This window comes from Mytilus californianus, unplaced genomic scaffold (genome assembly GCF_021869535.1).
Source record: "Mytilus californianus isolate M0D057914Y unplaced genomic scaffold, xbMytCali1.0.p SCAF_1, whole genome shotgun sequence".
Taxonomy (NCBI): Eukaryota; Metazoa; Mollusca; class Bivalvia; order Mytilida; family Mytilidae; genus Mytilus; species Mytilus californianus.
The window spans coordinates 121,020,653-121,164,831 of record NW_026262581.1 but is presented as its reverse complement, the minus strand read 5'-3'; the positions used below and the strand labels follow the sequence as shown (position 1 = coordinate 121,164,831).

General features: G+C 31.6%; 6 protein-coding genes across 12 annotated transcripts in view; 2 read left to right on the top strand and 4 right to left on the bottom strand.

The window, feature by feature from the left end:
- Positions 1 to 17,275: 17,275 nt before the first annotated feature.
- Positions 17,276 to 19,313, bottom strand: LOC127714445 (doublesex- and mab-3-related transcription factor dmd-4-like). Its single transcript, XM_052220506.1, has 2 exons — positions 18,962 to 19,313; positions 17,276 to 18,349 (listed from the first exon to the last, which is right to left on the bottom strand). The coding sequence occupies exons 1-2, from the start codon at positions 19,311 to 19,313 to the stop codon at positions 17,610 to 17,612; spliced, it is 1,092 nt and encodes a 363-aa protein (XP_052076466.1). The 3' UTR covers positions 17,276 to 17,609.
- A 26,226-nt stretch (positions 19,314 to 45,539) lies between these two features.
- On the bottom strand, positions 45,540 to 66,493 carry LOC127732736 (glucosidase 2 subunit beta-like). Of its 4 annotated transcripts, XM_052241934.1 has the most exons (17): positions 66,340 to 66,493; positions 65,187 to 65,309; positions 64,686 to 64,781; positions 63,909 to 63,966; positions 62,271 to 62,388; positions 60,919 to 60,982; positions 60,475 to 60,540; positions 59,746 to 59,830; positions 58,736 to 58,814; positions 58,094 to 58,252; positions 55,347 to 55,469; positions 54,703 to 54,795; positions 53,044 to 53,098; positions 49,449 to 49,518; positions 48,515 to 48,679; positions 47,126 to 47,225; positions 45,540 to 46,390 (listed from the first exon to the last, which is right to left on the bottom strand). In XM_052241934.1, exons 1-17 carry the CDS (start codon positions 66,443 to 66,445, stop codon positions 46,250 to 46,252), a joined length of 1,701 nt encoding a protein of 566 aa, XP_052097894.1. In that variant the 5' UTR covers positions 66,446 to 66,493; the 3' UTR covers positions 45,540 to 46,249. The 4 variants fall into 4 exon arrangements, with proteins under 4 accessions (XP_052097894.1, XP_052097898.1, XP_052097905.1 ...); XM_052241938.1 differs by lacking the exon at positions 54,703 to 54,795; XM_052241945.1 differs by lacking the exon at positions 55,347 to 55,469.
- A 7,033-nt stretch (positions 66,494 to 73,526) lies between these two features.
- Positions 73,527 to 77,633, bottom strand: LOC127732728 (intraflagellar transport protein 25 homolog). The gene is made up of 4 exons (XM_052241924.1): positions 77,471 to 77,633; positions 75,336 to 75,442; positions 74,973 to 75,041; positions 73,527 to 73,757 (listed from the first exon to the last, which is right to left on the bottom strand). Exons 1-4 carry the CDS (start codon positions 77,560 to 77,562, stop codon positions 73,609 to 73,611), a joined length of 417 nt encoding a protein of 138 aa, XP_052097884.1. The 5' UTR covers positions 77,563 to 77,633; the 3' UTR covers positions 73,527 to 73,608.
- Positions 77,634 to 77,715: 82 nt separating this feature from the next.
- On the top strand, positions 77,716 to 85,124 carry LOC127732720 (leucine-rich repeat-containing protein 42-like). The gene is made up of 6 exons (XM_052241912.1): positions 77,716 to 77,947; positions 78,731 to 79,163; positions 81,494 to 81,612; positions 82,175 to 82,263; positions 82,950 to 83,127; positions 84,651 to 85,124. Exons 2-6 carry the CDS (start codon positions 78,748 to 78,750, stop codon positions 84,977 to 84,979), a joined length of 1,131 nt encoding a protein of 376 aa, XP_052097872.1. The 5' UTR covers positions 77,716 to 77,947; positions 78,731 to 78,747; the 3' UTR covers positions 84,980 to 85,124.
- A 5,780-nt stretch (positions 85,125 to 90,904) lies between these two features.
- Positions 90,905 to 116,669, bottom strand: LOC127732703 (zinc finger Ran-binding domain-containing protein 2-like). 4 transcript variants are annotated; one of them, XR_007996406.1, is made up of 9 exons: positions 116,569 to 116,669; positions 108,559 to 108,611; positions 105,235 to 105,340; positions 101,784 to 101,866; positions 101,114 to 101,199; positions 100,428 to 100,586; positions 97,235 to 97,495; positions 96,250 to 96,339; positions 90,905 to 95,605 (listed from the first exon to the last, which is right to left on the bottom strand). XR_007996406.1 is itself a non-coding variant. In XM_052241884.1 (9 exons), exons 1-8 carry the CDS (start codon positions 116,619 to 116,621, stop codon positions 96,252 to 96,254), a joined length of 855 nt encoding a protein of 284 aa, XP_052097844.1. In that variant the 5' UTR covers positions 116,622 to 116,669; the 3' UTR covers positions 90,905 to 95,605; positions 96,250 to 96,251. The 4 variants fall into 4 exon arrangements, 2 of the variants coding, with proteins under 2 accessions (XP_052097844.1, XP_052097855.1); XR_007996405.1 differs by having other exon boundaries at positions 95,908 to 96,339; positions 97,269 to 97,495; XM_052241884.1 differs by having other exon boundaries at positions 97,269 to 97,495.
- A 14,132-nt stretch (positions 116,670 to 130,801) lies between these two features.
- The window catches only part of LOC127738902 (endoplasmic reticulum metallopeptidase 1-like), a 19,807-nt gene continuing 6,429 nt past the window's right edge, over positions 130,802 to 144,179 (top strand). Inside the window, exons 1-11 of the mRNA XM_052250396.1 lie at positions 130,802 to 130,814; positions 132,513 to 132,640; positions 133,283 to 133,388; positions 134,802 to 134,948; positions 135,858 to 135,950; positions 137,687 to 137,908; positions 138,762 to 138,988; positions 140,119 to 140,302; positions 141,637 to 141,827; positions 142,371 to 142,526; positions 144,007 to 144,179. The exon at positions 144,007 to 144,179 is cut by the window's right edge and continues 27 nt beyond it. Of these exons, the coding sequence (XP_052106356.1) occupies positions 130,802 to 130,814; positions 132,513 to 132,640; positions 133,283 to 133,388; positions 134,802 to 134,948; positions 135,858 to 135,950; positions 137,687 to 137,908; positions 138,762 to 138,988; positions 140,119 to 140,302; positions 141,637 to 141,827; positions 142,371 to 142,526; positions 144,007 to 144,179 (1,640 nt within the window). The remainder of the gene's footprint in view (positions 130,815 to 132,512; positions 132,641 to 133,282; positions 133,389 to 134,801; positions 134,949 to 135,857; positions 135,951 to 137,686; positions 137,909 to 138,761; positions 138,989 to 140,118; positions 140,303 to 141,636; positions 141,828 to 142,370; positions 142,527 to 144,006) is intronic.

The window sequence follows — 144,179 nt, the reverse complement described above, 5'->3', positions numbered from 1 at the left end:
CCGCCGCATTTTTGCGCCTGTCCCAAGCCAGGAGCCTCTGGTCTTTGTTAGTCTTGTATCATTTTTAATTTTAGTTTCTTGTGAATAATTTGGAGTTTAGTATGACGTCCATTATCACTGAACTAGTATACATATTTGTTTAGGGGCCAGCTGAAGGACGCCTCCGGGTGCGGGAGTTTCTCGCTGCATTGAAGACCCATTGGTGGCCTTCGGCTGTTGTCTGCTCTATGGTCGGGTTGTTGTCTCTTTGACACATTCCCCATTTCCATTCTCAATTTTACTTTGTATGATTTGTTTAGATTTCGAAGTATCGTAATAAACTAGGTAAAATTGGGAAATTTGCTTTAAGATTTGTAAAAATGGGTGTAAAATAAGTTTAAGAAGAAATAATTGATGAACTGAAAATGGAAAAACACTTTGGTGAGACCGATTTGCTTTTCTGGATTTATCTTCATCATGAACGCTAAAACAAAAACAAAAACGAAAGGCATGAATGTATAAATCCTGAATACTGGAGGAGCTATATGATCAAAAGGTACACTAAAGAATTAGTTTAATTTTCCCAGCTGATGGAGATCGAACCTTAGTTTCTTCATTATTTCTAAATTTATATGAATGCATAGTTTAAGAAAGGTATGTTAAGTTAAGTGTCTGATTACTGAGCTCAGATACCCTCTGGAACTTACAGTTCAACAGCAGCGGTATCAATAACATAAACGGTACCAATTTTGCTGCTGGACCAGATGCGCATTTCGATAATCAGTGTCTCTTCAGTGATGCTCGAGGCCAAAATATTTGAAAATCCAACGCTTATTGAAAAGATGAAGAGCTTTAAACCAAAAAGGACAAAAAAGGATAGCCAAAGCCGGGCAAGGAATCAGAGCTTTTCATGAGGGAGATATATTCCTTAATCTAAAATAATTTCCAAAATTTTGTAACAGCAAATTTTAATAACACAAAATCCGTATTTTTATGCCAGTACCGACCGAGTGCTACAAAATAGGAATAACAATTTATAAATCCAGTGCGTCCGAAACGCTTTTCTGGTAGGTGATATTTAAATGTATCATTTAAATCAACCCAGAACCAGAGAAATAGCTACTAGTACGTTGAAATGCGTCAATCCCCAATAATAATGCATAACAAGGGTTTCGAACGAAATGACATGTATTGTTATACATAATTTGTACTAAGTTGTTTACATCTATGTTGTATTTGCCTCATTGGCAATCATTCAACATCTCCATATTTTTTTATATTTTCGCTAGAAGCAAGTATTGGACTTAAGATAACAAACATTTTTTATTATGCACTTTGAGATGGCACGAGTTTCTAATTTGGGTTATCTCCCGTCTATCAGAAAGAAATCGCAACTTTAAAAATGACTCAAATTTACATCTACAATTTGAAATGCCTCATATGTATGCTTTTTAAGTCCAATAGTAAAGTAACCATAAGTTTTGTCATTCCTGTAAAATAACTTTCGTACTTAACTATAACAAACGAGCCGAATTGGACAGGGTATTACCAAACAATTATTTTTTTTAAAAGCGTGGCTCAAATTGAAAGATGTTAAATTTTTTAAAAGCATACATTGAATTCTTCTTCAAGTTTCTATTATAATAATTCCTTAACGTTAGGAATATATAACTACATTGGCTAGAGGTATAGGGGGAGGGTTGAGATCTCACAAAACATGTTTTTGCGCCTGTCCCAAGTCAGAAGCCTCTGGCCTTTGTTAGTCTAGTATGTTTTTTTAATTTTAGTTCATTTATATGTTTTGGACGTATTCAACATTTTAAAGATCATTTTACTCCTAACAACAACCATAGTAGCCCAGTTTCCCGTATCAAACATAAGCTAAAAGAACTCGCCAAGGAATATATTTTTGTCCCGGTTGATAAGGCTGCTAACAATATCATTAATGTTTGACGTAAATTTTACATTGATGTTCTACAAAAGGAAATCACGAATTCGCCAACATTCCAACTGACTCCATTTTCGGAAAATGACATCTGTAACTTTTAGCTACCTCTTTACAAGCAGAACCAAATACAATGACAGCTCCAACTATGTACTGGCTTCCGAAGCTGCAAAAAAACTCCATACAAATATAGATTAATTCCGTCTTCAAGCCATTGTTCCACTACTAAACTATCTATTCTACTTACTAGTACACTTGATACAATCAAAAACCTGGTAACAAATTGTTCAAATAAGGTTTTTGAAAATAGCGGAATTAATTACTTTTGGAGTGTCAAAAATTCGTTGGAAGTACTTGATAAATTGCATGCTTATATTGGTGATTTCGAATCTGTTCAAAGTTTTGATTTTTTTACCCTATATACCACGTTGCCTCATAATCTTATTAAGAAAAAATCCACACACCTGATTAAATGAGCATTTAAAAAGTCGGAATGCGATTATATATGTTCAAACTCTTTTAGGTCATTTTTTAGTAACAACGAACAAAAGAACTATATCAATTGGACCTGCTTTGATACTATAACTGCCATTGAATTTTTACTAGGTAACATTTTTGTTCGCTATGGAGATTCCGTATATCGTCATGTTATCGGAATTCCCATCTAACAATGAACACTGGATATTGATATCTTTATCTTTAACGGGAAGCTTAATACCAAAATGTATGATAAAAGAGATGATTTTTCATTTCCTATTGTTAATTATCCATTTTTATATGGTGACGTTCCCTTGTCGCCATCTTATGGTGTTTATATATCTCAACTTTTTCGATTCGCTCGTGTATGTAACAACGTATTTGATTTCAACGAAAGAAATCTCTGTATTACTGAAAAATGATTACACCAGGGTTTTCGATATCACAAACTAGTCAAAACATTTTCTAAATTTTATCATCGGTACAAGGACATCATTCGTAAATATAAATCAACATGCAGACATCTTATACGTTCAGGTATTTCATATCCAATATTTTATGGTAATATTCTTTACAAAGCACAAAAATGTCGGCATTCACCTCAAAAGCTAACCAAACCTTTAAACAGACTTATTCGGAAAGGATATAGTTACGATACTGTTGTCAAGTCATTAAGGATTGCATATTTTGGTATTAATATTGATTCACTCATAGGGTCTTTGCATCGGAAATAAACACATTTATTCTAAAACCAGTTGTTGGCATGATACGGCTTATGTTCTTCTCATATATTTTATCATGATATGATAATAAACCCCTAACGGGAGGGATTGAAGACATAATCTTTCAATCAGTTTAATTGAGGTCTGCAGCTGGCATGTCAGTAACTGCTAGTAGTCTTTTGTTCATTTGTGTATCATTGTCATTTTGCTTAGTTTCTTTTGTTATCTATTCTGACATCGGACTTGGACTTCTTTTTAACTGAGTTTTACTGTGCGTATTGCTATGTGTCTCTTTATTCTGCATTGACTAGAGGTATAGGGGGAGGGTTGAGATCTCACAAAACATGTTTAACCTCGCCGCATGTTTGCGCCTGTCCCAAGTCAGGAGCCTCTGGTCTTTGTTAGTCTAGTATGTTTTTTAATTTTATTTCATTTATATGTTTTGGAGTTTAGTGTGACATCCATTTTCACTGAACTAGCACACAATTTTATTTAGGGGCCAGCTGAGGACCACCTCCAGGTGCGGGATTTTTTCGCTGCATTGAAGACCCATTGGTGGCCTTTGGCTGTTGTCTGCTCTTTGGTCGGGTTGTTGTCTCTTTGACATATTCCCCATTTCCATTCTCAATTTTAAGTTTCTTGTTGACACAAGGAAACACATTTGATAGAAATATCTTAGTTACTTTAGTTTTTTTATGAATTAAGCTGATAACAAGATATATTATTGAATTTAGCTTAAATTTTTATTTGTTAAAAAACAAAATCACCAGACTTCTTTGAAAATACTAGCAGAAAATATATCAACAGAAACGTTAAAAAATTATTAAACCTTGCCATTATAGTCTGAACTAAGATTTTGAACCAGGAAGAGACATGTGAAATGAATACCTATCACTAATATATAATACTATATACATTATATAATAATGCATGATCAAATGTTTAATCGTTCAAATACACTCGGGAGCCGAAAAGAAGTCAAAACAACTTTAGGTCTATGGCTATAATACTAATGAATTATTTTGTCTTTAACTTTCTTGGCAATCGTATAACAGTGAAATTCGCGAAAATAATATTGAAGTTCGAATCATTTCTGCCAAAAGGATTACGATTCACTCCCGTTACATGCAATATTAAATGGATTAGTGTAGTCTAATAGGTTATAATACTTCACGGTAATATGCCAGATTTTGATTGGTTATTTCTATGGATACCTTCTACTTTATAATACTTTATATCAAAATGCCAGATGTTGATTGGTTAATACGAGGGAGATAATTTATTTTATTATACTTCATGTCAAAATGCCAGATTTTGATTGGTTAATACGAGGGAGACAATTTACTCTATCCCATGGCAAATACTCTATACCCTTCACGGAGACGCTTGCTCAAGTGTGCGCTTTAATAAATACGGATGATTGTCATGTACAAGACGACATAGTTTATTACTTTGAATTTGAAATTTAATAGACAGTAATAACAGAACATTCAGTATAATAAATTAAATAACACATAACTGAGAGGGTGATAGAGCAGATTGTTTCCCCTCGAAAAGACATTGTCAACCTTGGCTTCGCCTCAGTTGACAATGTTTTCTCGGGGTTACAATCTGCTCTATCACCCTTCTCAGCTATGTGTTAATTATATACTATCCCATGGCAAATACTATATTACTCTTCACAGAGACCCTTGATCAATTGTGTGCTTTATTAGATACGGATTATTGTTATAAACAAGATTGCTTTGAAAAGTTTTAAAATTGACAGTAATGACAGAACATTTGGTATAATAAATTAAATAACACATAGTTGAGAGGGTGATAGAGCAGATTGTTACCCCTCGAAAAGACTATGTGTTATTTATATAATATCCCATTGCTTGAATTATATTACCCTTGACATAGTCGCTTGATAATTTGTGCGCTTTATTAAATACGGAATGTTTTTTTATGTACCACGCCTGGTAAACCAACAAATCTCAACCAAATTGTTAAGCGAGAAAAAAGTTTACTGGCACTTCCTGTTGAGCTTTTCTGGTACAAAATATCAAAAATATAGATAGGGTAGGTTGACTTTTCATCAATTAATTGTCAATCTGTAAATATTTTGTTAAATAAGAGAATGTCATGCCATAGACAACTAAATGATAGTTTGTCTCGTTCATTACAATTTAATTTAAAATTACATCGGAATGACTTTTCTCCCGCAGGTAAGTGCGGCCAACACAGTGAGTCTTTGATAAAATGACAATGAGTTCATCAATACTTAACGTATATATCAGTATATAAGTGTTCTTCTTCGTCACAATAAACGTATATAATAACAGGTTTTTTTTCTATTTCTTTACGAACATAATTTTATTAAGATGAATATGTTATAAAGTATGTCAGGTTGAGATTGTCTGGTATCGGTTATGATATTCTGGAACAATGTTGAGATTTTCTGTTAAATAAAACTTCCAACTAGCTAATTGTCAATCTGATACGACCGTCAAAATTCGTGAACCCTCTGTATAGTGGTTTTCATTATGTTTCTTGTTTTGACATTAGTTTTGTATGATCGAGTCCTGCTGGTCTATTAATACAGATACTAAAGAGTAGACTGTTTTAAAAGCCTAAAATGCGAGATGTAAAGTCTAGCGCTGAAGAGCTGAAGCTGTTAACTAAGCTTTGGAGAAATAAAGTCTAGCGCCCAAGATGTAAGGTCTAGCGCTGTAGATGTAAAGTCGAGCGCTGTGGGTATTAGGTAGCAATACACAGTTAGGAGATTTGTTTGGTGAATTTGTCAAATAAGAAAGTTGGTGTGCAATAAAGTTTATTCTTAGATAGCTGAAGAATAATAACAACACTTTAGTATCTGTATTAGACCAACAAGACTTCGTATATAACTAATGTCAAAACCAGAAATAAGTTAAAATGACAACCACTATACAGAAAGTTCATGAATTTTGACGGTTGTATCCGATTGATACGTAGCTAGCTGAAAATTTTATTCGACAGCAGATCTCAACATTGTTCCAGAATATCACAACCGATACCAGACAATCTCAACCTGACTTTCTTTATAACATATTCAGCCTAATAAAATTAAATTCGTAAAGAAATAGAAAAAAACTGTTATTATACGGTTAAAATGATTGAGAAGAGCACTTATATACTGATATATAAGTTACGTATTGAAGTAATTTTGTCAAAAACTCACTGAGCTGACCGCACTTACCTGCGGGAGAAAAGTCATTCCGATGTCATTTTAAATTACATTGGTGCGAGTAATGAACGAGACAAGCTCTCATTCAGTTATCTATGGCATGACATTCTCCTATTTAACAAAATATTTAGAGATTGACAATAAATTGATGAAAAGTCGACCTACCCTATCTATATGTTTGATATTTTGTACCAGAAAACAACAGGAAGTGCCAGTAAACTTTTTTCTCGCTAGATTTGATGGTTTACCAGGCATGTGTACGTCATAGTTTATTACTTTCAATTTGAGATTTAAAAAACATTAATAACAGAACATTCACTTATAGTGCCAAACAAGATTTTGTGAGGTAGACGAAATTGACCTTAAAATGATCGTATTGAATTTTGATGCCCAAAAATAGGCAGATTGGACATATTTTGACTTTATTTACCAACTGCTTACATTATAATGAGACTGGAAAATGTTTTTTTTGTTGTTAAGATAATCAATAATTTTACCTGGCGTAGCAGTGCGTAAAATGTTACGTATTTCGGCATTTCTCTTCGAAAAAAGACTTTTTTAATGGAAAAGAACGTCTGGTTTGTAAATTTTCTATTTTTTCTCGGGAATAGGCTATTAAAAAATAATTTATCATCTGTATATGTGGAATTTTTTGTGAAAATATAAGAAGTGGCAATTGTTACCTTTCATAGCTTTAGTTTCATTGATAAAAAAAATGATATGGACTCGTCCAATGTCCAGTTTGAAGGCCGTTTAAATTGCTGTACACATTCATGCGCGTTCTGATTTAATCAATATTTATGTATGTAAAAATTAAACAGTTTGAAGGTAAACTAATAATAACTTAATCCAATCAAATTGCGTAAGATTCAATAACAATGACCAGTCCACATCATAATAAGTAATAGGGGTAAACTGGGTAGGGAGAAAATGGCAGATATTTTAAGTTCATTTTTTGTAATAACGAATGAAAAATTGTCAACCAAAAGTTTTGCTAAAATTTCAAAATCATGTGGTTCTGTATTGGTAAAGTTTTTGGATCTTTCATTTGCGTATTTAAGGCAATAGAAAGTTTGGGCTTCAAACGTCTACATAATTATTGACTTTATACAGAAAATTCACTATGTCAAATAACAACTAATAGTCTCAGTATTCATGTATTATTTGTGAATCATTAAATGTTTAAAAAGGGTGAATTTTCTGTATAAAGTCAATGGGTAAGAATTGCCACTTCTTACACATGTGTTATAGTAGTCTCAGATGGATACAAAGTAAAATAGTTTCTTAAAACACTGCAAAAAAATCATTCTGATTGGTATAGTGGTATTGTCAAAAAGTGCGTTGAAATTACGAATCTTTAATGTATTATCGACAAATAATATTTCATTCAGTGATTGTTGATCGCAAGCTAATGAACTTTCGAGTTCGTTCCGAATTTGACAGGATCTTGACATTGATAAATAATCAACACAGAGCAAGTGGAACACGTGAAAAATAAGTGAATTATCAGATGCATGATGTTTTTTTTTTTGTATTTTCTTTTTGTTCCCATTTGTTAGTTTAACTTTTCCTTAACAGTTGTTATACGATTTGGTGTATTTAATTTGTTCTTAAGAATCAGTTATTACTTTTTACCTTCAAATCCACGTTTGTTTACATTCTTTCAACATGGTTATTCCCTCGCACTCGCGCTATGCGGTGGCCGAAGTTCTAACGAGAGGTCTCATAGTGAGGTCACTGCATAAGGGAAAATATCCGAATTAGTGTATTAGCCATTCAAGTATATAAAACATGTTCAATTTTTTTTTTAATTTGAAGTTTCATATGACTTTAATATTTTCAATCCAGAACACTCCAACGCCTTAAATCTACCATGTGCTAATCGCTCCTGGTCTCAGTGGGAAATCTTGTGAACGAAAACAAAAGAAAATTCACTCTTCTTATGATAGAGTCGAGAAAATCAATAATAAAACAATGCCGGTGACGATACTGGTCAAAAGTTAATTCTAAATAATAATTGTACATTTTAAAGAAATTATTTGTTAAAATGTGTTATAAGAAATATACATGCAAATACACGATGTTTTATGTTCAGTATTTATCGAGATAACTGCATTAGAAGCTTGTGAAACTGAAATTTAAAAAATGCCAATCTTTGATGCATATTGATAAAAAAAAATTGGAAAAATCATGTACATACAAAATCTAAAGATCTTTCGGGTCACCAATTGTTGGAGTGTTCCACAAAGTCCTTAGCATGTTACAATTTCCCAAAGTATACTTATTTTTTCACACCTAAATTATCGAGCACACCGGTCTGCTCTTGTCACACGTACATTCAATAGAGAAATATTGCCGTTTCGTGGATATAAAAATTTAAAAGTCTGTTTGTGCAGGTTAAAAAATTAAAGATAACTATTCTTATCAATTAGGTATCATTCTACTATTTTTTTTTTATATAATTTTAAGAAAAGGTCGTCTCAATGTTTGTACATTTATTTGCGGTCTTCTCGATCTATTCACATGCAATGTTAACATCGAGATAAGGTCCATTTGAATTTGCTTAGTAACTTAATTTCAAAGCTGTATATATATACTAGTATATATTTTGTTGGGGGGGGGGGGGGCTAAAAGGGAGTTCCGGCACTGATTTCTTTGTTCAAACATAATAATAACATGCCGAACTATGGTGCAATATGTTTTGTTTGATTTTTAATTTCAGAAATATCTTAATAAACGGAGTAAAATGGCAAAGTGAGTTTTATGAATTTTTAATGATGGACGATGAGATTAGTTGTTATGAGGTAATTTATGAACTGATAATGTAAAATAAAAAAAGGAGGTGTGGTTAAATTGTGAATAAATACCATTTTCCATTATATATACCACAGGTCAAAGATGTGAACAATAACAGGCCACCGTTCGGCTTTTAGCAATGATCAATACACAAACTGAAATTGAATTGTCAAAGATTAGATTAGACTGTCAGATTTCTCGTTTGAATTGTTTCACATTTTTCATGCCAGGGACTTTCATAGCTGACTATACTGTATGGGTTTTTCTCATTGTTGAATACCTATATAACTGCTTATATCCATGTCATTTGAACTTTTGTGGATAGTTGTCTCATTTGCAATCATATTACATCTCCTTATATTAATATTCATTGGTAATTTTACAGAATTTTGATAAACCAACAAAAATGAATTTATCTTGACTATTCATTAATTCAGGGAAAGTAACAACATTTTCAACTTTACGTATCTCTCCAAGTATAAATGTTTTTCTCTCATCATTGAAGAAAGTACATTTAAATATCAAATAAAATTCATCACTCAATTCTTCTTTTTTATATAAATTACAGACTCTTCCTGGTCTTTCGATACTAAAAAAAAACTACCACTTTCATCATATCTAACCTATTGTACTTGAATTCCACAGACAGTACCTGCTTCGTACCTACACTAATACATAGAAATTAACCGTGTGGATCAGTTGAGAATTCAACTTTGCAACAAAAGATCTGCATATAGAGATTGTATCTTAACACAGAAAGAATTATCGAATATTTGTTATTTTCATTGTAAATCATCTATTACAGCTGGTACCAATGGTTAAACATATTCATGTTACGTCCGTATATTAAAAATTCTGGTGGTGGGGGGAGGGGGATAAATATTTAAGATTGTAATTTTATATTCATTTTACAATCGTCTTTTAGAATTTATAGCGATTACCATTGTAAACTAATAAATGCAAGAGTAAATATAATCATTAGTAACATTCTACGATTTTTAATTTTGGTCTGTTCAGAAACAAAGATAAATATGCCCTGTTGTCTTTGACAATAAGCTTCTACTGAAAAGACACGCACCTTTCTTGATTTTCGTTACAATCATGAATGAACACTTTTATAATATAGTTGTTCCGCATATACAGTGTATATTTCAGTTCCTAACACGTTGTTCATCAACTTGTGTGATCAAGTCATGACAGTAAAAAGGCAAACAAAACGATACATCCCGTATAGAAAGTTGGAGCAAATAGTTTACTTTATCATATGAATAATTTAACTAAGACCAATTCTCTAGTCATCTTTCCATTGATAGTTCAGTTTGTTTTTGGTGAGAATAAGTAGTCTTGAGAAATGTTCGAGTGTTTGAATAAATAAAAAGGTATAATAGTGTCATGTAACGAAATAGACGGCGATGACAGTCTGTGTACATAGATGACTGACATAGTCAGCCATCAGTCTCCAGACCACTAGTATTGGTAAATATAGGTAGGATGTTTAAAGTGGCCAAAATGTATCAGGTTATCACACCCTGACGCCGTAATGCATCCGGACACTATTCTGTCATATAACACAAACAAACAAGAAATACATAGAATGTGTTTCTATATTCTGAGACCTATATACCTATATACTACTTTTTATTCTATAAGAAATACGAATATGAATACTAGTATATTTGCGCAATTTGTGTCCAAAGGAACAGAGGACACATTCCTATCAAACTACGATAAAACAATGTCATTGTAAAACTAAAATAATCGTTTTTCCTAATACTCTTTTATATATTTTTTAAATATTTTTGTTGATTGAAAAGATCATAATCATAATTACAATGTATTTAAAGAAACGATGGAATTCAATTTGAAATTATATATTATTTCTAATTGGTACAATACCTGAATAACTATAACTATTATACCAAAACTTTCTTTTACTTTTCTGTCGTTTTTGTCTGTCCAGGCATCTCTTTCTCTGTCCTTTCTTCACACTTTCTTGTAACGCAAACTCTTGTCATTTGTAAATGGGAATACAAATATTATACTTTTGCTTAAGTTAAGGATCCAATAATTGAAAAAAAAACTTAATTCATGTAAAAGTATCATCTCGATGAGTTTGATTTCATGAACGCATTATTTAATGATATCCCATCGAAATCGTTAGTTTACTGTACAATTCGAAACATTTTAGTAATAAAAAAATTAAAGAAACAGTATGTATTGTTCATAACAAGTCATAGATTTTAAGATTTAGAGAGCATATCACATGTCATTCCGTGACCTTTTACTATCACTTTTAGCCTACATTTTAGTTCACAAAATTATACCTAGATTACTTTTTATATGGAAATCATTAGAGAATATGCTATTTGATTAGACATTTTCAAACGTGAAAAAGTAATTTGTTTTATTTTAGAAATGTTTTTAATATTTCAAAAATCTTTTGACCTTCTCTTTTTAATCTTTTTTAATCAAATATCGTTCTAGTTTTGTCATAGCATACTAAAGTTGACTCTGAAAAAAAATATCCATGTACTTTAATATAAATTATATAGGTATTTTTTTCAGAGACAAGTGTCTGTAAGCTGAATAACGAAAACAGTCGCCTTCCTTATGTAGAGGGTAAAATACGGCGGCAATGATGGATAGTTTTTAATTCGTTGATATTTTATCTTATTCTTATCATAAAAAGGTTAACAACAGACAGCAGATTCGTGCAAACCATGAACAGGCAACACTATTATGTCAACATCAGAAACTCTATTTTAATTAAAAAGACATCATAATTGTTTTAAACCATTCATTCATTCTATTAGATCAGTACACATTTGCCTCTCTTTATTGACATATTATATTGGGTTATTTGTTTGAATTAGAAATGTAGTTCCTTTTTTCGATACGATGTAACGGGAAACCGTTCATCATGTTTCTGATGACTGTCATTACTTCATTATTACTTAAAAGATTATAACTAAGTCAATATTACAGATAAAGAAAACTAACACATTTCTTGAAAATTTTGTAACAGACTTGAAAGCACCTAGATTTGTTAATATCTTGTTGTCGACTTAATTTTACAGCTTCAAGAACGAAGTAATGGATTGCAGAATAAAATTTCTTAGAGGTAGTGAGATGTTCAAAAATCATTGTTTCTACGATGACTAAAGCGGACTAGACACCCATGTATCTTAATTTAACATTTTTTATTAATACTTGCGTTAGGTTTTTTTTTAAAGGAAGTGTAACCTTGGGATTTTGGTGACCAGTTTAGATCTTTCTTGTCCGTCCTTAAAGTTATCCTAAACAAAGTTGAATGATACTGAGATATTATCCCTGGGGTCTACATCCGTGTTTTTGTTTGTGTAAGCTGCCAGTTCTTAGTATTTAAAAGTAATTAAATCATATAACTAATTTTACGGAAGATATATACGTCCAAGTTCTTCAGTTATCAAATACTAAGTATACTGCAATCATATAATTTGTCGTAAAGATTTTCCACAGAGGAGTATAGCAGCATCAAATAAAACATACGTCACTTTGACCTACATTTTACGATTCAGTTGCTTATACATTTATTTAGTTCAACGTTCCATTTAAAAATAAGTTGTAGTATGATAACCAATGAGACAGTTCTCCACCAGAGACCAAATGACGTAGAAGGTTAGAAACAATAAACAAACACCATACCGCATAGCAAGCTATAACAGGCCCCGAATTGACAAATGCAAAAGAATTCAAACTAATGGCCTGATTTATGTAAAACAATAAACGAAAACACAAAAATGATAAACAGCAACAAACGGCTGCCGCTGAATTACAGGCTCTTTACTTGGGACAGGCACATACAAAAAGAGACTGGGTTAAACATTTTTGCGGGCGTGCCAACCCTCCCATAACCTGGGACAGTGGTGTAGCAGCACATCATAAGAACAAACTATAAAAATCAGTTGAAGAGTTCTTAACTCATCAAATCAATTCAAAAAGCACAAAAACAACTAACAAAAGACATATAGTACAGATCTGAGATTACTCGCAGTCACTGAAAGCTAGTTCAAAGCCAATCACAACTAATAAAAAATTCATGTATCTAAGACTAAAATATCAATCGGTTCACATCCAACTTCCAATGGATTTATGATAAAGACGTCAATAACAGTCAAAGAAAATCATGATATTGTGCAATGCCCAAATATAAGTACTGACAGATTGTAGGATTTCATTTTACTAAGTGACCTAAAATAATATAACTTTGAACAAGAATGCACCTTCATCAGTGTAGCTGCACGCCGTAAAAAGTATGTCCGTTTGACCTAAATTTTACACTTTCAAATGACAGAAACTAAGTGGCTTACAATCATACAACTGGGTGTGAGGATGAACTTAAGAAAGAATAGCATAGCAAGAAAATAAAAAGGTAACTTTTATCTCCGAAATATTTCTGATACAGAGTGACCTACAACAAAACTTGATGTGAGGATTCATTTAGGGGAGCATAGTAGTTTACCACAGGTCAGTCACTGTGGTCTATACTGACTTACATAACATAACATGGTCTGTGTGATGATGTGATCATGTCGTCACTATTACATGCATTATGCTTACAATCATATATTTAAGTTGAATTAAGGGAGTATGAATCTATATTTTTCACTTCATCAATGTATATTGATATAACATCCACGTTCATTTCCCAGATACAAGGTAACCTACTACACTTCAGTCCTTTTTCAGAAGTAATATTTTGCTTTTAAATTATTTTTATTATGATATATAGGGATTATCAAACTAAGTCTTTCTTCATCGTGTTTAGAACACAATTGAATGAATCTTTATTGCATTAGCAACAACATTGCTTTAGCAAAATAACAAGGTATATACATATATGACAAATATGACAGAATACAGAGAACAATTAAATAATGCAGAGATCACTTATTATAACACATACATGTGTACAACATATTAACTGATAATTTGCGATCTTAATTTCCATGCAGCCTTTAGATAACTACATAGTTTCTTAGTTAAGCTTTTTGATCCAGCTTCTAACAAAAAAATTAACTTTCGTGTATTTGGCCATGAACAATAATATTTAATAAATTGTCTAGTTTTGGTCCGTTTCCTGTAATAACTGTTCAAGTCCTGCTTTGGTCTTCCATATGCTGATTGACGTCCATCCAAGGAAAGTTGCATAAATAATGTATTTAATAGTCATATTTTAATTTTTCTTGCAACTTTATAGTCTCTAAAATAAAATGTCAAATTGTTATTATATTTCTAATCTGCACATTCTGCATTAAAAACAAGTTTATATATATTTTTCATTACCATTCTATTGTTTTCATAACAACATTGCGGAATGCTCTAAAGTAACCAATTTTAAAGCTTTTTGTTTAACGATTTTCGTTTTTTTTTTAATATTTACAAGCCCAAGACAGGGCACTTCGAGCTAACCAGAGTTAAAAACGATATTGGCTACTTGTAGACTGCTATAGTATCTGCTGGTAACATGATCTCAGTAGTCAGTGCTTCCCGGTACTGACGTTATTCATTACATACCTTTCTTAAATTCTCAGTTGATAAACTTATGAATTATTAGGAAACTCAGGCAAAATTTACCTCAGGTAGATTTCACTATTCTTTTTATGCTCCTCGGGTATTTATACATACTTGGGTTTCAAAGTTTTAGATTTGAGTGTTTCTGGTGAAAGTAAATCAAGAAAAGTGCTTGACGAACCTATGTACAAAGTGTTATTTTCATTAACACGGTGATACATGGATCATGATACAAATATTAACCTTACACGGTGATACATGGATCATGATACAAATATTAACCTTACACGGTGATACATGGATCATGATACAAATATTAACCTTACACGGTGATACATGGATCATGATACAAATATTAACCTTACACGGTGATACATGGATCATGATACAAATATTAACCTTACACGGTGATACATGGATCATGATACAAATATTAACCTTACACGATGATACATGGATCATGATACAAATAATAACCTTACACGGTGATACATGGATCATGATACAAATAATAACCTTACACGGTGATACATGGATCATGATACAAATAATAACCTTACACGGTGATACATGGATCATGATACAAATAATAACCTTACACGGTGATACATGGATCATGATACAAATAATAACCTTACAAGATGTTATATTATTGTATGTAACTTTGTACTGTCCAATCAGAGATCTGGGTATGAGATTGATACAGTTCATGATATCATCATTTAGGAAAAGCATAAAATTGGCTGGAATTACTTGAAAGGAATAGAAGAAGAAATGTGTTAAGGAAAAATAAGCATGTGTAAGACATTCTTCATCTTTATGTAAAAAGACTGTGTTATTGCATGTCTTATATATACTTTGTTATCATTAGATGTTTTTAATGAATTACTGTTGCATATTTTAAATCTATTTGAAGTTTACTTGATATCTTTTTTTCATTTTTAGTAGGAACTATGATTGAACTTCGTGATCTGGTTTACATTGTAAACATGCAAAGAATATGATACAAAATGTGCATGCAAGTATACATCCATACAACTGGTATGGCAGTTAACAGCAATAAGCAACTTATCTAACAACGCAGAAAATAGACCAAGAAAATAATTCTCAATTTGTATTGAATAGGATATTAGTGTGTGACTTAATATATTTACATTGTGTCATGTCGGGACCTTTTATAGCATACTATGCGGTATCGGTTTTGCTCATTGTTGAAGGCCGTATAATGACCTCTAGTTGCTTAAATCTACGTCAGTTGGTCTATAGTGATAGTTGTCTCATTGGCAATCATACCCTGTCTTCATGTTCTTGTATTATAAGTCGTCCAACTGTCACTAACTACTGACAAGCGCCTTAACAATATGGCATACTCAAAATCACCTGGAGTTATGGATGAATACAAATGATAAAACCAATAATCTTACATGACCACCCTTCTTCATCAAATTTAAATTAACGCTCTACTCCGTAAAATTTTGAATAAAAATACAACCACATGAACACGTATGTGCAAGGTTCCTAACTTAAGATAGACACAAACACATGCATGTGGTGGACTTGTATCGGTTTTGTGAATATTCGACCGAACGAAATACTAGCAAAATCATAACTAACAGGAATTCTGCAAGCAAGATTTAGTCTGAAAATAAAATAATTTTGAAAGAGTAAACCAATTACAGCATTAAATTATAATCATGTAGACATTGTGTATTTTAAACTGTCACAAGTTATTAATTAGTTTGTCATACTTCTTATATAGATACATTGTATACAATTTTGAATATTGTAAATGTTGTATGGTTTGTGGACAATTTAATCCCGTGTTTAAAAACAAATATTTATCCTCTTAGAAAATTCCAAGTATCTTTCTGTATTGGATAAACGTTACAATTGGTACATAACAGGATAATATAAAGTGTTAGTGTGTAAGCAAATATTTAAAATGAAAATATTACAGGGTTTACACGGAATTTTGAGAGAGCACAATTTGTCCGGTTTTCTCAAAATGAACAATTTATTATTTCACTAAAGGGTTTATAATAATCATATTTAATATTATAATTTTTTTCTCAGTAAATTGTCGAAGATAAGTATGTTCAATTTCAATATAGTATAAATTATTTATTTCGACTAGAGTCAACCTCGAGGAGTCAATCAACGGCGGCAATGACGTCATTTTCAAGTCTTTTCAAGTATCGATAATAAATTTGCAAGCTCGCCCAGAAACTCGAATGGATTGCAAAGTGCTTCATTTTCAAGGAACATTTGAACAGTGCTATATTTATTTTCAGGAAAAAAATGTTTTACCATCTTTAACAGTTAATGATTTGGCCTTGCATGTTGCCACGTTAGGGTATATAATCGTGTCCAGTAGTTGTTTTTCACATATGCATGAAAATGCAACATGCGTTGTAATCTATCAAATGTGAATAGAGGAACTTAACACCCTCTACTTAAATGCCATTTTCTAACACAACTGTTGTAAAAGTTCACTTTTATACACCCAAATGATATTCGATATAAGATCATACAAAAAATAATGAAATTTGTTGACATTCAAATAGATTTTTGGAATATGTTTATTTATGGCTAATTGATTTAATATTGAATAAATTATTAATTGAATAATATCATCATGCGTTAACTCTGCCTAATATTAAAATTGTAAACATAGAATCGTAATTACAGCTATGTGTTCTAACAGTGTCTTCCATGACTTTAGCACTTTTGACTGTAAAGGGCTTATTAAACACAACATTTTGTATTTTCTACAAATAGTTATTTTAATACAACACATTATTCACATTTTTCACACATTGCTATTTGAAAATTCAAGATGTTGAGCAAAAACACCCATTTCCTGTAATAATTTACTAATGTTTTAACTGTTTTAATTATACTGTATCAACATACAATTTGAATATTAACTTCAATCTTTATCTTTTCCATGATCGTCCCATGAATCCGATCCATTTCCGGTTTCTGACGTTGGCGATTTGTTATTTTTATCACGGTTTTCTGTATTTAAAGAAATTCCACCATACCCGGTTTTGTATGGCTGGACACAAAACGGCGATGCAAAAAATCCAGGCAGCTGACTAGAGTTCAGTGAAGCGTAACGAGAATACGGATATTGTGCAGGTGACGAAAATAAGTCCATCGACCTCAAATGTGGAGAATAAAACGACGTCCCATAAGAATTTGACGGAGACATGTTTTGACTGAATGCTGAATGTAGTCCATTAAATGATAGAGCAGAAGGAGAAGAGAACGGACTGAATGCTGATCGCATCGATCCTAATGGCGAAAGTTTATTCATGTCATAGTTTCTCAATGTACTCTGAAAATTATGAGATCCTAAATATGGATGGTGCCTGAAGTCTTTTTTGATTGTAGAACATGTCTGCTGTGCTGTCATGTTTTCTTGCGTCGAAAGAAATTGTTCAATGGCTTTCACAAGATCACCGTTGCAACCTTGTAAAACAAGTTCTAAAACTGACTTCCTTTGAAATGGAAATACTCTCTCCAGTATTTCTAGATTGTTTAATCTCCCTGGTAGAAATGTAGTTGGTGCATACTGAGTTGTCTCCTCTTGGTGATACTTGTCGCCACTGTCTACGGACTCTGGAGTTGATGAGTCTATCCGACGTTCATTACCAGATTCTGTACCTAAAATCAAAAGGAATATTTCTGTTATTTGATAGAAATATTTCATATAATATCAGTCTTAAAACAGTAAATTAGTCAAATAAATTTATAAATAAAATACATTTTATGGATTAAATTTATGTTTAAATACATGTTTAAAAATAAATTAAATAAAATAAAAGTACTGTGTTTTCAATTAAGATACAATTACTATAAATGATATTTAATATTAAACTTGATATTTTTTTTTAAATAAATAGATATTGCAAAATTACTGCACTACTTATTTATACTTATTATTCCTTAAGTCCAGAATTTATATTACTTTCAAATAAATAAACCGTGATGTACAATATTTGATATGGGTTATTTTTTCAATTTTAACTGAAAGTTGTAGGTCATCTTTTTTTCAGTAAGTGACTGGTAGACAAGACTGAGACAAGTACAGTTTCAACAATGGAATCAACAATGGATTCTTGTAAAAAAAAACACTAGTCACGATATTTACCACTTCAATACTGCAGTAAAATTTTGAACAAATTATTTTCATAACTATAGATCCGTTTCTTTTTGATGATAGGTTTTTGTCGTTAAAGAATATGAATAAAATAAACTTTTTTGATTAAAATTTACCTTTTTCCTTTTTTTCCTCGTCTGTTTTGGATTTCTCAGGAGGAGTAATGGCTGAAGATCCCCATAAAGGTCCTTGTGTCATTACCGGTATACCATGCTCACTTGTACATGCCCTTAAACCTAAGGCAATGGCATCTTCAGCGGCCTGTTGTCTCTTCAGTGCTACCTGTGCTGCCATAACTCGTTGTCGCTCGGCAATAAGATTGCATTTGGCACAAGCACATTCCTTGTATTTACAATGTCTTTTGTGTCCTTTAAGCCATGATACCATACCATGATTCCTACATCGGGCACACTTGGGCTTTCTCGTCCCTTTCTCTGTTACGGGGTACAATGCTGTTATCGGATTCATTATCGTTTCCTATCAACAGTTTCACACGTTTTTAATTTTATCATTCAGCACTGAGATGTTATAACCAAAATCATAACTCCGCCCAAGTTAGAATTATATCATTAGATTTGTGTTAAATATTTACTTTAGAACTAAGACGGGCTGTAATGTAAATACTTGAGATTCACTGGAAGTGTTTTGGTATTGGTTAGAATATTTTGACGAACCTCCCTGATAGTAATTATAGAACCATATTGAACACACTTGTCATAATAGTCTAATCATTTTTACCCTCTATCCACTTCATTTGTTTACATTTCTTCTCCTTTGACAGAGTTACAGTGCGTTATTTCACATAATTTGCATTAACTCCAATCTTTTAATCAAACCGAGGAATAAAGGTATTCATAACAAATATTAATTAGGTAAATAAACCTTAATTTTCCCAAAAGACGTATCGATAAACACACCTGATATTTCATGATAATTTGTCTTCAAATTTTGAAGAAGAAAAATTTTAACAACAAATATATAAAATTCATGTTCATGAACTAAAATGTTACTATTCTTTAATGCTTCAGGTTCTTCGTTTATTTATTTTTTTGTTATTAATCCATTTCATTTCTTTCCTTTATTTTTCTCTTCTGGAAGTACTTTTAGAAAAAGAAGAGACATAAAAGGCTTACTTCAGTTAACTTATTATTTGCAAGTAATATCGACAATATGGTGATATAGATACAAAGAATGGAGAAGGCATTCTAACTTTGTTTCTCTACTGTGTCGATTTAATTTATCAGAATAAACCATTTAAGGCGTCATATTTCTAACCTTTCTATACAAACACTAACATGTTGGTTGTAAGTTCCGAATATTTTTTCATTTTAAATGCGTAAAATATATAGCGTATTTGGAATATAATTAATAAGCTTTTTTATGTGATTCTTTTTTTTTTTATAGTTTTAGGAATAAAACCATACGGCCCGCTATATATTAATTATATACCGATTTTTTTTCAAAATTTCAAAGCATAATGAACAAAGAACATGATGGTTGTCTCTTTAGGTTATCTTATTGATCTCTTATTAAAGCATCCTGTATTATTTTTCATCAAACTTAAAATTTGATTTAGGTTTTAGTTATTTGACTCATTAATAAGTTCACATATGCTCTTCAACTTCGTACTTTATTTGGACTTTTTAACTTTCTTTTGATTCGAGCGTTCCTGATGAGTCTTTTGTAGACGAAACGCGCGTCTGGCGAATAAATTTGTAATCCTGGTATCTAAGATCAGCTGATATACAGCTGATAAAAGTCTCGAATTTGAATATACCGGATGTGCGAAAAGTGCGTATTTTGGAAGTAGTTTAACAGTATATTGTCAAATAGTTTTGGATTAGCAGTCTTTAAACTTGATTTCATACTGAAATGCAACCCCCACCCCTCCCCCACCCTTTCTGATAGTATCATTGCGAGATTGTGATTCCATCAATTATATCTAGTTTCGTTCGGTTTCGTCGATATAAAGAAATGACTGTAATAGCTCAAGCTCAAACAACTATTGAAACTGCTAAAAAAACTATGCCCTTTATTCAAATATCTATAAAAAAAATCAGCTCTACAAATTCTACAGTGACAGAGAGCTAGTATATCAACAGTCGAACAAGTCTTAGTATGGACAACATTTTGTTACTATTGTAACTGTTGTTTATCACGGATTTTCATTCGTTTAAAGTACTGTATCATGCAAAAAAGTCAAAACCGATCTTTAAATGCATGCTTCAAAAACATAAACCAATTTCTACCAACGTATTATCAATTAAGATCCTATTGAAAGAGGAATAACAATTGCGATTTGAATTTTTATAAATACACTTTTAGGGAATGAATACAATGTTGAAAAAACCCAGATTGCAGAAATCAGAAAGGAAGTGAACAAAATAGTGTCAGTTTCCTGAAAATTGAAATGTTTAGAAAAGGCATACCACATCTTCTTATATCTATATATAGTTTAAAACTACAACTTGTATCATATTACAACATACAAAAAGGAAACTCTTTTAGAATTAATTATTGGTTTTGTTTTTGTATTTACAGTATCTCTTATTTTTTCTTTGAAGAAAATGTCACATCATTGAATAGAAACCAATGTTGTAATATTGCCGCCATGTATGCTAACACGAGGATCTCCCAATCATAATACCTACAAAGGTTCAACCATTATTGCCTTGTACATTCTGAGGCTACAGAATATGAAAATGACCACTAAAAAAATAGACTCTATCCGACTTTTTGTCTTATAGAAACACAACGAGAAGCTTTTTAATAAAATAAATTTCATATGTTAATTAAGCTATGGCTTATTTCGAATGGCCACGTTATTGTAGAGAGGAAGTTAAAATGCAATATAATGCATCATAACCTCTAAAACTCGCATCATCTGGAAGCGAGGAAACTTTGTAAAGGGTCTCTCAATTGTCATGTGATAGTTGGCCTTGCAGTTTCATATCTATAATCAATCAAGGCAAAATAAAAAAAAATATATATAAAATTCCCTTTGACGGCAAAAATTTTAATTTGTCCAAAATGAAAAATAATGATGAATTTATATAAACGATCTTCAAAGGCCCAATCCTGCTAAATGTATTGAATGGTCAAGTAGTTAAAATGGAGACGGTTAAAATGATGCCTCCTCAACATGTTTAATGTAATAATGATGATTGGTTGGGGCTTAAAGTGTAGTGGCAAATATTAGATACATATCAGAACCAAAAAATGTTAGAGATACGAATATGAACCTGCATTGTTCTAGACATTTGTAAGTCGGATTTTCAACATGCTAGTTCATAAGGTAACAGTCCCCATGCAAGAAGACATGTCACCCATACCCGCGCGAGACCAACGAGAAGATGGGTTCAATGTAAACCTGTGTAACACCTTTGACGACTTGTTTGCGACACCAGAATTCTTTAAGAAACACTCCCACATCCATCCTAAAATTTCGTTGAATTTAATCAGATACTCATGGTCATGTTTTTACTCGATTGAAAGCCAATAAGGAAATTCAAAAAACAGTACTCCTGAGTTTTTTCCATGCAGTTTGGTCGAGTATTTTCCAGAGAAAATTTTGAACATGTGGAAAGAAAGCCATTTTTCATATATAAGATACATGTATTGAAAGACAAGAATAATACATCCCTTTGATACAAACTTTTACAATTTAGTAGCTCTTTGTTTCGTGAAATGTTTTAAAGTGTAAATTTATAAAAAGTAAGCATGTGTGTTTTCAGTAAGGTCTGATAATCATTTGGAAACGTTTAAAACAAGAGTTGATTTGCTCAGTGTTTACAGAATTCTTCAACGTGTAGATTTGAAAATTCAGTACATTTTTCACGCTTTTCTTCTTAGAAAGCGCAATACAACTGACACCAAAAAATGTTAAGCAAATTATAGAGTGTCAATTGAGTATTTAAATAAGTAATACTTTGCGACAGGATACTTTTTATTACTATATTCATTTTTCACACATCTTAAATACACTGGGCTTGGCTGGGCGGATCGAGTACAATAACCTGTTAAAATGGCGATTCAATACCGTACAATCAGTATTCCAATAAAACAGGGTAGACTTACAAGTGGTTTCGATGTGCAGTTTGTCGTGTATCAATAAATTTCTAAAACGGTTAACAAATTCTCAATGGAGTTTTTAAGAGTAAAATTAATTCTTTTCTTACCCATTTTCTTAATAAAGGGAAGCTTAATTAGATTCTGTGATATCAAATGAGGATGATTATAGTTTTTAGCATTGTGTCATTTTATGTCAAAAATATAATTTTATTTTAATTTAAACACCTGAGCAGGGTTTTAATTCGAATGCAAGATAAACGACAAAGACACAAAAAGTGAAAAAGAACAAAATGCTGAACTTGTAGAAGGCGGAGTTTTTCTTAAATTGAGATGTCATTTTGTGTAATTTTGAATATCATATTTTATGTAAAATTTCATATTTGATTTGTTAAATCTAATTAATTTTATCAAATTACAGGCTAATGGAACGGTCGCCGGGTGTAACATTAGTAAAAATTATACATTTGATAAATTGAATTAAATAAAAGTGAATTGAATTATAATTATTCAGAATATATATAGTCAGATAAGTCGTTAATTTGATTAAAATAGTACATTTCACATTGTTCAATTTAATTATGAATTATTAAAGGCATTCCTTTGCTTTTATATTATAACCTGTTTGCATGTAATACGCCATGACCAATCAGTAGGGATAAAAGTATGATGCACCTTTTACGTAAGTCCATATAATTCATCAAAGGATCTTTCGAGCCTTCTCTTGATTGATGTAGATTATATAGATATCATTACACTAAAACTTTTACACCTTGTATCATAATCAATTTGTACAAATTGTGTACGGTAGTTTGTAATATGAGTGCATATTTGATTTTTTCATAACAACACCGAGGAAAAAACACAAAAATTTTACCACCAATTTCCATGTGCAGGGTCATTTAAAAAAAACCTCTGTGATGTTTTACTGACATTAATACTGTTAAAGTTTCATATGCAAACTTTCATTTTCTGTTGACGTTATAGCGCCTTTCTGAATAAAATTATAACTGTTTATTGACAGCTAAAAAAGCGGTTTGAAGTATTACATCTGAAACAAAAATGAAACAGGAAGGCTATTCTAAAACAAAACATAGGGGTAGGCCAGATTCCCCTGAATTCATTCCACAACTGAGACATTTGTAAAATGCCTTTCAATATTTTACTAAAATTCCCAGTATTACAGTATACTCTAATATTTTAACAACATTATGATGTATTCCTTAATATTTTACTGTAGATGACTCGAAAATCTATTACAGTTTTGAGTATTTATATAAACAAGATTGACATTTTTAACCCAAAATAAGATAGCTAAAGTATAAGAAGAGGAGAAAGAACACACGAGGGGATCAGAACCCGTGTGTCTAATAAGTGTGGTCTTTCAGATAAAAATAATTCATTTTGGTGTCGTGTTCGCTCCGTTTCAAGTTTTCACAAAAAGACTAAAATTTGCAATGTTGCATGAAAATTGACTGAACGTCGCTGTGTTGTGTTGAATTATATTTTAGATTTATGGATATATGTATATAATTGTTAAGAATCCTTTGAATCATTTGCAAAAACTTTCTTCAAAATTAGGAAAAGTTACCTTTAGCATAATTATTGATACTTGTTGAAAGCCATTATTTAACACTTCAATACTAACATCAACTTCCCGCAACCATGAGTTAAAGATATACATTGGGACGGGGGATGGCAATTTTCTCTTAAAAAAAAAACTAACATATTTGATACATGTACAAGTACGTATAAGGTTTTAAAAAAACATTGTAAATTGATTAAGTTAGGTGGATTGAGGATAAAAAGAATATCTGTGTAAACTTGATTTCGTGGTTTTAGCAAATTCTGCATGCATTGCAACCTAAAGTGAATTATATGTTTGCTGAAAACCTGACTGTATGGTTTTCCTTTTCATACGAAGTCAACAAAATTAATAATGTTGAATTCCTAGTCTTTTATTACTAGTAATTTAAAGTCATGCTACTTTGTACTTTAAACGCAGAATTCATTTATTTATTTTCTTATTTTTAACAAATATATATATGGCAATTTTCATATATATATATATATATATATATATATATATATATATATGCTGTGAACAAAATGTCTCTTTTAAAAAAAAAACCTGGAAGTATTTTGTCATGATATTATCCGTTCCGTTGATATTTAACCTGATACAATATAATGAAATAATACACCTTAATATTTACTGTTATTATATCTTATGTGAATAAAGTAATAGTATCAGTATCCTTTATGCAGAATTTCATTTCTTCAGTTTACTTTCAGATCAATTTAATTGATTTAGTGCTAATTTTCTATGTATATAATCTATGTATCTTTTGTTAAATATTGGTGATTTGATGAATAAATGAGCAGTTTCGGCGCCAGAGAGTTGTCAAACATTTGAAACGCCATTTTAAACAGAATCGGCAAATATTTGCTCATCTTGAACACCATATAGACCAGTTATAATATAATGGTTGCACAGCTAATTAAAAAACTTGTATCCTACTTAATTATTGGTTCCATTGTCGAGATCTATAAATTGATACAAAAATTAAACATTTAGTATGTTGGTGGCATACTCAAGTTCCATGTTGGAATTTGTTACTAAAATTTTGTGATTTTAATGACCATGAAGATTATATTTATAAAATAAATAATAATTATTATCGAAAATGTCTTATGTTTTGAGATTTTTCATGTGGTTGAAAAAATACCTAGGAAGCACAAAATAAGAAGCCGACAAAAATATGTCAGAAAAAATCCTTTAATTCAAACCTGAAAGGTAAATAGTGGCAGATATTACAGAATTATTATAAGATCGAAATCAAATTCATTCGAGGACCTGCATATTGATTGACATTTTCTTTCAAATTTTAGTTACGCTTAAACATTGTATGGTAGATGTTATCAAAAAATGTTATTATTGAAAAAAAAATTAAATTGTTTTCCTTGCATTTTCATATTTATTTCCATTAATTGTATAATTTCCCTAACAAACTTAAGTTTGTATATTGTTTGTATAAGGGGGAATAGCAAGCTTTTACAACTGTAATCTGTGAAAACATGGACAAACTTTGCGCCGAAAATTTAAGAAAACAAATGAAATTACAAGAAAAAGATATTGTAAGCTTCCTATGTGTTCCCTGTCGGTAATACAGAAACAAAAACAACAAATTTCGTGAGAATCGTATGTGCAATATGTGTGGCCATTTTATGGAAACTTGTTTGGTACTAATTGAAGTCAATATTTATAGATTGCTGACATGTTTCAATTCTTGAAGACCTATAGGTGAGATTGATTTGAGCCACATGTCCATGTATAAGTATATTGATATATACAGATACAAGAGTTGGATTAAACACATATGAAAACTGACATTTCATGAGATAAGATCTTTTATACCGTCTTTATTTACATTTTCTTACACCTTTCCAACATTTAATTTTGACAAATAAAAGGGAAAGAGAGTAGTATAGATCAAACTAGATTATTAAGCACACTTGTGTATATAACATTTTTTGAAAGTTTTGATAATTTGAAGATTCTACTTTTTAAAGTCAAACCGTTTTAGTTAAGATGTATTAATTGATAATTTAAGTCTGATGATTCAAACATAAAGTGATATATTTCAATTTTTGAGTCACGTCCTTTGGTGATAATACAAATATATTGACCTTAATTTAATGACTTTTTACAGTAGCAAAAGCTTTTCAACACGAATGAAAGACGCCGTGTGTTTGCGTCAATGATACAGCAACCCAAAAATACAATAAAACCAGAAAATAAAACAGGTTAGCAAAAGGTCTTTAACAGTAAACTAGTGTCTTATAATATGTCAAGCTCAAAATCGGGACAGTCCAGACAAGTTGTAAATTATAACAAAAAATACAACCTTAAGATCGGCCGTGAACACAGAAGACAAAAGCACAGTCGTACACAACGACAATCGTTTTACATGTTGAGGGGTTAAACGGACCAATTTGTACAACCCCAATGTCATATGTTAAGTTTTATTTCATTGGTTAGCGTCATGACAACCAAAAGGTTTATACATGTATATACCTGGTTAATGACGGCTCGATCATTTCTAGATGGAAGTCAACTTAGGAAGCAGATATAACTGTTTTTGCAATATCCTTTAGTTTTAGTTCATTGGGATAGATGCTCGACACGAGTAGGTAGTTTCATAGTAACTCTGAAGCTAAACTTTATTTCTGATATTGCTTGGGGCTTTGTCTGCAGGAACAACAACAATCTTGAAATGACGTTAATACAGATGTTTAGCACAATTCAGGTCTTTGAAAATAGATGTAGCATTAGTGATAATATAAACATTTTGACCTCACAGCCATATCGGAAAGAGGATTCGTTTTCTTTTTCACGTTTTGCTCACTATCTTCGACTAAATCCTTTAGTATGTTAAAAGTTTTGTTTTCAGTTTATGAATTAAGGCTCACGGTTGATCTGTATTTTGGTCGACACATTTCGTAGAGACAATGGGATTGGCACAAGTGATAACGTAGGAAGTCGGATTATATCTGAATAGGAAACTTCCTCAGGTGCAATCAGGAGGTTTAAATTCGAGACGGTCAATATTAAGGTCCTTTACAATACGTGTTGGTAATTGATCTTTTCCTTTGTTTCTACAACCAATTAATAACGATTATATAACAATTATGTACGCTTTTGTATTAGTTATGAATATGTTAACATGGTCTAAAATCGAGCATTTCGATACCTTCGGTTTACAAGTCCATTTCAGAAACAATGGAACTTGTTCTTGCAGGAAAAGGATTTGTTTAACACTGTTAACCTAAGCTATGATCATCGTTTCATAACAGGTATCAAATTGTAAAAAAAAATATTTCTTTGCTATATAATATATATATGTGATTTTTATCATGCAACTTTAAGCATATGACTCTTCGAATATTACTTTTTTTTATAACTTTTCCAGTTAAAGGTTTAACGTTTTTATCAAACTTAAAATAGTGCATTTGCTAACAAATTCAGTTGAAATGTCAAATCTGCAAATGAAATTTTTTAAAATAGATAAAACGATATTTTTCTTATCGACTCATACAATTATCGGACTTCGTCATATGTAAACAAAAACGGAAATGCAAGGAAATAGTTAATTGATACGGGGAATGGTGCTATAATACTTGTAGCTTTCTTGATCCTTACAGCTGCTCGAAAATCGAGTCGGACTCTTGTCAGCCATAGCATTCTGTTTAAGATATAACACATTTATAGTAGACTCAGGTTCTCTTTACAGATAAAGAAAAAAAGAAGCTCAATAAATCAAGAATTTTTACAAATTTTACCAAAATAGGATGAACTTAAATAAGTGTTTTATTAACGATTAATATGTATTACGTGTAAGTTTGCTTTGTTCTTAAGGAAATGTTAGTAAGTCCTGTAATATATATTTAAAAAAAAAGAAGTGCGATACTGTTTATGTTTACTTCAAAATGAAGATACACACAATGATAAAAATATGCATTTGCTTTGACTTTAAATCAAGTAAGACGGTAGATATACAACTATTATTTCAGATGTATCGACGGTGTGTAAATCGACTGCTTTGCGTGCATCACCTGTTACACGATTAAAAAATCATATTCAGAAGTAGATGTCAATCCAAGAACATAACAAAATCGGTAATAATGTCAGAATGGACATGTAGAATCTGTGACATCGGAAGATTAAAATTCGCTAGAGTGAGTTGAAAAACCTAGGCACTGTTCCTATCAATCTTTAGTTTTAAGGTAATCGAAGGACTAATGAAAGATAATTTCACTCGTCCTTCCTCATAACCCTGCTGCTAAAAGTGCCATATAGTCTATGGCAGTTGGCATTCTACTATACTCATGGAAGTATGCTATACTCAAGAATGAGAAGTTGACAATTGGAATGGTGAAATAATTGCGTTGTCCATCAACGCCAAATAGATAAAGGTATTAAGGAGTCAGTTTTGTTTCTATGTGAATGAACTTTATTCTCACAAAACTACATGTCATAGTTACAGAGAAAATATATATCTACAATTACATATATGTATATATAAGCATGCACATGTGTGAACAAACGTAACTTAACTTGTAGTATCCTTCATTTCAATTTCACTTGATATATGAAATGTTAGTAATCACTCATGCACTGCAAACAGTGATTACGGAATGTCCGTGGGGAATTTTTTTTTTTTTTTGTCTACTAGAAATATAATATTTTGTTTAAAAATATTTTCCTTGTATCAATTGCAATATTGTAGATATCTAGATGTAATAATTTTGTTAAAATTTTCATAAAATCCCATCTTTTAGTTTTAGTATTTATTGCCAAAAGAATCCTGTGTAATAATGATCAAACGGTTTGTGCAAAAATAAATTATAACAACAAACAAATTAGTTTTATTGTATTCATATTAATGAAAGCATTTCGTAGACTGTTGCTGTAAGGCTTTGAAACTTGCTTGCCAGTATCTCGCCATCTTCAAATAAAATGTAGACTTTCAGCAGTCCTTAATCTACTTGGTTATTTTTTTAGGAACATAGGACTTAAACATGTAAATGTGTTCCTTGTTTTCCGGTACAGAATCTGACTACGACATTTGAAACCTTTTCTCTTGGTCAGTCCTCTACATTAAAATGTTGTTTTCGGCCTTTCTGTGTTATGGTTAAAAAAATGTGTTTACCCCTGATAGTGAATCTGTTCCTAGATGAGGTTTCATTATGACATTTATGATTGATGTTTTACAATATAAATATCACCTACCACCGTCATTATAACAAGCAAGGTGTAGAAATATGTCTATTCTGGTGCTATTTTATTAGACTAAGTGATTTTTTATGTTTCAAAACATTCCCCCAGTTTGTAAACTTTCAGTCGCTATCATATACCTGAAAAATGACACAGAGTGATCAGAAGTACTAACCGGTGGTGTTCTGTTCACAGTATGAACCTTTTACATTTAAAATATATACAGAAATCAATTGTTTTATATTGAACAGCCATGAGGTTTACTAGTGATAATTAGTATTATTTAAAATATTTACAATTGTATGGTTTACCAGCTTATCATTTAAGTGTGCAACAATAAACAACTTATCAAAGTTCGTAATGGATTAATGTTGTCATAGAATGATAAAAGATCGTGTACTTTTCATGTTATGTGCATTTAAGATTTTAAGTTATCTGTTTGTTCAATTGCACCTGTACCATTGCTTTAACACTATGGTTCAAATACTATGATGCTGCGCTTGTACTTTTTCCATTGTTTCAATTTAACAACCCGAAGCTTGTCTTTTGTTCCTTTTATCACCATACGCTTCATCTGGATGTAGCTTCCATTGTTATAAAATAGTCCACACATCTTTTTGACCTTATAGAAAAATGAAAAAAAAATGTCAATAGAAATATTTTGTTACAAATTTCAAAAACGTATATGTCCAAAAGAAAGTAATGTTTTTGATTATACATTTTCAAATATAATTTACAATAGTTAGTATTGAAATCGTGTTAATTTTCTAGGCAAATCCACATATTTTTTAATTGGTGAAAAATGTGATATTTTTCAGTTACTAACTAGTATCTTATAAAAAGGGATCAACATTTGTAAACGTTATCAATATTGCAACAAATGTCTGAACACAATCTTTAACATGTTTTCGTCAAAAAGAAATGGCAACTTAGGCTTCATGAACATTGTCAGATTTAAATTCTATGTTGTTTCTTTTACTTTTTAAGTATCAGGCTAAAATACACTTTTTTTTTCTTTTTTGTTTGTTTGTTTACTAGTACAAAAGACGACAACATGTAAATGATATGATATGACAGAATGATAAGAAATACTACAAAATATCATATACAAATAATAGGAACCGATTTAAAAGGATTAATTTTATGTTAACCTCTCATATACACATAGAACCATTCTACTCGGTATAAAGCTCGCAGGTACGATTCCTTGTAAAGTAACTCGTATCAAAATAAACACAGTATTAAAGAATAATATATAAATCACAAAATGCATCAAAATTATAAAAAGTCCAAATCTTTCTGGATATGAACAGAATCGATCATGTTACGTTAAGTGCTAACTCGTGATGATTTTATTATCCATAATTGTAAGTCGTCAAAAATAAATAATTGAATAAATAATTAAATAAAAATAACCAAAACAAATAAATAATAAAATTTCAAATTGAAATAAAATGAAACAATATAGACTCCAAAAGAGCTTAATGAATGAAACTCGTTTTACTAAGGATTTTATTGTTCTATTCCTACTTATGAAAACCATGGACACATCTTCTCATTCTGTTCAGTCATGACATTTCAGTTGTTTAAAAAAAGAAGCGAAAGATACATCAGGGCAATTAAAATGCATAAATCGAAGGGAAACCGACAAAATCGTGGCAAAAATAGAAGACGACTAAAAGACTAACAACAGTCTATAAAACGCTACATAGGAAACGAAAGATTGAGCAACACCACCAAAAACATTTTTACAAATTGTTCGAAAATACAACTGATTAAACAATACCATTTCATTAGAATTTATCATGTTTAAAAAAAACAGTTCATGACCAGTAAGATGATATTTCAAAGCCTCGTAGACGAATGATTATAAAAAGGAAATAATGAATATGAATCAATATTTATATCACTATAACAATTCATATAGATATATTTGTCGTTATATACGTATTGTATAAAATATTGACATTGCAGAGTATGTTCTATACATTGTTACTGTATTTATTTTCGCCACTAAAATTCATGACAAAAATTACTTCATATAGCTATAATAATTCAGGCAATATTTATATAACAACCGGTAAGCCTAATATTAAAAGTCATAGCACGCCAGTCGTTACAGACATATTTACAAAATGGTAGTCATTAAGTCTGTTTGATTATTTTCCGCCCGAATCTGTTTCCTTACACTATTTCTATAAAACACTTTCCTACTATACAAAAACCTGTAACTCGAAACAATGTTCAATCAGATTTTGCATACTAATTTTTGACAAAATAAACTGTCGGTCAAGTGATAGCCAGGCAGACTGAGAACATGTTGATCTAATGGTAGATAGATACAAAAACAAACACGTTACCTGATATCACTTTGATATGATTTAGACAAAATCACCAGGTTAATCTTTGACGAGTGTATGAAGAACGGATTATAATTTGTCCCATCTTTGACATATAAATAGATATTATGTTTTTGTAATATTGGTAGTTTACATAGCTTTTATATACTGCTGTTTACTGTCATGGTTTCTATTCAACTGATTTCACTTTGAAGAGGTTGATATTTGGATATAGTACTTATTTAGAGCTACTTCAGAAACAAAATCTGGAAACAGAGGTGACACGACTTATAATCTACACAAATAACTATTATACAATGTCATCATTGGTTCTATAAGTGCTAAATCTTAAGTTAAACTATCTCCTGTAGAAAACGAATATATTAAGTATAATTAATTCTTATCACAGTAGTTGTTTAAACACTACCATCGTATCATCAATATATAAAGTTAAGTTCAAGTTGTATAAGTTTGTCATGAATATTCTTACTTGTGGGTTATATACGAATACAAACATATGAGGTATACTTCAGTGGACAGCATCCCAACTCCACAATAAAGACAAAAAAGAACATCTATGGATCAATATCCGTTATATAGATATAAACACATGGTTTCAATATATGTAAAGCTTTGGATCACTCTGAGTACAGACAATACATTTAACACAGACAATCAGTTTAGAGATCTTCTTTTTAACAAGAAAGTGCAAGGTGTAAACAATGAAAAGCACTGTCAATCTTTCATTAAAGTTCACAGTATGCGTTCTTTATATTCTTTACAGCATTTTTGCGTATTTCCGAACATGTCTCTAAATTATAATTGTCTTAAGAAACTGCAATTTTGATACATTTTGCCAACATTTTAGCTATTATGAAAGAAAATGTATCTTAAAGAAAGCCTTTCTTAACAAAAACCAAAATTCTATTTGAAGTAATTATGAATACTATAGTTGTTTTAAATTCTATGTCATTTGGTCTCTGGTGGAGAGTTGTCTCATTGGCAATTCTACCACATCTTCTTATTTTTATAGTATTGTCTTTCAGATACATTTTTGTTAATTATATCTTTTCGATGAATAATTTTTCAAAAACTTGTATACTTTGCACATTTGTCCTCAACAGCAATATGTAGCGCTAAGAAATATTGACTTAATGGAAATATATAAAGTTGTTGAAAAGGTAAATTATATAGACTATTCAGTACTCGAATTCTAGAAGTGTTTTTACAATTTCTGAGTTTATCCCTGTGGGTGAAACAAAGTTGCTTAAACCTACGTCATTTGGGCTCTGGTGAATACTTGTCTCATTGGCGCTCTAACCAGACACTTTATTTTCCCTTAAAGGAGAAATTTCCCTACCTGTTTCTGTTTGGTAAAGTTATAAACGTTTATATTCAACGTATTCTAAAATAAAGATGAAACATATTTTTTTTATATTGATTAATGAAAAAGCTTTGGTGACAACAATACAAAAGTAGTAACAAAATATCAAAATAAATGGTACGATGACAAAGTAAAGCAAATTTCATTCAATTATATATGTAGTGAAAAACCCGTAAATTGACACAATCATATTTAGACGAATATATGTTTGAGTAAAGCCGACGAGGAAAGGCATCACTTGACTTACGAAAGCTATATTTTCTGTGTTGACATGAAATATCATTGATATGGTCATATTCTTAATCTTTATAAAACTTTGAATTGTACTAAGGATTTTCTATTCTGAAATAGATTACCTTAGCTGTTTTTGTCAAAAGCTTTCGGAATTTGGGGTCCTAAATGCTCTTCAACATGTTTTTTTTTTTTTGCCTTTTTTAAAATTTTTTGATTCGAGCGTCTTTGATGAAACTATTGTAAACGAAACGCACGTCTGGCGTACAACATTATAAGCCTGGTATCTTGCATGAGTTTGCGTGGCCAAAAGGTCTAAGTGGTTGGACACACCGCAGGAGGAGTTCTCACAATGTGACAGAAGCATGGGTTCAATTTACGCTAAAGGCAGGACAAAAATTTGCGCAGATCTTTAATATTGTTTGGCTTAATTTGACCGAAGTATTTATAATTTGTAGTGAGATTGGCGATGTAAAGATCTGAGATTTTATCAGCGGTCATCATTGAATCATATATCAGTGATGTTTTCATATTGTCACATTTTAAGTAATACCCGTTTGTTTCCTTTCAGGATTTATTGGAATTTTAGGAACGATGAAATGCAATTGTATTATTGTTACGGCGCCAATCTCACAGTTAAATCCTTTAATCTAGACCCTGAAATCTCATTCACCATTAACAGAAGTGGATTGCGGTCACGTGTCTCGACCTATGACATCTGTCAAAGACACTTCATCAGCGCTTATGGTAATCCCCGCAGACGATAGGGATAAATGATAACCTCCACTTTGTTAGAATTCAATAAACACAACACTTTTTAAGGCAAACACGCTTGTTTCGAGTGGACTTCATGTCATAATAAAGTCATTATAATCATATCAAGAATTTAAACTGTCACATTGTGTATCGCTTAATGTCTGAAATTCCTTAATTGCGTGTAATCTTCTGTTGATAGTTTCATATGTTTCTATTTGCTCGACTAAATCCTTCAGCACGAAGCTACTTAACGTCAGTTTTCTCTCGATTCTTGCAGAGAAAAGCTAATTCTTTCGCCACGATGACTTTTTCCAATAGTTTATGTTTTTGGGAATCGTGAGAACTGTCTAGGTATTCCATTAAAAGGTATGCACTTTTGACACAAAGTATCGTTGTTATCATTATATACCTCCCAAGTAGTAACGCTTTCTGGTAACTACGCTACCTGGTGTTACTACAGGTATTAATTTATTTTTTCACCTATTGTAATTGTCAAAAGTCAATTTAATACTTCTTCTTTTTGTTTAATCTTTTTATCTACCGTCTTAACTTGAAAGGTTTTCTTTCTTAAATATTATACGCTCAATTTAGTATATAATATATTGTAGATCATAATGCATCCCAAATTGTGATTAAACGATGTTCCAGTTTTTTATGGTTTGGGTCTTTTAAAATTATTGTATGTTTAAGAAAAAGAATAACATTGACCTTCATATAAATAAGAACTAAAAAGACCGATTAACTTTTAGACTCTTTTAAGTCGTGTGTTGTTGTAACTTTGCTGTAACATTTATTTGAGTATTTTATGAATTCTCATGTTGCTAAACAAGTCATCGGTTATCTAACACGAGAACCACAAACCTAATGGACAACATTGACTGTATGTATAAGTTGTACTCTTCTCATATATGAGTGGCGTTAGCCCCGAAGATATGAGACGACTATACATCTGATTTACATGGAAGTAACGAATAAATATTTTACCTTTTCTCTTGTTCTGAAAAGTGCAACTTGCTTTGATAAAATATGATTAGTTTCATTATCACAAATTTTCCAGGTGCAGTAACACTTTCAAATGTTTTGTAGTTATGGATTCGGAATGTAATCTTACTTGCGTCTATTTTTCTGTTATCAAATTGATAACTCATCACTGCTTTTGTATGAAAAAATGAACCGCTGTACTATCTTGTCTTTTCTGGTTTAATTGACAAAATCTTACCATTTTGCTGATAAATGATAACACTTTTATGAAAATATAAGTAGCAACATGCTAACTTCATATTACATGTAACGCCATATTTGACTGGGTGACGTCTACCGTCAATTTTACCGGTTGCAATCGAAACTTCTTTCAAATGTTTAAAAATGAATATTTTCAGGGTGTAGCATAAAGGTAGCAATAACAAAACTGTATAAGAAGATTTGCCACCGTGGGTTTCATTTTTGGGATTTAACTGTCGCCAGTAAAATTACATTTGCGATCGTCAAACTCACATTTAACGGTGACAAGTCTTCAAATATAGTACCGTTATTCCTCACACAAGAAACAGAATACTGATATGTATAGTAAAAGAACAGATGTGTTAAATTCGTTTAAGCAGATAGGTTTGGATACTTACAACATCGAAAACATTATCTTTTCAAAGAAATTTTAATTATATTTTTCCAATATTTTGATTTTTTTAAGAACACAAAAAAGCACCAAGGACAGTCAATTAAAAACACATGTGAACAAAAATGCAAATTACGTCACTCTATGAATCTTTTTGATTAAAAAAAAATAGTGACATTTTTGGATTGCAAATCCAATTCGACTTTAAGGTAATTGCTGGCGCTGCATTTTCACTTGTCTTTAACATTTTCTATTTTATTGATTCATTGCTGCTTCAAATTATCAAAATCAGAAAGAAACTGAACGCAAAAAAATGAAACAAAATAAGCAAATTAATAATTATAACACAATAAATTGGCGTGTGTGGTCTTTGATTCAAACTATGCGAGCATATTGAGAGGAAACAGTATATAAACACGAATATTATGGAATTCATTATCTCAAAATCTGGCAGCTATTGTATGATCGAAACATCTAGAAATATCAAATAAAAAATCTTAGCTTAAAGCTACATGTAGGCTGATGAAACAGTGACATTTTTGTGGAATACAGTATGTTTTACACTGCAGACAAACATATGGTAGGAGCTTGATACTGTAAATCAAAATATTTCTTATAGTGATGATTTGATAAGAGCAATTAGAAAGTTTTGTTTATACATCATTGTATCTGCATTGTTTTATTTTCACAGAATATCCTTTGCTCCGGGTATCCTTTTCGCAGTGCTGAAATTAAGAATAACGGATGTTTATTCTGACTTTAGGCAACTGCTTTCATGTTAGAAAGACGAGTGCATAAACCACATATAGCAATTTCCCGCCTCTGCCTTCTGCTTTGGACAGTTTGTCTTTAATAAGTTTTATAAGTGACTTTCATTTTTTTGTCTACTATGTTTACTATGTTTTTTATGTTGTGTTTAATTTTATATTCAAAAAAATCATAGGTAAGTTAAAGAAACTAATATATAACCGGGGAAATGTATATGATAATTTAGAGAAATTGAAATTATTTTAGAGGTATTATTCCATCAATTCAAATGCATTAAATCAACATGCTTTCGTTTTATTCAATGTATCTCAATCAACAAGGATATTTCGAAGCAAAAACCGTTTTTAAGTTTTACAACGTTGATTTTCATTATGAAAATGAGATTTAAAAAAAAGGCTATAAAGTGTTGGTAAAATTACACGAATATATGAGAAATGAAATATGTACAATATAAATGAAGACGTACTATTATATTGAATAAATCATCCTGATTTTTTTTCGTTTATCCTGTCTGTTCAATTGCTTTTTATTCAAGTCTTTTTAAGGGAAAAAAATAATAAAAAAATGTCGCCAAGAATTTTAATAATTTCATGAGGAGAAAGAAACATTACATGATTTCAAAAGTACATATTCACTGGTAATATCCAGGAGAAACTATAACGTACTCACTGATGGAACAATTGATAGAGACTGTGATCTAAAGATATTAAAAGCTCAAAATATCTTACATTTTTTGCTTCACACTTTGATTACGAAAATTGTAGTGGTGTCTTTTCACTAATGCTGGAACTTCCTGAAATTTCTAATCACTAATTCTATCTACACGATCTTTGTGTTGTCCTTTTTGTAGGGAAATATTTACATGCTGCAACATATAATGTTATATACTGAAAATAAGGAGAAGACTGTAAATTGATAAGCTTGTGTCTCATCCTTTTCCCTTTGTTTTTTCCAATTGAAATATATTTTAATTAAACCGATTTTTTAAAATCAAAAGCAGCACCATAATACTAATTTCTAACTTTTTATGCTTATTCAGTATCAAAAATATCAATTAATTTGTAGCCCTGTAATTTTTCGGTCTTTAACGTTTTGGATCAATTTGTAGAATATAGCTGTAATGAGGTTAGATTAACACATTTTGCGGTAAGTCAATTTTTACAGAGAGTAGCTACACTAAAACACAGACTGTATCTTCACATGAATTTTGAAAGATAAGACTTTACCATAATAATTAAAACACACAAAAACATGATTTTTCAATATTTGCCATTTCTTCATTATTTATAGATATCTAATTTTGCTGACAATCTCCCACAGAGAACTGAGTTTTCACCTTTCCCCCACGTAAAATTATTATGAATCACTCCCAGTATTTACTCAATTGACAGTTGTCTTTTTACAAATGAAAAGTGATATTTTGTATTGATAATGGTCTTGTATTATTACGAGATAGATTTAATGATTGAAGGATACTTAGGCTAAGAACACTTAATGCACAAACGAGCAATTGACACGAAGACCACACAGTAATATGCTATTATCATGTTTTGTGAAATTGATAATATAATATTGATATTGAAATAAAGGCAGTTTTCAATCAGAAAGATCTTTGTGAGTTTATATCGGCATTTTCAGTTTATTTATTTGCGATAATAAAATATTTTTTCTTTTTATTCCAGAGTCTAGAAACAGTTGAAAAAAAAAACATAACAAATAAAGGCGAAAAAGCAATTTTTTAGTGATTGAAAATTATAGAAACGGATAGGCTTTTTTGGAAACTATCCTCATGAATGTATAAAATTACTTTCAAAATAGTACCTACCACTAATTTATCTACATACAAAGAATAGAGACTAAAACGATCTGACGATCTGACAACGTAAAGTGAACACTAAAACCATGCACTGTTCATTTAGGAGTTAAAGGGATATAGGACATATAGTCTTAGACTATCACAATTACACCTTTTTTTTAAAGAGAAAAGAAAAAATAAAACAGGAGAACGAAACATAAAAAACGCAAAAATTATTTATAACCAATTATTGTTGTCTATTTGAACTCCAATCTGTTAGTACATGTCGTTGGGCATTCTCAATTTATATAAACCGGTTTTGTCATTTTGATTGTTTAAAGCCCAACACATACTTGATATTGGTTTTGCATGTGATTCCAGTATTGACTTTCATGTAACTTCCTCAAAGACAAAACGAAAAAGCATCGTGACAAGTTAATTTATTTCACTTTCAGATTTATTGAAGATGTCCCGTAACTCACTAACCCACATCTTAGTAAGTGCTTGCAACTCATATATCCCAGTAAACGTGAAATTAAGGGTACGACCGAATCTATAGAAGGTCTGCTTCATATCTGAATCTTTTCTTGATATTGACACAAATGAATGACTTTAAAAATGAAATTAACACTTTATCAAATGCATGCGTCCGAAGCGCTTTTCTGGATTTCCTTCACCAGGAACGCTCAAAGACGAATTTTTAAAAAAACATGGATGTATAAGAACTGAAACAAATGAAGAGCTATATGACCAAAAGGACCTAAAAATAACAGCCAAATCCGTCTAGGGTCAACTTTGCATGAGGGAGTACCTTTCTGGAGCACAGGCATGAGATCAGCTCCGGTTTTCGGTGGGGTTTGTGTTACTCAGTCTTTTGTTTTCTATGTTGTGTTTTGTATACTGTTGTGTGCCTTTTGATCTTTTTCGTATTTTGCCATGGCGTTGTCAGTTTATTTTCGACTTTTTAGATACCAAAAATAGTCGTCTGACATGTAAATTTACCGCTTGTATCCTATTCCCTTTTGTGGCATATTGAATGCGTGTGAATATAAATTAGTCTATGACACATGATTTTTTGTTAGTTGTTATTGGCTTTGTACTAGATTTCAGTTACTGAGTTACTCAGATCTGCACTGTGTCTTTTGTGTTTTTCTTAGGGTTTTATGTGCATTGTATCGATCTGATGAATTAAGCCATTTTCAACTAAATTTTATAGTTTGTTCTTATGTCATACTGTTCCATGTTAGGGGAGGGTTTGGCTCCAGCAAACATGTTTAAAAAGTAAAATAACATAAATACCGAACTCCAAGGAAAATTCGGAAATTCAAATCGAAAAGTCCCTTAACAAATATGTCAACAAAGAAAAACAAAATGGCATATAGACAAAGCAAATAAGCAAAAATAAAAGACAAGAATACAAAAAATGACCACAGCACAACAACACAATGGCGAGATGCATAAGTACCGAGCCACGCCAAAAGAATATTACCAAAAATGGACTAAACAGTTAAGGTTAATAATTTACAAAGACAAATAAAAGAACACTATAACACGTAATTAAGATGATAAACAACGTCTAGAATCTATACTTCAAACCATCGTGTATCATTTGTGAAGTTGATACGGAATATTTATCAACAAGGTCTTGGTATCTTCCGATGAACTGTTTTAGAAAAAGGACGAGACGTTCTTTGACAAAACCTTGGTTCATCAACCTTCTGCTCAGACACTGGTAACGTTTTATAAAGTCTGAGTAGCAGCTGCAAGCTCTTGAATACCGAATGAGTTGGGAAATGTATATTCCATATGCAGGTGTAGAAGGTATATTTCTACTAAGGTGGGGGAAATTGATAACGCTCAGTGTAAAATATCGACAAATATAATGCCTACCCATGTTAGAATGAGCAAAGAGCACGACATGAATGAATTATTTCTTAAATAACAAATATAGACCTTATATTTCGAAAGGTCGTGATACCAGTATGACTATGCGATTTGCGCCGAAGAGGTCCATTTAAAAGTGAAGAAAATAAATCATTGTAAATTAGAAAAAAAGAAATTATCGAAATTTTATGAGAAAAACATCTGGTCAGACAGGTATTGAAGATAGACAACCCTTTCTCACAACAAATACACAGTATTTGAAGTAATGGTTACAGATATAAAATATAATCGACTCTCACGATGTATCTCTTTGTCTCAAAACATGGTTTTGGTGTCGGCCAGGATGATATTTGATGGCTCACCCCATTGTTTGGACTCATGGTATAAAATACAGAGGCCACGTCTTATCACTCACATGAAAGATCTTGCGTTGGATATTGTCGTCATTGGATACCTAGGGTGACTATCAGATGTCTGTCTTTATGGATGTGTGGCTCAATTGCGGTCTAACTGAAGTTCACAAAACATCTTTTATTCATTTATGCAAGACACTCGAGGAAATGTCCTCGCCTAACAAAGCAATCAAAAGTCTGCCGGTCCCAAGTCGGTATCGGGTCCGTTCGCGCCCAATACACGTTCGCACCCTAAACGTTCGCCTCCTGGGTCCGTTCGCACCTTTTTTTTTATTCAAAAAGCTGATGAATGATTAGATGTTTTTTTAGATGTTTATATCAAAATATTTTATTTTCACAAATAACAATTCGGGAATTTTTAAATGAAATATTGTTTGAAATTGATTTGATGATTAATTATTATATGTAGTTCAGTGGTTGTCGTTAATTCATGTGTGTCATATTTGTTTTTCGTAAATTGTTTTGTTATAAATTAGGCTGTTAGTTTTCTCAATTGAATTGTTTCATATTTTTCTTGTTGGCCGACTATACGGTATGGGTTTTTCTCATTGTTGAAGGCCGTACGGTTGCCTATAATTGCTTGCAAACACTTCCTTTGAACTTGGGTGGATGGTTGTCTCATTGCAATCATACCACATCTCCTTATTTTTATATCAATGATATTACAATTGATTAATTTGTGTAATCAGTGTATTCCAATTGGTACTTGTTAAGAGTTCCTGGTAAACCGACTCGCTCTTGTATTCACATGAAGTGAACTTTATGTAGATTTAAGCGACAGTAGTTTACCGATTCCAAATCTCGTAAACCGATTAAGAAGAGACAATTCGAAGTACTGTAAATTCAGAAATTATTGTGTGCATTTATTATTGCGAATTTTCAAGAATGGACTAAAATGCGAGATTAATTATTGCGATTTCAGGAAAGTCTGCATTCAGTTATATGTATCAGATATCAGAATGCGAGTTTTTATTAATCCGGTACTCATTCAGTCACATTATTCGCATTAATAAAAACCTCGCAATAATTTCTGAATTTACAGTAACAAAAACATTTGAGGGAATCCTAAGAACTCCAAAAGCCAAAAGGAGCGAGACCGGTGCGTCCATAGGGTAAGTTTCTTCTGTTATGCATGCATCACCAGCCATGCGAATTCACACTCAGTCAAAATATCACAATCAGAAATGGGAAACATTCGGTAAAATTAAAGATCAGACGACTATATTGAAATCTAACGATCTAAGACCGCGAAAACATGTCGCTTATAAGTTGAGACACCGACACATTGTATCGGTCAACCAATTCGTGATTGTGACCCTAAAATTTGGTACTGTAGATTTCAGTTATACTTCCCCATAACTCTGTAAGAACACTTTCTTTGTAAGAAGCAAACCCCTGCTAATGAATTCCGTATAGTGAAAACATGCACGAGCGTAATGTATTAACTGATATATGTAATCTCCATACGATGGTTCAGAGGGTATGTTACTGTAGAGAAATGAGTAGTTGACAATGGGAAAATTGAAATCATCCCTTTTGTCAACTAGTTTGAAGTCGTCCACCTGTGTCTATTTCGAGGAAAAGATCAAGATATGAAGCAGACCTTATATTTACGGCAGTATCCTTAATCTAAAATTCACTAGACTATATGAGATGTAAGCATTCACTGAATAAACTCATCATATTTTAAAATTTTGATCGCCAGGCGCGCGTTCGTTTCGTCTACAAAATACTCACCAGAGACGTTCAAGTTAAAAAAAATTAAAAAGGCCAAATAAAAAACGAAGTTGAAGAGCATTGAGGACCCATAATTCCAAAAAGATGTTTTCCAAATACAGCTAAAGTGATTTATTCCTGGATTAGTGCGTAGTGAAATGTGGGTAATTGGGTGACAGAACATCATCATTATATCTGAAAGTGAAATTAAAGAACTTAGTAGGATGCTTTTTCTTTTGTCGATCAAAAAGTCCAGAATTTTGATGATATCGACTTCGGTGTATTTTTAGTATTTATAAATGAATTAATCGAAACACTCAGGTTTTTCTACCCTCAGGTATAGATTGCCATAGCTTTATTTGGTACAACCTTTTTGAAATTTTCGGTTTTTAATGTTTCCAACTTCTTTTTGAATTGGCCTTTCAACTGTTTTAATTCGAGTCTAATGTAGACGGAACGAGCGTCTGGCGTACACAATTATTAGCCTGGTGTCTTCGATAAATTTTTACAATGACTGGGTCGATGCCACTGCTGGTGGGTATTTCGTCCCCGAGGATATCACCAGCCCAGTAGTCAGCACTTAAATGTTGACATGAAATATCATTGACATGTTCATTCCTGTAAACTTACTGTTTATAAAATTTGGTTTATTGGAAATACTTAGGTTTTTCCATACCCTGTTTTTATTGTCCATTTTTATTTGACACAACATTTTGGAATTTTCTGTTTTTAATATTCTTTAACTTCGTATTTGATTTGGCCTTCCAACTGTTTTGATTATAGCGTCACTGATGAGTCCGTTATGTAGACAAAACTCGTGTCTGGCATACATATAAACTAATCATAGATACCAGGCTTAAATTTGTGTACGCCAGACGCGCTTTCCGTCTACAACAAACTCACCAGTGACGATCGAATAAAAAAAGTTAAAAATACCATATAAAGTACGGAGTTGAAATTAAAGCATTGATTACCGAAAATTCAAAAAGGTTTTTGGCGAATACAGTTTAGGTAAAACATTCCTGGGGTAGAAAATCCTTAGTATTTCGAAAAGGTTTGTAAACAGTTTATATTTCATTATAAGACTCGTCAGTGGAGCTCGAATAAAATTTAGGAGACAGTAGTTAACCGATGTTCAAACCAGTTTGTTGATAAAATAAAATACAAAGTTGAAAAGCATTGAACACCATTAATGTCGAAAGGTTGTGCCAAATACGACTTCAAGATATTTATGCCTGTGGGCGGGAAAACCAATAAAACGGCTTGTAGGCCAAATCAAATCAACATCAAATGTTGTAGAACATTGAAAAAAACTAGTTTCGTGCTAAATACAACTTTATGCCAACAACTAGAATAACCAAATTTCATAAATGTAAATTCTCTAACTCTTAAAGTTCACTTCACTTTCCTTGAATATAAAATTTTGAAATAAAAACACGGTTTTATGACAACGGACAAGACTTTACCAATTGAAACAACACAGCTATTGAAAAAATAATACAACATTGAACAATCAAAATTAAACCAAAAGCAACACGACTTAATTCAAATCAAAACTTCGGTTAACTCAAGAGGCCAGGAAGTGAGTTCCTAATCTATTAGTTCCACCCGTCGTGTTACCCAGGGCAAGTATCTTCCGATCATTAATCACATTCTGTAGTTTCGGGGACATTGTATCAACTCGGGAGATATATACTTCATATGCATGTGCTGTTGGAGTGTTGTTACATAGAAAAGTAAACTTCACAACAAGGAAATTGACATCATCACTTTAATATATTGATATTACATCACTCAATAGAGACAAATCAAAATATGATTTCCAACATCATTTGATTCTGACGTCAGTCAATAGCATGTGATGGGGGCCAACTGATAAAAATAAAACACATATGGTACGATATTGTATCACTTCTGTTGAAATAAATATGGCATGCTAAAACCACTTTTTTTTATCAATACTGCATGTACAGAGCTGACCTATATTTTAGTTATTGTTCTTTTAAGCACGTTATCCTTCTCATAACGAGATACCTATCAACATACCAACGTAGAGATATAGCAATGATATATAATATACAAATATCTTTGGTAATGTTTCTTGTTTCAATTCTGCAGCATATATCAATAAGAACGATTTTGGCACCAATTCTCATGACCATCTAAGCATGAACGAGCGGAATAGAGCTTTTTATTAATCCTACAAAGCATTAAAGTTTGAATTACCTAATTTTTCCATACCAAAAGGGTAAGTGGAATTTAGAAATCTGGTCAAATGGACCTTCATAATTACATAAAGATAAGCACAAATGGGGCATCTGTGATGTTTAAATAAGTAGATGGTCACCATGGTGACAATAATAGTATACATTGTGTTGAAAATTGTCATGCTCTCAAGTTTAAAAACCCTGGAAAAACTTTAAGGAGTGAGAAGGTAATTTGTCAGAAGACAAATTTCTACAAATTCATAAGTTCTCTTCCATTCTAGAAGCAGTCCAAATTTACCAAGCTTAACTAAAGTAAATACACTGCAGAAGATACCTTACCTGATTTATTTATATTATCCATGGACCATGTCCTTTTACTTAAAATATGTAATATGAGTAGGCCACATATTTTGTATGATTAAATTATAAACTTTCCATTATAATAAGTGCAAACTGTTCAAATCATTATCAAGCCCAAGACATGAAGTACTCAAGAAAAAACATGCAACCATTAGATTACTGAGTTGGTTCCAATTAATATACATCCAACATATATGGACCATGTTAATTAATATATGTAATATGAATGGACCACATTTGTTGTAGGGACACAAGTACTTTACCCTATACACTATAATGCAAACTTTCAGAACCATTCTGCAACCTTTTCAGTGAATGGTGGTACAGAAACATAAATTTCTATTCAATCTTCTGGGAAAAACAAAAATAGTACAACAATACTATCAGATGAAAGGTTTTTTTATTCAAAGAAATAAAACTGACATTTGTGCTTTTTTTTCTTTAACAAATGAATGTTAATTACTGTTTAGAATATGTAATGTTAATCCAGTTATATTTCAACTTGTATTTTCTCAGGTTTTATTAACATAAGAAAAAGGAACCATGCAAGGAAATATATATGTATGCATATATTCAAAGGAATAATCAAGATGTATGTATTACTGTTAGGAAATTTAAGATCTAAAGTACTTGAGACAGTTATTTTAACAATCAGAAATGACACCTTCACTACAAAATTTCTACAAACACTATGATAAAATAAAAAAATAGAAGTATTTACTGTAAATTCAGAAATTATTGCGATGTTTTTATTATTTCTCAATATCGCAAAAATTAAAATCGCATTATAGTCTAAAATGACAAAATCGCAATAATAAATGCACGCAATAATTTCTGAATTTACAGTAATAAATGGCATTTACTCACAATAGTTTTGTGCAAAATTTAAGTAGATTGAAATTTCAATATATTTTTTCGTTTTTCTTGCAATTAATTTTGATTAATAAAACTTTAAGTTGCAATTATTTCATTTCTTGAAGTTAAAATAAACCATGATAAAAGTAACTTATAAAAAACAAATAACATTATCAAAAATACAAAATTCAAATACAAGGAAAAAAACCCAATATAAACAAAGTGAAAATATTGCAGATTAGAGTTCATCATGGGCTTGAGTTGTTCCTCCTGCAGGCTGTGAACATCTACATGGTGTTTCAAATTCAAAAGCATATTCACATCTACTGGGTTCACTGGAACTTAACAGTCTGTGTTCCAAACCACATTTTAAATGTACCTGAAATGAGATTTAATCAGTCATTTAATAGTACCAGTATTCCAGAACCAATCTTTTTATTCTACCATTTATTTTTAAATAAACCTGCTTTTGCCAGGCCCCATTTACTTCATTTATATTTAATACTTACTTTTTATAAGTATCTCGACATTTTGACAGGTGTTGAAAAAGGAAAATATATGTATATAAAAAACTTAACCATGCTGTTTTCATGCATGTAGTTCATTAGAATAATTGCTAGTTTTGTTTTATAGGTCTGTACCATTTCTATAAAATGTAAGTAGATTCATTGCTACTTTTTCTGTTAGTGATACTGTACAACCAATCAAATTTATTTTTCAAATATCCAGAGTATTTTGTTTGTATTTCTTCCAATTAATTTGTTTTTATAGGGTGTTATCCATTACTGCTATCTGCATTTTTTTTCTTATAAATACAAATATTTTCCTTCAGTGTACATTAAGAAGCTTCAGTAACTGGAACAGTCTCATTACTTAAGCAAACTTTTGTTTTGGTGTATGACTTATGCAAGTTGCACAAAATTAGTTCACTATTTTCACTGAAGTAGATGGACAAAAATTGATGAGTAAAATTATGTTTTATTCTTCATGAAACCTAGCATTATCATATTTTCCTTTGCTATCTATATTTTAAAGATGTGAAAAGCATTTAACTAGATTGCATAAATGTTCAGCATTTTTTTTTAACAAATGCCACAGAAAAAGATAAACTTACCTTAACAGATCTATCTGGACCATTCCAGCAGTTCTGTCCCTTCTCATATAACTGAACAGAATATTTATCATTTTCGGGGCCAGCCCAATTTCCCCAATTCCTAAAAAAGGAAGATATATTACATTCTTTTAATTTCAAAATAATGAAATGCATACAGAATTAAAATCTGACAAAGTATTTTGTGCCAAGAATGATTATCTAGCTGAGAAATAAACACATTTTACACACATAACCAATGGTTTATTAGTTCATGCAAAAAAAAATGAAGAGAAATTTGATGTGCAGAAAGGTTGTCTAGTTGTAAATGACAAACATATAATATAAAAAAATAGTTGTATGGAACACACATTCATGCACAAAACAGTTGTATAAAACTCATTTTGTGCACAGAAAATTTGTTTTGTTTATAAAACACTGAAGTAATTGAATAGCTTGCATTACAAACTAGAGATGTCATCTGTAATGATCAAATTTTTCACAGTTCAAATGTATGAGCATAATTAAAGAAAACCACCTGAGTATCCTGCTTGCCTTGAGTGCAGAAGGTCAGGGGTTCGATATCCAGCTTGGATGCTTCTTGCTAAGCACATGTCATTTAGGAGTAAAACTATACACAGGTCAGCTAGGAGTCAGAATAATGTGTTCTGGTAGGATGACATGCTCTGTTGATTGTTACCTTGTGAACTAGCATGTATCAAATCTGTTTTAGTGTGTTAGTCTTATACAAAGCAGGGTTCATATTCATATCACATTTACTTCCTAATATGCATGTTATAATTGCCACTGGATGGTTACCACCAATCAATCCAACAATCATAGTTAGAGATAAAAGAGAAATGAACTATTCTAACCAGAAGCACATCGTTGTATCAGGTTCTCATAATGTGCCAAATTTCATGTACAATAAAAAACAAAAACGTGTAGTTTCAGGACACGAGTTGTTAACCTTACAATGGTAAAAATTTACAAGTTAATTGAAGTATTACAATTTGAAAACTTAAACTTATCTTATCAGAATAAAATTACACCACCAAACAAAGCATTTAGAAATTGAGGCCATAGTGAGCAATATTATACTCAACATGGTCAATAAAACTATGTTCAAAGGGGCATAACTTTTAGTTACTAATCCTTTCCATATACATTTTACCTGTTCAATCTAATAATGTGATTAGTTTCATGAAAATTTACCAATGTATGGACTGATAAAAAAACATCTTGCATCCTGTATACTTCATAAACTTTGTTTAAGGAGGTATCTTAAATGTATCTTATGTTTTTTCTTCTATGTTAGAAAAAGTTAGTTTCATCCAAATCTATTCATAACTTATACTTGTCTGACAATTGAATAGCAGATCTTAAATCTTCATAAACCATAAGATTACATACCCTAAACTAGTTTCATGTCCACCACTTTTAGGTCGCTGTGATCCCTTTGAAAATGGACAGTATTTATATGTATATTCTCTATCTGTATATTCAAAACACTGATCTTGTAAAATTGCATATTCTCTATTTGGTCCATAATCTTGTTCTAAATAAGATTTTATAGATCTGAAAATACATGAAATGTATGGAAATAAATATTAGATTAAAAAATCATTTTATTTATCTTATAGATGTGTTATCTCCTAAAATGGCTTTCGTTTGTTAAAGAAATCAATTGGTTTTCTTGAGATGAAATTATCTATTTGATTCTTCACAGAAAAATAAGTACACTTTAAAAAAATATCAACTAACAGGAAAATCCTACATATGTGATATCAACACCAGAAGACCTGTAATTGCACAAAATGTCCAGCAAATATAAGAAATGTATAATTTGTCCAGTAAAACAGACAGTCATTCAGAATATGCAAAACATCTTTGAAGTTCAAAAGGCACATCTTTTGGAAAATCTTGCTCATTTAAAATCCTACTGGTAAACAAATTAATACTGCACGATACCTCTAATGATTTCCTGCCACTTTTTATATGTTGTTGGTATAACTATTTAAATGATCATTTCTTACATAAATCAGTCCCATAATGAAATACATCAAAACTAAGTGTTCTATAATAAGTAATGATGGCAATGCTGATATGGTTGGAAAATCCCATACAAATCATTATAAGTTTGTTGGAAAATCCTACACAAATCTGGAAAATTTGTTGGAAAATCCCATAAAGATCTAGATAAACTGATTGGAAAATCTCTTACAAATCATGAAGTCAATTTGGCAAGAGGATTCATGAAAAGTTACAAAAGCATTAACAGATATGAGAATAGACAATAACTTTGGCATCATTTCACCATCTTCGTAAATCAGGCTAAAAAACTTACGAGAGTTCATTATCTAGTTCTTTTAATTTACTGTTGGCTTCATCATAGTTCTTTCTAGCTTCATCAGCAGCTAAAAAGTAATAACATTTTAAATGATTAAATATGTCCTTTTACAAAATTTAGAAGTTGCCACATTTGTTTTTCTTACATCTGAACATTTAGACACAGATCATATTGACATATTTTATATGTGTAAACTAATACAGATCATATTGACATATTTTAGATGTGTAAAATAATATGCAGATTACCAACAAAATAATTTTAAAACAAGGATTGAACTGTCAAATTGCCAGCAAACTGGATTTTCTGTATTTTGAAAGGCACTTTTAGGATTTTTTGACCTGCCACATTCTATGCCTTTTTTCCAATTCATCAAGGACCATAACTCCTGAAGGCCACAAAAAAAAATTGTCAATATCGAACTTGACCACCATTTTGTCATCAGTAACAGCATATGAAAATTTTTAAGAGCAGTGGCTGAACAGTTCATAAGTAAATGCACAGAAACAACATTAAGTGCCATTTTCCATTTATCTATCAAGAACCATAACTCCAGGACGGCAAAAGTGAAAATCATCAATAAAAATTGACTTCTATTCTGTCATAAGTAACAATATATTATAATTTGAAAACCATTGGTACAGTTGGAAAGCAAGTCCTTAGAAACGTCCGTTGTGGTCAAGCGCTATCAGCAACAATAGCAGGGGGAATTAATTAGGTGGCGCTACAGTCTTCCGTGACGTCAAAAAGTCCGCCAAATCAATCGGCTAAAAGATTGACATTTAAAGTATTTATTTCAACTTGTCATGCTTTTATTATAATTGAATTTTAAAATTTGTAGGTTTTGCGACCAATTTAGATTCAATACGTCATACAAACATTATCAAAAATAGCTTGTTATTACTATTTCTTTATCCTGTCCGTTCTAAAAAATTTCAACCATCTTTTTTGTTCGCCAAAAACATCGATTTTTCATAACTTGATGTTTGCGTATCCAAATACGGAAGAGAACGGTAATAATCTTAAATGAAACCGGGTAAACTATTTCAAATTTCTACACAATTTTGAAGCCATCATTTTTTACTATGATACATCAATTTTGATGACCACCAGTCATGTCAATTTGTACCTGGTTTTGGCTGCGTTTCTACTTCAAAACAGTAAAGTTCAACTTCTTTTCATTGTACCTGTTTCCAAAGTACTCTCAAATACTGATTTTATTATAGATATGAATGAAATTGTGATTAAAAATTGTTGTTTTTCACAATTCCATACGATACCTCCATTTTAAAGTAATTAAAACCGTTTTTGATCCCCTACACAAATTGACGGTGATATTGTTTTCTTTTTCAACATACGTCATATAACGTTTACAAAATATGTGTCAGGGTCATGTGCATAGTGAAAATTTACACATTGGACAAGTGAAACAACAAACAAAGTTCTTCTTTATGGCGTTTGAAACTATAGGTCTAAGAAAATTTCATTTATACTGGAAGCAAATATAGCAATAGAAAATGCATTGCAAAGAAAATTTCTGGAGGAAAATACAAATGAAAAATGAAATGAAGGTCAGTTAATTATATTTATATGTTATAAGTTAAAAACCTTGCTTATTAATTATCTCTTTACTAAGTAAGCTACATTAATAAGAGCAAACCCTAGCTTTTCAAGTCAAACAAGAAATTAATTCATAGAGATGTGTTCTTACAAAATTGAATTTATTCAAATGGCAAATTCTTGTAAAATTTAATCATCATTGATCATTATTAAAGTAAAATGCACAAGATTTGTCATACCAATGTTCATTTCTGAGATTAATATCCAATTATTCAGGTAAAATATACAATACTTTGTTTATAAATATGTAAAGCAGCAGATACAGCAACACTTTCATAATAAATAAAATACCCTGAGAAATTGGACAAAGGCTACTGTGCTAGCTAATCTAATAATTGAATTTTACAATAATAATGATTTTAAAATTCAAAATTATGTCACTTTCACTTATAATTTTAAGCATTATTTTTTTACAGAACTTTTGTCATTTTTTTGGTAAACTTTTCCTTTTTCTGTAGGATATTTTCTAGGCAGTACTGTACTGTTCAACTAAGAAACATAGGCTTGAGTTAAAAGGCTTTTTTACTTTGAAGAAACTAAATTTTTACTCTTGGTCCCACTTTATAAATATAAAATATAAATGGTCAGTACTATTTTTTTTTCAGAAAGATTATTTAAATTGTATACAGTATGTTTTATTGCATTACACATTGTTAGAAGTAGTTAAAAAAATCCATTAGGAGTGACCTCATATCCCATTATAAAAATTGCAAACTGAAAGTAAATGTCATCAGCCAGAGCTAATTTATATCAATTCAGCTAGGTTTCTAGATCTAATTTTTACCAATTTTTTATCTTTTAATTTTTACCTGTAATCCTTCTCTGAAAAGCAGGGAAGTATCTCTTCTTAATATTATAATAACATAGTTGTTAATCGAATTTCTTTTATTTTCTTCTTGATTTTTGTAAAATAAACTCCTTTTTATTCATTTTGGTGGGTTTTTATTTTTGACTGGTGATATCAAGGGGAGATAACCACTTGCACAAATCGGCAAAAAAACCACAGCTTTGTGTTGAACATAACTTGACGTTTGCGTATCCAAAACTGTATTACCTAGATATTCATATCGAGTGTTTGTCTTAATGAGATGCTTTATTAAATTTAAATTCAGCCCATCATTTTTAGTTTCCTCGAAAAATATTTAGATTTTTCCATCAGGAGCCTTGACAATTTTCACACAAACTTCAAGTTTGAAGATAAAATAAAGAATAAAGGACTTTGAGTTGATGTGTCAGTTTTGACGAGTTAAAACTATGTATATTCAAGATTATTTTGATCAATAAGTTTTTACCATGACAGTGGTATTTTAGTGAGTAAAAGTGAGGTTTGTCTCATTCGTAGTTTTACTGAATTTTCACGGTCACGTGACTCTATTGTTGCTGATAGGCTTGGGGTCAAACCGTGACCTGCTTTCCAACTGGGTAGAAGGGTGCATAAGTTTTTAATCAGAAACAACATAAAGTGCCAATTTCCGATATATCAAGTGTCATCAACTCCTGAACGGTAAAAGTGGAAAAATGTAATTATAAAAATTGACCCCATTTTTGTCATCAGCATAAACATTTAAAACTTGAAAGGCATTGGTTGAACAGTTCATAAGTTATATCACAGAAACTGTTGACAATTTAAAATATGATTAATACACTGAGATAAAAAAAAAATTGAGAATTTTTTTTTTTTTTATAGAGAATGAAATTTTACATAATTGTATGCCCTTTATGTCAAAATAACTAATTTCTAACCCTTCCATTCATTACTTGACATAGATATAGACATTTGATTTTTAAACCCAAAGAAATTTATGAGTGGTACGAACTTCTTTTGTTGTTGAATATATTTTCATGCAATTCTATAACCTATATGTTATCATACTAACGCCATTTCAGAAATCTATGGTAGTCTAATATTTATATCTGTAATAGTTATTATTATTAAAAAGTCTTTTTCTTATTCTATTTTAATACTTTTTACCTTCTATAAGTTTCTTTGTTTCTTCATCATATTCTGGCATACTTTCTTCATCCTTCTGAAAAATTCAAAGAGTAGAAGGGTTTAAGAAAATAGTATTCATATAACATTTCATCACTACTGGGCAAGAATACCAATTACTGGTAAGTAACCCTTTAATTTAACATCAATAATTTAACAACTATGCTTCTATAGCAGAATCTTTTTAAATCTATTTTTAACTCTGCCCCTGTCCATAAGCAAAAAGTGGTCGAATATAGGATTTCCTTAATGACTACATTTACTATAATGCAGCAATAACTAAACATCTCTACAGGTTATATTTTACATTTCATTCACACTTAAATATATTTATAAATATAACTTCCGATCCAAAGCTCAAATTGTGATTTCTGAAATTTGTATGTGTATGATCAGGTCCACATACAACAAAAATATTATATGGACCATTAGAATTACATTCCGCAGCTATTACATATTGATGTCAAATTCATTTTCTCATTGTTTCAAGTGAAAGCTAACTTAATAATGTTATCTCTCCCGTTTTCCAAATGAAGATTTGTTTGTCACTTGTAAATTCTACTGTGAAACACCAAAAATATAATACAAAATGCTTTAACAAACAAAGTCTACCCAAATATTATTTATTTCTTTATAGTTTATATAAATTCTCAGTGAGCCTTAAATATATTAAACAAAAGCATTAAGTAAAATTTAAGATTTCTGTTCAAGTCATCTAAAAAAAGTTTTGAACACATATGTGTATGTTAAATGCTTTCCAGATTGCCTGAATTCTTGTCATTTAATGACTCTTACAACAACTTACAGATAATTATCATCAATACCATGCTTATAATATGTCAACCTCAACATGCATATCTATAGAACTAAAATGCACATTGACAACCAATCCATGCCAGATTAATAACTAACAGTCTTTAATTTTGCCCCAAAAATCTAAATACATATTTCCTTCTTTTTACCACTATTTATATGTATTTGCTTTAACCATTAGATAAGTTGTAATATATCTTCTCATGTGATCAAATCTTTTGATCATTATATCATGCAGCTTTATCTTTTCCTTGTTTCAATTCTTTTATGCAACAATCACATTAGCATATGAATTCCATCATGCAGCACACAACACAGCCATATAATCAGTGATTATCATTTTATCATTTTTAAATTTGAAACATAAAAAGACCTATGATGCTGAGGTTTCTCTAGAAAAAAAAACTTACATTAAAATTAGTGGCCTAATTGTAAATCACTGCAATATTTTGTCCTGACAGGACCTATCTGACAAAGCCCAATACCTTTATGCAAACATACATTTAAAAACAATCATGCTGGGTTTGGGTTACTGACTACAGCATCATACAGTTTTTATATAAAGTGTCAATTGTCTTGGCAGTCATTGAATTTTGTTGTTTTTCAGTATTGCATTTTTTTTCAAATCAAATACTTTTAAATAAACAGTCAACGTAATGGAAAACATTTCCATAAAAAATTTAGGTCATAGAAGTTAGAGTTATTTCCTTCATACCAAATTACAAAAAGATCAAAAGTTGACAGTCTATGCTACACTGATTGATGCTCTAAGTCATAACACAAATCTAGGAGCAGGCAGGAGTTTCTATCTATCTGACACCATTATACCTCCTCGCTAGGCTTATCAATAATCAATTCTGGTTCCCCTGCCATTCTGCCTGGGGTAGGAACACCAGTAATGGGAACAGTTGGTACTGTTTGCTATTGTACACAAATCTTATGTTACATATGGAACATTATCTTTGAATGTTATACTTTTACATAGATGCTGTACCAGAATCAAAAGGCAATGTGTAAGTTATATTTTATAATACATTGTACTGATATTCCTGAACTACAACTTTATCATCTTTATAGCAAATTCTACTGCACTTTCATTTTCAGTTCCATTTCACAAACATTTTAACTCTAAAATAGCACTGCAACTTTAAATGTCCTTTTTACCATTTGTGTTTAAAGTTGAAGTATTGTTAACCTTTTAATCAACAAAACATGCTAGAACTGTACTATAATATTCAAAAAGTGATATCAACCTGGACTATTCATGTATTATCTTAAATCAGTACCTGTAAACCTGAACCAAAATGTGTATGTTATATGCTCCCATCTAAAACCTCAATTAAAAAAGTATGCAAATAAATGTCAATAAAATGTATGAATATAAAAATATTAGTAGCCTTTCCCAGAGTTAGTAAGCATTTCCATTTCAGCTACACATGTGTGTACTAAACTGAAAGTGAAAGAAGACTCACATCATTGACATCTGGTTCATCTACATCATTGTCATCATCTTCATCCTCATCATCATCATATTCCCCCTCCTCTTCCACCTCATCTGGGGGGGATGGTGGTTCCCCAGGGGCAGGAGGCTCTATCTGTTTTAATTTATGTTCATAAATAATTGTTTCATACACCGATTACATAGTTACTGACTGGAGATTAGGTAAATGAGTATCTTGTTTGACCAAAGACCTTTTTCAATTTTCTTCCCAGAGATGCAAACAGTTTTTTTTTCTGTCAGACATTGGGGCCTACAGGGTAGCAAGTTTTGTCAGACCCAACAATTTTTTGACAGACCTACATATTTTTATATCAGCTTTTTATACAGTAAGAGAACGAAGATAGGATGTCTTTACAGTGACAGCTGCTTTAGTGGATTGTTTTTAGAAAATATCTAAAATTCAATTGAGTTCTTTTATTTAATAATTACTACAATATATTTTTAATTTTTTTTATTGTGTACCACTGAACTGCAGGCTAGGGCCATTCTCCATTTTTTTGACAGTTCTCTAAGATTTTTAATTGATTACAACTTTCTCAGGAAAGTGAGGACTGAAAAGTCAATTCAGTATTAAATTTCCCTCTTTAAAGTTCCCAGTTACAACTCTCATCACATGAATACATGTACTTACAAAAAATCAATCAGATTGATATAAGCTGTGTGCAGCTTGTTTCCAGATCTTACTTTTTGTTATCCTTGTATATTTTGATATATTTGTAAATTGCATGAATAAATATGTTTAAACTTCAAAAAGCAACATTTGAAAATTTTATAATTTTTTTACCATTATGTTGGTACACAAAATTTTGTTTTAATGGAAGACTACTTTTTATATAATAAATGTCACATTTTAAGTGTTCAGATACATTAACTTTTATTTTGGTGGATAATTACTCATCAATTGAGGTGCTCCTTTATTGGAAGAAGATTCGCAATACAGTTACAGTTACAGAAAGAATGAAAACTGCTGTTTCTCTCCCCAATCTCATGTATCCCAATTGTTTACCGCGAAAGTTGACCTACAAAGCATTGATGTTTGAATCATGTGATCTACAGCAAACATACTAACTAACTTTAATTAATAAATTTTCAACAAGGCAAATTTCAATTCCCCACTAATAAGTTAGCACCAAAAATGCTAAATCTTACTAAAATCCTAGAGAACTGTCTGCCGGTCATTAGGTCTTGCACAAAAGCCCAATTTGCCGGACCTGCTCAATTTCTGCCCCCTCGGGCCGACAGGTCTGACGATTAGTTGCATCTCTGTCTTCCAGGTCAAACAAAATTAGTCCTTTACTAATGATCCAGTTAATTTCCACTTCATTATGACCTTCCAACAAATTAATGATTCCATAAATCCAGCCAAATAAAATGCAGACTATAGTAGTCAATCATTAACCATTTACTTTTTAAGGTTATACTATAAATTATATTTTCCAAAAATGTAAGATATTTTATTAAAATGTGTCTGATTTTTCAACATATTAATTATTGAAAGTAATTTTGTTTAAATCATTTGTCTAAATTGGTTCCAGAAATTTGCCTTAAAAGGTTTTTTAAGATTAAGGTATAACAAAACAAAATGAACATCAAATAAAAAGGCATGTACATTACATCTTAAAACTGTTAAACACATGCAGATTAAAATTTTTGAAAGATAAATATCAATTTGAAAAAAAAATCTGTTGAAAGGGAAACAACTGATTTAATACTGTCTAAAAAGGTGTAGAAGATGATGACGATGTTGTTTGTCTGAACAGACGTAACATAACTAATAAAAGTATACAAGATTTCTATGTTCTATAATATATTAATACAGGATGTGTATAAACCTTTTACCAAAAACTGAAGCTGAACTAATACTATTGTATGTATGATATTATGAAGAAAATGTACTATGAATGAACTATATAAAAGGGAAGGTTTTTGCTTCTTTATTTTTACTTGTAACACCAAAAAAAAGTTGTGCATGATTAATTCATTCTATGTTTATTTGTAAAGCTGATCAATTTCAGTTTCTTTTTCAACCTACAGATTAACTGAAAAGACAAAAATCAGATAATATCAAATAAATGGTTTTTAGTTGCTAATGACCTTGGGAAGAAAGTAACTTTTGGGTAACCACTATAAAAAAAAAACCGACCCAACATTTTTTTTAAAATAGGAGTCAACTTGAAAATCGTGGTGAATTTGAAAAGCAATATCATAACAACACAAACATGTATATGTAAGCTTTGTTTTTCTCTTATTTTTTACCAAGTTAAAGTGAATAAGGAAAACCACAATATAATTGGGTGACTTTTTAAATTCATGTATATGAGAGAGCCTGACCATTACATGGTATATATAATCATAGAACAAGAACTAAAAAAACCCAGAAAACTTGATTATAATGAACATGGATAATAAAAATATGTGCTAACACTGAATTGTTTTTTTCTGTAAATCTCTACTGAGAGTAAAACAAATCCCATTTAAATGTTTATAAAACTAAAGAAGTGTTGTGAATGTATAGTATTTTTTAAAAAAGACTGAATTTGCCAACTCTATATTACCTTCAAACTAAAAAACACTTCAGTGAAATAGCACAGTAAAATAAAATTTTCTACAAAATTATTGATCTAGTATAACTATAGATGGAAGTTCTTTATGAATGAGGTTCAAACATGTGGATTTTATATAGCTATCACCACCTTCTATAAATGATACGTATCTTACCTGTTCTGTTTGAGCCTCCTCACCTCTGGCCTCAGTTGATGGATCTACCTCTGGTGGAGGTTCCTCTGTTGATGGTTTCTTATAAATGTCCTTTACATGAGGCCAAATATCTTTGACAAATGTGTCATAATCAACTCTTTCCTTATCCTCTAAATGTTCCTATAATATATATATATAGAATATTAAGAGCATTTGCAAATAGTAAAAAATACTGAAAGTTTGCAAATAATCAAAACTATTGATTCAATTATCAGTTTATAATGTAACCCTATATTAATTGTGTCTCATGTTGTTTTTAAAGTTGCAAACAAATAGACATTTTTTACAGTATTCCTTCTGGTCTTCATAAAGGAACTTAGTTTCATTCCTGGTTGAAATGTGTCACCAGCTTTCTTGTAAATAGGTTATAAATGTTTTGTATTTAGACCCCCCCCCCCTCCAAAAAAAAACAAAAAAACTCGCAAGTTGTAAAAAAAAAAAAACAGAATTGATTAAACAATGCACATCATTTTGCATATTCTAAAAAAAACATGATGATCAATCAAAATTTTAACTGTTATATCTGTTCAAAATGAACCCTTTACAAACAGAAATTTAATCACAGAAAAACAATCATTACGCTTTCACTATAAGTTTGCATACCTTTGCCTCTTCTTCAGACACAACACCATTAGAATCTATATCAAACTCAATGTGGGCTATGATTTCCAGCAATTCAATACTGTAATAAAAACAACAAAGTCAATGTGGTCAATGATTTCAAGGAAGTCAACATCAAGGTCATGTTTTTCTCCAACTGTTAATGATGTCTGCACACTAAATGCATTGGATGTGTACTGATTGATATTTTAGTCTTAAGACACATGATTTTTTATTAGTTGTTATTGGCTTTGAACTAGCTTTCAGTAACTGTGAGTACTCCCAGATCTGAACTTTGTGTCTTTTGTGTTTTTTTTAGGGTTTCTTGTGTGCTTTGTATAGATCTGATGAGTTATGCCCTTTTCGACTAACTTGTATAGTTTGTTCTGATGTTGTACTGTTACACCACTGTCCCAGGTTAGAGGACATTTTAACCTCGCCATATTTTGCATGTGCCTGTCCCAAAGTCAGGAGACTGTAATTCAAAGTCGTTTGTTGCTGTATATCAAATTTGCTTTTCATTTATTGTTTTGTACATAAATCAGGCTTATAGTTTTCACGTTTGAATTGTTTTACATTTGCCATTTTTTGGCCTTTTAAAGCTTACTATGTGGTTTGGGTTTTACTCATTGTTGAAGGCCATATGGTGACCTATAGTTGTTAACTTCTATGTCATTTGGTCTCTAAGTGGAGAGTTGTCTCATTGGCAATCATACCACATCTTTTTAACTTTATGTTGTAATGAAAACAACAAAATCACTACAGGTTATGACTTTCAACAAGTCAATAATAAAAATAAAAAAACTCGCATAAACCAATCCTTGTTAATCCCCTCCCCTGTAAGAAATCAAAAGGCAATAACAAATTTAGCATTAGAGCTTTTATTGTTTCAGACCATTTTATTCATTTTTATAACCAATACATGGAATCACTGGTGGTATTAATATATGTGAAATCTTAATGCTAAGATTGAACAGTTTGAATATGTATCTCCACTAGACATGTAGACTAACCTGTTATCACCATTAGTGTCTAATTCTTTAAAAGCCACTGAGGCTGCTTCAACTTCTTTCTTTGCTTGTCTTTCAGCTTTCAATTCTATAATTCAAATATTTTTCTCTCTCCAGAAATTGAAATTGTAAAGTATCAATATATATGCAAATGGCACTGTTTGAAACAATCAGTATTTTTCTCAATCTAAAAAGAATCTGCTCGTTTATGTAACCTCTCATAAACATTACAAAGTAAGTATGGTTTCTGTTTTCTTACTTATGAGTAAGAGTCATTTACATAATTAATAATAGAAATTATTAGGACATTTGCTCAAAAAGATAATTCATCGTTATTCCTACCAAATTAGCACCCATCATGATTAATCAGACCTGGTTCATGTGTCATCAAGATATATACCATTCTACACTTTCCCTACTGAATTTAAGTTTTTGTGTGATTTCCAACTCTACTCTAGTTTTTTTAAGACTTCTTTTACTTTATGTACACAATTAGTTTTTTGTGGGATTTCCTTCTCTACTTAAGGTTTTTCAATACTTCTTTTACATTATGTTCACAACTAGGTATACTCAGGCAATTAGAGCTTTTCATGTGCTACAGAAACTTTATATCTATTGTTGAAAACCTTTTCATGGCCTATAGATATTTTCTTGTTTAAGCTTCTTGGGTTGCTGTCTCATTGACATATTCTCATTTATTTATGTATCTACTTCATAAACTTAATTACTAACCATCCCAAGCTTTTTGGTGTTTGTCTTTAGCTTCTGTTTCTGGACTTTCAGCTTCTAATTTGGCAGCTGTAAAATCAATTTGTATCCTCATTATTGCCAATATAAATAATTTACTTCAATTTTTCCAAAACATTATATACAATTTTCATAAGAATTACTATCAATATAAATCATATTTATAAAAGTTTTCTTTTTTTCATAAAAGCATAATATCAAAAAATATATTAACCAATACATTTCCCCATATATTATATCCAAATAGAATTTTGAACTGAGACAAATTTCCCTTCTATGAATAAGACTTATTGGATTCATCACAAATGCCAGTACTTGTATTTCCAGTTAACATGCCTACAAATTTCGATCTGCAACAACCTCTTTTAAATAATAGTAAGCTCAAATACAAATAAATCCTTTGAATGAGAAGTGTATGACAATACTTGCTTTCTAATTCTTTAACTGTAACTTCTAAAGTTTCTCTTTCTTTTTCAAGTTCTGCTTGTCTACTCTGAAATTAGAAAGAAAATAAATGGGGAATGTGTCCATGGGACACAGATGATGCCCCCGCTTGCATATCATATAAAGTTATAAAGCGACATAACTGAAGAACAGTAAAAGTGACACTACCCAAATTTGTACTAGATCTGAGTTTTGTGGTAAAAAAAATTGTGTATAAGTTTCATAACATTTGGTTGAGGCAAACTTAAGTTAGAGAACGGAAATAAAAAATTCAGCAATTTTCCCATTTGTAAAGGGGCATAACTCTAGAACGGTTAAAGTGACGCCACCAAAATTCAAACTTGATCTGTGTTTTGTGGTAATAAGCATATGTATAAGTTTCATTACATTTGGTTGAGGCAAACTAAAGTTAGAGAACGGAAACCAACTTTGGGACGTACGTACAGACGGACGGACAAGGCTAAAACTTAATGCCCCCTCCACTACGGCGGGGACATAAAAACATTGATGGAATATAACGTGACTGTACCCAAATTGCACCTATTTTGCAGTTTTTTCACCTAAGTTTATTCATGACCCAGACAAAAGTTTCCATTCTGTGTTTATTTTGTAGATGTATCTTTTTTTTCTACATAGTTACACCAATTCAATTTTGAATCCAAATTGAATCATAGAAAAATGGGTTTGAACCAACCTCCAAATGATCCATGATTCTGTAATGAGGAGTACCCAAATTGCATCAAAGCTTAAATTCACATCCTTAAAAATTGAGTAACAGATGTTTGTTTTATTTCTTCAAATATTTAGAACAATTTGACATTAGTCCATGCTTAGTATTCATTTTTTAAGAAATGGATGTTTGTAACATATTTTATTTGCTCATTTTTAAAAGATGACTTTTTGTGGACGTTGCATGGCGACTTTTCTGTAGAATTTACTGATTCCAGTGAATACTTCATCTGTTGATATGTACTGTGAACGTTTTGTGTATATTTAAATATATTTACCTATGTTGAAAGACGTGTATAATGTCAAATCATAAAAATACAAATTGTTTAATCTCAAAGAAAACTTAAAAAAGATTTCCACTGCTATTTTTGCTGAATAGGTGCAATTTAGGTGCAATTTGGGTACTATGACGTTATAAAGAATAATACTAAAATGTGTATACAATGTATAACAAAGTTTTATTCTCTTGCCCCTTAAATGCATCCCCAGAGCGCGAAATGAATGCTTCAATCTAAGGGACCTCATTGTGACAATAAAAAACAAAACAAAAGCTTTTCTAGTCTGATCCTTACTGACAGACTAAACAAATATTTTTTAAAAAAGCTTACAATCTTCTCCTCATGAACACGCTTGCCTTCTTCAGAGAAAGTTTTCTGTTTCTCGAACCCTTCCTGTTGAAGTTTTCTGGTTCTATCCTGTTCTTCTCTCAATTTCTTTCCAAGGTCCCTGTAACCAAATATGTGGCATAATTAAGCTAGTATTCTTTTCAAATGTTAACATTATCATTTAGGTTCATGTGAATTATAGCCTTCTTTACAGGGCTTCCAAAAAATATTTGTGCCAGCCGGACATTTTTTTAAATTGACAGTGCATCATTCGAAGTGTGCAACATTAGCATACTAATATCTGCCTTAGAATCTTTATTTGTGCAAAATTACGTTGTCTAAATCTTTACTTTCGTTTTTGAAGGTACATTTTCTTATTCCAGATGTTGACTTGACAATGGTAAAACACGGACCAGAGACGGATACAAAAAATCTGTGTTCGTTTTCAAAGCACAATCGAGTTTAAGTGGATACAAAAAATCTGTGTTCGTTTTCAAAGCACAATCGAGTTTAAGTAACTCTTTCCAACGTTATTTCTTCAAGAAAATACTTGAAATGAATGTTAGATAAAGGTATCAATGATAATTTTAGCATTTATGAAGAATTCGGATGCATAATTAAATCTCACAACTGCACACATGCGCATGCGTGTTCTTTGTTCAAACAACGTGGACCTGACGATTTTTTGGCTTAAAACCTTTATATCTACCTTTTAAAATTTTCATCAAATCATATTTATATGCGTATTTTTGATAATTTAAATCTTTTTGATTAAATTAATAAAATGCAAACCGCTGAAATTTACCGATCAATGTCCGGTACATATCAGTTTACCTGTCACATGAACAGGTAAATTTCAACTGTCTGACAACTTATTAACCTTGATTTTAATGAGAGGGTATTAAAGTAGGGTTTGTTTTGATAGTACTTATTCACCATGTCACTTTTATGACCGGAAATGTGACTGTTTAAGGCTAAAGGTCAGGTCAAAAAGATCACAAAAACTTCAATTTTTTCTGAATTGTGTTAAAATGGCTAACCCATGTTAAATGTCCATTTCATGTTTGGCACAAGAAGTCATATTTATAATTTATCGGTTATTTCCGGAAAATACAACCGTTTTGGAAGTCCTGCTTCTTTATAACATTTTCAAGAATGCTGTGTTAATCAATCAAAATGATTTACCAATTATTATCATCATTCTTTTTATGTATAGCTTGAGAGCAGAAAACCTTGCAACCTATTTCTCAAAATGTTTACTGATTTTAAATGTTTTTAATAATTTCTTGAGTGTTCTTTAAAACTTTTTTTTCTCATTTTCAGAAAATGTAGATATTTTAACTAGCAAGAGTCAACACAATTATATGCCTCAACTTTGGCAATAAATGAATTATTCAAAAGTTAATGAACTCCCAGTAATAATTTTACACTGTCAACTATTATTCAATATTTCATAAAATATAGGTACAAATAAAATATAGAAGAAGATTAGAAAAGCTGCATAAGCATGTGTTCTCTCCGGGAAGTTTACAACATAGGTGATTTTTGTATGAAAACACATACTTGTAGACTTGTATTGTGTGAATGAACCAAGATTTATACTTTTAAAATGTCATTTGAAAAAAATCCTTTTCTACTTACTTGCAGTTATTGACACATTCAATTCTGCCAGCATCTTCATCTGTACCATCACAACAATCTGTAATTCAGAGAAATGATATATACATTGGAAAACATGTTTGACTTGAAAGTCAGGATTAAATAAATTCCAAAATTCTGCATTTATGTCCTTGACTTACTGCATAAGTATTTAATTTGATAATAATAGTTTTTGATATAGAAAGAGAACAATTCATAATTGAAAAAAATGAAATTCAAAAATATTTAAGGAGGAACTATTTGGGAATCAAAAATGGCCCTTTGGCAAAATGTTTGGTGAAATTCTCTCTATATTTCTTAAAATTTGTCTTTTCATCTATAAACCTAAACTTTTTTTATATTATCAGTATTTGTACTTAATTTTATTTACTTCATTCATATGCATAAGTTTTTGCTCCTTCAGAAATCTCAACTCTCTATTGCCCAAAAGGAATATTTATACAGAATGTGTATTGTTAAAATTTTGTTTTGGACCACCACTGCCCACTTAGTATGGAAAATAAGTAATTCAGTCAAATCATGTCTGATTAATTCTGTTGATTTGACAATGACCTGTAGATGTCTTTTGGTTGTGTCTCTAGGTTGTTGTCTCATTCATGGGTCATGCACAAAATTATGATTTTGTAGTAAAGTCAAACATCATCAAAAACAACAATCAGTTAGAAAAATAGATGGCTTATTTTTATTTATGACACAAAAGTAACAATGTATTATTGTGATTTTTCACAAACTTTCTTAAGTCATGTTATGATAACTCACCACAAACTCCATCATTTACTCTAGATGATAAGATATTTGATGGGACATATCCAGCATTGGTACAATGGAATTTACCATTAGGGCAAGCAGAAGTACCTGTAAAAGAATAAAAACAAGTAAATGTACCTACTTAAAACAAGTAAATGTACCTACTAAAAACAAGTAAATGTACCTACTATAGGTACTGTGGATTTATTTATTTATCGGTACTAATTTTCGTAGATTAAGGGGAAAAAATGGTGAACTCTTGCTTACTATGTTTAATTGTATGTGTGCATGACTTGATATGTAGGTTTTGTTTGTTCTGCTTTTGTTTTGTCGGTTTTAAAAGCTCTTCAGAGCTTATGTTTGTAATTGTATTGTATATAACGACTTTTAATAAAGCTGTACGTCTTATGTCATAATTAGATTAAATGTTTAAACTCATGGTTCATCTATACCCATGACAATTGGTATCCCACAAATAATACACAGTAAATGATTATTATCAATCAATCATACCTGGTTCATCTGTTCCATCATTACAATCACAGTAATCATCGTTAACATACTCATACGGAATTTTGGATGAACCATCTAGACAGGTAAAGGTACCATCTTCTGCTGGCTGATACAAAGAAGCCACTGAAAAATAATAATTCATATCCTGACTAAGAAATTATAATAGCATATAAATAAAATTGAGAATGGAAACAGGGAATGTGTCAGAGACAACAACCCGACCAAAGAGCTGAAAATAGACAAGGCCACCAATGGGTCTTCAACACAGCGAGAAAATCCCACACCCGGAGGCGGGCTTCAGCAGGCCCCTAAACAATAATGTATACAAGTTCAGAAAAAATGGACGTCGCAGTAAACATGTACATATATTTCTGAATAAATTCTTTTCATTGTTTGCTAAAGGCGAGTAACATGAACTAAACTGTAGTCAACCAGATATATTGGTTAATATCAATGACCTCAACTTGTGTGAAGTATTTTACTATCATGATTGCTTTAATGTTGGAATATTGGGTTATTATATATAATTTTCAAACCCACTTTTCTTCGATTTAGTATGGATCAGGGACTATAGTATAGAAAGTCCCTGTATGGATTCAAATTCAAATTTGTTTAACTATATACTTTTTATGGATACATATACAAAGTAAACACAGAATGGAAATCTTTGTCTGTTTCTTTAATAATAAATGGAGGTGAAAAAATTGTCAAAATATGTGCGATTTGGGTACCATTATATATATGTCGGTATACTTTTTTACAGTGACAAGTGCCTGTGACACTAACTGATCATTATTAATTTATTCATTATACCCACTAAAAATCAAACAAAAATTGCCACATTGGTTGCCAGTTTTCTCTTGCATGGATGATTTAAATGATTGATAATTGATTGATGGTTTTTTTTTTGCTTAATGTCCAGTGGCAAACATTTGACACAAATTCAGGAGGATTTATTATTAAGTCTATGGTGCTAAACATAGCTTCTGTAAATTTCAGACGGTAAATGGTACTAGCCCAGTATGGATGTGTAAGGCAGTATACATATCACTGAAGCAAAATCAGCTAGATCGTTTAGGTGTTTTGTACAAACAGTGATCATCCCCCCTTTTTTGGAAAATAAGAAATTGAGAAACAGTCAGTGGATTCTCACTTGAAATAGAGACACCCCTTGGTCTACCAATAGTTGCATTTATGATACTGGAACAAAATAACTGTGCCAATATAATGAAAAATGTGTGCTGTGTTCTCATTTTCATTATCTATCATCAGTTCACGTTGCCGACATGGAAAACACCGATTGGCTTAGAAAGTAATAAAGGGACATAATTTCAGCAGTTTTTTCCGTAAAAGTACAATTGACCGCAATGATTTGAACACGCATAGTGTGGACCGACCACATGCACTTGTCTCTGAAAAAAACCTTTATACTTTAATGTTAAATTATATGTATAAAAAAATCCAGAGACAAGTGCCTGTGGGGTCGACAGAAATATAACATGACGGTACCCAAATTGCACCTATTTTGACAGTTTTTTCACCTGGGTCTGGGACTAGTCCCAGCCTGGGTGTATTTATGATCCAGACCAAATTTTCCATTCTGTGTTTATTTTGTAGGTGTATTTTTGTTTACTATATAGTTCCACTAATTTAATTTTGGATCCATATTGAATCATAGAAAGATGGGTTTAGTTTAAACAATATTTTATTTTCAAAAGTGCACAAATTACAATTGTACAATAGAAATACAGGGATTCGGAAACAAGAGGAACTTATATAAATCCGTCTCCCAAAGATGGGTTTGAACCAACCTCCAAACCATCCACTATTCTGTAATGATGAGTACCCACCCGTGTGAGTACCCAAATTGTAATGATCCATGCATAGTTGTTTATTTCTATGTCATTTTGGTCTCTTGTGGAGAGTTGTCTCATTGCAATTGGCAGTCATACCACAACTTTTTATTTTAATAATTATTATACAATTTTGTAAGAAGACTAAAGATGACTATTAATATCTGCACTTTAAATAGATTTTTTGCAAAAAATTTAAACCCAAATAAATATTTTCTCGTAAGAAAACGACGTAAAATCATGTATGTATTGTCTTTTAGATGGGATTACTTCGTTTGGTTACTTGAAAAACTAATGTCCTTTGATGCATATTTTTTTCAACAAAAAGGTGTTGACTTTGAAATATTGTATTCCGGCTTTTAGTAGTACGGTACCTGGGACATAATATATCAACATAAAATTGAGAATGGAAATGGGGAATGTGTCAAAGAGACAACAACCCGACCAAAGAGCAGAAAACTGCCCAAGGCCACCAATGGGTCTTCAACACAGCGAGAAAATCCGACACCCAGAAGCGGGCTTCAGCTGGCCCATAAACAAAAATGTGTACTAGTTCAGTGAAAATGGACCGTCGTCACACTAAACCCCAATATATATAAATGAACTAAATTTTTTTTTAAAATACAAGACTAACAAAGGCCATCGGCTCCTGACGTGGGACAGGCGCAAAAATGCAGCGGGATTAAACATGTTTTGTGAGATCTCAACCCCCCCCCCCCCTATACCTCTAGTCAATGTAGAATAGAATCTTCAGGATCTCACCTAACTTAGTTTACTGATAAAGAGTAGAACAGTATCTGTAGTATCTATATATTCCCAGATGGTACTTAATAAAATCTGATAAAATGGTTACGTTTTAATTTTTGACAATCTTGTAAGCACGGGCCAGGTATTCTCAATCGGTCATCATGGTCAGTTATTCAAACCAAGGATTTGTATAGTCTTACTATGATGGCCAATTGAGAAGTAAATAGATATAAGATACCGAACAGCAAGCTATAAGGGGCCCCCAAAATTACTAATGTAAAACCATTCAAAAGGGAAAACCAACGGTCTAATCTATATAAAAAACGAGAAACGAGAAACACTTATGAACCACATCAACAAACGACAACTACTGAACATCAGATTCCTGACTAAGGACAGGTGCAAACAATTGCATCGGGTTTAAACGTTTTAATGCATGGTACCAAACCTTCACCCTTATCTGAAACAATAGTGTAACATCACAACATAGAAAGACACACTATGAAATATCAATTGAAATGGTTTTACTCAATCAAAAGACATATTAACACCAGTGAACATACACTGAACAAATAAATTTGATCGATGATACAATGTAAATACAAAATAAATAAACTAAGGGAAGAATAATAAAAGTAACATGTTATACCGCTGTGAAATGTTAAACAATTTAAGAAAAACAATATGCTTGAACAATATCAGCCATTTGCAATTACTTTAAACACTAAATTCCGTTATATTTACAACGATGTTCACGCATCGTTGTAAATATAACGGAATTTGATAAGACTGTCGTACAAGTGAGAGGTTTAGCGCTATAAAACCAGATTCAATCCACCATTTTCTACATTTGAAAATGCCTGTACCAAGTCAGGAATATGACAGTTGTTGTCCATTCGTTTGATGTGTTTTGTCATTTGATTTTGCCATGTGATTAGGGACTTTCCGATTGAATTTTCCTCGGAGTTCAGTATTTTTGTGATTTTACTTTTTAATTGAAGTTCTCCACTTATTTGGACTTCTTTCATTTTAATGCAGCATATACATACGGAATACCTATGAGGGTCTGGATAGGGTTTACAGAACAGAGAATAATGTATGGGCAAAAGTGCAGAATAAATATCTTTAAAAAATTAAGAATAGAAAAAACTTGATGGGAAAAAAAAAGAATTGATAATAATGGGGTCCTGAAATATAAAGAATGGAGAATAATGGGCATGCTAAATAAAAGAATAGAGAGAAAAAGGTCTGAATAACAGACCCTCATATATATCTCCCATTTCATACGATATTCTTGATAAAGGGTTGCTGCGTATATAAGGCAGCTAAGGATGACTTATATTGTTATCGTTTGATCACTTGATTAAATCAAGGATTTGTATAGTAAGACTATACAAATCCTTGATTAAATAAAAGAACAGTATCATCCAACTCAGTGTTTACGATATACTCTTAAGCTACAAAATGTGTTCTTCTTAAATTTAACAAATATAACATCTTTAAATTCCAGGCTAGTGCTTGATAATTTTTGCCATAATTTTTAACATGTGAGCTATTGCCATACCTTGGTGTCCGTAGCCGTCCAGTGTAAACTTGTTCAGATATCGTCTCAACCGAAACTACGTACTGACTCAATTTCAACCGACTAACTGACTTTTTATAGTGTACAGACTTTTTACAAGGCCCTCTCCTAACATTGCCTTGTTGTCCCCCCTCCCCCTTTGTCAAAATCCTGGATTGGCTAGATTATAGTTTTTAAAAAATGATAGAACCTTATTCCATGTCCATGGTAGTACATACTGGCAACATTTTTAGAATTGAGAGTGGGGATAGTTAAATATAAAACTAAGAAGATGTGGTATGATTGCCAATGAGACAACTCTCCACAAGAGACCAAATTTATGACACAGAAATTAACAACTATAGGTGGCCTTCAACAATGAGTAAAACCCATACCGCATAGTCAGCTATAAAAGTATGCTTTGGGGGATCAAAAGGGAGTGGATATTACTTTGGAAACCTATGGAAATATTTTAAAGCTATGTTCGAAGTATCATAACGAATTGTTCTTGCATCAATGGAATTATAAATTTCGCAGCATTACATACTTGGTAGCATGACAAACTGGCTAAAACAATACAATTGCTCTTGCGATTCTAATTTTGGTACATTTCTTTAAGACTCTCGATGAGCTTCTATATATTGAACAAATCATATGCTAAGAATATGACTTAGATCAATTTCCGGGAAGTTTATATAGAACAACAATATTTTTAAAAGTACCGAGCAACTCTATATTTTTTAAACATTGGACAATTTGAATTTCAAAAGGAGGTTATTTCAAGTTTTATAGTGAATTACCTCACAATATTTATTTTACGAAAGGTTACTTGCATCAGTTGCAAGCTTTTATCTGGAATAATTTCTTGCGATTCCAAGTTTTGTAATTTCCGGAAAGACTACAAAATCCACATTGTTTCAAAACGAGCTAATAAGTTTCAACACAATTTGGAAACATATTGATCCAAGCTTTTATATGGAACAATTTCTTGCGATTCCGAGTTTTGTAAATTTCCTGAAGAGAGAACTTTTTCTTCTGATTCTTTTTTTTTGGGGGGGGGGGGGGGGGGGGGGGGGATATATTTCCTGAAAGACTCTCAGACACACGATTTTCGAAGGAAGTTGGCTCCTTTCACAGTGTACCTTTCTCGGTTGGTTCGATCATTGCTTGTTTACAGTCATATCTTAGATTTCAATGATTGTAATATTAATATTGCTAACTTTGTTTTTACATTAGCGATAATGATATATATCATAAATCAGTCAAAACTTTAACTAAAGGAGTAGCTAGGTTCGATAAGGCCCTAATTACGTCCCCATTTCTAACTAAAATTTCAAATTAGGATTTACGGACCAATTTAACAATGAATCATAACTAAACAATGACTTGATAGGAAATAGGTCTTTTTTCAAGACGTCACAAATAGCCCACATTCTGATTTTCCACAACAATTCAATGAAAACAGGCCAATTTCCATTGATTTTTTGGACTGAAAACATAGAGCGCATGTAATGATAAAAAAAAATCGTTTAAGTTAATGTTTTGTCGATATAACATTGAAGCCTGCGCTTTTTTCCTACGTCTAAATTTAGTTGCAATCCAGACGATTTTGTCAAAGGAGAAGGTATGATAAGTCCACCTTTTTGGTTCCTGAATTCGAAAACTAAAAATTATTTTAAATCCGCCAAATAACAGCATTTAAATGTTCACACTGTGACAGGACATAAGAATATTATCATCAGATCACCATTATTTACATTAGGGCTTCAAACTTCTTGCATTTTGTACAAAACTGCCAAAAATATACAAGCACTTGTCTCTGAAATAAATTACCTATATACTTTAATATAACACTAACGTATATAGGTAATAAAAATTTCAGAGACAAGTAAGTGCCTGTGCAACTGGTGATCTTTTATCGTTTTATCAGCTGTTTATAGTAAAATATTATGGTTTCCCGTAGGTTTAAGTGGTCTTTCTGTGTGTTCAGTGGTGAAATGACAGACCCTTAATTAATATTACGATATGTGAGCTACAGCTTTCCCTAAAAAGATATTTTGCAACATGAATAATGGTTCTGATCATACATCCTCCTTTCACCAAAATCTCTACTTTTGGTGTATTCTGGTTTTAAGAATCATAATTATATTGTTGTTCAATTGTTGCATCTGGTTTATTTTTGGGATGAAACTCAATTTCCTTTATTCATAATTCAAAGCAAGACGTCAAGACTTGCATGTTTTTTTTTTGCTTTGAAAAGTTTGTTCTAGGAATATCACAAAAATGTGTCTACCTGTTCTGCTGATGACGTTGGTGTGTGAAACATCACTTAGATTGACAAAACTTTGTCACATGATGCAGAAGCATTATACTGACCTTGACTTTGACCTTTGACCCAAAATTGGTTTCCTTCTCTAACTTAAGTTTGCCTCAACCAAATGTTATCAAACTTATACAAAATACAGATCAATTTGAATTTTGGTGGTGTCACTTTAACCGTTCTAGAGTAATGCCCCTTCACAAATGGGAAAATTGTTGAATTTGTTTTGTTTCCGTTCTCTTACTTTAGTTTGCCTCAACCAAATGTTATGAAACTTATACACAATGCTTATTACCACAAACTACAGATCAAGTTTGAATTTTGGTGGTGTAACTTTAACCGTTCTCGAGTTATGCCCTTCACAGATGGGAAAATTGCTGAATTTTTCGTTTCCGTTCTCCAACTTTAGTTTGTCTCAACCAAATGTTATGAAACTTATACACAATGCTTATTACCACAAAACACAGATCAAGTTTGAATTTTGGTGGCGTCACTTAAACTGTTCTAGAGTTATGCCCCTTTACAAATGGAATAAAATGCTCCGCTGGGCGCAGCTTGATACTACCGCAGAGGTCGAACCCTGAACAGTTGGGGCAAGTAAGGACACAACATTCAAGCTTGATACAGCACTGAATTTGGATTCTGATTAAATATTTGACACAGCATAGGTTTCTGACACAGAATGAATGTGGTCTAAGAACTTAAAAAATTTTAATTTACCTATTCAAACCATATCATTATTATTTGCTTTTATATATAAATCAGAAATAACCAATTTAAAATGGAAAATTTTAAAGAAAAAAAAAGGAAAAAAAGGAAAAACAAATCCCTCCCCCAAATTTTTTGAACCCCCTTATGATTCATCACCCCCAAACTCAATCCCAGCCTTCCCTTTGTGGTATGGTACCTTGCAGTACAATTTCAGAGAGATCCATACACTTGAACACAAGTTATTGTCTGGAAACTAGAAAAATGCTTGTTTTTAGGCCCCTTTTTGGCCCCAAATTCCTAAATGTTTAGGGCGATTACCCCCAAACTCAAACCCAGCTTTCCCTTTGTGATATGGAACCTTGTAGTACAATTTCATAAAGATCCATACACTTACACACAAGTTATAGTCATGAAACTAGAAAAATGCTTGTTTTTTCCCCTTTTTGGTCCCTAATTCCTAAAATTTTGAGGCAATTACCCCCAAAATCAATCCCAGCATTCCCTTTGTGCTATGGTACCTTGCAGTACAATTTCAGAGAGATCCATACACTTGAACACAAGTTATTGTCTGGAAACTAGAAAAATGCTTATTGTTGGCTCCTTTTTGGCCCCTTATTCCTAAACGTTTTGGGCAATTACCCCCAAACTCAATTCCAGCTTTCCCTTTGTGATATGGAACCTTGTAGTACAATTTCAGAAAGATCCATACACTTACACACAAGTTATTATCATGAAACTAGAAAAATGCTTGTTTTTTGCCCCTAATTCCTAAAATTTTGAGACAATTACCCCCAAAATCAATCCCAGCATTCCCTTTGTGATATGGAACCTTGTGGTACAATGTCAGAGAGATCCATACACTTACACACAATTTATGTCTGGAAGTTACAAAAATGCTTATTTTTACCCCCTGCCTCTTTTTTACATGTATTCATCTTAAAACAAAAAAACAAAAATAATTATGACGGATGCATACTGTGGAAATTGTCATAGGTAAGACAAAAACTAACATGTGTTATCCAATTTTAAAGCAACTGTCTGTTCATTATGTATCATGTCTTTTTGAATTCTTTTTATTAAATGAAAAATGTGTATTTTCTCTTTCCTTATTGAAACAAGAAATATTACCACTGAAACCAGAACAACAATAAATATATAATAAATTTTTTTATGTACACATAAATATTACATCATGGACGGAATGTTAAAGTTCAAAATGAGAAATTCATATCAATGTGCTGCAGTTCCGTCTACATTTAGTCTATAAACAGCTGCAAAATGGTCATAGGCTGAATCTATTACAACACGTAAATGTTGTGCCTGTATATTGCCTAGATTTATTTCTTCTGACTGTAGTTGCCCATCATGAGAATTCATCTCTGAAAAGTGGAAAAAAACCTTTTGCATCATGATAATGTAAAGACTTGAATGGATAAATACTGATTTGTATAAAAATTTCTCACAAGAAAACTGAAGTAAATTTTATTTATATTTCACCACAGAAGACAGCTTCACTGCCATTTAATGATCAAGACTATAGTAAACTATTTGTAGGTAACAACATGCATTCCTTGAAGATCTGTTACCAGTGATATAATCTAATTTTTTATTTTTTAGTAATCTGTCATTACTCAAACTCTGGTAAAAGAGTATTTAAAAGTATTTTATATGGAGTTTTCTTACCATTTGATTTAATGTCATATTTCAGTCTTATTGTACGTTAAAAAGAAAAATTTCCTACAAAATCCCAAAGCAACATTCTTTACAGAATCCTTTATATCATTAACTTCCAGATTTCTTTTAATTTGTCATCATAATCAAAGGCACTTGGGGAAAGGATGTCCCTTTTTCTTTAAAATTTCAACTTATTTTCCCTTTTTCAATGTATCCTTGCTCTTATCAATGCTATCATAAAAATGTGAAATTGAAAGTTGATAATAAAGGATATTTTTAAAAAGTAAAGTTCACATGTATAATCCCATTTCTTTAAACTATAATTTTCTTTGTTTTGATCCACCTACATGACATTATTGTTTTGTTTCTATAAGTTGGTCTTGACAATCAGAAATGCATGCAATGTTGCTTCCTTTTAAAACAAGACATTTTACATGTTTAATATGTTATCATAAAACAAACAGAGATCAACAAAGATCAGTTAGTTTCCATATATGTGTTTAGAGGATTAGGAAGTCTATAAATATTGCTTATCTAATAAAATTTTAAATATCACCAAAGACTAACTTTTCAGAGTTATCTGTTCAGTGTTCAATGTTAACCAATAGGCCTAACAATCCCGGCTTGTAAAATTGCTATTTAGCCTATGAGTTTTCTATTTATATTATACTAAAACTCTAAATTTCACATAAGAACACTTTCAGTAAACACGTTTATTTTTAACTCTGTTGTTTTAAGTATATACATGTGTTTGTAAATGGCTTTTTTGCTGGCCTGTTGTTCTTGTTGTGGATGTTTGTGGAGTTTACCCTGTCCATGGATCTTTGGATATTTTCAAAATTTGAATTTAAAACATGTTTGTATACACTCTTGTATCTTTCACAAGTTTTATATCAAAATCTTTAATGAATCAATCATACCTATTTCTTTTATTGGTTCAAAATTTAATGGTTCGCTGTCTGTACTTTTCTCCAAAATCAACCGTCTAACTAAAATCGAAACAATATAACATGTTAAAATACTTTGAGAGTACATTTTCATGCAAACAAATATCTTGTATCAGAAATTCTAAGAAGAATGAAAAACTATTGCATTTAAATTCTAATGAATTCAAATTAAATGATATCAACTGTTAGTTTGATAAACAAATTGAGTACCAGTACTTTTTTCCAGTGACTGTAAATCTACAGTTTGACATAAGCAAGCTTTAGAACTTATCAGTTGTTCTTTCGATCCAAAAAAAAAAACTGACTAATAATTGTTCATTACTTATATAAACTTACCATTACATGAAGCTAATTCTACCTTTGACATGTTCATCATTGATGTGAATTTTATAACAAATTCCTGTGGAAATAACCCTGTTGTTGTCCAGAATGTTTCTTGATCCCTAAAATGAAAAAAAAAAAAACAATAAAAAGACTCAAATGCCTAGGTTGTATGTAGTGCTTCTTATACAGTGAAGAATAATCTATAACTCAGGTCCATTTTGCCATACATGTATGCAATTGTAGATTTTTAAAAGTGTAAATACTACAACAATTATGTATTCATCTTGAGACAAAAATACTTTATTTAGAATTTCACTTTAATAAAATTTCAGTTCTTTAGTATGCAAATTACCATTTAAATATTGTCTATAATAACACAATGATCACTTTCAAAACTAATTTAGTAAGAGTAAGATCCTGATCTCCAACAGTGATATACATGTATTGCTTTGAATTTTGACACTCTCTTTGGACTTGCTGGAGACATTTGACATCAAATCTCAGTCCAAATAGAATGGATATTGCTGAGCTGATGAGGTGAAAAGTTTTAACTTCATAATCAAATCCATTGTCAAACAGAAAAAAATCATACACTATTTGTTTCTTTGTTTATTTGTCTCAAAAAATATATATCTTTTAATCACAGACCACATTTATGACAACTCTACCCTGTAGCACAAATCAAAGCTTTATTTCCTCAACCTCCATTTTCAGCAGTACAGAAAGTGTTAAAACATCAATGCAACAAAAATAAATAACAGAAGAGACAAGTCATGTCATTTGCTGGTAGGATCAGGATCAGTGTTAAGGAAATCCCTTTGAGAGTTCTGTGTCTGCCATAATTTTCTGATTAGGCTGACACAGAACCCCTTATCATACCCACAAAAAACAATTTTCTGATTAGGCTGACACAGAACCCCTTATCATACCCACAAAAAACAGTCTGAAAAATTTTAACAATTTACAACACCTTGAACATGTTGAACCTTACCAGTGTTTTTTTTTCATGGATGGAAACATTCTGTACAACATTGTACAATCATAGCAGCAAGGTTGCCAAAAAAACCTGTCAATACTAGTATTAATCAGGACGGAGGTGAATACTGGCATATACATGTACTGGTCAATTGAAAATTTGATAGGACAAGACTCTAAATACCAGTAAAAAAACTGGTCAATTACTGGGTAAATGGACAGATATAGTCTCAGTGTCAAAATGTCTTCAAGCAGTGATCTATGTAATTTATCGGATATTGGTACACTTCTACTTTTAGCTGTGCCAGTGATATGAGTTCACCTGAAGTCAGTGATCACTCATCAGTTATAAGGCCTTCCTATTGAAGTCGTAATATAAATGTATTATAAATTGTGGCAGATACAAATGCTGATTAATTAGACATTGTCTAAGACAGTTTTGCCTTAACTTAACATGGAAGCTATCTGGAGAGGAAAAGCAGAATAAGAAGGCATAGCAAGTTCTGAGAAAGAAGATGTCTAACTATATAGGAATAACCGTTGCCTTCAACAAGTTCAAGGTTTCCTTCAAAAGAAATGTACTAGACCGATTCAAGATCAACCTGGGAACACTTGCAATAACATCAATAATGTGAATATTCATCTGCTCAACAGGTAGTCTGTGAAGATTCTATGAAAATACCAGAAATACCACAGCCAGTTTCTGATATTAGATCATTGCTGACTGCGATGATTGTAAAGGAACCGTCAGGTCAGACATCAGAAGCTGATACAGGAAAGTAGATGCCGATCCAAAAGAACCCAGTAACAATGGTCGAAATGATTGTATACAACAAGCCCCACTACCCATTTATCTGTAGTAAAGATCAAAGATGACGTTTTTCTACTTATCTACAGCAACACCTTTAATAGTAGCATATATACATGTATATAAAGCTGTTCTTAATTAAGAAGACTGTTTAAATTAATAAAGAGACACGAAGATGCATGGCTGGACATACATTTGTACGTGAATAAATTATAGTTTCATGACGTATAAAACCCAAGTACCTTGTGTTATAAAGTAAAGGGTATAATTTTTAGAGAGAGAAACAATTGGCTGTGACGGCAGTGGACTGTTTTATGAAGCCTTTATAAGCACATTGAACTCAGTGGTTTAAAATTGAGGTTACCCGTCTATGATATTTTCAGGAGGGTATTTGTCATCACTAGATGTTGCTAACACAACCTGGGCACCAGCAGATTTTAATGCAACATCAAACATTTTTAAGTTTGTTATTTACAACCGATGGAATGTTAGGGCCGTTCGGAATATTTATGGTTGTCATCGCAAAACAAAGTCTTCCATCCCGATCCGACCTCCTGGGAAATGATTCTGAAAAATAAAATATATGAATAAAAAACAGAACAATTATGCTGAAATGACTCATGTATTAACAAAAAATTATATTGTTTATTAACAAAAGCAGTGTCTAGAACATTAAAAGTAATTTGGCTGTGGTTAAAGAGAACTTTACCGGAAATGATAACCGGCTTTTATAAATCCATTCGGAAACTTTTCCCGCCAAATTCCAAATCGACCCCTTGCTTCTAAAATTTTTTGTTTTAGGCAAGGATTTGTATAGTAGTTAGACAAATCCTTGTTTTAGGTAAGTAGTTGTACTGTCTTTATTTTAAGAGAGTGACACATTTAGCATAATATTATCCTCTCTGATGCTCTTGTGCTTTGATAATTAAAAAAAAATAAATACAAAAATATTATTAATGTCAACACTACAACAGAGACATATATGTCAATAATGAAATATCAAACACATTCATGACATTACATGTATGTATCTATGCATGTATAAATATTATTGACTGCCCTTCCAATCATTCTTAATTTTGAATAATTACTGTTAAAAGTGATGAAAATATTTACTTAACTTTATAAAGGTTATGGTTAGTTTAGCACTGTGCATACATGTACACTGTATTAAATAATTAAATAAATTTATTTTAAACTTCTTTCTAAAATATATTTCTTAACTCTTTTTTTTTTTAACAAACTTTTCCCATTTCACTGCTGCAGACAGGTGTCTGGGATGCTGCACAGAGAGCCACATGAGCATGAAGAGATGTTATTTGAGATTGTTGCCATGTTGGACAGTTTTATTTCTAGATTGTGTTTGCATAAATATCCTCTTAAAAGTATTAAAGACAGGTAATCTCAAATTCAAACATTATTGCATTTAAAGTCAAATAAGGGTTTTTATCAAGATTTTGCAGTTCATCAATCATTGTCAATATATTAATGAACATGGAAATGTGATAGTACATGTTGCATGGCATGGTGTCTATATACACATATATTCCTGACTTAATCATTCAATCGTTAATGCTTGATTAAAAAGAATTAGGTATGCAAAGAAAGTATTTTCTCTTTTTAGGAAAACTTTGCAAATAAATGTTTAGAAATGACATGAATAGAAAGTTACTTAAGACCCATGATACATCTGAAGAGAGACAAAAAACGCCAGAACGTTTGTTGTCACAGTGCATACACTATGTAGCAGAAAATCTGTGCTATGTTGACTCTTTTTATGGATTGCCAGATTTAATAGCAGAACAGATCTTCAGAAAAGCAGAATCCTTAGACAAGTTTGATTTAGATGATAACTACAGCTTTCATGCACTTTCAGTATTTACCACTGTATATGAGGACCTTGTTATATCAAGTTTGAATCTCAGTAACCAATATCTTGGAGTTAATTTCTGTCAGGATCGTTTAAATTTGTTGTCATCCCTTAGAGAAATAGATTTGACTGGTTGTAGATTAGGAGATGAACATGATTTCTTAAATGATTTGGGACAACTTCGGAGGTAAGTCTCCCATGCATAATTGCAGTTTGGACAACAAATGTATGTGGATCATAAGATTAAGGGTAAACACTTCAAGCTCCACTGATGAGTTTGGAAAACAAACTGATGTGGATCTTAAGATTAAGGGTACATACTTCAAACTCTGCCAATGTGTTTGGTCAGTTTGAATTGATATTGGGTAAGAGTATCTGTCTATAATCTGCATGTAATATATACTTAGTACTACCGTACAAGTATGTCATTAAACTGTCCACTTGAAATTGGGAAATTGAGATGCATGAAGAGTTAAAACATCATTTTCTTTTCTAAGAAATGAAAACATAATAAGTTGAAGATAATTGGTATAAAAGTTTTCTAATTATATACAACAATTGTTCATGTATCATAGCATTCAAATCCTTACATTTATATTTGAATTTCATAAATTATCATTGATATGGTCATAATTCTCAACTAACTGTTAACAAAACTTTAGTTTCTCGAATTACGAAGGATTTTCTACCCCAGGAATAGATTACCCGAGCTGTATTTGGCAAAACCTTTTGGAATTTTGAGTCCTCGTTGCACTTCAGCTTCATACCTTATTTGGCCTTTTTGATCTTTTTTTTTATTCGAGGGTCACAATGAGTTTTTTGTAGACGAAACACGCATCTGGCTACAGAATTTTAAGCCTGGTATCTATGATGAGTTACCTCATTCAAATTATTTTCATGACCAACCCTCCCAAAATGCAGCAGGGCAATGCAGCATTAAACATTGCTATTGTTCATCTATCTACCCTGTTTTGGTTTCTGCTAAAAAACTGAAGTTAGCATGAATAAATCATTTGAAATTTTGAAAATATTACCATGGGCAATTTATCACATGTTAAGCCTGATTGACATATTTCACTAACAAGTGCTTATATCTGAGTTATGCTCTAGTCTTTGATCATGTTGATAACATTCATGTGGAAAATAGTAAAATTTAAGAATTTTTGGTGTTAATAAGTATAACTATAAATATATTGTTGTATTTACCACAGTGTTTTCCCTAGGCTATTCAAGCATTAGGGTACCGCTACGCATAAATTTCATCATTGCCGCAATGCATCCCGCTATGTGTGAAAATTATAACTGTGTAAAATATTTATTATCGATATTTTGAAAGTGAAGTGACAAGTGACAACACTCCACAGGTGTTTTAAACTCATACGACTGATAATTGGATGCATCACGTCGTGCGTGCCAGGATTTTACAACCTTTTTGATTAGTTGGTTATACATCGAGACTTCGGTTACATAAAAGAAGTTGCCAGTAAGTTGATAAATAAATAGTCAGATTAATCTCCCAATGCATAACTTTCTGTGCTTAATAAAAAGTTTAACCTTTTGCAGTATAAATTTCACCCTTAAAACGGGTGTTTGACATCGTTATTTTACTGTGATCATTAAAAAGTAGAAATTTAAAATTTGGTATAGTCTCTGGTATAATAAAATAAAACTAACGTAATTTCACCGAGAATGGGCAAAACTTTTGTTTTAATAAAGTTTCGCAGTTTTTTCATCAGCTATATTTACATCGATGAATTATTTTTTGATTGGTCACAACAATCAGTTATTTTTAGATTAGTCGCGGTTGATTGATTATATCAAAGAATACACATCACCGCCACCAATTGGTCTTCTTTTGCCAGTTTCAACAGCTGATTGTGAAAGGTGTTTTTCATGCTTGAACAGAGTTAAAACACCTTTGAGAAAAGACTATGCCAAAAAGTGCTGAATTGCTTAATGCATATATCAATTGAAGGACCAAAGGAGGAAGATTTTGATTTTGAAAAATGTGTGGTGACCTTTGGAAAGTTGAAACAGAGGAAGATATCAACAAAATAATGTACATGGCATTAACTTTTAAATAACTATTGCAGACTGGATTATTTTTATTATTGTTTATAAAGTCTTTCATTAATTCCTCTCATCTGTAATAAATACTTTAAAGTTCCATGACTTATATGAATTGCTGTACCTATAATAAAACAATTAGATTGGTATATGGCTTTAAACATATAAATTATGTAGTGTAACTAATTCTGGAAAAAGAAGCGTCGCGTGCCGCGTTGCAAATTCACCATGGACCCACCATGCATGAAAAATTTTCTAGGGAAGACACTGTACCATGTAATTTTGATGGTCAAAGCTCTGAAAGAGATAATTATTTCAAGTGTATTGAACCTTCTCCCAATATGTTTTAATTCAAATAATGATTTATTGAAGTGCTCAAATTATTATAAAAATAATTAGTAGATGTGTTGAATGTATAACATTTATTTCTAACTTGCACTTGATTTTAAGGTTAGAGGTCCTGTGTTTGAGAGACAACAGTTTATCAGATAAAGGGATCCAGAGATTAACTTGTCCTTACAGAGTGTGTGGTCAGGGACCAGCAAGATTGACTAAGCTGGATGTATCTGGTAAATATGGAGTCGGAAAATGATATTTGATTTGAAACATAAAAAATGTTTAAAATTATCTACTAGTATGTAACTTTTAAGTTATTGAAAAGTGCAAAAAAGGAAATACACTATTTCATACACTTCTTCAATTTATCTTAATAATTATGGCACATTTCCTCTTCACATTTTACACAGGTCATACAGTTACGGAAAAAAGGTAAACAGAAATAATGAAAACTGTGATAAGCAATTCAATCTATCAATCATATTGTCTACCTGGTAACTGGGCTTATTGGAATGTTGATCAGAGTTAACATCAATCATCCTAGGGATGTTTCAAAAATATATCTGACTTATACAAAATATGTAAGAATCAGACATTAGATGATTTTCCTGGACCATATAATTTTTTTAACCATAACCACTTTAATGCAATAAATCTTATATTCAAAGTCCTCTGGAATTATAATATTTATTGAAATGTTTGTTTTGTGCTATTGACATAATGATGTAGCATATAAAAGAGTAGGTCAATTCATCTACCTGTACCTTGTTTATGGATAAATAATATTTTTTACAGATAACTGGGAGGTTACAGGAAAATGTTACAAGTACCTTAATCCATTTTCCAAATTGACAGTAATTGATGTCACTGCAACACAGGTGAAAGTAAGTTCTAATTTTTGTAGAAGTTAGGAGTTTTGGTTGATCGTTGGTGTTTGATGCCACTTTCAGTACCATTGGCTATATTGTGGGGGTCAGTTTTTATTGGTGAAGGAAGCCAGAGTCCTCGAAGAGAACCATCTATCTTCAGGAAAACTGGCAATTCTAGTCAATAAAGATTGGAGTCCAACACAGGACAGGTGTCGATACTCACAACCTCAGTGTTAACAGCTGGCTAGTGATACAGCAGATGAACTACTTAGACCACTTAGCCACCAAGGCCCCTCTTTGAGTTTTGGTATTATAAGTTTTGAATGAAACAACAATCCATTGAAGACAGTTTGACATAATAAACATAAAAAACATAAGATATTACCTTCTGGCATGTTGTATGATATTGAATTCTTGTCCTCTCCCATGTGGTCAGGTGAAGTTTTCAGGATATAAAGGTTCTGTGCATATTTCCTTTAGCATGCTTTTAACTTATTTAATGTTGAAAAATTTAAGTAATAAAGAAGGCAGGTGACAACTTTTCATTTGTCAATGCCAGTATGAATAAAAACTGATTTCAAAGGAAGCTTTGTAGTCTCTCTTGTTGGTTATGGAATCATGCGGACCTTTATTACTTCTGCATGCTTCTTTGTAGTCTTTTTCCATACTGACACATAATTTGTCATTATAATGTGTTTCAGGGGAATCCAGAGCTTCTAAAAACCTGGAAATTTAAGCCAGTAAAGGATGATGGTACCTTGAAGACTATAACCAATAAAGGTTGGGCTTCAGATATTGTTCAAAAATGGATGAAAACAGCAGTTTTAAAGGCAACTTGTGTAAAAGTAAAGAAGGAACTAACAAGGACACAGCAATTCTGTAAGTTATTTGTCTTTCTTTTGCTCTACAGAAATATTTTTTAATAATAAATTAATTAGAATTATCTTTTTTGTTAAATTTGCATAAACTTGTATAACTGGCCAGTCCTCTGGAAAACAAACAAAAATGACTGCCATCTCAAAATAAACAGTTAACATTTAGTTTAAATTGACATTATTTCTTGGCAAAACACACAACATTTATAATTTTTGTCCCCTGCGTAACACTTTGCGGGGGACATGGAAATACTGGGCGTCCGTCCAGTCTTGTTAGCGCTCTCATGGGTACAATCTTGATGATTTTTATAAAACTTATACTATAAGTTAATATCAGCAATATCTCGGACAAGATATATAATGGTGGCCGTTCAACTTTTTTAAAAGAGTTATGCCCCTTGGAGATGTTAAATTTATGGAAAATGGCCTCAGTAGCCACTCTCGGGTACAATTCTTGCCAGGTTTTTATAAAACTTATACTATAGGTTAATATCAGCAATACCTCGGACAAGTTCTATAATGGTGGACGATCAACTTTTTTTAAAAGAGTTATCCCCTGGGAATATTAAATTTATGGAAAATGGCCTTGTTAGCGCTCTCACGGGTACAACTTTGGCCAGATTTTTATAAAACTTATACTATAGGTTAATATCAGCAATATCTCGGACAAGTTCTACAATGGTGGACGATCAACTTTTTTTAAGAGAGTTATGCTCCTTGGAAATATAAAATATGTGCAACGCTGGGGACATTGGAACTCTTTTCTTTTATTTGTTTTTGACCTAGCAAAAACATGATTTTTATGTATGAAAGACACATGAGTTAGGTTGTGAAACATGATTTGATAGTCTTAACTTTATTCACTTGTCTAGACCCTGATATAAGTTCTAGACATATGGTATATACACTTGTCTGTTGTTGAAACTTGAATGTTATCTCTAAATGTCATTTTAGGATTTTTTGTGTTTGCTGTGTCATCAACATATACTCAACATTTGAACATATTCAGTTTTAATTTGGGTTTTCACAATCATCAAGACATGATAAAACTTTTTTTCTCAATGGATTCGACTATCAACTTATTCATGAAAGGACAAAAAATCCATAAGATGAACCTAAAGATAATTACTGACGAGGTTCCTGACTTTGAGGCACATGAAGATGCAAGTTACATCAGCCTGAATAAAAACATATTGTCAAAGAAGAGACATGCTTGATAGTAGTATCATTTACATGAAATTTTATTTATCAATATTCAATTACAGACATTCAGGAAAAAGGAAGCTATTTCCAACACTTGGTATCTGTAGGTTCGTCCTTCCATATTTAAAAAATCCTCTTTTCATTCCAGTCAGCTGGAAAAAAGGATACTTTCATTATAACCAAAAATAATTCTTGTTAAGAGCCCATCTAATTTTAAAAAGTCATACTGAAGTTTTGATAGACATATGAGGATTGGAGATTGTCCATCTTTAGAGCCTCAAGTTCCATTTATTTTGTTACAATTTCATATTTGTCACTTTTTAGATTCAAAGAAGAGAAAAAGAAATACTGATGATAAATTGATTGATACTGAGTCAAAAGATATCAGAAAGGAATCTGGATACAGACTGCATCTGGTCAGACTAGAAATAACTTGTAAAACAGTACCTCTTGACAGTAAACAAACCGATTGTAGTGATGTTGATAAACATTCCGAACATAGATTAAAAAAGCAAAATCAGTCAAATAATAACAGTGATGATATTAACAATTCAGACACTGATTTGCTCAGTATGTATGGAAACCCAGCTCATGCAATGAAAAATGAACAAAAGATGACTCTGCAGTCTGCCCTGAAATCTGGGGCTTGGTAAAACACAACAAATGTAAAATGAATTGCAATAGAACTGAGTGGAAACATATTTTGAAAAATTATTTAATAAATAGATATATTTATATGTTTTATTCTTGTAATGTTATAACTAGGAAATTGATGATCAAGATATTAAGATTATTTTACCAGTTTGTTTGTGTCTATTTGGTTATTTATAATTTTAATGCCCATGCTGTGGCGGAGGGGACATTCAGGGCCTACTTTGAATTGTCCTACTCGGGTTGACTAGAGTTATAAAATCAGTATTAATGCACATGTGTGCATCTTCCTGAATCGAAGTAAAAACTCTACTCGTTTTGACTCTCGAAACAGAAGATGTAAATATAGCAGCAGTTGTTAATTATCTTTTTATGGACCTCTACTATAAACAACTTTATGTTCAAATGTAACATAACTAAATTAAAGAACTTTTATCATTTATTCATTTCCATTTCTTACCAGGCCATAATATTCATTTTGAAAATCCTCTTTGCCCCATCGTCCCCTAAGTAAAGGGAATAGATTTTCGTAATACTTTCACATTTTACTCTTAACAACTAAAAATCCTGAAAAAGATATTTTTCTGTCCTATCGATAAACATCACCGACAGAAGTTACACACGAAAAATGTTTATTTAATGCCAAAAAAATAAAAAAATAGATTTCACTTTTAATAAAGCCCCTTTCTTTGGCTGTAAAATTTCAGTTATTTTGTATTTAAACTCTTCTTTGCTGTTCTTGTTTGTCACCATTTTGTAACTCTAGTAAACCTGCCTCAACCCAGGGTTGATGTCGAGTTAACTCTGGCAGGTTCAAAAGTTCAAACTCGGGGGTTCAATTGAAACTCGAGTAAACTCAACACACTCTACCATGTCTACTAACCCGAGTTGGAAAATTCGAAGAAGGCCCATGATTACCCTTGTCTGTCTGTCTGTCCTTATGTCATAGACTGTTTTACATTCTCTAACTTAATTTTGCCATGACCAAATATTATGAAACTTATACACAATGCTTATTACCCCCAAACACAGATCAAGTTCAAATTTTGGTGGCTTCTTTTTCATCGTTTTTGAGTTTTGTCCCTTTATAAATGGAAAAATTGCTGAATTTGCTGTTTCTGCACTCTAACTTTACTCTGCCTCAACTTAATGTTATGAAACTTATACATAATGCTTATTACCACCTTAAATAGATCAAGTTTATTTTTTGAGTGGCGTCACTTTCACTGTTCTTCAGTTATGTCCCTTTATGAATGGAAAAAATTGTGAATTTTCTGCTTCGCACTCTTACTTTACTATGCCTCAACCAAATATTATGAAACTTATTCAAAAATGCTTATTACCACCAAACACAAATCAAGTTCAATTTTTGAGTGGAGTCACTTTCACTGGTCTTCAGTTATGTCCCTTTATAAATGGAAAAGATTTAGAATTTTCCATTTCTGCACTCTTACTTTGCTTCAACCAAATGTTGTGAAACTTATTAAAAATGCTTATCACACAGATCAAGTTAGAATAAGGGTGGCATCACTTTCACTGTTCTTGAGTTACCCCATTACTGTTTTTATTGAACAATGAAAGCACTCCGACCCAGAGCAATCTCTAATCACAACATACAGAAACACATGCCATTAGGAAAACAAAACGTTAATAGGTGTGAATTAGTACATTGACTTTTGCATATCTACAAGCGGGGGCATCTGTATCCCATAAGCACATTCTTCTTTTAGTTAAAAAAACATATATTTGATAAATTACCCAAGGTATTTTATAAAAGTTAAGAATGAAACATGGCTAACACATTAAGGTTGAAGAAAACATGGTAGAACTATTATGAGAAATTTCATCTTGCAAGATGCATCTACCATGATAGATTGTAAAATCATGGTAATTATTAAATGGATATTATACAGGACAATAAAGAGTTTCAGAGATTGATTACCGGTAAATGTTATTCTCAACAATTTTATACATTTGAGCAATGCAAAATTTTCTAAAGTGACTGAAGTATGCTAAAAGGCTTAAGTCTAATATTTTGGTAGAAACAGTAAAACATAAATTCAACATACCAAATGTCATTTGTCTAGAATGGATACTTATAAACACATCTAATCAGAAAACTTACATTTGACCAATTCTAAGTTCCTAAAGTAAAAGAAAAGAAAGAGAGAGAGGTGGGTCCTATATTCTGCACAAATGGAAACGCTTGAATGCTAATTTTACCTGTATACCAAATTTCAATCATCTATCGACTGCCAGAGTGGTTTAATCCTTGCCTCGAGTGGGGAGGTTTGTTCAATCACAAACCAAGTTGAACCGAGACTTTAAAATTAGTATCTGCTGTTTCTTCACAAAGCATGTCACATTGAGGAGTGCTGAAGGAGTCCAATTAGGGTGACATGTCGTCCTGTGGACTGTTACCTTGTGACCTAGCACTTTAAAAATCCAGTTCAGCTTGTCTGTTTTGTACAAAGCAAGGTTTTATATTTACATCATATTATAATGTTCTCATCCTGAATATGCATTTATTTTGCCTCTGGACGTTAAACAGCAATCCACCATCAATCATCTATTAGAAATACCTATTCTTGAATAAATTAAATTATAAAAGTCTAAATTTGAACAATGTTAAAATTCCAAACTTATTGATGCATTACACTTGGAACTGAGGACCTTATATTCTGCATAAAATTGAGATACATCTTGCTAGTGTCAATGTCTCCAACTTGTCAATTATCTATCACAAGTAAATCTTGTGCTGTATGGATTATAATGTGACTGTATATGATCAGTGGCGGATCCAGAGGGGGGCGTAAAGGGCGTATCCCTTTGCTTGAACTTTTTTTTTTTTTGTTTGTAAAATGATGAATCAGACTAGACTTCGTGAACTTTGCCATTTCCCGGTCGTGTATTTAATTTTTATGCGACAATTCTTTACTTATAAAGATATTTTTCGCTCGTATTTACTGTAATATATTATTGATTATGTCAGTCATGTGTTTCGCTACGGTGGCGTTGATCAGTACGTTTGAAACGTCACTCAGTCATTTTGAAATTCAAATTACAGTAACACATTGCTTAGGCCGAGGATGACAAGCATGACACCTTCAAAGCCAGAACGTATTGACTTCTATTTCATATTTCCACCCAACAGAAAGTAATACTCTATTACACTCTCATTAAAAAAAAGTTCCACGACAATATTATTTACCTACGAAAATATATTTAACCCCAAACGCCCCAGCCAATTAAAAACATTGCTGAATAATGATCCCCAGTCAGTAAGCTCTAGATATATTAAAGTCTAAGGTACGGACCATTTGATTTGATAGGGCAGTCTGAGATATTTTAGAGAAAAAATTCTGACCCTGATTTTTGCCTTAAAAAACAAAAATTCTGGCTGTATCTGTAATGAAAACAATTATCTTGTCCCCTTTTTTGCTATAAGAAAAAAAAATCCAACAGAATTAATCAGCATTAAATGAACATGGTGAATAAAAAACGGGCGTAATTTTTTTTGGGGGGGTTTGCATGTAAATCCCATATCTGACCGGAAAGTCTGTTTCGCCGAACTGATATACTGAATACTTTTTTCAAGGCCCAACTGCAACCTGCCTGCTGGGTGTGGCTTTTATGTCTCCGTTTGTCGACCGTCATTCACAACTTCGTTGTCATTTGATTTTCACTCATTCGTAGCCTTTGGTTGATTTGGAACACATCACTTCCCTTGTTAAGTGAAACATTTCAACCAAACATTTGGATAAAAATTGCTTGTTTGTCTTTGTTCGTGTCGGTCGTTTTATAAACTTCATTGAATAGCCGTATATCATGTTTACAACAAGTAATCTGTGAGGTTATGCTAACTAACCATACAACAAACGAGAATTTTCCATGTCCATTTTTTACTGACAAATCCCACATCAAATATATTAGTACATAGCTTTAGATCCATTCAATCATTTTATAATAGACAATTAATGGGGAGAATGCGGCATCAAAAATGTCCAACCCAAGCTTACACTTCAACTATAAAATATACATACCCCACGTTAGGAACCGTCACTAAAAATGTGCATTTTACACTTATTTTATGTTTTTTAGCCCAAAAAAATTTTCGTCTCACTCCGCTCGGCGAATTTTACATACTACGCCCCCCCCTTTCCAAAATCCTGGATCCGCCCCTGATATTTATGAAATATGTTATCTTCAGTTATCATCCTTAAATGGACATCATCAGAAAATGAAAATATTAAAAAAGTAACACACTTTGGGGTAATTTTTCAATGTTTCAATTAATATGAAAAAGCTTTTGGGAATTGGATGGGAAAAGTTAAGCAAGGGTTGTTCCATAGATAACTTGCTGAAAGCTTGTAAACTTTGCCATGTTGAAAGTCTAAAGATAAAGGTATTCTACATGTTTCACATAAATTTAACATTTTGAAAGATCAACAGCAATGAGGTCAAGGTAAGATAAATCCTGCCAAACAGACATGTACACCTACAATTATTCCGTACACCAAATATAGTTGACTTATTGCTTATGGTAATTGAAAAACAGACCAAACACAAAAACTTAACCTTGACCAATGAACCATGAAAATGAGGTCAAGGTAAGATGATACCTACTACAGACATATACACATTACAATCATTCCATACACCAAATATAGTTGACCTACTGCTTATAGTATTTGAAAAAACAGACCATTTACTTTCAACTTTAAATGAAAATGGGGTCAAGGTTGGATGAAACATGCCAGACTGACATGTACCCTTTACACACATTCCATACACCACATATAGTTGACCTGCTTATTGTATCTGAGAAACACCTAATCTCTTAGCTTTAACCTTGATCCCTGATCCATATAATGAGGTCAAGGTCAGGTGAACTTTGTCTGAAAGACAAGATGACGTGGCAAAGAACCCATATACAAAACATAGTGATTCTATTACTTATAATAATTGAGAAATTCCCATGGCAAAATAAATGGAGAATGTGTCCGATGGATGATGCCCCTCTTGCATATAACACTTTAAAGAGGCATAACTCGAGAACGGTAAAAGTGACATCACCCAAATTCGAACTTGATCTGTGTTTTGATCGATAAGCACTGTGCACAGACGTACGGAATGGCAAGGGTAACACTGAATGCCCCCTCTGGAGAAGAGGGGGCATTAAGAATGAAAAATGTTTCAAGCAGTCGCTGAACCAGGAAAATGAGGTAAAAAAACAATGGATGTATGACAGACGGAAACTATGTCTCGCTTAATGACACTCAAGCAGGCAAGACAATAAAAACCATGTTTTCTAAGACTTTTTGTGATTTCGGGGCTTTTTATAGCTTGCTGTGTGGTATGAGTATTGCTCATTGTTGAAGGCGGTATGGTGGCCTATAGTTGCTAATACTAAGTCATTTGGTCTCTGGTTGAGAGTTGTCTCATTAGCAATCATACCACATCTTCTTTAGTATACCAATGTAGGACTAAAAGTGTTGGTCTTTTTGACAATTATATTCAAACTCCTCATTTTGAAATGTCAAGTTTAACTTATTCTTATAGTCTTATGGCACCACATTATGATCATGTAAAATTGGGTTTCTATACACTTTTTGCTATTTATCCATCATAAATATATATCACACGGGTTCCTGTAAAATTTTGATATCAGAAGAGAAAAATTATGATGCTACAGTACAAAAGCAATTGTATAAAATCACTAGGTCAAGAGTCACAGCCAAATATTGAACTTGTAGAAATATTTTTGGTGTATTACCATGTGGGCATCTACAAATGTAGTATTCAAATGAACAATATTTAATTCAATCTATTTTTCTTGCACCTAACTTTGAAAATATTTGGGTAGAATTCTGGTTATGATTGCTAAAGAGAATCTGAAACCTCACTACAAAGCATTCCAAAACAGATTTAGTTCCAAATAGTTTATTTGATTATTATTGTCTAAATACATAGTTATTTATTCTGGCACATGTAAAAATACAACTATTTCATTAATGATTGACAAATTCATCAATGCATGCAAAATTAAGCAACAACAAAATGTGCAGACAACTAAATCACCTAGTCAACATTGTCAGACTAGGATACAGTCACTTACCAATAGCATCACACACAAGTATTATCGCAGACTGGGATGTCACTTACAAATAGCATCATACACAACTACCGGTATTGCATATTGGGTTACAGTAACTTACCAATAGCATCATACAAAGGTATCACTGCAGACTGGGATCCAGTTACTTACCAGTAGCATCATACAAATATATTACAGTTGTATGAACCGGCGAATAGTGGCTGACCTGAACAGTATTCTACTGATATCAGTCAGGGGTGCTACTTAAACAAGTGATTTCATCATCACTTATTTCAGTGATTTGATAAATTCAGTTATCACCTATTTAAGTGATTTTAGTGTTTTCTTTGATCTTCAAATGCTAATTTCATTGATTTTCCATATTTTCACAATCTTTTCTATAATTTTCCTACATAAACCAATTATCCCTTTTTCTTTGTATATTAATTTCACCAGTGCGCTTGGGCAGGAAGTTAGTGCGCTAAAGCTTTTAAAAGTACCCTTGGGAATTTTTCTGTAATCAAAAATTCATTAACTACTCTTACTATCAGACAAAGATCAACAATATTAGGTAACCTGATTGGTTTTCTTTAGAGTTAGAATGATCTACTTCAAGGTTATGACCTGATCTACAAACTATTCCAGTTTTTGCATATTTTAAAAAAACTGTAAAAGTGTCAGGCTTATCAAGCAAAAGACAATTTCTGCATGTACATAGTTGTTTTTTCAAAGGAATTGTTGTCTTTTTACCAATAAAAAAATCAAGCTTGTGGGAAAAATATCAAGAAAATGTTATAAACACTTATTAAAGTGATTACATTTTAACTTCTAAAATTACTTGTTTCAGTGATTTTAAAAAGTCTGTGTGAAAATTTTTAATATTTCACAGCCAAAATCACTCGAGGAAGTGATTCTGAAATCACTTGTTTAAGTAGTACCCCTGACTGGATACTGGTCTTACTGTTGTATAATATTAATAGATTAAAACAACTTAGAGTCCTTACATGTGAAAACTAAATAATGCTCAGTTTTCTGATAGAAATATTGTAACACCATGATTGTGATGTCCACATGGAAATTAATTAATTGAATATTTAATCCTACTTTTTAACTCATTTATTCAAATAAAAGTTTCATTTAAAAGCTGACCCCTGGGCCAATTGAAAAATATTCCTTTCTGGCTAACCAACCATTTGTGGTATTATGCCTTTACAGCAACAGAAATAACTCAACACTGACCAAAAATAAATTTATGTAGAATACTAAAAAGATGTCATCAAAATCTGCTCATAAAATTTATAAACTTGCTTATAAAAAAGGGTGAATCAGAGATTGACAAAGGGTATGGTCACTAGTCATTGAAGAACATATATTGACCTCCAGATGTCTCTTTTGGTTTGGTTTTGTTGCTAAGTGTTGTCATCGATGTAGCCCAATACCACCTCCTTTTATTCAAATAATACTTACCATTTTTTTTTTACATAACTTGCTATCAAAACAATCCTTTTCAATACATACCTTCTGACAGTACCAAAACCTTATTCTAAAAATTTAAAATGCCAGAAAAAAAGAGCCCAAATGTACTTTCATGTTAAAATTAAAACCACAAATTATTTAAGACTAAATACATTCTTTCTTTAACAAAACAGCTTCAATCCAATAACAAAAACAATCTTACTTCAGAGATGTTAGAGGAAATGCATTTTGACAATTCCATACCTTTTAATAAATTACAATGTTCAACAAAAAATGGTACTTAGTGAAATACAGCAATAAAAGAACAGTTCCTTGAACCATTCTTTTCTTCAGACTAAAAAATGCAAAATTATTCAAGTGAGCTATAGTTCTGTATCCCCTGAGCTAAGTTATTTGTCATGAACCATTTTCTAGGAATGGACACTTGGTGAACAGGCTGACCAAAACATCCACTTACTCTAATATCAAACTAGATCAGTTACTTAACATATATATGCTATATATCACTAATCTATAAATGTCTATATATTACTGGTAAAAATGTCACTCATTAAACAAATGCAACAAAAATATATATTAAAACAGTCATTAATTAGACTGACAATAATGTCATATAACAAAATTACTGAACAAATATACTCATATATTTATTTTGAAAATTTTATTATATTTCCAACTCATTCATTTGTCATTAGGACTGTAACAAATTTGAAAGTCAATGGGAGTGCCTGAGCACATTTTCCTTTCACTAAATCATGTATACTTAAAGTTTATCATGTCTTGTATTTTGAGAGGTACTTTTTGGTAACAACTTATTCCCTAAAATGATGGGCCTTTATAGCTTACTCTTTTATATATGTAATTGTTATTTTCATTTTCAGGGACAAAGATTATTAAAGTAAAAGTTAAATTAATTATTCAAAAAATTACAACCCTTTGACTTAAATTTAGGATAATGTCAGTTGCCTTCTGATGGTCCTGAAACATCTAGTTTGCTTCTATCTAGATTTAACAGTAAAAATACTCAGAATTTCTCATCTCACAAATAAAAACACTGATCATATTCAACATGATAAGTCCCTTGACTCCCCGAAGCAGGAAACTTACTTTTAATTATGTTTAAAAAAAGAAAAATTAAGAAAAAGGAAATCGCAAGGAGAAAAATCCACTAAGCTAACTTTACATAAACTGTTATCACAGAGATATGTCTCGCCTTTTTGTAATTTTGATAATGCAAATGTTGAAATTAAAATAGCAATACTTTAACATGTAAGTTATGCAAATATTCAAAGTCGATGAACCATGACTGAAGGTCCATGGCTAAACAATCTCCATGGAATGAGATGTGCCAATGCTAATACAACTGCATACCAAATACCATAAGTCGTTCCCTTTAAACAATCCTAAACACAAACATTAACTTGTAAACTATGTAAAAGTTTCAAAGTCAATGAACCATGATCAGGGGTGGGGCTATATAATCTCCATGGAAACGATACTTGCAAATGCCAATACATTTGCATACAAAATATCATTGACTTAACATTAGCAGTTCATCTTAAACTGATCTAATCACAAACTAATACATGTAAACTAAGCAAAATTTTCAAAGTATATAGACCATGACTTAGGGGGCGGAGCCAAATAATCTCCATGGAAATGAGATATGCCAATGCTTATACAACTGCATACCAAATATCATTGACCTACCACTAGTGGTTCCCCATAAATTGACCTAATCACAAACTAATACATGTAAACTATGAAAAGTTTCAAAGTCAATAGACCTTGACTGAGGGGGCGGGGCCAAATAATCTCCATGGTAATGAGATGTGCCAATGCTAATACAACTGCATACCAAATATCATTGACCTACCACTAGTGGTTCACCATGAACTAGACCTAATCTCAAACTAATACATTGTTGACGCTGACGCCGGAAATAGCATACTTATGTCTCGCTTTTTGACTCCGTCAAGGCGAGACAAAAAGCATCTTATTTTATTTTAAAACAATAAAAAAAAATCTTTTTTATTTTTAAATTTTCAAAATTAAGACATTCTTACACTGTTTCTTTCTGGATAGACGATCTTTTTTAAAATTCTGGTTAGGTTTTGATTTCATGAATTTCTGTATGAATTAATCTTATTACACATTATTCAAATAATAACTTAGCAATCTGAAGGTATGCTCAATACAATGATATATAATATACAATATAATGTAAAAAAAAAACTGCTTCACAAGAAAATCATATTATGACCAAAATTCTGATTTCATCAATACCATGTCAAAGTGTACATACCAATTCACTTAAAGCTGTTTTACTTGTTTTTTTCAATTTGATTTAATTTTTATCTCAAACGTAGTAAAAGTTTTAAAATAACCCATTGAAATTAATTGATTGAAGACCCTTCCCTTAAAGGAAAAATACATGCATACATTTTGTAAATACACATGTATCAAATCAAACCATGAACTGTAATCTTAACAATGAGATAAAGGATGCAAAGGTTTTTTCTGATAAGCATTTTTCATTCACAAGTTGTCAATGCTAGAATTATATTAGAATTAGCACAGACATTTGTTGAAAGTTTTCCAGCTACGCATAAAAATGAAAACATTCACTTTAATAAGTGATTATGAAATCATATGGTCAGCATATCTAGATATTTAACTGTTTTATCATTTTTCTTCATTTAGAAACTTTAGGCTGCATTTAAAAGACCTTAGATATAAGAACTTTTTAGTCATAAATAAAAGTTTACAAATTAGAAAGATATTTTCAAATCTGTGTCTAGGCAATATTGCTCCTACTAAACAAGATACTTAAAGCTGGTTATAAACACCATAAAAACTCACACAAGTAAAGCATACTGTTTTGTTTTAAGTAGTATGGAGGAAAATGATAACATTATTGCATATTAAAATGGCCAATGTCGTTTTAAACCTATTACTGGTCATTTCAACAATAAGACAACAAAGCTTTCTTTGATATTTTTCTCTACTAATGTCACTGGTTCTTTCAATTTTGAGCTGCTAACTTCCATACTATCTAAAAAAGAAAAAAAAAATTCCTTACAAACAAATATCAAATTTCCTAATCTTATGGAAAATAATCATTATAACGATTTTCTCTTGTCATCTATAAATGTACTTTAGTTGAAAATAGGCACTTCTTAGTAAAAGGTGGTGTGCTTAAAACTACTTCACATAATTATTTTAAAATTTAAACTTTCAAAGTGTAAACTGCTACAGTACTGACCTTGTACATTTTTGTACTTCTGAAACTCAAGTGTGTAGCATGAACATTTTTTACTTATAAAATCCATTTTCAGAACTTTTATGCCAGCTTACCAAGAAAACTGAATTGTAATATAAGTCAATCTCTTCTCTTTTTTGTGTCCATAATATATACAGGAACTATTTATCTACCATTTGTGTTCATCCTCTGGGTTTTTTAAGATTTATTTTGTCGATCTTTGGTCTTCTGTCATTATTTTGTTGATCAATAATTTTCATTTTGGTTTTGTTGTTATTTTTTGAAATGACATATTTTATCTAAAACTTCATATTTTCTCAAATGTATTTAAATCATTGCGATTAACTCAGAATTATTATAAAATAAACATATTTGTCTGAAGAAAATTAATTCAGCTGAACATGTGTCCTTTCAAAAGACACATTTTATCACCAAACCTCTACCGCCTTGATCCAGATTTTCTTTTCTCAGATGAAGATGATCTTGATCTTGACCGTTTTCGTGTTTTAGGACTGGGTGATCCTGACCTGAGGGAGAAAAAAATTTAAAACAATGAAATATTCAACTCATTTAAAAAAAATATCTAAACCTATTGTAACGGTATATGCACTATGTATAAATATACTGTAAACCAACTTATTTTCGCGGTTACTTTATTTCGCTTTAAGTGCCTTCCAGGCCATTTCGCAGTGATTTAATTTCATAACTTTCAAATTTACTTTATCTTGTTAAATAAGGAAAGATCCAAGTTTTACATGTTCGTGACGATTTATATTCACGTTATTTTTCTACTCGCGAAAGTTGCAAAAATAAATCGCTCACGAAAATTTGTTGGTTTACAGTATTACGAATGGACATAAAAGGAACAGGCTAGTAACATCTCTTAATATGTTAAATTTAAGTCTTAAATAGAATTATATTTAAATTTTATTTAATATTCTCCAAAGATACTATCTGCTTGAATAAGATTAAAGACAACTGGAGTTTTTACTTCAACTATAATCCTAAAAAGAGAACTTTTGGAACTTGTAATGGTGAGTTAACTGGTGTAAAGTGCTAATTGAAATGTCAGTCATACTAGTGAATTTGTCAATTAGACACAAGTACTGTATTTAGAATTTATTGCATGCATTTATTATTGTGATATTTTTTTGAAAAAAGGCAAAAATGCAAGATTAATTCTTATGATTTCAGGATGAGTCCTTATTATTGCGATAATCAAGCTGTTGCCTTACTCACATTAATAAAAACATCCCAATAATTTCTGAATTTACAGTTCCAGGGTACTTGTAAGTTAATACAGGATTTAAATATCTGAAATATTGTTTACACTAAGGTCTTGTGTATTTTTTTTACTTACCTGTGAATCATTTGATATACATATAGATCACATACATTAATATTACGTAAATTGATAATGACCTTTTAACCTTTACCAATGTAACCCTACTGTTACCTTGACCTGGACTTCCCACTTCTTTTTCTTTTTGACCAAGATGATGATCTTGATCTGGACCTTGACCTTGATGAAGAGGAAGACGATGAGCTTGATCTTGATGATGAGTGTGATTTAGATCTAGATGACCTTGATGATGATCTTGATGATGATTTACTTTTCTTGCCATCTTCATCAGAACTTCCTTGGAGGTCATATTTGCTTGCATCACCACCATCATCATCATCCTGCATTAATTAAAAAGGGGAAAATTCAGTTTTTACTATAAAATCTAATTGCATCATAAGAATGCACATGTTACTGTGCTAAGTATAACCTCACTCATAATTCAAATTATCAGAAAACAAGAAGTCTGACACTGCCAAGCTGTAGATTCTTATGTAATCATTCCGTTCGTTAGTTCTGTTTACTAGTACTGGAAATATGTGTAATGAAAAATTTTCTGTTCATTCAACATAATGGAAAATTCAATGTATCTGCAAACAGATAGTAGTCTGACGGATCTGAAAAATGATCATACATAACTCATCACTGTTAAGCTGATTAGCAAATATGAAGTGATTCTGATCAGTAGTACCTAAGAAAATGTGACAGAAATGTTTGTTGAAAGAACTGACAGAAAAAAGGATGGGCAAGGTGAATGCAAAAAGGTAGAAGGTATAATTGTATGATTTACAAATCAAAATTACATATTGGTACTTGAAGTGTATTTGCAGTTTTGTATACATTTGAACATTGTAAGAATAACTGATGCTCTGTGTTCTTACTAGTAAGGTTTTTCAGTTCTAAATGAAATTGGAATTGTTTTTGTAGTATTTTATCTCAGTTGCTTTTTTGGAGGGGGGGGGGGGGGGGGGGGGGGTGAGATCAGCACATGCATACATATTCAGACATACAACTCTAATAAACATGTGGGTATTCAATGAAAAAGATGCCTATAACTCTAGTAGGTTTTAACATGTGGAACTTCTGAAAGATAATATCTTTTAAAGTTATATTTTTATCCAAAATTCAAATCCAAAACACATTTTCAGAATAAAAGCCAGTCTGAGACACATTTCTTTGGGAGTTCCTGGGGTTGTGGGACCAGTAAATTATAAAATAAGCTGTCAGATGTAACTGCTGTAAGGGCCCTTTTTAGCCCTCAATATAAAGTCCTTTATTTTTAAGATGAATAGTATCAATTTGATGAATAAACATGTGAGAAAGTGAAATAGAACAATTAACACACAAAATATACCAAAAATTCGTAAGGGTTCCGCGGAACCCAGTGTCTCACCTACTTTTTCTGTTAATCGCAGGCTCAACAAAAATGAGGAAGTAAATCAATAAAGATATTCCTCTTGATACTATCTTTTGATTGTAAGAAGCTTCTGTCCAAGTTTGTTAAAAATCCAGGATAGTTTATGAATCTAATAAATGTTTAAAAACTTTAACTGCAGACTGAATGTAATGTTAACTGGAAGAAAACAAAAATTTCCTTCTAGATACTAGCATTTGATCATAAACAAGCTTCTGTCCAAGATTGGTACAAATCCAAAATAGTATAAGAAAGTTATTAAAATTTTAAAAACTTTAACCACAGAGTGAATGTGTTGTTTCCTGGCAGAAAATCTAAGTCCATTTAAAAGTAAAATAAGGAAAAAATAGATTTTTTTTTTTACAAAATTTACTTCTGGATACTATCTTATGATCATAAACAAGCTTCTGTCCAAGTTTGGTAGAAACCCAGGATAGTTTAAGAAAGTTATTAAAATTTTAAAAACTTTAACCACAGAGTGAATGTAATATTTCCCGGCAGAAAAACTAAGTCCATTTATAAGTAAAATACGGAAAAAATGGAATTTTATTTTTACAAAATTAACTTCTGGATACTATCTTATGATCATAAACAAGCTTCCGTCCAAGTTTGGTAGAAATCCAGGATAGTTTAAGAAAGTTATTAAAATTTCAAAAACTTTAACCACAGAGTGAATATTTGTGGACGCCGCCGACGACAACGACGACGACGCAGACGGAATGTAGGATCACTATGTCTCGCTTTTTCGACTAAAGTCAAAGGCTCGACAAAAATGGGATATCATAATGAAAATTGACAAAATCTTCTGGATTTCAAGCAAATCTAGGTATAGGCGTGCACAGTTCGACTCACTTCATATACAAGTAAGATAGGTTATTTGTTACAACAATAATAATATTAAAATATTTTTATCGCCCTGCCATAAAGTGGTCCGGGCCACATAGTTTTACCCTTATCCGTCATTCCAACATTCTGTCATTAATACGTCATTCCGTCATTCTGTCATTCCGCAACGAACTGTTATACAGACTTTTTTTCTAAATAAAATTGAGAATGGAAATGGTAAATGCCTTCACTTATTGAGCTGATTTTGAGTTTGTAAGTCAACTTTGACGAGTTACAGATCAAGTTTACGTTTGGTTCTGCTCTTCTGATTTTTTCCAAAATTATGGGCTTTGGACTTTAAAATTTCGTGAAAATAATAGTTATACGGACTTTCACTCTCAAATTTCCACTCCTAAAAATAACTTCAAGCTTTTTTTGCAAGTGGGGCCAATCGTTACGACACATCTAGTTTTTACATGTTTCCTTTTCCTTAAAATAAATTGAAATCTGCCTATTTTCGATGTTTCTGTTGAAAGTTTATACTCATCTACAACTAATTATGAAAACTAATATATAACCTTTGTCAAATAGATATAAACAATTATTTTTTATCAAGGATGTTTCCTCCTCTGTTTCAAAATAACAAGCTTTTGAAAAGACTGTTATAAATTGATAGTATATAAATAACAGAACTTAAAAAGCAGAAAAAATAAAAGGTCTTTGTCCTTTTGATTTTGAGATATATATATATAATTAATTGAAAATTTGGCAGGATAAAATTTTCTCTAGATTTTTGTTATACATTTAACATTGGCACATTTTCTCTTTCAAAAACTATGAAAAAATAACAAGGATTTTATAAGATTTTCGAAAAGTGGATTTTTAAACTATATGTAATAAAATTATGAAAAGAAAAGGGATTAGCGGGCAAAATTCTTATTGGCACTATATGGATAAAACTCAAGGATTCCAAATATCTGACAAAAAGTCAAAAACTAGAGTAGCAAACATCCTTAACACACTAGAAATCTAACCTCATCAGAATCTAGCTGGTATTTAGATACATCCTCATCATCGTCATCATCCTCTTCTTCCTCCTCCTCCTCTTGCTCCTCATTTTCTTCATGCTTTGGTTCTGGTTCAATTACCTTTGTTTCAGTAGAATTTCTAAATTTCTTTTTCTTTCTACCAAACTAGATAAAAAAAAATTCATTAAGTGAACCTTCACAATGTATTCAAATGGACTAAATGTGCAAATATGTATAGATATCTTAAAATAACTGATCAGATACTTTCTTGTCTTGCTGATCATTTTTGTCATTTTAAAGATTCTATCCATCTATTATAGTTTTCAAGATAAATGACAAAAACTGTATTTTACCCCTATGTTCTATTTTTAGCCATGATGACCATGTTTGGTGGAAGGCGGCTTCATCAAACACTTTTTTAAACTAGATACACTGTTGATGATTTTTTCAAAGTTTGGTTAAATTTGGCCCAGTAGTTTCAGAGGAGATGATCTATTCAAAAGTTAAAGGACTACAGACCTCAATGATGGCAAAAGCTCACACTTGCCCTTTAGGCCAGGGGAGCTAAAAAAGATAAAATCTATGTATTTATCATTGTTAACATAAAAATAAGAATTATTAAAAAAAAAAACACAAACTACAATCTCATAGATAAAACAAATACTGAATTGTGAAATAAAAACAGAAATAACCTCATCAACTAAAGCATCATCTTCTTCAACATCCCGGTGTACATATTCAACAACTTCGTCCCTTTCCATATAACCTCCTCCAAATCCTGCAAAACACAATCATTAAATTAACACATTGAATTGTCTTAAACCATCATTGCATATTTCAAAACTGTAATCCTCAGCTCCACATCTGAAAATCTAGTTACATATTTCAGAGTAATCACAGATACAAAATGCCTTCCACCAATTGTCTGTATTTGAAGATATGGTTAAGTCCATGTAATATATGTGCTATGGAGAACCCTAAAAATCAGATAAAAAATAAAGCAAGAGGTACCAAATGCAAACTACATAAGAAAGAAAACAAAACAAAAAAACAATGAACATCTTTTGCTGTAAAACACATGACGTGAACCAAATATTGTGAAATCATACATATTGTCAATGTAATTGATAAATCTAAGTGTGCATAGATAAATACTTATAAATGTTTTAGTAAAAAAATAAATAAAAGAAGGTTGCAAGACATTTTTATGGATGGACAATACACAAAACTGATGTTCAACCAACTTACGGTAAGACACACAGAACTGTGTCTTCATGTATAATATTTTCGTTTATAAATAAAGTTTTTCAAAATGTCTAACTTTTCTAAATAAAATTGGAAACCAAAACAAATTTGACATACCTGTTCTTTGCTCAGTTTTCCCATACTTAGGAGCATTACACAAATTACATGTCATTCTTCTGGCCCAGTTTACATTCCCACAACTACAAAATAGGGAATGATACATTTTGATCAGTTTGCATTGTTTTGCAAAAGTATATATTTGCTTAAGCATATTTAATATGAATATTTATGTTTGTGAAATGACTTCTCGGAGAATCAACAATTGCAACTTCACAGTAAATAAATGGGGAATGTGTCCAGATGATGCCCCCGCTTGCATATCATATAAAGTTATAAAGGGACATAACTGAAGAACGGTAAAGTGACAGTACCCAAATTTGTACTTGATCTGTGTTTTGTGGTAATAAGTATTGTGTATAAGTTTCATAACATTTGTTTGAGGCAAACTTAAGTTAGAGAACGGAAACGAAAAATTCAGCAATTTTTCCGTTTCTAAAGGGGCATAACTCTAGAACAGTAAAAGTGACACCACCAAAATTCAAACTTGATCTGTGTTTTGTGTTAATAAGCATTGTGTATAAGTTTCATAACATTTGGTTGAGGCAAACTATTGTTAGAGAACAGAAACGAAAAATTCAGCAATTTTTCAATTTGTAAATGGGCATATAATAACTCTAGAACGGTTAAAGTGACACCATCAAAATTCAAACTTGATCTGTATTTTGTGGTAATAAGCATTGTGTATAAGTTCCATAACATTTGGTTGAGGCAAACTTATGTTAGAGAACAGAAACGAAAAATTCAGCAATTTTTCCATTTGTAAATGGGCATATAATTACTCTAGAAAGTGACGCCACCAAAATTCAAACTTGATCTGTGTTTTGGGATAATAAGCATTGTGTATAAGTTTCATAACATTTGGTTGAGGCAAACTGAAGTTAGAGAAGGGAAACCAACTTTGGGACGTACGGACGGACAGACAAGGGTAAAACTTAATGCCCCCTCCGCTACGGCGGGGGCATAAAAATAAGCTTGACAATAATTTATCTTCATCCTTATAATATCTAGAATAAAATATATTCGTGATCTTTTTGGCCCATACTTTTCATTGTAAATGATATTTGCTGAAAGTCACAAACACAACTCTTTTCATAAATGATAACTTTTTCATTGAATAACATATAAAATACACAAAATTAATATGAGTTACGAGTACTGCTAGCTATGTTCACAAAATGTTACACTGAGCCTCTGGTAAAATGGAAGATTTGCGATGGAAAATCCCATAAAAACATAATGTAATTCCAATAAAAAACAAAATACTGTATAGCGGGTTATTTTTGCTGGGTGTTAATTTTCGCTTATTTTGGCGGTTAAATGAAAATCGTGAAAATAAATTCTGTTCTGTACTTCCGAATAGGTAAAGCATTCTGTCAAAGATCTCTATTTTTCCTGTAGGCAGGTCGATAACGGTAAATGTTAGTTTTAACAACATAAATGTCAAAAGGCATTGTACATACATGTACTTTATAAAATGAGTCTTGAGTTCTATCTAAACTATATACACTTATTAATTAGTGTCAAATAAGGTACTCTGTCAGGTATTTTACCATTATCAATTAGTGTCAAATTATATGAGAGTTGAAAGTTCACTCTTGATACTTTTATAACTCAATAAGTACATCAAAGGTCAGGTCAATTTCGTAACTAATCAACTGCAACATTTACAAGTAGCTTATACATCTGTGACAAATATATAAGTTACCACATTCTATTGATTAACTGTATCAGAATATAATCAATAAATAACACGTCAATCAGGCAGAAAAATTATTTAATCATTACAATAGACACTTGTTTGATTTATTTTTTTTACTGCAACCATTTCAGTATCCACCAAAATATTAGTTGGCAATTGAGAATCCGCCAAAATATAAACTGCCAAAATTTTTGGTATACTTTGTTGCCCCTAAATCGTAAAATTTTACACCCACGAAAAAAACCTGTTATACAGTAGGTGCACAATGTCTGGATTTTTCATATCAAATGTAAGGATATATGTTAAAGCCACTTGAAACACTCATAACAATCAAAATACAATTGACATTTCAAATCCCAAGGCAAAATAGCCATTTACTGGGCTATTGAACCCACCAAGAAGGCAACATAGAATTTTAATTTAAGTGGTTTCAAAATTTGTGAAGTCAACATTAAATGTATGAAAAATATATGAGAAACAACAAGCATTCTGAGAGTATTGCACGGCAATACATAGTCCCCTACCGGGTAAAAATTCATTATACTGGAAAAAAATGCTAACTTGTCATGGTGTGAACAAAAAGAAAATATCAAGTCAATATCTTCAAGCATGACTAAAAACTGTGTGGAAAACTGATTATATGAGTGAATTTTTCAAGTCCAAGGACCATACATATGTAACTCTGCACAAAATTATCAGACAGAAACAAAAATTTGAACTTGATCTGTAACTTGTCATGATAAAACTATATACCAATTATCAATCAATATCTTCAAACATGATGAAAAAAAGTGTGGAAAACACTCTAGCATTAGATGTGATTAATAGTTCTCTAAAATTAGATATGATGTAATACAATGTATATTTATTTTCAAGTTATAATCAAATATAATTAATAGTTCCAAATATTTTTTCTTTCATTTGTCACAAACTAATATAGATTTGTAACTTATCTATAAAATGTCAACAACTTTTATCTATACACAATGTAATGTAATGAAAAATATACCTTAATAAAAATTTATTATTATCTAATTAAAAGATTTCACAATTTTTTTTTTTATGTATATAGCATTCAGAAAATTAGTTTATACAAAATAAAAACACTTCAAACAATTAACCAAAGAATGTCTTTAAAAAAATGAGTTATCTCTCTTTGTACAGAAATATGGTTTAACATACAAAATGTAGTACTCTAACATTAGATATGGACCATGATAACTCTGGACTAAATCATCAGACCGGAACAAAATTCGAACTTGATCTATAACTTGTCATGATAAAACTATATGCCAAATATCAAATCAATATCTTCAAGAACGAAGAAAAAAAGTGTGGAAAGCTGATTTGCCGGACTGACAGATGGACAGACGGACGGACAGACAGACAGACAGATGGAGTGCAAACCTAAAGTCCCCTTCGACTTCGTCGATAGGGGACTAATAAAAATTTCAAAATATGTGTACTAAAAGCAATCTTAAAATGTAAACTTTACAAAAATGTCGAGAAAGAAAGGGGTTGCTGAACAAAAATTTTAGTTAACAACCAAGGGAGTCAGAGTGCTTACATTGTACATGATAATATATTAAGAAAAAAATTAAAACAGTGTGATTAGTAATGGTATTACACAATTCTTTATTTTATGGTGAATTTGCTGAACCAAATAAGTCCCAAATACACTTTCTCCTTTATAGCATATACACAATCAACACTGATAAATCACTTGTATATGAGCACTATTCTTTTTACCTTTTACACTGCCAGTCATCAGCACTAAATAAACCTTTACTTTTTTCTGCCAATCCTTTTCCTATTTCTGTTCCTCCTTTCTTAAAAATCAATCCATCTTTCTTTTCTGTAATAAGAAAAGAAAGAATTAACAAGCATTCTGAGAGTATTGCATGGCAATACATAGTCCCCTACCGGTTAAGAATTCATTGTACTGGAACAAAATGCTAACTTGATCTAAAACTTTGCATGGTGTAAACTATATAACAAATATCAAGTCAATATCTTCAAGCATGACGAAAAAAAGTGTGAAAAACTGATTATTTGAGTGAATTTTCTAAGTCCAAGGACCATAACTCTGCACAAAATCATCAGACCAGAACATAATTCGTTCTTGATCTGTAACTTGTCATGATAAAACTATATACCAATTTTCAAATCAACATCTTCAAGAATGACGAAAAAAAGTGTGGAAAACTGATTATTTGAGTGAGTTTTTTAAGTCCAAGGACCATAACTCTGTACAAAATCATCAGACCAGAACATAATTCGTTCTTGATCTGTAACTTGTCATGATAAAACTATATACCAATTTTCAAATCAATATCTTCAAGAGTGACGAAAAAAAGTGTGGAAAACTGATTATTTGAGTGAATTTTCCAAGTCCAAGGAACATAACTCTGCACAAAATTATCAGACTGGAACAAAATTCGAACTTGATCTGTAACTTGTCATGATAAAACAATACACCAAATATCAAATCAATATCTTCAAGCATGAACAAATGAAATGCTCCGCTGGGCGCAGCTTGATACGACCACAGCGGTCGAACCCTGAACAGTTGGGGCAAGTATGGACACAACATTTAAGCTTGATACAGCTCTGAATTTGGATTGTGATTAAATATTTGACACAGCACAGGTTTCTGACACAGAATGAATGTGGTCTAAGAACTTAAAAATTTTTAATTTACCTATTCAAACCAAATCATTATTATTTGCTTTATATATAAATCAGAAATAACCAATTTAAAATGGAAAATTTTAAAGAAAAAATTTTTTGAAGCAATTACCCCCAAAATCAATCCCAGCCTTCCCTTTAACTTTGTGGTATGGTACCTTGCAGTACAATTTCAGAGAGATCCATACACTTGAACACAAGTTATTGTCTGGAAACTAGAAAAATGCTTATTTTTGGCCGCTTTTTGGCCCCTTATTCCTAAACGTTTTGGGCAATTACCCCCAAACTCAATTCCAGCTTTCCCTTTGTGAAATGGAACCTTGTAGTACAATTTCAGAAAGATCCATACACTTACACACAAGTTATTGTCATGAAACTAGAAAATGCTTGTTTTTTGCCCCTTTTTTGGTCCCTAATTCCTAATTTTTTTAAGGCTATTACCCCCAAAATCAATGCTTATTTTTGGCCCCTAATTCCTTAACTGATGGTACCATAACCCCCAAAATCAATCCCAACTTTCCTTTTGTGGTATTGAACCTTATGGTAAAATTTCATATAGATCCACTTACTTAAACTAAAGTAAGAGTGCGAAAACCAATGTGTCTTCGGACGACGACGCCAACGTCATACCAATATACGACCGCAAAGTTTAAAAAAGTGTGGAAAACGGATTTGCCGGACTGACGGATGGACAGACAGACAAACAGACAGAGTGCAAACCTAAAGTCCCCTTCCACTTTGTCGGTAGGGGACTAAAAATCAAAAAAAGTTGGTAAATAAAAGAAGAATGTGTCACTTGTAAATATATGGCAAATTCAGCAATTTTTCAATTTATAAAATTCGTAAGGGTTCCGCGGAACCCAGTGTCTCGCCTACTTTTGCTGTTAATCGCAGGCTCAACAAAAATGAGGAAAAAAATTAATCAAAATATTCCTCTCTATACTATCATTTAATTGTAAGTAGCTTCTGTCCAATTTTGGTAAAAATCCAGGATAGTTTATGAATCTAATAAATGTTTTAAAAACTTAAACTGCAGACTGTATGTAATGTTAACTGGAAGAAAAACTAAGTCCATTTATAAGTAAAATACAGAAAAAATGGAACAATATTTTAACAAAATTTCCTTCTAGATACTAGCTTTTAATCATAAACAAGCTTCTGTCCAAGTTTGGTAGAAATCCAGGATAGTTTAAGAAAGTTATTAAAATTTCAAAAACTTTAACCACAGAGTGAATGTAATGTTAACTGGCAGAAAAACTAAGTCCATTTATAAGTAAAATACGGAAAAAATGGATTTTTTTTTTTTACAAAATTTACTTTTGGATATTATCTTATGATCATAAACAAGCTTCTGTCCAAGTTTGGTAGAAATCCAGGATAGTTTAAGAAAGTTATTAAAATTTCAAAAACTTTAACCACAGAGTGAATATTTGTGGACGCGGCCGAAAAGTCGAAGGCTTGACAAAAAGGACATAACTCGAGGACAGCTAAAGTGACGCCACCAAAATTCAAATTTGATCTGTGTTTGGTGGTAACAAGCATTCATAATTTCATAACATTTGGTTGAGGCAAACTAAAGTTAAGGTGCGGAAACGGCAAGTTTAGCAATTTTTCCATTTATAAAGGGACATAACTTGAGAACAGCGATAGTGACACCACTCAAAATCGATCTTGATCTAATTTTGGTGGTAACAAGCATTGTGTACAAGTTTTATTACATTTGATTGAGGCAAACTAAAGTTAAAAGACGGAAACTTATTTTGAGAAGTACAGACGAAGTGTAAAACTTGATACACCCTCCGCCGTGGCAGGGCCATAAAAATGTCATTAAAGGCCAATAACTCCTATAATGAGTCGTTGTAAGATTTCAGTCATACTAACAATTTTGTAGATCGTGCCTTGCTGATCATTTTTGCTCATTTAAGTTTTCATCTATTTTTAAGATATAAGTCAAAAACACAAAACATTGGTAAAATTTGTCATTTAAGGGCAATAATTCCTATAGGAAGTTGTCTGAAAGTTTTGATTTGAAAAAACAAAACGTAGATCTGAGCATTTTGTATCAGATTTTATCCGTTCATAGTGGTTTTCAAGATAACAGATGAAACTTGCATTTTACCCCATATTCTATTTTTAGCCATGTCAGCCATGTTGGTTGACAGGTGGGGTCATAGGTCAACTAAATATCCAAATGATGCTTGTGTCTTATATTAGTTTGGTTAGATTTGGTCCCGTAGTTTCAGAGGTGAAGATTTTTGTAAAAGTTAACAGACGACGACATACAATGCCATGCAACTGATGAGAAAAGCTAAAAATGCAGATGGATGGACAACTGTATACCAAACTATATCAGTCAATGAAAAGTTAGTAAAAATTATAAATTACCTTTACCACATTTGTTACACTGAGTTCTTCTAGAAAAGTTGACATTGCCACACCTGTAAGATAGATATTGCAGTTACATATACTGGTATACATTATATATAACTTTAAGTTTCATTAACAAGTAGTTAAGAAAACCTTTTTTTCAGCAAAAGAAAACCATATATATGTCAGCGCTATTAGGAATATTGACAAAATAATTGACAAACAAACAATTAAATACCACAGCAAGGTATACATTTGTACCTTTATATAGGTCAACATATGAAATATTGACCCTTAACAACAAAAGATAAGATTCTACAATAACTTTTTAAACCTGTTCCATCACCATACATCAGACAAGGACTTTCAAATTTGTTTCTGGTCTAAAGTATTTTTTTTTTTAATTTGACCAAAGCATTAAACAAAGAAAAAATATTTCAAATGATAACATGTATATTTTTTCTATCATGTTACAAAAATGTAGGTAATTCTATCAAGCATTATTACTCAAATTCTTATATTTTTTGTAGGGATGTCAACTCGGTGAACATTTACTAATCAAGTACTAGTTGGTTTTATTGAGCAATACTCGAGGACTCGCTTGGGAATATTTCTACAACATGGAAACACAAAAATATGTATTTTACATTCTGTGGTTTGTAACAGTTGTTCAATGGACGAAAAACCATCTACATAAGTATCTGGGACAAGGAATTACACACCATAATTAATAGCTCATTACCTACAAGTACTACTTAATTTAAAAACAATAATCTAATAAATATAATTTAATGGACACCTATTCAAAAATAATAATAAGGAAAAACCATATCAAACAATAGTATTTGGTAATCGTTAAGAAAACACATCTAATATTTACAAAGGCGTAAGGATTAGAAGTTTATCTATTAACTGAGGGTCACCAGAGGATGCAATGAATTTGTTTTATTTGGAATAATTATTTTGTCAACTATTATTGGGGTCAGTCGGTTTTGCAACTTTGTAAAAACAGTCTTGCAGAAGAAAATATTTGCTCTGATGGTACCTATGTGACGGAATGTCTAAGACATGTTTAGTTTAAAGTGTTGGCCTTGGTATAGCCCATGTATTTTCGGAGGCATTTTAAATGGAAATTTAGCACAAGCATTCGAAACAAAATGTATTTTATTTACTAGTATGATTAATCAGTGATGCCTATTTAATTTTTCGAAAGAGGTTCTCGAGAAGATCAATTTTATATATAAAAGACAGCAATATTCTAACAGGAAACTGATTAGTCAAGAATTGTTTTGGTATTCGATACTCGGTACTACCGAGCGATACCCGAATACTCAAGTACTCATTGACATCCCTAATTTTTTATAAGTCCATCACTTTGTGGTCCAAAAAGGCCCTTAATGCACAAACTCAATCACTTGTGACACAGTATAAACATAATCATTACCTGATCTGTACATAAATCAGGCTTTTAGTTTCTTAATGTGAATTGTTTTACACTTGTCGTTTTAAGGGCTTTTATAGCTTGCTATGCGGTATGGGTTTTGCTCATTGTTGAAGGCCATACGGTGACCTATAGTTGCTAACCTTTAGTGATCGGGAAGGTCTAGCGCAATTTGCGCATTTTGACCAAAAATGGTGCTAAGAGTGACAAATGTCAGCCCCAATGTGGCGCACATTATTTTCGCTTGTATCAACATTTAGATATCATAAAAAGTATTTCCGTGTCGCCATTTTTGTGTACAAAACAAGGTTGTGCTTTGCTCCAATGACAGGAGCACCACCTACATTTTTGGGCCGTCGAAGGTGTTTTGCTTCATGTTAACAGTTAACAATAGCAACTTGCGGCATATCTGAACCCCAAACCATGATCAAATTTTCAAAGTAAACAACGTTTATTCTGTGAAAGTTGGCTAGTACAGATGAGAAATTTTCTCAAATTATAATCTTTAAAGTAAACTTGCTATAATTTTGATCGAAAAACCCAAGGGCCTTTTTTAAAATATCGTACTTGTCTCCATAAAAGGCGCTTCATTGTTCTTGTCAATTTTTTGGTCTTTGGTTCGTTTATAAATTTTGTAAACATGCCTCCAAAGAAGCAATGAATTGTTGTTTTGCATGGCCATTGATTGCGATAAAAATAATAATAAAAAAAAAATGCTGAGGAAATGCCTGAAACGTCCTCAAATACAGAACTTCGGACAAAGTATGTCAGTTGACGAAGACCCAAATTTAATGTCAAAGGAACTTGAAAAATAAACAAGGAGACTGTACTGGTGAAGGTACTAGTATTAAAACAGTAAATAAAGATTCTCATAAATATCACCCTGTTTGGGAGAAGTTATGGCCCTGATTATTGTATGATGGCAGCAAAATGTACAGCAAATCTTGCCAAAAAGCTGGAAAGAAAAATACCATGGCATTAGGCTGCACAACATTTAAAACCAGTACAATCTTGATTTCAGCATTTCCTTAATCTTGATTCATGTTCATTGAAGTGGTGTTGGTCTTGGTCATATGTTGTTCAGTTCTATAGTTTTTATTATAAGTCATAAAGTGTCAATTTCTGAGTGAGGTTAAGTATCATGAACACATATATATATGATGTCAGTCTTAGCTGGGACTATTATACTAGTCCCAGGTCTTAGTCACATAAATCACCATGAACTAAATATAAATTAACATTTGTTCACTCAAAACTACAAAAGCACAGGAACAATATCAATTAGAATCATACAGGTTAGTACCTCTTCATGCTCTTTGCTGAGACATACACTTTTGATATTTTTTTGTTGCCCATTCATTTGACAAATTGCCCATTAACTCTAAAAATGGCCCATTGAATTTTTTTTTTTTTGGGGGTATGGTACCTTGCAGTACAATTTCAGAGAGATCCATACACTTGAACACAAGTTATTGTCTGGAAACTAGAAAAATGCTTATTTTTAACCCCTTATTCCTAAATGTTTTGGGCAATTACCCCAAACTCAACTCCAGCTTTCCCTTTGTGATATGGAACCTTGTAGTACAATTTCATACACTTACACACAAGTTATTGTCATGAAACTAGAAAAATGCTTGTTTTTTGCCCCTTTTTTGGCCCCTAATTCCTAAAATTTTGAGGCAATTACCGCCAAAATCAATCCCAGCATTCCCTTTGTGATATGGAACCTTGTGGTACAATGTCAGAGAGATCCATACACTAACACACAAGTTATTGTCTGGAAGTTACAAAAATGCTTATTTTTGGCCCCTTATTCCTTAACTGTTGGTACCATAACCAAAAATGTTTTGCAGTCGTATAAAAGGTACTGTGGTCGTTGGTTTAATCCTTAGTGTGGTCAGGCTAAAGACTTTAAAATCTATATTAAATTTGCTGCTTCTCTTCTAAGCATGCAACATTTAGTAGTAAGAGCAAAGACTTGTTGGCTGTTAGTCTGAATAGTGTGTCCGGTTAGTGTAACAAGTCTATCTGCGGGCGTGAACTGGCACAGATTGTCAGTTTAGTACAAATCAGGGTTCATATTTATATCACATTAACAAGTTCTTGTCCTGATTAATGCATTTAATCTAGCCAGCCATTCATCATCATCATTCTTGAAAACATATTATTTGGTTCAGCCTAAGAGTAATTATATGCATGTACATTGGACCGTATAGAAAATATTTTGTTTGGATGGTCTTCTTCAGAATTTATGAATATCAGGCTAGTTGAAAAGCTATTATACCTTTGGGCTTACATGTATATTAAGTCTTATTGGCAGAAAGCCCATAGAAAAGGTCTATACATTATCTGTTATGTTCACAGATTCGTTTTTTGGTACTGATTTTGAATTACCGGTATATAGTCATTTAAGAAAGCCAAGTATTTGGTGTCAATTTGAAGTAAAAATGTATGGCTGCCAATTATTTATATGAATTCTAATATTCTAATGATCTCTTAGTCCATGCAGTCTCTGGTCAATGTTAACAAGATGATTCATCAGACTGTTTGCAATCCACATTCGTTATGGGTGATGGTATTTATTAAATGGCAAATTAATAATGAAAGAAACATTTTTTTTTAATCATCTTTTGTCATGTTATTTTCTGTCAGACAATTTTTCTTTTTTTGTTTAGTTGCAAGATTTATTTTATTTTGGTCTGCAAAATTTTTTTCATAGAGATAAGTGTTTTTACGATATATATAAGCCCCCCTTTCCCATTTAATAAAACCTCGTTTTTTATACGATCCTAATTAAAAAAGTTAGTGTTTTTTTTTATTTCCCATTGAAAAATATTAATTGTTTTCAAAGATTCTGGCCTCCTGGGTGTAGTAAGTAACCATTCAACTTCCTGCTTACAAGGTGTCAATTTAAACTCAGTCATTAGAACATGTTGTGATTTACCTGGTTAACAAATAATTCACACCTAATACATGTCACATTGCGAAATTACGTCTCTGACACGTTTATATTCAAATTAGAAATTTATTGCCATTTAGAATTAAATATTTATCTGAAATACACATTTAGAACGTGTAGAATCCATAAATTTGCGAACAATAACAGAAAAACTCAATGCAAGCCCGTTATGAAACTATCAAACTAAAACACTAAGAAACCATAATTTTACCTACAATCATAAAAACAACTCAATTAAAGCCATATGAAAGTATCAAATAATTATAAACACATTCTCAATTTTACAATATAATTAATCAAGAATCATATATTATTATTTAATATCAAGAATACAAAGCCGACCATGATTAAAGATTAATAAACACATAAATTAAAATAATAGCAAGTTTATACTGGGACATAATATATTAGTATAATAGTCTCAGTTTGATACAAACCCAGGTTATATAATTTGATTATGTTATTTATTACACTGAAAGCCGAGTCGGTTTCATAACAGAGGTTGTTAGAACATTCATCATTACTTTGAGAACTTTTAATTACCAAAGTAGATTGCGCGAGGATTTATTAGTGGCCACGAAAATATACGTTAGTTCGCCGAGTTGCGAATCTCTTGTACTATATGTCTCTGGTTATACTACACATAACAATTAGTTTAACTGACTTTAAATTCAACAATTTAAAGCTAGGAAACTGCCAGATCACTTCAATTCTACATCTTGGCAAATTCCAAAGCATCAGTGCTTGCCAACATTTCTTTCACGACTTTGGCGAGCAGAGGTCTCACTAATTAGCGACAAGAAGCGACAAGAAGCGTCAAGAAGCAACAAGAAGACAAATTTAGCGACAAAAAAGTTTAAATACTATTAAAACTAGAGGCTCTCAAGAGCCTGTGTCGCTCACCTGACTCTACTTTGGTTTTAGAAATCATGTAAAGATAGATAAAAATCATAACAGATACCCAAATAATGATTGAGGCCAAATTTTGATTAATATTGGTCCCGTTATTTAATAAAATATCCTGGTGGCCATCTTGAACAGTAAATCGACAACAAAGTAGCAACACTTGGTCAGCACTTCATAAGGAACATTCATGCCATGTTTGGTTTCATTCCATTCAGTGGTACTCTAAAAGAAGACATTTGTATGTATTTCCCATAGGGTCCTATGTTAAACTAAGCCCCCCCCCCCCTAGCGGCCATCTTGGATGATGGATCGACTGCAAAGTAACAACACTTGGTCAGCAACCCATAAGGAACATTCATGCCATGTTTGGTTTCATTCCATTCAGTGGTTCGCTAAAAGAAGACATTTGTATGTATTTCCCTTAGGTCCTTTGTTAAACTAAGTCCCCTGCTGTCGGCCATCTTTGATGATGGACCGACTGCAAAGTAACAACACTTGGTCAGCACCTCATAAGGAACATTCATGCCATGTTTGGTTTCTTTCCATTCAGTGGTTCTCTAAAAGAAAACATTTGTATGTATTTCCCATAGGATCCTATGTTAAACTAAGTCCCCCGCTGGCGGCCATCTTGGATGATGGATCGGCTACAAAGTAACAACACTTGGTCAGCACCTCATAAGGGACATTCATGCCATGTTTGGTTTCATTCCATTCAGTGGTTCTCTAAAAGAAGACATTTGTATGTATTTCCCATAGGGTCCTATGTTAAACTGAGTCCCCTGCTGGCGGCCATCTTGGATGATGGACCGACTGCAAAGTAACAACACTTGGTCAGCATCTCATAAGGAACATTCATGCCATGTTTGGTTCCATTCCATTCAGTGGTTCTCTAAAAGAAGACATTTTTATGTATTTCCCATAGGGTCCTATGTTAAACTAAGTCCCCCGCTGGCGGCCATCTTGGATGATGGATTGGCTACAAAGTAACAACACTTGGTCAGCACCTCATAAGGAACATTCATGCCATGTTTGGTTTCATTCCATTCAGTGGTTCTCTAAAAGAAGACATTTGTATATATTTCCCATAGGGTCCTATGTTAAACTAAGTTCCCCGATGGCGGCCATCTTGGATGATGGATCGGCTACAAAGTAACAACACATGGTCAGCACCTCATAAGGAACATTCATGCCATGTTTGGTTTTATTCCATTCAGTGGTTCTCTAAAAGAAGTCATTTGTATGCATTTCCCATAGGGTCCTATGTTAAACTAAGTCCCCCGCTGGCGGCCATCTTGGATGATGGATCGGCTACAAAGTAACAACACTTGGTGAGCACCTCATAAGGAACATTCATGCCATGTTTGGTTTCATTCCATTCAGTGGTTCTCTAAAAGAAGTCATTTGTATGCATTTCCCATAGGGTCCTATGTTAAACTAAGTCCCCCACTGGCGGCCATCTTGGATGATGGATCGGCTACAAAGTAACAACACTTGGTCAGCACCTCATAAGGAACATTCATGTCATGTTTGGTTTCATTCCATTCAGTGGTTCTCTAGAAGAAGTTCAAAATGTAAAAAGTTAACGCCGACGACGGACGACAAGTGATGAGAAAAGCTCACTTGGCCCTTCGGGCCAGGTGAGCTAAAAAAATAGGAATATTTCAATTAATTGCAGTTGATTATTTGCTGTTTTATAAAGTTTCAATCATGTTTGTTAGATTTAGTACCACTACGTTCAATATAGTATTTTAATGAATTTTTAGAAAAAATATTTTATTACATTATATTAATGTATGTATCAATCTGAACATTTGTAACAATCCCATGTCCCATCCTATATATATATTATATATATGGACCTTTTTAGTGAAATAAATAAAGATTAGATTATCTGATAATTTGGTTTGAACCTTTGATATATCAACCATGCCGACTCTACGTATTATCGATTTATTCATTTATACAGTAAACTGTAAATATATCTATTTAAACATATTATCCTTGAAAAACTCTTTCTAGAACATTATTTTCTTCGCTCAGTATCATTAGAGACATATATGTCTCTGGTATCATGAAATAATGAAAATTCTCGTATATTTAAAATAAAACCACACACATTTTAATGCATGTTTCTATATCTATTTGTTTCAAATAATCATTATTTAGATATCTTAACGCTAAATTTATTTTCTTGTCGCTAAATAAGCTTTCTTGTCGCTTCTTGTCGCTAATTAGTGAGACCCGTCTCACACTTTACCTAGGGCTGAGGTAACAATCATTAATTATGTTTGACACCCATGCTGCCAAGGAAAGCCATCTATGTCCAAATTAATTTTGGCTTAACTTTAAATTTGTTGATAAACCAGAAACAAATGTACATTGGCAATATTAAATCGTCAATTTTGCTGTTGTTAATCGTATGAAATGGTCTTTGTTGATGGTAGGAAATGGCAATGGTATAAAATGGTATAAAATGGCTCGCTTCTACTTCTTACACAAGCTGTATCATCTACTAATTATTACTTAATTTTCTGGTTAAATTAAAAGAAAAAATTATGTTGACCAGGAGTAAGTCCAAATTAGTATTACTATTAAACTACAAAATAATTTATCAAAATATTACGGTATGACTGTGCTTAGACACTACAGACTACAGTATAGGATGCTATATATGTTTTGCAGCATCATTAAAATCACCATACATATGCATGAAATTATATACTTGGTATCATTGCAGATCCAGTCGCCCTCATTAGGTTTGAATCTCGACGACATATTTATCGGGAAAAATGGCTTTTCCTTGCAAAACGCCTTGCTAAATGCCGCTTGTAACCTTGAGAAATAAAATTTATGGCTTTTGATTCCGATCAATATTTTTCATTTCTTAAAAAAACAAATAATATCAACACCTCAAACGTTTAATGATAAATATAAAATATTTGAAAATTTAATACACGTTAATAATTAAAATATATGTATATAAGCAATAAATATGTACCGATACAGTGTGTTAAATGTCCTCCTTTACGCCATAACCCATGGTAGTGCTCCTACTAAAGGAGGAAGATACAGAACATTCATACATACTGGCTCTCCCCAATCATGTATTAAACTAACTAACTAACTAACTATCTAATTTTATTCAGTATAAAATCCAGTACAAAAGGATCATCGGTAAAATACATGAAAACATTGAAAAAATAAAACAAAAAAGGGACAGCAATTTTGTGACGTATAACAAACAATAGTCAAAACACCCACATCAATATTATGCAATTATTCCCACTGATGAATTTCTGATCATGATACATTTGTCTATATATATAAAAGAAATCTGTTGAGAACGTCAGTCTCCGAACAGTTCATTTAATATCTAAATTTATCAAAATTATCTAAATTACAAAAACATGGTACAATATTAACAATGTATACGTCATCATAAAACTTTTCCTATCGTCTTGATAGAGTTGGGTTGCCGCGTGATTCACATATGAAATGAAACTCATCTTCAATTTTGTTATCAATACAATGTTTACATATTCTTTGAACCAAAGGCGTATTATTATATCTGCCTTTTTCGATGTGTATATTGTGGTTAGAAATTCTTAATTTACAGAACTGTCTGACTAATATATTGTTTCGAGATATTCAACTTTGTATAAGTCTCAGTTTTATATTCCCTTTTTAGCTTGTAATATGTACGTAATTTGTTTTGGTCTTCACCTGATAAACACGAGAAAAAATATTTTTCATATCTTTCTTGTAATCTTTTTTTCATTGCAGATATGAGTTTTCCTTCTGACTGTCTTCCTTTATTATTCCAGACATGGTCAAAACCAATGAATATTAGAAACTGAAAAATGTGTTTGTTAAAGGTACATGGAAAGGTACAATCAACATCTTCGATTGACTTATATGCTAATTTTGAAAAATTCAAAAGAGGGTCTTTATGCCCGTACGAAATTATAAGGCGTATTACGACTGGGAATCTGGCGTAAACCAGGCGTAAGTGGTAGTTACGTGTCCAGATCCAGGCGTAAGTGGTCGTTACGTGTCCAGATCCAGGCGTAAGGGAACAGGAAACGTAAATTTGTAGTCCTATACGGGCGTAGAAAATATGGTAAACCTGGCGTAAATTGAAATAAGCAAGGCGTAAATTTTCCTACGGGCGTAAAACTGTTGGTTTGGCGTAAATCATAATGCTTTGTTGATAAAGGATCATGGGATTTTTTTTCAAAATTTGGCTCTTTCGTTGGTATTATTTTGCAAGAGTTCGACTTATGGCAGCTTTATATATTCAGGGATAATTAAGATTGTTTTGTGCTTTTTGGAAGAATTTGAAATTGGAATTAAGGAATTATGCAATCAAATTGATTAATGAAAATTGTGAAATAAAAGGAAAGTAATATACATGATAAAAGATAATTATGTGAGTAACTAAGTTTTTTTTTAACAGTAATTTTGAATTCTGAAAACTTGCCTTCATCCTTGGATGATAACATTAAAATCTTTCACATTAAGTTAAATTGCAGTATAATCATAGATATTTTGGTTCAAATGACATTAATTTTCAAAAAAACTTAGTTAAAATGCTGGTTTTATTTCAGGAAGAATTAATGGTCATAATTCTAATTTAAACTTAAACATATTTGAGCCAGTGTCTGTCTAATATGTATTTATTTATATAGCTTCTTCAATTAATGGTTAATACTTCAAGTGTCATGTCAAACAATGAGAAATTTAAGCAATAGTACAGAAGTTTGTATCAAATACACAAAAGTACACAGCTAGGGCAATACACTGATTTAAAATAAGTGTAGTATTATGTGAGGATATTACGCCTGGTTTTTTTATTGACCAGGCGTACTCATTTGCATATAACGCCTGGTTTTCTGTGGACCAGGCGTACTCATTTAAATATTACGCATAATTTTACGCCTGGTTTCCGCCTCAGTTACGCTTGGTTTCCGCCTGGTTGACGCATGGACATGCATTCCGTAAACACTACAATGACGCCCTGATAGAGTATGATTTCTACGCCTGGTTTCCGTGTCATTTTCGGGCGTCCCATTTCGTACAGGTACAAATATAGCCAGTATTTAAGAGACTGCAAAATAACAAATATAGAAATTAATTTTGGGTAACGACCAAATTCTGCCATACTGGCAATATTAGAAGCATATTTAGTGGCACCAAGTACAAATTTACAATATCGAATGTGAAAAATTTTAAAAAGTCTTTTCTAAATCGTCATTTAAACCTGGTGTTAATCTTTTGTCCAGGTTAAGAATCATGGTACGGACCCCACAATTCACTTCCATATAGAAGTACAGGTTTAACACAGGAGTCAAAAAGTTTTAAGAGCAAAGGTGTATTATTATGTGAACAATGAAATTTACGTTTAATCATGAAAATTACTTTAAGAGCTTTCCTACTAAGATCTTCGACTGCAGTACTGAAAGAACCTGATGCTCTCATTACAATACCTATGTATTTATACTCTTGAACACTTTTGATGAGATTTTGACCAAAATAAAAAATTACAGTCTTTCAATAATTTACCTGATTTATTAAACACTATTATTTGAGTTTTTTCTATATTCAGTGATAATTGCCATTTTTTACAAATCAAATCAAATCAAATCAAATATTTTATTGTCTTATAAACTTTACAGTTTGTGACCAACATGTATTAACACAATAAACATATATACATACATATCAAACAAACACAATAAAAACAGCATCAAAATTTATAAAAACAAACAAGTTGTTAAGAGTCCCCTGCCCTCAGTTCTAATGACTTTTTCAAGAAGGATCCTAACTTATTTGTTTGTAAAGGCGTTGATGGATTTAGTAAATAATGAATTTTTTCTTCTTCATTTAAATTATTAAAGTTATTATTTTCAGTACATATGTGTTCAAAAAAGGCATTTCTTAGTGTTTTATTATAATCACAATAGAGTAAAAAATGTTTCTCATCCTCTAGTATTTTACATTTATGACAAAGTCGTTCCTCTCTTGGGATTTTAAAATATCTCCCCTTTTCAATTAAGAGGGAGTGATCACTTAGTCTAAATTTAGTGATCAATCTCCTTATCTGAAAATTAGATATATTTAGATAAGATTCTAGTTTGCAATCCTTTTTAAGTTTTTTATATAGATAAAATTTACTTTTATCATCAATGTTTTCAAATTTAGTTTCAATTAAATCTTCATATCTATTTTTCATTTTTAACTTTATATCGTTTTTTATTTTATTTACATCTTTTATGTCCTTACAATTAGAAAAAATATTAAGGTCAATATTAGTCTCTTCAACAATATTCTTTGCATATGTATACCATGAATAAGTTCCAGTCAAATCTAGAGACTGTGCTAGAGAAAAAGCTTCCTTTATCAATGGATTAATATTATTATTATATAGTCTAGCTAAATATAAAAGGGTTTGTGTTTTAATAAAACATTCTATAGGCAATCTTCCTAATTCAACTCTTGCCCCTAAATTGGATGCATTTTTTCTTATTCCTAGAGTAGATTTACAAAATTTAAGATGCATATTTTCAATAGGGGTTTTGTCTGTAAAATCAAGTTGATTAATTTGTTTTCCTGAAGATAAGGCTCTGTTTTTGGCTCTATGAAAAGAAATATATGTATCTAAATATGTTACTTCTGAATTATAGGTCATAATTGGTTTTACTAAAGAATCAAAAAGGTTATTTGCTACTTTTATAGGTAGATTATTCAATGATTTAGTATAGGATTTTATTGCAAAAAATACTTTTTTTGCCTTTTTTGTCAGCTCTAAGGTACTTTGTGATAAATTTCCATTACATTTTATCAGCATTCCCAAAAATGAATATTCTGATACGCTCTCTATGGCTTCATTCTCATAGTAAATATGTGATGTTTCACCATTTTGTTTGGACTGACTGAAAATCATGGATTTTGTTTTGTTTGTACTTAAAGAGAGTTGCCATTTGTTGCAATATAATTTAACATTATTTAAACTGTTTTGAAGACCCTCTTTCGATTCTGACAGGATCAAAAGATCATCTGCAAAAAGGAGGCATCCCACCTTACTATTTATAAGCTTAAGGGGACTTGAATCATTTCCCTCAAAATTTTTTACAATATCATTTATGAAGACATTAAATAAAGTTGGGCTGAGGGTGTCTCCTTGTTTAACCCCTCTAGCAATATTAAAAAATTCTGATACATAATCTTTGTATTTGAAAGATGATTTAGTATTTAAGTATTGTTGTTTTATAACTCTGTAAAAAGACCTGCCAACTCCCATTTTGCATAATTTATAAAGTAAAGCAGTTCTCCATACTGAATCAAAAGCCTTTTTCAGATCTATAAAGCAGGCATAAATCTTTTTTTTCTCTTTATGTAGATATTTATTAATCAAGGACTTCAATAAAAAGATGCTATCAGCTGTTCTGTGATTTTCTCTGAAACCAAACTGACAATCACTTAATTGTTTGTCAACAATCTTGATTAGCCTATTATTCAATATGGCATTAAAAAGTTTTGGTAGATTACTTATAAGAGAAATTCCTCTATAATTATTAGGGTCTAACTTGTCACCTTTTTTATGTAAAGGGATCATGAAAGATAATTTCCATGAATCTGGATAATTACCTGTCTTTAAAATCAAATTAAAAACTTTTACAATAGAATTAATTATCACAGGTTGTGAATGTTTGAGTATTTCATTCACAATTCTATCTGGACCTGCTGATTTGTTTACTTTAAGGTTTGAAATGACCAGTTTTACCTCAGCAAATGTAATTGGTGCATCAGTTTCCATATTCAATTCAATATTATCCTCTAGAATGTTTAATTCACATTCCAGTTTATTTACAAAGGGTTTATCATATGATGTTGGTGTACCCTGATCCTGAAAATGTTTTATGATTTTATTTTCATTCATTAAAATTTCAGGAATATCTTCTTCAATATTTGGTTTCTTTTTTATTGCCTTTAGAACATTCCAATATTCTTTTGGATTATTTTTAAAGTTATCTGAAAGTGATTTATAAAGTTTTTGGTGATATTTTACAATAAAGTTCCAAAGAGGATAAACAGTTTTGTAGCCCTTCTTTGGTTTGAGACATTAATATTATGTCATCTGCATACATTAAACAATTTAAAGTTGTATTCCCTATATCTACTGGATCACATTTCTCATCAAGGTATCCTGGAAAGTCATTCATAAATAAATGGAGAAGAAGGGGACTCAGTATACACCCTTGTTTTACACCAACATTTGGGAGTATGGAATCAGTTAGCTAGTCCAGAATCTAGTTTAACTGAATATCTAACGCATGTATATGTTAGCGCCAATAAGTAAAATTAGGCATTAAGCTTAAATCCTAGGCAATAAGCTAACGCATAGGCATTAAGTTATTGCCTGAAATTTTCAGGCATTAAGCTTATTTCCTGAAATATAATGATGACTATTCAACCTATTGCCAAACATCATTTCAGGCAATAAGTGAACTTTGGGATTTTTTTTAATCTTCCAAGTAAATGTACAATTGGTAAAATGTTCTTTGTTTAAAGTATTTTTTAAGTTGTATTCCAAATATTGATATACACTTGGTCTAATTCAACTGAATTTACAATGATAATTTTTTAACTTTTAGAATACCCAGAAAAGATGGCATCTATAGACTACTGCAATTAAAAAAAAACGTATTACATTTTTTTTTACCTTAGGAGACTTTGAAAGATTGATAAGTACAGTAAAGGAGAATGATGAGAAAAAAATTCAAAATTAATTTTTTTTTCTTTATCGTGGTACTTTGGAAAAGGAACATTTAATATTTTCTTGTTTGGGCCTTAATTTTATAGTCGACTATATGGTATGGGTTTTTCTCATTGTTGAAAGCCGTAATGTTTGCTATAATTGCTTACATCAACTTCATTTGAATTTTTGTGGATAGTTGTCTCACTGGCAATGATATCACATCTCCTTATTTTTATACAAACAGGTCATGGCGACAGAGACCGTATGATTTAAACAAGTTAGTAGTGACTATATACAAAGTAGAATAACAAAAAATACCGAGCTCAAAGGAAAATTCAAAACGGAAAGTCCTTTATCAAATGGCAAAATCAAATGCTCAAACACATTAAACGAATGGAAAACAATTGTCATATTCCTTACGTAGAAAATGATTGATTAAACCTTGTTTTACAGCTAGCTAATCTTGTTTGACAACAATGTTTGACCAAAACAATCAGACATTTTAGGTAAAATGTCAAAAATTGGGGAACAGCAGTCAAAATTATGTTATGATCTAAATCACTATAACAAATAACAATTTCAAGAAAGAAAAACGAAATGGCATATAGACACTTTATAGACAAAGTACATAAGCAAAACTGAAAGACAAGAATACAACAATGTCAATATAAATATTTCTGCTGATTCCATGGCTACGCGAATATTTCCATCGAACAATGTCTTTCACTTTGGGAAAATTGTAACATGAAGAAAAGGTATTTAGGAAAGGGAGTAGAATGGAAAGCCATTTCATCCGAAGAGTTCAACAGTAGAGGACAGGTTGATTTAATGGATTTCCAATTAAACAAAAATGGAAACTATTAATGTCTTATAGCATACCAAAATCAACTTAAACAAATTTTTACCATTAGATTTTGTACGTCAAATGTGCTTAAATAGAGGTGACTTTTGTTTTAATTAAGGGTTTCATAATTTTAATGATTTTATTTTTATTTTTTAAGTGCGTCCCATAAACTGCATTATCACAATGGTCGTGAATTTACAGCTTTGGTTATACCCGAGTTTCAAAATAAAATGGTCAGAACTGGTGACTTTATTCCAAGGAGTTGACATTTTAAACTTCAGTTCTTATCATGTTATTATGTACCAAATGTGTGTTAATTTTGAACACATGTTTTTTATTTACTCTCATTTACATTTTAGGCATTAAGATTAATGCCTGGACACATTTTTCAGGATTTAAGATTAATGCCGAACACTATTTAGGCAATAGACTTATTGCCTAGGCGTTATAGCTTGTTGACTAGGATTTAAGCTTAATGCCTAATTTCACTTATTGCCGCTAACATATACATATCTTTGATTAAATGGAAAACCTTGCCACTAATACCTTGCTCAAGCAGTTTAGAGAAGAGAAAATTCCTACGTACTGTGTCAAAGGCTTTTCTAATGTCAACAAAACAACAATATAGATATTTTTTTGCCCTAAACATCTTATCCACAATAGATTTTAATGTATAAACATGATCAATTGTTCTGTTAGCTATTTTGAAGCCTATTTGATTTTTACATTGTATGTTGTTCTCAGTTACAAATAAATCTAATCTGTTGCATAGGATCTTTACAAACAACTTATTTAGACAACTAGAGATTGCTATACCTCTGTAGTTACTTGGATCTCTAACGTCTCCTGTTAGAAGAGGTTTAATCATACTTTCTATCCAACTACTAGGAAATAAAGTTGACTTCAAAATGATATTGAAAAGTTTGCAAATACAATTCAACATATTCACACTAGAATGTTTAAGCATCTCATGACTTCTACAGTCAAAACCTACACTTATGTTATAATTTAAACTTTTTATAGCTTTAAACACTTCCTGCATATTTATATCATAATCAAGTAAAACATAATACCTAGTGAAATCACAACTTGAAGGAAAATCATCCTGTTCATTACTATAATCTACATTTAAAAGTTTATCAAAATGATTATACCATTCATCAGAGGGAATATTAGAACTTTGATCACTGATGTCATTGTCAGAATATTTAAATTTATTAATAATATCCCAATAAGCCTTGGGATTTTTGTTTTCTAATTCCAGTAAGGAGTCAAGCATCTTTTCTTTATACTGTCGTGTTTTTTTTCGTACTCATTTTTTTAACTGCTTTTTTTGTCTAAAGTAATTCTTCAACTTTTCTTCATTTACAGAACAATTAGAGAGTGAACGAGAAGACTGGATTAAAGTGCAATACATTGACTCGCACTCACTGTTAAACCCTAAACTAGATTTCTTTCGTTTACGTTTTTTAGCTTTAAACCTGTTACCCTTGGGAAGATTTAAATGACTTCTTATCTTATTGATAATGTTATGAAACAGATCTGTTAAATCATCAGTGGCTTCACCAATCCCATTTCTTTGTACTACTCTGTCTTTACCTAAGAATAGTTGTACATTAGATTCAACTTCCTTTGACATCATGTCTGCATAACATTTTTGAACCGCATTGTTCCATTGTAAACCCTTAGGTATTGGTCTCCCAACTTTTTGTTGTACTTAGCAATAATTTAAAGATAAACATACATTTATAGGACAGTGATCAGAGTGGTCAGTAAAATCCTTTACAGTAAAAAAAACATACATTTTTTAGCATATTCATGATATTATTACTAACAATACAATAATCAACAACAGCACTATCATTATATTGATGGGAAGTGGGTTTACCTAATGTATCACCTAAAGTTCGCCCATTTAGAATTCTGCTTCTAGATGATATGCAAATCTCTAATAGGCGTTTTCCGTATTCATCAGTCTTAGTATTCTTTTTAGTACAGTATCTCCTATAATGTACATTATCTGCCATATATGAACTAGGAAGTATATATATCTTGTAAACTTTTAACATGATCAGATGAAATAAAATCCAAGTCATTTTCATTGACATGAGCATTTAGGTCCCCCATAATGATAGTCTCCCCTAAATTTGAAAGCTTACTCTGGTCTTGTTCGATCTTCTCTAGTGTTGATAACTCACTTTTTAGAGATTTAGAGTAGCTAGACTGTATTGGTGAGTTGTAAGCAAAACAAACAAATATATCAGATGAACATGATGTTTTACTTAGTTTTGCCCACAAAAATTCAGAGCAATTATTTTTTATTAATGTAATTCCTTTATTAACATTTGGTCTGGCATATAGAGCAATGCCTCCATGAATAGCTTTACCTTTCCTGATGCGAATGACTTTTTCTATAAGGCATAACCTTTCAAACATATATTATCTTCCTTATCGGCCTTTGTTTCTAATAGAAATATAATATCAGAATTTATATGTAATTTTCACAAAAATCAGGACCATTAAGTTTGCAATATCTATTCCCATCTTCCCTGTAAAACAAACCATGCACATTCTAAGAACTAATTGTTAATTTGTTTTTTAACATTCTTTGAATTTTAAGGGATTCAACAGAAACCTTCAGAGTTGAAAAACAAAATTTTAGAAAAATTATAGAAATGTTGAAAAGTTATTTAAATGTAGGATTTTTTTTTCATCTTTTTTAATATGTATCCTTTCAAATTTTGAAAAAAAAAATATGACTTGCAAAATTTAAAACAATTGACTAGATAATAATGAAAACAAAACGGAAAAATAAAAATAAAATATAGCTTAGATAAAATAAACAATAACTGTAGAGTCTTTAAGTATGTCAGGTATACTTTAACATGGTGAGACTAGTTAATTCTTGAACATTTGAAGGGTTGCAACAGTGTTTACAACCATTTCAATCATTTTCATATCCTTGTTATCTACAAATTTGTGGTTAACATTGTAATTTCTCATGTCGTGCTTGTTCATTTGATCTTTAGAGTATCCATCATAGAAACCATGGTTTTGGTAGTTTTTGCCACTGGTTGTATTATTTGTTGGTACTTTGTTGTTCTTTTTGTATGAAGGCCACTTTCCATTTAGCACACAACTTAGGGTCTTTTTCAAATTACCTACCAAGACTCTTGTTCCCTCATTAATGTTAATGTGAAGACCATCTTTGTCATATAGATTCAACTTGACATTATATGATGTGTCATCAAGAAAAAAGTTAGAGTTGTCACTCCATGTAACATTTTTGTTGTCTCTTAATTTTGAGTACAATGTTTCATTGAACTGACAAATATTCCTAGTAAGCCTAGTTATCCTACATGGTAAAAGTGATGAGATAATTATTCTTGCGCCGAGTCTTTCGAGATTTTCAATGATTTCAACATATTTATCCACAGCGGAATACACAACATCAGGTGACTGTCGTAGATCATTTGTTCCTACATGACGAATTACAATAACGTCAGTCAGATCTTCATACTGTTGAATATACTCTTTAAGGTCTTCTAATGTGGCGGTTCTTTTAGCCAGACGCTCCAACTGAAAAGATGTTGTCAGCCGCTTGATATCAATGAACTTTGGGATTGTACTATTATGGAAGATAACCTTTTTTTAACTGGGTTTTGCTTAAGGGTGGAATATTGAACAAATGACACTTCTTTCTCCTGAATCATTGTATCATTGATGCGGAACTCTTTGTATTGTGATGCAAATTTGACTGGTATTGGAATCCAGAAGTTTTTGAACACGACTAATTTTTGGGTTGTTCTCCCTTCACCGGTGACCATTGACCTCCTAATATATATTCTTTCACTGTTAGAAGCATATCATGTAATTTCTCAATGGTGGCATCTTTTTCCTGTAGTTTAGCATGATTTTCATGGAGAAGAATTTCTAGTTCAGTTTGTTTTTCAGTGAGAACTATAATCTTATTCTGTAGCTGTTCCTCCGCTGCATGAAACACTTGTTTTGCTTGATTACTATTCCTCTCCAATTCCTTGGCTTTTAACTCAGGAGTTGACATTTTTCTATTTCAAAGTTTTCAATTCTCTTCTTTTTATCAATATCAGATTCATGCATTTTTCACGTAGCATCTTTAGTTCTCTTGCGTGAACTTGTTTAAGTGTTTCTATAGACTCGGGAGATGTTTCAACTTTATTCATTAATTTCATTACGTCTTCCACGATATCACTTCTTAACCCTTGGAGATTCTTACTGAGTAATATTTCAAAGTTTTTGTTATAGACGAATGTGCAAGCAGCATTTAGAATTTCAGATGGCATACTTATCGTGCTGTCTTCTAAGATTGATAACCTTTGCTGAATTTGAGAGGATTCTGAAGTTGAGTGTGGTTCATCTGATACACTATTGTTTGTGTCTGTATTGATTATGGTATTTTCATTCTTTGACTGCTGATGTGATTGGTACATTTTCCGGAGTTTTAGATTTGATCTTATCTTGTTGTTGTAGGATTACTGAATTTGCAGATAGGATTTGATTGAATTCATTGACATGTGCACTTTTTGGAATGGTATGGTGATTTGTGCAAGACTTATTATCTACTCCGTTTTCAAATTCAAGAATTATTGGGGTGGTCATTTCAGCACTAGCTGACAAGTTTTCAACTATTCTTAAAGTTTGTTGATATTCGTTTTAGCACCACTGCTTGAAGGACATTATTTTACCTGTGGTCAGATATACAATAACTTTAAACATCAATGTATCCCCTTCATAATCCCCAACACTTTCTGAAGAATGTACTTCAAAATCCGTTCTTTCAATTATACCTTGTGTGGTGGAGTCATGCCATTCAACTTTCACTGAGGGGGTTATTCTTGTTACCCATTATGAGCACCTGTCCTAATGCGCAAAGCCAGCAATGCATTCTTTCACGAGATGTGATAAATACGGTACAGTATGCGGTTTCTCTATATAATTTAGGTCTATCTTTTCGAATGGTATTAATATTTTATTGTCTTTTGCTCCTTCTTATAAAGTGCTGATGGTAAGGTATATAGATTTTTTAATTCAGATAACTGGCACCGGTTTTCATAATTCACCGCCATTTTCTTTGTTTACAAATTGAAATATATAGCTATTTATAAATAGCTTGTTATCTACTGATTAATCACATCGATTAAATTGCATTAAGTTTGTTTCTGTTGATTATCCCTTGTAATGTTTGCTTAATAAAGCATTATTATATGTAAAGTTTCTGTTTGCAAAAATATCGTGGTGCCGATGCGCTGATATATATATGTTTATAATCATGTTTCCATATTTGTTTTTTAATCATTTTTAAAGATAAATAATCAGTATGTATGTTAGATTGCACGTGTTTGTTTGTGTGGATATTGTATGAACTTTGTGATTTGTGTTGATTTATATGCTCTATGTGGGCCCTTTAATTAATAGGAATAAAGACATATACTGATTTAATTTGACTTCGAATAATAACTCACTAATACCCGATACAGGATACAGATTGTGAGACCCTTTCACCATGTTTACTTCCTTAATCCTGTCTGTATCCTGTATCGGGTGTATCATGTATACAAAATCATCTTATAGTTGATGTGTTTCCCTCGATTTATGACTATTGAACAGCGGTATACTACTGCTGCCTTTACTGTATCCAAGATGACAGCCTCCACAGGCAATGATTCGAAAGATTATGCAAGGAAAAGGAACACTAACATTAATAATATTTTCGTTGACACATCAAGGAGAAATTCTAGTGTTGAAAGCACTAAAGCACGTAATAAAACACAGATAAGTGCCCTTTTCATTTGGCCAACAGTGGTCATATTATATACAGTCACCTACGTGTGTCTGCATGAAGTAAAATATAACAAATATCCAGAGCCTAAATACTCCACAGCCTATGCAGAGAAGGATCAATTTTTTGAAGATGGAGCACGTAAACATTTGCTGGAATTGTGTAGCTTTGGACCTAAGGTGGCTGGAAGCAACGCAAATGAGGTTCAAGCTGTACAATATATTGTTAATCAAATAGATATTATAAGAGAAACAAGCCAAGAACATTCACCAGTGAATTCTCTGACAATTGACATTCAGAAAGTCAGTGGATCATTCCTTTTAAAGAATTTTGTACAGACAAACTATTATTCTGTGTATGAAAATCTTCAGAATGTAGTGGTATTGCTTGAACCACCAAATACTTCCAAGTCAAGCCTTCTCATTAACTGTCATTTTGATTCAGTGGTTGACAGTCCAGGTAATATTGTGAGCCATAAAAGTGTCCTGTGAAATAGTGTCCATGCGGACACTTTTTCACAGAAAAAGTATATTTAAGGTAACACAATACAAAGATTTTTTTACTTCCAATCTCCAACCTTTAAAATGATGTTACTTGCTTATGACTGCATACAAATTAATAAAAGAGGTATATATAGATAGATAAAAAAGATAAATCTTTTAAATGAATGCAATATTTTTGTTATGCAATCATTATGTAATCAATTATTATGCAATTAATGGCAAAATCTTGGTCAGTTCACTTGAATGAATTTAGCTATGACATCTCTATAACTACAGAAGAAATTTTAACGTTATCTTAATCAACACAGCAGGAGCTACAAAAGGGTTTCTCAAATTATCGCTATCGTATTCCATTCTCTCATAAATCTGTAATTAGTGTAAACATCCTTACCACATAAAAGTAAGATTATTTGATTAGGTGTAAAATTTGATCTATACATTCTATCCAAAATCTGAGACACCTTTTTGTAGATAATGGCTCTAGGAACAACATATTATAAAATCAACCCTCTCGGGGTATCCATGAAGAAGCTAATTTCAATTAAAAGTGGAAATTTCTTGTAAAATTTTGTAGACACAGTTAAAATTATAATTAATTACATAATTGTTGTACAATACTAACATTGCATTAATTTGAAAGAGTAATCTGTTAGCTATCCATAAATACCACTTTTATAAATTTTCAAGCATTATAAAGAAAGTTACAGCATTTTAAAACTGGGGAGTTGGAGGTATAAAATCTTTGTATTGTGCTACCTTAAATGTGTCCGATGCTGTGAAAAAGTGTCCATTCAATCGGACATAATTTCATGATACAATACTATTGAATTATGTCTTGTCAAGGTTTATTTTCAATCAGAGGACACTTAAGTGTCCTTTGAAGGGAGATAATAAAAAAAAACCTCTGAAATGTTTTAGCTATATTTATTTTTTTATTACAAACAAACCAATTTAGAACCAGTTATAATTTGATATAAACAAAAATGGAATGTGTTGAATTCCAAAGAATTTTCAATTATCTTAGCTATAAAGATGTCGACAAAAAGTATTCACTAGCCTCAATTGACAATGAAAAAGAAGTATCAAAAGAAAAGCACCCAACTATGAAATAAACAATGATGAACTGTACTTTACAACTATTGAAAAAAAAGAGAGGGTATTGTTTTATTGTATAATATATGTTTAATTACACATGGTGATGATCACATTTTGTAAGAATTAAATACTCCAGTTTACATGCCATGTTTTGATGGAGACAAACCCCCCATGCTAATTTTAAAAGTTCAATTTAGATAAAGAACTGAAGCTATGTATACATTTTGTAGGTATTGAGCATGGACACTTTTTTCACGTGAAATACTGTCCTTTCTACCAGAAGGACACTTTTTCATATGAAATATTGTCCGTTCATTGAAGGACACATTTTCACATCTGTGGACACGATTTCATAGGTAAATATCGTCTGGACAATATTTCATAATAACATTATGTCCGTGGACACAATTTATTGTGAAAAAGTATCCGGTAGACATAATTTCATGGCAGACAATATTTAATCCTACAATATTTCATCTATTTATGTAATAACCAGACCTGGGGTAATCAAAACTGTTATTGTAATTACCTGTAATTAATTAGAATTTGAAAGTAATTTAAAGTAATGCAGTACTGCCAAGTTTTCATGAAGCAAATCCGTGAGATTAGACCAAAATTGTAAAGAACAAAGAGAAAAAAACAATAAATCAAAGGAAAATGCCACCAAATAAGCATGAAAATGCATGAGACTTGGCAGCCCTGGTAATCATGATAATGTGTTATTGAGCATATTTTCAATTACATGTAATTGAAAGTAATGAATTGTATTGCCTTTTTCATTGTTTTTGGCATGTTGATGATGTAGTTTATATGAATTACTTTTGAATTACATTCAATAACATTGTAGTTTTAAAACATTTCTTGTTTCTCTGATGCACTCACACATGTATACTACATTTAAAAAAAAAAATTGTATGCATTAGTTACTTTGATTTGAATTTCTTTTTATACTTTAATTGTTTTAAATAAGTATAATGTGTAAGAAAATTAATACATGTTATTGCTAAATACAGCAAAGTTTTATAGAATGTATAATGATCTTCATTCTCATTTAATAAATATAAATTAATTTCTTCACATTTGAAAAATCAAAAGATTAAAAACCGTGAATACCAATTCTTTTACATGTTATTGTAATGTAATTAATAACAGATTCAGATTCAAAACATTATGTAGCTGTTATGGTTATAGTTTACTGCATCAGCCTATAATAAATGTAACTGACCATCAAATTATCAACATGATCAAAAGAAAAACAATTTTCGTAACTAGTAGGGTGATGTCACTGCAAGAGAATCAATAATGAAGCTACACCTACCTCAGAAACTCCATTTTAATGAATTATTATCAGAATTTGATGTGTACATGTAAAGGAATAACCTTCAGCTTGAGAGATTTCATTCTTAGGACATCATGTTTTAAACTGCAACAGCCAGAAATATGAACATTTGTGAGTCTGCACTAAATATTATCGAGAAATTTATCATGCTGTTGTTTACAACATTGTAAAAAGCAAAAGCAGCATATCATATTAGAATACATATTTTACAATACCTTTAGCAAATTTTTTTAATAATATTTATAATTCTGAATCAATAATTGTACATGTTTTTTCTGTGATTAAACTTGTGATATAACTTCTTTTCAGGAGCTGGAGACAATATTGCTAGCTGTGCGGTTATGTTAGAACTGCTGCGAGTTCTGTATATATCAAAAGACCCTCTCAAACACAACATTATATTCTTATTTAATGGAGCAGAAGAAAATATTTTGCAGGTTTGAATGTATAAACATTACATTTCAGCTTCACAGTAATATTCATTGCTTTAAGTCAGTTTTTGGAAGGGAGAAATCATGTAATACATGTAAATACTTATTGACTGCATTGCTTATCAATATGTGCGGTATGGTTTTGACAATCATTCAAAACACTTGTTTAAGAAGTGTTTGGTAAACAATTTAACTGTAAATTTTGATGTTTTTAAATTTATGTATATGTACATGTTTACTACATACAATTGTCAAATGAAATGATAAAGTGAAGATCAAATCTTCTTCTAAATGTTGTAATATAAAGCTATCATAAATCTAAAATCTTGGCATAGGACCTTCACAGTTAAATATGGGATCTAATCATTCCCTGCAGTAGGGCTACATTAAAAAAAATCAGATCAAAGTATGATGACAGACACAGAATTTGTAGAGATCAATAAGCTTATAATAGAGAAAAATATTCAGGACATCATAATTTTCTGTTATAAACACTGTCACAGTCATTCCAAAGGTCAAACAGTTTTTCCATTGAACATTTCTGCCCTTGAAAGAAATGCCCAGTTATAATTGAAGCTTAAAATTTGTTTTATTACAAATATATGTCATATTTGTTCTCTTGTTAATCGATGGATACTCTATTTTTAGGCAAGTCATGGTTTTATAACACATCATTCATGGGTTCCATCTATCAAAGCTTTTATAAACTTAGATTCAGCAGGAGCTGGAGGTTGGGAAATAGTCTTCCAAACTGGTACGTGTTTTTGGGGTGAAGATTGCACAAACTGTAATCAAAAGCCTTGTGTCACTGGCTTGATAACTACATGTATATATTGCTATATATTGATGTATTATGATAGACTAATAAAGTTGAAACTTATATTTATACCCCCGCTTTAAAAAAGTGTGGGTATACTATTTTACCTCTGTCTGTCCGTCCATCCATCCGTCCTTCCAGCCATCCGTCAGTCCATCCATCCGTCAGTCCATCAGTCCGTCCGTCCGTCCCATGAATATTTTTCTTCGCATCTTTCTCAGGAACTACAATACAAGGATTTCTGAAATTTGGTTTCAGGGTTTATATAAGTCAGCTATACCGTGTGATGCGTTTTCAGATTCATCACTTAACAACTTCCTGTTTATACTTTTAGCGGGCGGGGGTATCATTAGTGAGCAGTAGCTCACAGATTCACTTGTTATTTCTATTCCATAACAAGAAATTAGAATTTTTTACCACCCATATTTGTTACAACTTATCAATGTATAGTTTAACAATAAGTTTATAGACCTTTCTTCAGCTATAGATAATGTTGATCTTGGTGGTCGAGTTGTCTAAGTAGTTCATCTATACTAGCCTGTCTACACTGAGGTTGTGTGTTTGAACCACGCCCGTGCAGGTGTACTCGACTCCAATTATAATTGACAAAGATTGTCAGTTCCTCCCGAAGGTCAGTGGTTCTCTCTGGGCACTCCGGCTTCCTCCACTCAAAAAAAACTAACTGCCATGAAATAGCCAAAAGTGCTGAAAGTGGCGTTAAACACCAGTCAATCAATCAATCCTGGTTATCCCCTTTGATGTATACATGTATTGCTCAAAATTCTTTAAGCTTTAATACTATAAAATTCTGCAAATAATAACATAATCTTGCTTGCAAAGGCTGTTGCATTTTTAGCATTCCGGACACCTGGGATAGGCACTTGGAAATCACATCTTTTGGTTGGTTCCTAACTTTACCCTTAAAACAAAAATCAATGAAGTTTATTCAGTCTTGTCAGTAAGTAAGTACTCACTTCAAAGTGCTTTCCTTGGGTGCCATCTATAACAGTATAGTGCGGGATTTTCTCTCTGCGTTGAAGACCCATTGGTGGCCTTCGGCTGTTGTCTGCTCTTTCGTCGGATTGTTGTCTCTTTGACATATTCCCCATTTCCATTCTCAATTTTAGAATAACTTACAGGTATATAGAAAAAGTCATATAGAAAGTTTGATGTCATTTTGGAGTACATATTGTTTCTTTTTGTTGAAAGTTTTTATGAACATAAGGACAAATTAAACAACAAATGACTATTGAAAGCACTGAAAGTTTAAACTATTTAATTAACTTAAATTGTATAAATGTAGTCACGACCATAGGTATTACTTTTATCAGTAGGTGTTTCTTATTTTAGGACCAGAACACCCATGGTTAGTCAAGGCATATGCTGAGTCAGCATTATATCCTTATGCTTCCATAGTGGGTCAAGAGATCTTCCAGAGTGGTGTCATTCCTTCTGATACAGATTATAGAATATTCAGAGACTTTGGAAATCTTCCTGGTAATATATTAATTCTTATGGTATGATAACCTTTAGAATTCACATTCTTGGTGAAGTTATGTAGATTATACCACCCAATCCCCACAGCTTCTTTAGTTCATACCTTTTTTACTTTACACAATTTGTCCATTTTCCCTATTCATTCCATTTGTGCAAGGATATATACATGTAGAGGGGATTATAACAGCTGCTGACCAAATGTTGGTCATGACAACTGGGTTATAAAGTTAAAATCCATATTAAGTTTTTAGATATTAAATTACCTTACAATTGTATAAATTGAAAATGCATAGGATAGTAGGACAGCCTTCTATCAAAATTAGGTAACCAAGATTTTGGCAAATACGTACGAATTTTGAATTTGTCTGCTAAATGCCAGAAATTTTCACTTAATAATCTGAAATATCACATTTTTCTATTGTGCAATGTTGTGTGGCAAAAAAGAAAGGAAAATGTGTGATCTTCTTCACTCTATATATATGAATTTATCAAGAGTTTGTTTCACTTGAAATCAGAATTATACATTTTGTATACTATGATGTAGGGGAGTATAAAGTCTGATTGTGATACTTTTAACAAAAAAATTATAATAATGCAAGCTAGTGCTCTGTGTGGAAACATTAAGTGTGGAAACATTAAGTTTTATATAATTGAGGACAACATAAAGTTATATACCTTCCGAAAATCCATTAAAAACAACATAAAACTCTGCATTTTCCTGTCTGTACCAAAAACAACAAAACTTATTTTTTATGAATAAAATAAAAATATTTATATGAAGTAAACATCAGTTTGCTGTATATATGCATTATGTTTTTCGTATGTTTAATAATATGTGATGGAAACTGGTTACAGACTCTATCTGGATCCTAACCAGTAGTGTTTGAGAAATTTCCATTTACATTTCAGGTTTAGATATTGCTTATATTGCCAATGGCTACATTTATCATACACAGAATGATAAACCACAGTATATTCCATCAGGCAGTATTCAGAGAGCGGGTGAGTACTTATTACATACTAACTGATAACCTGGGTATCCCATATGCATCCCATATGCAGTATTCATTCTGAGAGCCGGTGAGTACTAATAAAATACAAAATGATAAACCACTGTCTATCTCATAGGCAGTATTCAGAGAGCTAGTGAGAACTTATTACATACTGACTGATAAACCAAGTATATCCCATCAGCCAGTATTCAGAGAGATGGCGAGTACTTGTTACATAATGACTGATTAACCAAGTATATCCCATCTGGCAGTATTTAGAGAGCTGGTGAGTGTTCATAACACACTGACTGATAAACCACAGTGTATCCAATTAGGCAGTGTTCAGAAAGATGGTGAGTACGTATTACATACTGACTGATAAACCAAGTATATCCCATCAGGCAGTCCCATCAGGCAGTATTCAGAGAGATGGTGAGTACTTATTACATACTGACTGATAAACCAAGTATATCCCATCAAACAGTATTCAGAGAGCTGGTGCTTATAACATACTGCCTGATAAACCACAGTGTATCCCATTAGGCAGTATTCAGAAAAATTGTGAGTACTTTTAACATACTGACATAAACCTGGGTGTATCCCATTAAACAGTATGCTCTGGGCTGGTGAGCACTTGTTGCATACAGAATGATAAACCACAGTATATCCCATTAGGCACTATTTAAAGTGCTGGGGCTCTTTTCACAAAAAATTTTACGATAAGTATTGATTGTAAGTTATACGGAAATGTTCATGATTTCCGAGCTAATTTTCTCAAAAAATGTTTTGTGAAATAAGTCGCTAGTGAGTTCTTATTACATACAAAATGATAAATCCATCAAGCAGTATTCAGAGAGCTGGTGAGTACTTATTACATACTGACATAAACCTGGGTGTATCCCATCTCACAGTATTAAGAATTTCAGAGAACTGGTGAGTATGTATAACTATTGTAAACTAAATGATAAAGCATGATTTACAAATGTATCCTACCAGGTAATATTCAGAATGCTGGTCAGTAAATATAAATATTACACAAAAAAGATAAACCAGGATGCATTCCATTGGCCAGTATTTAGCATACTGGTGAGTATGTATTTATAACTATTATAACAGAATGATAAATCCGGTTAATCCTATAGGTAGTATTCAGATATCTGGACTGGGTGGCGCAAACATCAATTAACGTTAAATGACATTAAAATTTTATGTGTTACTTAAATCTGTTGTAAATGATTTAATTTACACTTACACATTTTGTTAATTGATGTTTTTGCAACCCAGTCCTGGTTACGGGTAGTATTGATTACACCATGATGTCATTAAATATAATTTCTCTAATTTGATAACATGCATTTAAAATGTTTTATCCAAAAATAAGGACAAATTCCTAAAGATCCCTCTTTAAATAATCGATTATCATCATTTTGCATTAACCATAACATCAAGGTGTAAGTTAGATATACCCTAGCCTATACGACTTAAGCCATCAAAGGTATATCTAATACATACAGGATGCTAAACCTTGTCTTTTAACAAAGTGACCTCAAAACTCTCATGAAGAGAAAATTGTCAAACAATGATTGGTTTTAATAGTCTGTGTTTATTCATTACATTATTAGACAAGTTGACAGATTAGTCATATCTGATCATATTTAAGAAGCATTCTAACTATTTAAGATGGAGCTTTCATAAAGAAAGTAAAAATATACTTTGAACTAAAATTTCCTTTATTTTTTGTTGTAGGAGACAATTTATTGAGTGTGATAAAAAACCTGTGTTCCAATGAGCAACTTGAGGACCCTGGTGCAGATCAGCATGGAACTATGGTGTTCTTTGATTTTTTAGGACTGTTTATGATTTATTATCCTAGCAGAATAGGAGCTGTATTTAACTGTGGTCTTCTTGCGATTGTTTCAGTGACTCTACTGTTGAAATACAAGATTAAGACTAAGAGGATCCTAAGTTGTGAGTTTTACAAATTAGTATATATCTACAGGTCTTGTCTAATTGTGAGTGAAGTAGTAGTGATGGATGACCATTAAAGGGTTCTATTACTGTAAATTTCAGAAATTAATGTGTGCATTTATTATTGTGAATCACTGAAAACGGATTTAAAAATTTTGTAAAGGAAAATCACTACTGAAATTATGAATGCAAGCTTTTATAATTGCGAACCGGATACTGTCGCATTATCGTATTAATAAAAACATCTACATAATTTCTCAATTTACAGTATTTATATCGACAGGTCATATCATAATCGATCATTCTGACGTTCCAAAATGGAGAATTACTGACTTAACTCAATTGTTTTTTATAGAACCGACATATGATGAGGTTATTTTTTAATGTTAGATAATGAGCAGGTGTTGGATGAATTTTCATTTCATTTTGTTTGACCAAGGATATGTATAATCCTTGGTTTGAAATACTTCCACAGAAATATGGCATTTGATTTAGATAATTTGAGTCCAGTAAATTTTGTTCTAATATTTTCATATGCAGTTGTGTAATGGGTAGCTATAAATTAATGTTGCAATTAATTCTGTTTTTTACCCACCTTTTTAAATGTAGATTTTCAATAGCTGAGGTAATCATATTTTAACCACAGTCTACAATGTAATTACTGGTTGAAACCATAACAGAAAAGAATCATACTCTTTTAATTCGAGTGTCACTGATGTGTCTATTGTAGACAAAAAGCGTCTCAGGCATACAAAATTTTAGCCTGGTATCTATCATGAGTGTACCTTGTAGTAAACAGAAAAGAATGTGCCATTTGGTCTGTATAGTTATAATTGGGATTATACATTTTCAGATCAGGATGTATCAACAGACAAAACCTTACTACAAGCTTTAGTTCTGTCATTAGTATGTTGGATATTGTTGTCTGGAGTGGCAGCCATTGTTGGAGTTACAGTTGACTTACTGGGACATCCTATGTTTTGGTTCTCAAGGACATACAATATCATACTTGTGTATGGTGTCATGTCAATTAATATCATCTTAGCATTCCATTATCTGCTGAAACATACAATTTATAAGGTAAAAAAGGTTTTGAAGAAAATATGACCATGATTAATGTACTTTACACATCTGAAAGAAGCGAAAAATCACAGTCTTAAACTACAAAACAAAAAACAAAGTACAAAAAATAAGATAATGGTATGTATGGTTTTATGAAATTCGATAAAATATGGAGTAGAGTATGTGATCATATAAAGATATCAAATAAAATCCCTTGGAAAAGATTTAAAATTCCTGAAATCGCTTTAATGCACCGTACTAAAAGAAAAAGACAAAGTTTCTATACAGCTTTATAAAAACCATATCAACTTCAGGAAAGGAAATCTACAAAGGAGGAGGTATGATAAGAGCCATTATTTGACCCCTGAAATTGCAAAAATAGTAGAATGATTCAGGCCTTTCAAAATTAGGTTGATTTTATTAATAAATGAGTATCTGGACATGTAGTGCACAAAGGTCACTTGTGATTTCACTATGCTGCAAAAACGTGGTCAAAATTAACATTAACATCTTTGTAAAAAATATCTTGTAGAAAAATATCTTTTGAGGCAAAACTGTGACATATCTTAATAGTTATGGCAAGATCTCAAAAGGCTATTTTTGCAATTTTTGCAGTTTTGCACTAATGCAAGAAGTTTAAAAGTCCAAACTCAAATATGTAGGATAAAATTCAAAAATATAAATACTTATGTCTGTAAGACTAATGTCTTATAAACATGCGAAGGATGTTATTTGGTAGATTTATATTACTTTTTGATTTTCTAATTCAAAGTGCCCAGATCATACTTTCTTCTTTCACTAAAAATGACAAGAAAAAAATACAAAATACAAAAAATGAATAAAACATGTTTATTGCATAGTTCAAAACTGACTTCGGAGAGACATACAGATTTTGGAATGAGTAAACTACTTTTATTTGCCCTATATCAACTTTCATTAATCAGTATCTGAGAGAAGCACTTAGATATTTTAAAGGTAAAATTTACCTTTATAAACTTCATCATTATCAAAGTAAATACCTAGAGGTTTGATCTATTAATAATTAAAATAAATTTAAGTTTGTTTCATCCTAAATTTTGGTTATGACATCAGTGGTGTGAAGTTTTGTTAAGTATGTACATTTTGTAACTATGGTATTTCTATTCCAGAATACACCAGATTGGTATGTGGAATCCCTTTACCATGATGCAGCAATGATCATATTTTGTTTGATAACATTATTTCTAACTTACATGGACTTTGCATCAGCTTTTTTGCCAATGTTATGGATATTAGGACCATATTTAGCAAGATATGTTGTCATGCCATTTTTCAAAATAGATAATACTCTAGGTATGTATTATTTATAAATGTTAATTTGCAACATTTTTTTTTGTCAAATTTCATTTTGAAATATAATTTTACTTTGTTCAGATTATTTAAAATATCTTTTGTCATAGGTTTAGGTTAAAGTATAAGGAAGAAAACATAAATTTAGTATAGGAAATAATATTTTTTGTTGCCTTATATTGCTAGATGGACATTATATTGACTTGTACCTTATATTGTTAGATGGACTGTGTATTGCCATTTACCTTATATTGCTAGATGGACATTATATTGACTTGTACCTTATATTGTTAGATGGACTGTGTATTGCCATTTACCTTATATTGCTAGATGGACATTATATTGACTTGTACCTTATATTGTTAGATGGGCTGTGTATTGCCATTTACCTTATATTGCTAGATGGACATTATATTGACTTGTACCTTATATTGTTAGATGAGCTGTGTATTGCCATTTACCTTATATTGCTAGATGGACATTATATTGACTTGTACCTTATATTGTTAGATGGACTGTGTATTGCCATTTACCTTATATTGCTAGATGGACATTATATTGACTTGTACCTTATATTGTTAGATGGGCTGTGTATTGCCATTTACCTTATATTGCTAGATGGACATTATATTGACTTGTACCTTATATTGTTAGATGGGCTGTGTATTGCCATTTACCTTATATTATAAGATGGACAGCATATTGACTTGTACCTTATATTGTTAGATGGGCTGTGTATTGCCATTTACCTTATATTATAAGATGGACAGCATATTGACTTGTACCTTATATTGTTAGATGGACTGTGTATTGCCATTTACCTTATATTATAAGATGGACAGCATATTGACTTTTACCTTATCTTGTTAAATGTAAATAAGACAATTCCAAATCTTCACATGAATGCAAATTTATATTAAAATTAAGTATCTGTCTGCTAACTATTTATAGATACATTGTATGTAGGTAAGATAATTGTGCCAGATATCATAGAATTGCATCAGGACTATCAGAGTAGTCAATAAGAATGAATACATGTATAAACTCTAGTATTAGATGACTTTAAAGAGAACTTTAAAAAAAAACAGTAATAAAAACACCCAATCTGGTATTACTTGTAAAAATAGCTATTCCATGATTGCTAACTAGATGAGAGACCAGTAAATATTATTCAAAGAGAAATCTTGTATGATTGTATCTCAGACGGCAACTTGGGGGAACAATTGTTTTCTAGATTTAAGTCCATATTGCAAAGGTTACATGTTACCCTTACATGAATTATGTTATCTTTTTGTGATCTCAAAAATTTTAATTAATTTTAATTAACTTTTTTGCAGGTCCATCATTTTCATATGTATTTATAACCTTATTGGGTCAACTGTTCCAACTGTTAACCACACTTCATTCAGTAGAAGCTGTTTTAACGTTGTTTATACCCATATCAGGAAGGGCAGGATGCAATTCATATCCAGATATATTAATAGCAATGCTTACAGCTTTTACAGTTATAATATGTATGCAGTATTTAGTAAGTATAACAAATGTTGTAAATACAACTTGTATTCTGTAAATTGGTAGGAGATAGATAGTATGTGGGTTGTTTGATGTTTTATGTCATGATGATATTTTATTAGACTTTATAAGAATAGAATGTTTCTAAATCATAAATAACAAATGTACTACACTCCAGTGTAAGTTAACAAAATAAAAGAACTGAACCTATCTGGAACAACACTAAAACATGTTCAAATAAAAAAAAAAAGAAATATAATGTGCTAAACCAGTTAACACAACATTTACATTTAAAGCAGGCAGTTTAAACAACCTAAATTTAATTGTTTAAAAGACAATTCCATATTTTGTGGCGCTATGCTTATTTGCTAAGTGTTGATTATTCGTCAGATGTAAGGAAGAATATTAATTCTCAGAGTTTTGATAATGCATCTGTTATGTAGCGTCTTATTTCGTAACATCTCAAATTTTAATGTACGTAAGCTAAGTCTACATACAATTATACACATACAGTATATATATAAATGTGATTAAAAGCAAATTACTAATTCTATTGCAGGTTGGTTTTGTATATTTATGTTCTAATATGAAGCCACTTCTTGCTGCATTAAGTGTGATACTACTTAGTAGTCTTCTACTTACACAGTTTACTAGTCTTGGATTCCCATACAGTGGTAATGTGGAGAGTCCCACGTCACAGAGAGGACTGATCTTCGTAAGACATTTCTTTCTTAGTCCTGTTTTTATGGCCCCGCAACAAAGTTGTCGGGCCATAGGTTGTCGGGGCCATATAGTTTTACCCTTGTCCGTCATTCCGTCATTCCGCAACAAACCATTATACGGAATTTCTGGTATGTGAGTTAACCATGATGCGTTACAGATCAAGTTTAAGTTTCGTTCCGCTCTGCTAATTTTTGCCGAAATTACGGGCTTTGGACTTTGATAAATTGTTGAAAATCACAGTTATACGGTCTTTTTTTCTAAACGCCTTCAGATATTGGCTGATTTTTGGTATGTGAGTTAACCATGATGAGTTACAGATCAAGTTTAAGTTTCGTTCCGCTCTGCTAATTTTTGCCGAAATTACGAGCTTTGGACTTTGATAAATTGTTGAAAATCACAGTTATACAGACCTTTTTTCTAAACGCCTTCAGAAATTGGGCTGATTTTTGGTTTGTGAGTTAACCATGATGAGTTACAGATCAAGTTTAAGATTCGTTACACTCTGCTAATTTTTGTCGAAATTTTGGGCTTTGGACTTTGATAAATTGTTGAAAATCACAGTTATACGGACTTTTTTTTAAACGCGTTATGATTTTGCCCTGATTTTTGATATGTGAGTCTACCATGATGAGTTACAGATCAAGTTTATGTTTTGTTCCGATATGCTGATTTTCATGTCGTTTCAACACATCTTCAGTACATCCACTTCCTGTTTGCTGATAGTTTGAAATTTAACTATTCATTGATCAAGGAAATTTTTCATCAAACTAGTATTCGTTCCGACACATCTAGTTTAATTTGAATCATAGGATAGAGAATATTTGATAAAAATTAATTGTTGCTTTTGACGGGTCTTATTTTTTCTAGAGTTTTAATTTTTTTTATATGATTATGTGCAGTTAAACCTGTTTAAAATTAACACTGTTATAAAGTGGAACACTGTCTAATCTTAACTCTTGTGTCAGGATACACGATTTATATTCTTTAGTAATTTTACCTGTATATGCCAAAACCTGTCTCATCTAAATCAAACGGGTTCAATTTAAGCATGTTTAACTGTAGTATGAATATCTACTCATAACACATTTTTATTATTTTTAAAATGCAACAGCTGTACAATCTAGCTGTCTAAACATATTTTTGCTCAAGATTACTTATCAAAAGGTTTGATGAAAAGTGATGCTGAAAATATGAAAATAAGTACATGTATGCTTAAGATGTCTTTTCCAAAATTTGGTTATCAGTGTTGATGGAAAGATATTTCTATTAAAATTTAAATTAAAGCATAGATGTGAGGAGAACAATACAGGCTACTTTGAACCTCGTGTTTATTTATATAATCACATAAAGAGAAAGAGTTATTTTTCTATAATAATGTGCCTTCACAAAGACTATTGAACTTGATATGGGATCATAAAATATCTTAGGAATGTGGGCATTTCATAATGTGAATCAGCTGTCTCTTCTTTCAGCATATTAACAGAAACTTCCACAACCATGATAGAAGTATAAACAGGAGTGATTCAGGGATATGGTATTTGGCATTTGATCATAATGGTGCCAACTTAATACAGGACAATCCAGTGATTCGTGATAGCCAGTATGTCAAGTGTGAGGGTAACTACTGTGGCATGCCATACATGTA

Excerpts from the sequence above, each read along its gene's own strand:
- LOC127714445 (XM_052220506.1), bottom strand. The coding sequence starts at position 19,313 with ATGAATCCGATAACAGCATTGTACCCCGTAACAGAGAAAGGGACGAGA. Across the intron at positions 18,350-18,961 it reads CGAGGAAAAAAAGGAAAAAG|GTACAGAATCTGGTAATGAA; the intron begins GTAAATTTTAAT and ends TTTTGATTTTAG.
- LOC127732736 (XM_052241934.1), bottom strand. The coding sequence starts at position 66,445 with ATGAAAATGAGAACACAGCACACATTTTTCATTATATTGGCACAGTTA. Across the intron at positions 58,253-58,735 it reads TGTCTGAAGAAGAGGCAAAG|GAACATTTAGAGGATAAGGA; the intron begins GTATGCAAACTT and ends TATATATTATAG. Across the intron at positions 47,226-48,514 it reads GGACATGAAACTAGTTTAGG|GAATTGGGGAAATTGGGCTG; the intron begins GTATGTAATCTT and ends TTCCTTTTTTAG.
- LOC127732728 (XM_052241924.1), bottom strand. The coding sequence starts at position 77,562 with ATGTTTGATGTTGCATTAAAATCTGCTGGTGCCCAGGTTGTGTTAGCA. Across the intron at positions 75,443-77,470 it reads CCTGAAAATATCATAGACGG|GGATCAAGAAACATTCTGGA; the intron begins GTAACCTCAATT and ends TTTTCATTTTAG. Across the intron at positions 75,042-75,335 it reads AGAATTAGCTTCATGTAATG|TTAGACGGTTGATTTTGGAG; the intron begins GTAAGTTTATAT and ends TTTCGATTTTAG.
- LOC127732720 (XM_052241912.1), top strand. The coding sequence starts at position 78,748 with ATGTTTAGAAATGACATGAATAGAAAGTTACTTAAGACCCATGATACA. Across the intron at positions 79,164-81,493 it reads GATTTGGGACAACTTCGGAG|GTTAGAGGTCCTGTGTTTGA; the intron begins GTAAGTCTCCCA and ends CTTGATTTTAAG. Across the intron at positions 82,264-82,949 it reads TCACTGCAACACAGGTGAAA|GGGAATCCAGAGCTTCTAAA; the intron begins GTAAGTTCTAAT and ends AATGTGTTTCAG.
- LOC127732703 (XM_052241884.1), bottom strand. The coding sequence starts at position 116,621 with ATGTCGTCGAGATTCAAACCTAATGAGGGCGACTGGATCTGCAATGAT. Across the intron at positions 101,200-101,783 it reads GAAAACTGAGCAAAGAACAG|GATTTGGAGGAGGTTATATG; the intron begins GTATGTCAAATT and ends TGTGTTTTGCAG. Across the intron at positions 97,496-100,427 it reads ACCAGCTAGATTCTGATGAG|GATGATGATGATGGTGGTGA; the intron begins GTTAGATTTCTA and ends TAATTAATGCAG.